Below are 144,179 nucleotides of genomic sequence, written 5' to 3' on the forward strand. Positions count from 1 at the left end.
GGGAACTTTCGCATGCCTCAGGTGCAGCCAAAAAAACAAACAAAAACCAAATCAAACCACAACCACCAACAAAAAGAAGAGTATTTATTGAGGGAGACGTGACATTGTTCTGTGTTCGGCAGTTTCTCAGGAGACTGCTCAGCCTTGGGACTTGAACGGTTGATGCCAGCACTGTGACAGTGGTTGTCAAGGAGTATATTTTTCTGTCACGGCCATAAACAATGCTCTCTGCATTTCTCCCTTCATGGTAGCTTTGTAAATTAAAAAAAGTGGAGTATTTATTTCTAGATCCCCTTTAAAAGCATTTGAAAACTCACAAACTTATAAAAATTGCTCTTCATATATGTCGTATCATGTATTTCTTACAACATCCCTTTGGGAGTATGCATCATTTTTTTTGTATTTTAAAGATAAAAAAGGCTAAACTGTAGCTAAAAATTGGCAGTACAGCATGGTCTTCTCATGGCCCCCGATCACAAATTCCGTGTCCTTTCCCCCACCCCCTGTGATTTATGGCCCCTTTGCCCTAGGAACCCCATTCCATCTACAGGAAAAAATTCACAAAAACTTCTACCACTTTGTTCTGAAATTGTACTTCATTTCTTATATGAGTCTTTCTCTTTGCAGCTTTATCAGTGAGGGAGGGAGTAATAGAGCAATAATAACTTTATTATTTCTCCAGAGACAGTGTATTTTGGTAGATTCAGTTCATTTTGCTCTGCTTAAACCCTGGAAAGAATTATAAAATGGTGGTTGAGTTCAAATAGTGGTTCTTGTCAGGAATATCTGTCTCTTCTGATTCAATTCATTTCTTTAAAAAAGTGCATGTGTGAGCAGAGATGTAATATTACAGAATAGTGGCATTCCTAACTCACGTTTTTTTTGTTCGCCTGCTTAGGTAATTTTTTTAGCCATCATAAAGGAGGGCATTTGCTCTGAAAGAAAGCTCTGTGTGCTTCTTTAGTAGTTTTCACAGGATACTCTGTGAAATAAATATGGTTTATTTCATTTTATTTTTTAAAGATCTTTTTTCCTTTTTTTTTGGCTGCGGCATGCAGCAGCTTGATGTGGAATCTCAGTTCCCAGACCAGGGACTGAACCCAGGCTGTGGTGGTGAAAGCTGAATCCTAAACACTAGACCACCAGGGAACTCCCCATAGTTCCTGTTCTTGATAATGTTCTTTAGACCATGACAGGAGTCAATAATTGCTGGGTGTTTCATCATAATATATATATATATATATATATATATATATATATATATATATATTATCTTTTGTCTTTTTAGGGCCACAACAACAGCATATTGAAATTCCCATGTTAGGGGTTGAATCGGAGCTGTAGCCTCCAGCCTACACCACAGCCACAGCAGTGCCAGATCCAGGCCAGGTCTGTAACTTACACCATAGCTCATGGCAACACTGGATCCTTAACCCACTGAGTGAGGCAGGGATTGAACCTGCATCCTCATGGATCCTAGTCAGGTTCGTTTCCACTGGGCCACAATGGGAACTCCGTATTGTTTTTTTTTTTTTTAATTGAGAGATAGTTATTATACAATATTGTATAAGTTACAGGTGTACAACACAGTGATTCACGATTTTTAAAGGTTATACTCCATTTATAGTTATTGTAAAATATTGGCTATGTTTCCTATGGTGTAAAATATACCTCGTAGCTTTCTTACTTTGTAAATAATTGTTCGTATCTCTTAATCCCTCCCCTCTTACCTTTCCCCCTTTTCCTTTCCTCACTGGTGACCACTAGTTTATTCTCTCTACATGTGCATATTGTGGGTTTTTTTTTTTTTTTTACCCCAACTCTATGAAACTAGCACCAAGGAGAAAAAATGTGGTGCTGTTTGTCTATCGTCTACTCCACTACTCTTCAATACCACTTTTTAAAATGCCTTGGCTCATTCAAAAAATATTTCTGGAGAACCTACTGTGAAACCTGGACACAGGAGAGTAAGTGACTTGTCCAAGCTCTCAGGGTTAGTAAGTGCCATGGTCAGGATGTGAATGAAGTCTTTTTGGTTACAAAGCCATTCACTGAACTGCTAAGCCATTATAATATGTGCTCTGTGTGTGTGTGAGAGAGAGAGAGAGAGAGAGAGAGAGAGAGAGAGAGAGAGAGAGTGTAAAATAACCCATAAGATATGGTCTTTCCTTCCCTGGTCCTTTCAAAGGGCAGCACTCTGTCTTCTGGATGAGCCTTGTACTACCTAGACATATATCTTCATTATTCCCTAATGCCAGGAAAGTATAGCTTGTTAATGGGCAAACATAGATGTGTAAGTGAGAATAATCACTTTTTCTGAAAAAGAGACATTTTCTTTCTTTTTTAAAAATTAAGTACAGTTGATTTACAATGTTGTGCTACAGCAAAGCGACTCAAGCAATGAAGTCCCACTATATAGCACAGGAAACTATATCCAGTCTCTTGGGATAGACCATGATACCTATCTCTATATATCTATATCTCCCCTTTCTTATATTATCTTTCATTGTGGTCTATCCCAAGAGATTGGATATAGTTCCCTGTGCTATACAGTAGGACCTCATTGCTTATCCATTCTAAATATAATAGTTTGCATCTACTAACCCCAAACTCCCAGTCCATCCCACCCCGTCTCCTGGCTCCCCTTAGCAACTACAATCTGTTCTCTGTTCCGAGTCTGTCTCTGTTTTATAGATAGGCTCTTTTGTGCCATGAAGAAGAGACATTTTCTTAGTGACTTTTATTTCCTGACTTTTGACAAATATTTTATTTATTTTTGTTTTTTGGCTATAGCTTTGGCATGTGGAAGTTCCTGGGTCAGGGATCGAAACTGCACCAGAGCAGCAACCAGAGCTGCTGCAGTGACATGCTGGATCCTTAACCTGCTAAGCCATATGGGAACTCCTGACAAATATCTTAATCTTCATTATTTAAAAAATGACTACTCATGCTTAAAAAATGTCAGAAACTAATTTCAATAACACAGCGATCTTTTCCCTCTGCAAAGATCATAGTGCTAAGTGTTATGGAAAAGAGGTGATAGGAAGTGGGAACATACTCAGTTACCATCCTAAATCTGGTCAATTCAGGACAAGAAAGAAGATTGGCCCTAAACCAGGGACCCTTAATGTGATCCACAGATTGATACTGCTTATCAGACTGACTATGAACAATTTGTGACCAGATAGATACAAAAAATGGGAATGTTTGACCACTTTTTGTCTAACTGAAAGAAACTTGACAGTGTGATATTATGTCTGCTGAATCTAATGATAAAACCATTGGTGTTTGTATTTTATACTTCTCTTGTTTTTCTTTTATTTTTTTCCCCTTCATCTTTATTGAGGTATAATTGACAAATGAAGCTGTATGTATTTAAAGTGTACAATCGATGATTTGTACAGTGATGATTTGAAAAATGTATACATTTTGAACAATTACCATGATCAGGTTAACACAACCATCACGTCATGTAATTATCTTTTGTTTGTAGTGAGAACACTTAAATCTATTCTCTTAGCAAATTTCAAGTATGTAATATTATTAACTATAGTTACTATGCAATACATTAAATCCCCCAGAAATTACTCATCTTATAACTTGTACCCTTTAATAAGAGTCTCCCTATCTCCCTCACCCCAAGTCCTAGTAAACATCATTCTACTCTGTTTCTATAAGTTTGACTCTTTTTTCTTTTAGATTCCATATATAAGTGAGATTGTGCTGTATTAGTCTCTTCTCTGTTTGGCTTCTTTCATTTAGCATAATGTCCTCTAGGTTCATCTGTGGTGTTGCAAGTGGTAGGATTTCTAGTTTTTTCATGGCTGAATAATATTCCATTGCTGTACATTATCTATCAGTTGATCAGTCTACCTGTCTTTCTCACATCTTCCTTATCCATCCAACAGACACTTAGGTTGTTTTCATACCTTGGCTATTGTGTGGATAATAATCATAAGTGTTTTCATTTTCTTTTTCTGATAATTCATCTCTATTTTATTTTCCAAAAAAGTCTATTTTGGATTGAAAATTTAAAGAAGAAACAACCGGTCTTTCTACCACAGATTGTTTGTGACTATTGTGCTAAACCACAACCAAGTCAGGTTTGTTACTGAATTGAAAAAAACTGTTTTTTTTTTTTTAAACATACTGAGTATAAAATACCAGTGTAAAATAAGTAAATTTTAGCATTAGTTATTTTTCAACCCTTGGTCAGCTAGATGAATAGAATTTAAAGGGTTCTGGAGATTTGCAATCACGTGGAGGGAGTTTTCGCTCATTTCCAAGTAAGAAATATTGCCAGAAATTTAGGGGAGGGCAAGTCCTACTTACTAGCCCAATAGTTTAATATCCTAACAAAGATTATGATGAGGGTATCTTTCCTTTCTCTCTCTCACACAAGGAATTACTATATAACCATTCATTCTTTCAGTGACTGTTGAGCACCTGGTAAGTACCCAGGGTCTTTCTCCACATATCATGAAATGCTTCAAGAATAGTGTAAGGGGTTGTCTATATATGTACAAACACTCTTGGCAATAGTTACACCTGAGCCCTTTGAGTTCCTTGAGTAATCTCTGAGCACATTTGCAGAATGTTCATAGCTGACTAGACTTCAATCCTACTCTACTTTTCTGACCCCATTTTCTGTCACCCCAATTTTATCTCCTACTTTTGGAAGACAGTAGATGGGACAAGATAATGGGGACCACAGAAAAGTGTAAAAGCTGACCCTGGGACACGGCTGCAGAGGTAGCTCCACCGCAGAAATAATTGGCTCGGGGGGGTAGGGGGTGGTAGGCAGGTAGGTGTGGTCCGTCTGAGGCCCCTGGGGACACAGTGACCTACGTGAGCACCAGTGTCATTTTAGCCTGAAGTTAGCATCATCTGTGTAATGTTGAAATCCAATCATCACACCTTCATCCTCAATCAGCCAGTTTGATTCTGTCTGGAAGAAGGAAAGACTCCAGTGAAATTCCTGCTAGAACCCTATTTGGTAACGTGTAACCTCTGACGTTACACTGCACGGTCTTTGGGGAGTTTTAATGACAGAATGCCTTTAGAAAATACACAATCTTTTCATTTCGACTTCCTTTTATTTTACTTACCTTGATTTATCGTTAATAGGTTTGCTGTTATCATAAAAGAGAAAGTTTCCATCACAGAGGTCATTTGTGATGCCAGGTTGTAAAAGAGTCTGTTTTTCTGATGGATGCCCAGATAGCACTGAGTGGGGGAAGCCGAATCATTCGATCTCTGTCAGCAATTAGGCTGGACCCATAAACAAGAACACATGTTGAGACTGAGGAGTTGACCGGAACAGAGAGGTACTTCATTAGCAGGGTTTCCTGAGTCTTGATTTTTCTCCAAGTGGTGTGTGCATGGGAGAAGTTGGGGAGGTCAAGAGAAAAGAAGCACAAGTCAAAGGGAGACGTGTAAAATAAACAGCAACATCTGGCAAATGACTTCCTCCCATGGACGTAGGAAGGACTGTTATTCAGAGCGGCAAATGTGAAATGTTTTTCTTGGCAGCGTGTTGGTTTAATGTCCATCAGATCTGGGAATGAGGTTCGCTTGAGTTTATAATATTTCTTTTGCTGATGCTGTGGGCCTTAAGATTTGATGCTCGTAATAGCCACTCTTCAGAATCATTAGATTTAACTGAAGTGTTTTCAAAAGAGATTTAAACATTGAAGATCTTATAATTCATTATCTAAACTTTGGCTTATCTTCTTAGTGAACTCCTATTTACATTGGAAAGGTCTAGGACTCTGCATTTCTCTTTGCTCAGTAACCGAAGAAACATTAAATTCTAACAATTCAGTATATATCACTTCAAACAGACCAGTATAGTAGAAGCCCTCTGTAAATGCTTGATGCACCACTATTCATAGTAAACGATTAACAAGAAATTTAGGAGTTTTGGATTAACATATACACACTATTATATATAAAATAGATAACTAACAATGACCTACTGTATAGTGCAGAGAAGTCTACTCAATATTCTGCAATAACCTATATGGGAAAAGAATCTCAAAGAGAACAGATAGATGTACATGTATCACTGATTCAGTTTGCTGTACACCTGAAACTAATATTGTAAGTCAACTGTACTCCAATAAAATTAAAAAAGAAATTTAGGTTTTAATAACATAAAATATGTTATCTCTCATCACTGGCTTTATAAAGGCTACTTTCAGGCCTTTTCTTACCAAAATAGACATATTTTTAATTTTCACAGACTAAAAATAAAACCCATGCATATTATTTATTGATAAAATAAAGCAAAATAACAGAAGTTTATACAGTAGAAAACTAGAGTCTTTCACCCAGGCCACATCAAGTGACAATTCCATGGCTGTATAACTCAGAAATAAAGTGTTAGATAATTATTTTCATATGACATTCACTATTTTTAAGTTAATATAAAGATAGCAAAACTTTCCAATTCTGTTGTGGGAGTTCTGAAATTTATTGCTTTTCAGTGCAATAGGGAAAGAGGGGTTTTCTTTGTTATGGGGAAGAGGATGGGAAAATTGTACACTTCCCTGGAGGGGACAGTGGGCTAGAGGGCCACTTCATTTCCCTCCCTCCCCTTTCTCCATCATTGCCACTTATGGAAAGCAGATGGAAGCAATGGGATTTACACACAGAATGACCCTATTTTATGTTATGGGAAATATGGATGCCCTGGTTTCAGGATTTTTATGACGATGTTGTTTTTAGGTGCAGGCCTTTCACATAGTGAAACCATATGTTTTTCTGAAGCCACACACTTCTGGATGCAGATGCTCAGAGGGGCTCATGGACTTCAGGTGGGGAGCTGTGTTCATGATTTATAAGAGAAGGTAGAAAATGCTGAGCTTTCCAAAATGGAAGGTATCCAAGTAGCTGGGGTCCCAATAGCAGGCGTACTGGGAGCTAAGCTGCCTGTGGAAGATGGCTCAGCAGTCCTACCAAGGGGAGAAAAACTGTCACATATACACTTAAATTTGTCCTGTGTTGCCTTAGGGAAAAAACAGTGTAAGGACTATAATATACCTTTTTGAAGTGATTATGGTTGAATTCAGAGAGAGGAGCGGCTCTTTCTACCTGGTGACATTGGACATGAGGAATAACTTTAGAGTTGGTGATTACCACGGTGGTCCTCCTTTGAAGAGGTGATCATGCTCAGCAGTCTTTCATTTTACTTTATTGTATTTATTTTTTAAAGTTTTGCCATGCCCATGGCACATAGACGTTCCCAAGCCAGGGATCGAACCTCTGCCACAGCAGCACCCCAAGCCCTAACACCTGATCCCTAACCCAATGAGCCACCAGAGAGCTCCCAGTCTTTCATTTTAAAAAATGATGAGACGCTCTGTGCTTCTGTCTCTGAATCTCTCCAAAACTCTAGACCCACACGATCAACTGGCCACTGCACGTCCCTCTGTAGGTATATCGCAAATAATGGGAACTGGTTATGGCACTTTAGAACAGGAAGCAGCTCAAGGAAGTTTATTACAGAGGTCCAGTACTTGAATTAGCCCCCAAAAGAGAAGTACATCCATAAGAAGGCAAAGGAATCAAGGTTTGGTTCGAGGTCCAGGACTTTATGCCTCATGTGTGCTCCTAGTTTGCATTGGCAGATGCTCTCTCTGCGCAGCTCTGGATGCAGTAGGCAGTTCATGCCGCCCCCCCCCCCCAACATGTTTATTGTTGCTCACAGCCACATGGAAGGATTGAGTCAATTCTCTCTTGGTCTTTATTCCTCCTCACCAAGACTAGCAAAGAGTCAGCATATTCTAGCCATTATCTCAACCACTCAACCACTAACCTAGAGCAGGGAACAAAATAGACAGGAGGACAAATTCTTAGGCCAATGACAGAGAAGTAGGAGGCAATTGCATTTTGTCTAGAAGACCAGCAGGCACTGTGGCTGTGGTTTTCATTCTTGCCCAATGAAAATAGGCCAGTGGTAGCTGGGCTGGTGGAGGGGGCAGGGGTATTGCTTCCAGCGATTCAATGGGTTTGGGGAAGGTTAACTGCAGAGGAATGGGGAAGGCCAGGTGGGAGCCGGGCCCACACCCTGGGGCCAGGACTGGCAAAAGCAAGGCAGATTCCTTGTTCTAGAAGATCTGACGTCTGGGTCCTTAACTGAGTCACAGGGAGAAAGGAGCAAGGCAGGCAGTTGGCATCCGTGAGGTTGTGGGGATGAGAACGGAGTTATAGGAAGTGGCAGTAAAAGTGAATAAAGGTATGTATAGTTTTTAAGGACTGGTGGATCCCAAAGGCTGAGATGAAAATCCCCCCACAAGCTCATGTGAGAAGAAAAGTGCTTGGGGGTCTGGGACAGGGTGGGGCAATGATTCCAGGACTGTCTTGTCCGTAGATAGTGAAGGTTTTTGTCTCCATTCACATGAGATACCTTTAGTGACTAAGAAAAATGCCTCAGATTTTTGTATTTCTGTGCTTTATTAGCCATGATCAGGATATGGAGAATCTGAGAATCTGTGAGAAATGGCTTCCATAATCAATTTAAACTTAATTTATCAAAAATGCTAACTGCAAATTGACTCTCCCAACTGACTTATGTAATAACCTAGAGGGAGTTTCTTCTACATAAAATATAATAGTACAACTGGAAAACAGATAATCAGCAGTAAACTGTGGAGAGGAAAAGCCTTGTTTCAATGGGGGAAGTCCCAGGTTAATCTTTATTTAAAAAAGTGCAACCAAAGATACCTGTTTTTTCTGTTTGTTTTGCTATTTTTTTTGAGAAACACCTGTTTTGAATAACCATTTCCCATGTTCTCCCCCACAAGAGTTTCATTTCTTTTTTTACATTCATTTTATTGAAGTGTTGTTGAGTTGCAGTGTTAATTTCTGCTGTGCAGCACAGTGATTCAGCCACCCATATACATATGTGATCATTTTCATCATTTCTCTTTCATTTCTGAAAGAGATGGTAACACATTTTTATGCACATGGAGGGCTCTATACTTACGTTTCCTATCTTTTTATCAGACAATGTCTTCAATATTTCTTTTCCCGACTCTGTATTACCTGCTGGTGCTGAATACCAGATACCTGCTTTCCTTGTAAGCACTGAAGGCTCCCAGTGGAATCTTAACCTCAGGAAGCTCCTTTTCGGCTACTCTACCACCCAGTGGGTGATATTATAGTCATCACTCCATACCTTCATAATTAATTTTTATTTCTGTGTTTCATGCAAGCTCTTCTTTCTCCTCATTAGGTCAGTCAGATTCCAGATCCTGGTGTTCTTCAATGCAGAAATTTGTCTTCTTATGGAGAGTATCTACTTTTCTCTTGCCTTTGAAAGATAGGCCCTTTCTCTTGAATCTTTCACCACTGCTTGAGGACCGAATTCCCAATACTTGAGTCCTTTCCTGAACAGCCTGTAGATACTAACATTGTATTTCTAATGCCAGTCTTGTGGACTCTTGCCCAAGATTTATATTCTTTTTTTTACCTGCCTGTCCCTTTCCACTCTCTCTACCACTCACTCCACCTGTTTGAACACATGGCATTTCAGAGCCTAAATTAGGAAGCACTCACTCTCCCTCCTATGTGTCCTTCTTCCTCTCACACTCCTGCCACACTTACACACTCTTGACACGAGATGCCACACCAAGCAATTCTGTGTGACACCAGCTGAGTGTCCTACAAGTTAAACTCAATTCTGACACTGTCTCTGCCAAGGTGGCATCGACCCTCACAGGTCATGGCTGCCATGAGAGTGCCCCCCACTTCAGATGCCAATCACAGGGGTCGGTCCCCGGATTACCCACTGCTTCTGTTCATCTTGGCTGCAGATTGGAGATTTCTATGGCCTCCTCCCCCTGGATTTGATGATTTGCTTGAACAGCTCGCAGAATTCAGGGCAACACTTCCATCTCCCACTGTATGATGTAATAAAGGACACGATGAAGGATACAGACCAACAGCCAGATGAAGAGACACATAGGGCAAGATGCGTGGAAGGGGTACGGAACTTCCATGCCCTGTCTGGACACGCCACTTTCCCAGACCCCACGTGTTCTGCAGCCCTGAAGCTCTCCAAGCCTCGTACCCTGGGGATTTTTATGGAGCCTTCACCACATAGGCATGATGGCTCATTAACTCCATTTCCAGCCTCTGCCTTCTCTCTGGAGAATCAGGGTGGGTAGGGCTGAAAATTCCAAGCTTCTCTTCATGGCTTGATCTTTCTGGTGACCAGCCCCACCCAGGAGGCATCCAGGAGCCACTCAGAGTCACCTCTTTAGAACAAGACATCCTATCACCAGGAAATTCCGAGGGATTTGGGAACTTTGTGGCAGGAACCAGGGTCAAAGACCAAACTTTAGAAAAAAAAAAGATGCTCCCAGCTCTCTTATCTTAGGAAATGACAAGGGTTTTAGGAGCTCTGGGCAGGAACTGGAGGTAGAGACCAATACATGTGTTTTCTATTTCACAGAGCCCCTACTGTATCATTCCCACACCGCAAGTTTTCTAGGTAAGCCTATAATTCTCTTTGATCTGATGCTTCCTGCCACCTATATTTTAGCTTTTAATGACATTTAAATATTTTCCCCTGTCCTGTTGCTATTTGGGACTGTGCCTCATCTCTGCTATAATATTTAATGTAATATTTATGGCAGTAGGTGAGAAAAAGCAGTACGGTCCCCATTTTACAAATGATAAAACAGAAGCTTTAGCAAAGAATGTAATGCCCAATGCCAACCACCCATACATGGGCCATTAGAGAAACGATTCAGACCTAGGTCCTCTTTCCTCTACATCACAGAGGAAGAGAATAGAGAGGCCCCTCAGGGAAGATGCTGATCTTATCACTGAGGACATGTAACCTGGGGAGGAGCCTTTCTTGCACTGTGGGAAATTCTCATAATTGATGGATACTTAAGAGTTGCTTTGGAGTTCCTTGGTGGTGCAGCAGGTTAGGGACCCAGTGTTGTCACAGCTATGGCATGGGTTGGATCCCTGGCCTCGTAACTTCCATATGCTGTGGGTGTAGCCAAAAAAAGAAAAGAAAAAAAGGGTTGCTTTGATGATGTTCAACTTCTTAAAGAAATGGATTTCATTGTGTTCCCAAGATGAACATATAATTCTAGTTACCAAAGGTATCTAAGCTCTCTTTATTTATGTTCTTTCCTTTTGTCTCTTCGAAGGGACATAAACTGCCTGAATTTCACATTGTTCCTGGAAGAATGTTTGTATTGTGGGAAAAAGTCATTATGACTCAGAAAATTCACACATTGGGGGAGGGGGGCATTTAGAGCTAATTTTCTAAGGAATTCTTATTTCTTTGAAAGGGAAATTCAAAAGTATCTACTTACTGTCTTTCATTTAATCTTATCTAAAATGCCCAATATCCAGTAGTTATCATCCATAGTTATCATCCATAGTTATCACAGTGTGCCATTTTAACTTAAAGGAGAGCATGTTCGAATAGTATATGCGAATGAAAGGATATTGAAATATTGCATGTTTGTCCCGCTATAGCATCATTGTGGCTTTATTGCATTTAAGAAATTTGTTTTAATTGTTAAATCTGTGACTGATCAGATCAAAACACAAAGTTGCAAACTGTGGTCAAAACACAAACTGCAAACTTATACTATAGGTGATAAAAGGAGCATGCTAACTTTGGGTTTGTCAAGGGGAATTAAATTTGGATTTGTCAGGCGGGGACTTATAGGTTTGATAAGTCATGCAGAAGATTGTCATATAATAAGAATTGAAAATGATTGTAATAAAATGATTCAAATGATATTAATTTATATTTAAGTATACAACCACTAGTTAAACAAATATAAATATAGAAAATAATGTATACTAGAGGCTCTTTCACCTCTAAAAATGTCAATAACAGTAATAGATATTTGTGCCAAGGAAATAGAGAAGGAACAGCTAGAGAGACAGAAGGAAAGCCAGAAGAGTGAGCATCATTAGAGCCAAGGAGAAAGGATGTCTAAGGAGCAGAGATTGGTCAGTGGTCTTGAAGATAATAGAGCAAGGAAGACAAAGTAAAAAATTCTCTGTTAGAACTGTAAGGCATCAGACTTCTTAGCAAGTATAGTTGCACTGGAGGGTTAGGAGTCATAGATTGAAGCAAGCTAAGGAATGTGTGAGTGGCAAGTAAATCAAATCAATGAGTAAAAAATCTGTTGAGAATATTTTTGTAAAAGAGAAAAGATATTTTGAAAGGAGATAAGAAAAAGCTGTATATTAAGAAAAGTTTTGTTTACTTTTTAATGGAAAAGAAAACATGCTTAAAAGCCATTGGCAAGGATCCATTTGATGAGGAGGGGAATTGAATATTAAAGAGAGCAAAAAGGAAACCAATAGTTCCCAAGGTTCCTGAAACGGTGAAGCACATGGCATTCAAAGCAAAGTGGAGGGACTGGCTTTCTACAATGCCAAGGTCAGCTCCTTCACTGTCGTAGAAAGGAAAATGAGAATAGGCGTAGGGAAATTTGTATGTTGGTGATGTGTAGCTAGGGAATTGCAAGAATATTACTGGACTATGATAGACCACAGAATCTAAATTTGTTAGGGAGATAGGTTAGAGATATCAGTGAAGTTGTGGAAGAATGGTCATAGCAAGCAAAATCTCTTTTAGAAGAAAAAGATTATGATCAGGAAGTGAGGCACTTAAACTAGAGCTTTTGGGACTGGAGCAATTCCAGGTGATGACAAGATGCCAGGTGGAACCTAGAAATACATGTTGCTATGAAAAATGCTGGAGAAGGTTTTTGGAAACGTGTGGTTAAAAAACTAAAAACAGACCTGCCATGTGGTCCAGCAATCCCACTCCTGGGCATATATCCAGAGAAAACCATCATTCGGAAAGATACATGCACCCCTATGATATTGCAGCACTATTTAACAATAGCCAAGACATGGAAACAACCTAAATGTCCATTGACAGAGAAATGGGTAAAGAAGATGTGGTACATAGATACAATGGAATATTACTCAGCCATAAAAATAATGAAACAATTCCATTTGCAGCAACATGGGTGGTCCCAGAGAATGTCATACTAAGTGAAGTTAGAGAAAGGCAAATATCGTGATGTCACCTATCTGTGGAATCTAAACAAAAAATGATATAAATGAACTTATTTACAAAACAGAAACAGACAGACTTTGAAAACAAACTATTCTTACCAAAGGGGAAAGGTGGTGGGATAAATTAAGAGTTTAGGATTAATGTATACATGCTACTATGTATAGAATAGGTAACTAACAGAGACCTACTGTATAGCATAGGGAACTCTACTTAATGTTCTTTAATAACCCACATGGGAAAGGAATCCAGAAAAGGATAGATATATGTATACATATAACTGATTCACTTTGCTGTACACCTGAAACTAACACAACATTGTAAATAAACTAGACTCCAATATGACATAAAAAAGAAGCTGAGAGGGCAGTTGTTAGGTGGCCCCTGTGGTGGTTGTTCTCCAGAGAGATGGTAACACTCTGGAAAGAAGAGGTGGCAAAGGCTGGTGGATAAAAGGGAGTGGCTGAAAGATTTGAAGTCCATAGGGACAAAGAGTAGGAGAAAGTTGTAGTGTCAAATGGCATGGCCCCCAGAGAGCAGGGTGTTACTGGAAAAGGAGAAGGATGGCAGCTGGGAAGAAGGAAGGTGGCACCTTCATGTCCTAACTCTGATGTCCTTGGAGCGTGGAAGAGGAAGCGGTCATCCCTGCAGAAGTTTGCCGAGAAAATCGTATCTTTAGAGGAAAGCTGGGTTCAGGTATGGTGAAGAGATGGGGGAACATTTAGAGAAGGTTATAGAGAGTTTGTTGCTTTTGGAACAATAATTCTAGAGGGCACAGGGGGAAAGTCAGGAGGAGGGCAGCTCTGGGGAAGGAAGGGTAGCAGTTAGGGGCAGGCTGCGTGTCAGAGGGGTGCTTCTCAAATTATACTGTGTATCCAAATGGCCTTGTTCAAATGCAGACTGTATTTCAGTAAATCTGAGGTGGAGGATAGAGATTCTGCATTTCCTACAAGCTCCTGGGTGAGCTCATTGCTGGTTGTCCCTGACAATTACTTTCTCAAGTCAGAGAGCACATTTGTTTTATTTAGAGTAGGGGGAGTACGCTTTTGGTGGTGACTGATGAACATTAGAGATAATATTAATTAACATTTATTAGACTTACTATATGCTAGAGACTCTTTTCAGATATATTATATATATATGAGCTCATATAATCCTCCTAACAACCCTTTGAGGTAGCCACTATTACTACCTCTTTTTTTTTTTCCGTCTTTTTTTGCCATTTTCTAGGGCCACTTCTGTGGCATAAGCAGGTTCTCAGGCTAGGGGTCTAATCGGAGCTGTAGCCTCCAGCCTACACCAGAGCCACAGCAATGTGGGATCCCTGCCGTGTCTGCGACCTACACCACAGCTCATGGCAACGCCAGATCCTTAACCCACTGAGTGAGGCCAGGGATTGAACCTGCAACCTCATGGTTCCTAGTTGGATTTGTTAACCACTGAGCCACAACGCGAACTCCTCTGATTACCTCTTTTTACAGATGAGTAAACTGAGGCACTTGTTCAAGGATAAATAGCTGGTAGCCCTAGAGCCAGGATTTGGAGCCAGGTAGTGGTCACCAGAGCTGACATGCCTTGCTATTTCTGAGAGGAAGGGAAGTTAATTTCCGGGATCTAGATGAGGAGAATGAGCCTGGGACCAGTGGTCAGGGGTCTTATCTGTCTTGGTAGGAGATTTGGACATTTTTGAATAGAGGAAAACAGTATCCCTTTGTTACAGACATGCTCTAGCATGCACAGGGTGTCATCTCTTAGATAATTTGGAATTCGCAATTTAGGAACTTTTAATGATTTGTTAATTCCTCTTTTCATAGACATGTGGACACAGCTCTCAATTTAAATTAGTAGCTATAACCACTTACTAACTAAATGCAGTCATTTGCTTATGGAGTCTCCCAGATTCTTGCCTGTGTGTTGGAAGCAGGATGCTGGCCAGCTCTCCGATGCCCTGCCATATTACACTTGGATAAATAAAGAATCTTATCCACTATTTGGCCAGCCTTCGTGCTCATCTGTCGGCGAACACTTTGATACTTGTAAAATCTTCCAGAGCCTTCTTGAAGAGCTTGGGGGCAATCAGAAGGACTCTAGAAACTAAAATCCTTCTATGACAGCTGGGACATAATATCTCCATCTCCGTCAAGTTGGCAAGCTAGTCATATTCTTTTGGCAAACTAATCACATTCTTTCCAGTTCAGCGTTCACTAGATTTCTTCATGAAGGAATCTATAAAGAAAGTAATGAGTAGAAAGATTATTTATCTTGATGAAAAAAAAATGCAAGTGTTTTTTTTTTTTTTTTCTTTTTCAAGCCATTCACTCATCTAGAAAGGTGGTATTGCCTGAAAGCCAGGGATTCAATTGAGGATTGAAACACTGTACAGTGAAAGAGATCATTCTTTAATTCATACAATATTTAGCTAGAAATTTCTTATTGTTGGTCTTATACCTGAAGGTAGAGGACTTGAGGGGATTTCAGAGCTCACAGTTCATTATTAAGTAATCTGGTCTCAGGTCTGTGTTAGAAATATAGTTCATAGGTGAAAAGAGTAGTGGCTCAAGAATTGCTTCCTTCTTAAATTGTGTCTGTATTAAGCTTTAGTTAGGACACATTTCTAAAATCAAACTCTGGGAAGAATAAGTGGAGTGAAAGATGAAACTTAGTAGCAAATTCTCCTTTGGAAAGCATCTTCTGCCAGCACCAAATTGGTAACTTTCTGCCTAGAGCAGTATCTCAAGCACCTCTGGGGGTTGTCTTCATGAGCGAGGACTTTAACCTTCAGAACTGCTTGATGCAATAAATACATTTTAAGGGAAATGAAATAATATACGTTCAATGACCAGTGATAATATGTAAAGAGCATGCACTTTTGTTAACCCTCAAACTCATGCTTTGTTTATTTAAAGGATTGTCTTCTGTCCTTCTTGGGCACCATTATTTTCTCCTTGGAGCAGTCCAATAGCCTCTTAACCCATTTCCCATTATATTCCCCTACAGTCCATTCTCCAGGCAGCAATCAGAACTTTAAAAAAAAAAATATCTGATCCCATTTTTGCTTGTCTTAAAACTTTATAATGTTTTCTCTTTGCAGTTAGAACAAAATCCAAACTCTGTATGTGATTTGACCCCTTGTTAATCATCCAGTCTTTCTTACACCACATCCCTTCGGTCACACCATAGCAGTCCTGACAAGGGATTTGGGCTTGCTTCTGTCTTGGGGTCATTGTATTTGTTCCCTGCTGCCTGGAATAGTCCTTCTCTGATCTTTACATGTCTTTTGGAATTCTCAGATCGCTAGCTTTTTTTTTTTTTCCTTTAACAGTGCTTCAATGTAGTATAAATTAAGTGCCATGATCATTTAGTTTTTCTTTTGTTGACATGTGATGCACTTTACAATGTTTAGTATTTTCAAGGAATCATGAAAAGCTCTAAAACTTTGAAATTTGTATTTTTTCTTGATAAGAATATTGAAAATATATATGCACTTTTATACCTTAGAAAATAGGGTTTAATAATAATAATAAATGAACCATTTTTTGATGACCCAGGGTCACAAGTACATATAATTGTTATTATGATCTTACATAAAAATGTCCTCTGAGATTGCTAAGGATCTCCACCCTTTCACTAAATGATGCCATGCTGCATTTTGGGCTCCAAGATTGGTTTATTTATAGTTCTTTTAAAAAACCTATCCCTCCCTATTAAGCTATGTCAGCTAATATATTTTATTGCTTTCAATGACTCTCTCTAGCTCTGCTGCCCTTTTCTAGTTTTTTGCTTTTATTATGTTATGTCTCAGAGAGACAGATCACTGAGCCAAAAAAATTGTGCCCAAAATAAGAGAAAGTGGCTCTGAGCCACATTTAAAGTGCATTTTTACAAATGAAGTGCACACAGATCAGTGCAAGAAGTTACTTGTGTGTAGTTTAACATTTTAGGAGATGTTTTCCGGTTATTGCAGGGTTTTTTTTTTTGGTTTTCATTTTTGTTTGCTTTTTAGGGCTGCACCTGTGGCAAATGGAAATTCCTAGGCTAGGGGTCGACTTAGAGCTACAGCTGCCAGTCTACACCACAGCCATGGCAATGCAGGATCTGAGCCGTGTCTGCTTCCTATACGACAGCTCATGGCAATGCCAGAGCTTTAACCCACTGAGCGAGGCCAGGGATTGAACCTGCATCCTCCTCGTGGATCTTAGTCATTAACCGCTGAGCCACGACGGGAACTCCTATTTCAGGTTTTTGATTGCAAGACTATTAGAGCTGGATAAGAGCCATTTGTCTATTACTGTTTTCATTTTTAAAAGTTTCATACATTTTTGGTTCTGTAATCATCTTGTGATTTTGATCAAGATCAGCTTGGGGGTTTTTAAACTTTATTTTTCCAGCTTTATTGAGACATAATTGACGTAGAACATTGTGTAAGTTGAAGGCATACCATATGATGATTGGCACACATAAATATTGTGAAATGTTTACCGCAATAAGGAGAGTTAACACATCCTTCACCTCACATACCATGTTGTTATGGTAGAACATCGAACCTTTATTCTCACAGCAACTTTCAAGTCTACACTATAGTATTGTTGACTCTCGTCACCATGATATATACTAGATTCCTAGGACTCATTCTAGAAAGTCTGTACCCTTTGGTCACCCCCCCCCCTTTCCCCCATGCCTCAGCCTTTGGCATCTTCTTTATCCGTCTTCTTTATCCATTCCTCTGTTGATGGACCTTCAGTTTATTTCCATGTCTTGGCTATTATGAATAGTGCTATATGTCCATTCCAGATATAAGTGTATGACCATGGGGGCTGCAGATGTCCCTTCGAGATCCTGATTCCATTTTCTTTGGAGTGTACCCAGAAGCAGGATTTCTAGGTCATATGATAGTTTTATTTTTAATTTTTTGAGGAAACCCCTTACCATTTTCCATTTCTACCAACAGTGCCTGAGGATTCCCCTTACGCCACATCTATGCTAGTGCTTCTCTTTCTCTTTGATAATTACCATTTTAACAGATGTGATATCATTGTGGTTTTGGTTTGCATTTCCCTGATGATTAGTGTTGCTGAGCATCTTTTCATGTACATTGGAAAAATACTGTTTATGTCTTCTACCCATTTTTTAAATGAGTTTTGGTTTTTGTTTTATTATTATTTTATTTAAAATTTTTTAAAAAATTTATTTTATTGTTGTTTCCCCAATATATTTTTTTCCCCACTGTACAGCATGGTGACCCAGTTACACAAACACGTATATGTTCTTTTTTTCCCCCCATTATCATGTTCCATCAAAAGTGACTAGACATAGCTCTCAGTGCTACACAGCAGGATCTCATTGCTAATCCATTCCAAAAGCAATAGTTTGCATCATTTAACCCCAAGCTCCCAATCCATCCCATTCCCTCCCCCTCCCCCTAGGCAACCACAAGTCTATTCTCCAAGTCCATGATTTTCTTTTCTGTGGAAAGGTTCATTTGTGCTATGTGTTAGATTCCAGATATAAGTGATATCATATGGTATTTGTCTTTATCTTTCTGACTGACTTCACTCAGTATGAGAATCTCTAGTTCCATCCATGTTGCTGCAAATGGCATTATTTTTCTCTTTTTTATGGCTGAATAGTATTCCATTGTGTACATATAACTCATCTTCCTAATCCAATCATCTGTCCATGGACATTTGGGTCATTTCCATGTCTTGGCTATTGTGAATAGTGCTGCAGTGAACATCAGGTGCATGTGTCTTTTATTTATTTTATTTTTTTTGCCTTTTCTAGGGCCACTCCTATGGCATATGGAGGTTCCCAGGCTAGGGATCAAATCGGAGCTGTAGCCACCGGCCTACACCAGGGCTCACAGCAACACTGGATCCTTAACCCACTGAGCAAGGCCAGGGATCGAACCCTCAACCTCATGGTTCCTAGTCGGATTCGTTAACCACTGCGCCACCACAGGAACTCCTGCATGTGTCTTTTTTAAGGAAAGTTTTGTCCAGATATGTGCCCAAGGTGGGGTTGCTGGGTCATATGGTAGTTCTATGTATAGTTTTCTGAGGTACCTCCATGCTATTCTCCACAGTGGTTGTATCAGATTACATTCCCACCAACAGTGCAGGAGGGTTCCCTTTTCTCCATACCCCCTCCAGCATTTGTAATTTGTGGACTTATTAATGATGGCCATTCTGACTGCTGTGAGGTGGTATCTCTGGTAGTTTTGATTTATTATTTTTGCTGTTGAGTTTTTTTTTAAATATGTTTTAGATATTAACCCCTTTTCAGATGTATTATTTGCAATGTTTTCTGTCATTCTTTAGGTTGCCTTTTCATTTTGTTAGTGGCTTCTTTTGCTATGCAGAAACTTTTTAGTTTGATGTAGTCCCACTTGCTGATTTTTGCTTTTGCTGCTTGTGCTTTTGGTATCATATGCTAAAAAGTAATTGCTAAGATGGGTGTCAAGGAGCTTTCTCCTGATGCTTTCTTCTAGGAGTTTTATAGTTTCAGGTCTTATATTAAGGTCTTAATCCATTTTTTGGTGACTGGTTTAAGGTAGAGGTCTGATTTCATTTTTTTGTCTATGGGTATCCATTTTTTTCCTCAACATCATCGAAGAAACTGTTCTTTCCGTATTGAATATTTTAGCTCCCTTGTCAAATCATAGTTGGCCATATATGTGTGGGCTTATTTCTGGGCTCTTGATTCTGATTCATTGCTTTATGTATAGTTTGAAATATAGCTTTGTAATATAGTTTGTAATATGTTTGAAACCATTGCGCACGGGAGTTCCGTCGTGGCGCAGTGGTTAACGAATCCGACTAGGAACCATGAGGTTGCGGGTTCGGTCCCTGCCCTTGCTCAGTGGTTAAGGATCTGGCGTTGCCGTGAGCTGTGGTGTAGGTTGCGGATGCAGCTCGGGTCCTGTGTTGCTGTGGCTCTGGCGTAGGCTGGTGGCTATGGCTCTGATTAGACCCCTAGCCTGGGAACCTCCATATGCCGCAGGAGCGGCCCAAGAAATAGCAAAAAAAAAAAAAAAAGATTACTTTGTCCAACTGTGGTCTCCTATGGTTCCATGCAAATTTATAGTTTTTTTTTTCTATTTCTTTGAAAAATGTCATTGGAATTTTCATAGGGATTGTGTTGAATCTGTAGATGGTTTGGGGAAGTAATGGAGTCTTTAGCAATAGTAACTCCTCTAATCTATGACCATGGGATATCTTTCCATTTATTTGTGTCTTCTTCAGTTTCTGTCATCAGTGTCTAATAGTTTTCATTGTATAGCTTTTTTATTTCCTGAGTTAAATTTATTTTTAAGTATTTTATTCTTTGACACTATTGTAAATGGTATTGTTTTCTTTAATGCTTTTTTAGATAGTTTATTGTTAGTGTATAGAAATGCAACTGATTGTGAATTTGATCATATAATATAACCTATTTCAAAAGTGCAGAGGACAGTAATTAGTCCTCCTTGGGAGAATTTCAAAGGAGGACAGTAATTAGTCCTCCTTGGGAGAATTTCTGTGAGAAATCATCAGTAAAATATCTTGGAGCTTCAAATAGAAATATTGCAAAAAATTGGAATATTTGTGAAGTGTGTACCAAGTACGAACTACAGCTCAACGTCATATTATTTCGTGGGGTAAAATTTAAACACTGTCTTAGTGTTTAGGTTGCAGACCACATTTTAAGCTATTGCTCTGAAATATGTAGCCCAATATGGAGCTCCATTTTGAATTCATGAAGCTTTTTTTTGTTTGTTTGTTTTTCTTTTTTGCCTCACCTGGGGCATATGGAATTTCCCAGGCCAGGGATCTAACCTGAGCCGTAGCAGTGACTTGAGTGAGCCACAGCAGTGGCAACGCTGAATCCTTAAACCACTGAACCCTCAGGGAATTTCCCCCCACACACCATTTTTTTTTTTTTTAATATTGAAGACATGCTTTACTTACCTCTTAATTTACCTATAATACACTAAGGGGTTAAAGCTGACAATATATTTAATGTAATAGTAGTAAGTAATGTGGACTTAATATCAAATGATAGAGAAGCAGCACAGAAACTTGTGGATAGAATGAAGAAAAAACCACTTTAAATAGCTTACTTTAAATTCTCCTACTCTAAGTCAGTAGGCTCATGTGTTCATTTCTTGGGTTAAATTCTTCCATGGGATTGGAGTCAGCCGTAGTTGACAACAGTACCTCCATGCTTATTTCAGAGCTGCTCAAAGATCATTGCCTCCCCCTAAAATGTACTGACAGGTTATAAACACACAAAGGCAGTCTTTGGACGTTAGAGATAGTTAAGAGAAAGAGAAGCAATGAAGAAAAAAAATTGCAGCTTAAGATTTTATTTAATTGTTTATTCATGTCTATTAAAAATGTTCTTTATCCTCTCTCCCAAGTATTCTCTGAAGCCTTATGGTTCAGTCAAAAGAACATCTAATTCTTTGCTGTTAACAAAGGTAAAATTATTTTTGGAAACTTTCCTGAAGAGTGTTTTTTTTTTTTTTTTTTTTAAAGAACTACTTGCATTTCTTTCCTTCCACATTTATTTAAGATAGGAGTGGTGGATGAGGAGAAAAGATATTAAGAGTTGGGGGAATCTCAGCTTAACCTTGTTATACATAACGGGGGAGGGGGGCAATAGTGAGTTTCCTTTGCACTTCCTGTTCTCAATGACCTGGAGGCATTTCTCAGTCTAGTTATCAGCCTATAACAGCCCCTTTCTTGCCAGGTCATTATGATCCCCTGCAAGCTTCTGTGACAAGCTCTGCCTCTCAGGAGCTCAAGATTAATACTTGAGGGAGAGTTTGGGAATTCCTTGTTATCAGATTGATCTATGAGAGGTTTTCTTTATCTGCCGATGTCAGGAATGCAGGGTAGGTGGAGAGGAGTAAGGTGAACAAAAACATACGCAGGTGTACAAACTTAAAATCCATTCTCTCCAGCCTTTCTCCTTCCTGTCTTATTTACCTGGGTTGTTAATTATCTCTCTATGAGGTTACTTTGTGTTAAAGAAAAATAAAATTTGACTCAACATTAGACTAGGGCTGAGTACTATTGGAGTGGTATTTCAATTCGATTTGGATAAAGTTGGTTGTACCCTAAGGTGATTTTTCTATCAAATCTCTAGAAATCTTCCTAATTGGCTGGAGGTGTCTTTAAATCAAGGACCTCCCTTTTCCACATCTTGCCTTTATTAGTGGAGAGAGGCATGGATGGGTTGATGAGATTCTTTGAGGAAGCCACTTCATCTTTCTGGGCTTTGGTTGCTCTCTCCTAAGGGAAAAATTTGGATTAGATGATGGCTACGGTGATCCCCACTGTCTCGGCTTCATAAATTGCCATTTCAGATGCTCTGCAAGCACCACACTTAGGCTCATTATTAGGGTTTTCAACATGATATATATACTGGTCATGCCCTTGAGCCTGTATATCAGTCACAACATGTTAAAATAAATGAGGATGATCTCTGAGACACATTTGTTTGATAAAGATCAGAGGGTTTACTAACTTGTGTGAGAGTCCCTCAGGATTGCTTACCTTCTGCTTAACACTGATGTTGATATGTGATGAAAACAGAGGGAGCAGGATGGCTATCAAGGGGATGATTGTTCCAAGTTAGGTTAAAATCATGATTTTTAAAATGATCCTTATCATCACACGCTTTTGCCCATTTGCTTCTTGTCCTCGTTAAAAAAGGACTGGCAGGTGGAGGCCAGAATCTAGGTGACTTGGCCAGCAGCTTGGTGGCTTCGATGCAAAGCTGTGCGAGGTTTGAAGGGAGCAGGAGGCATGGGAGGTCAGCCAGAACGCCAAAGGCATTGGGGATGGGCTGAGGAGGAAGAGGGAGATTTTGTAAAGCAAGGCACCAGAGGAGAATAGACCTGTGCTCTGTACCATGAAACACTTTATCGTGATGGTGAGATAGCTTATAGCACCCATTGTAATCTATCACGGGTAATCATTATTAGTTTGGGGCTACCCCTGCCAATGAGTCAAGAGCAAATATTCAAATAGACGGTAATTATTCCAATAGCACTTCCAGATCCCTTCTGTTCTATTAAGTAAATTGGAGGAAGCACATGGGGCCCAATAGACCTGTAAGAAAGGTATGGTTATTCCACGCTAATAATAATAGCAGCTTAGTGTGGGAGGGTAGGGGTGGAGAGTAAATTAGTCACCTTTTGGAGATGGATTATCTCCTTTAGGCCCCTAGGGTGCCATTCAGTACATACATTTGTGCACTAATTAACGCCCTTGGGTCCAAGTTTTAATCCAGGCCAAGAGGGAAATGGTTTGCTCCCAGGCGTTAGGAACATAAGGCCCATTATTATTGTTTATAATAAAATATTGTACTTACCTCACATCTTTGATCAAAGCCTTTTTTTTTTTTTCCTTTTCTTTCCAAAACACTCTCATTAATCCTAGCACCGTCCCTGGGATTAGGTGGCTGGCATACTCTATGATTATCTCCATTTTTGAAAAGAGGGGACTAGCCCTGGGAGGCAGCAACTTGCTCAGGCCACGTTGAGTCAGAAGTAGAAAAGGGACAAAAAAAATCAGAATTCCCAGCTTTCCTTCTTGGGCTAAAAATATCTCAGCTGCTGAAAAGATGTCAGGAACTGACCCCAGAATTCAGCCAATGCTTTTGTTTCTCTCACCCATCTCCTCCTTACCGGTGGTGCTTCTGTTTGATAGAAACACACGGGGCGTTTCTCCTTCCCTGAAGGTGATTAAAGAGGGTCAGTGGTCCACTGTGGGCACGAGTTTTTTTTTTTTTTTTAAGTATTGCAAGCCTAGTCCTCTTGCGACATTTAAAAAATTTAAAAAGTGAGCTGACAACACATTCTACAGGGAAATCCACCAGTGAAACAGCATTTAAAAGAAATCTATGCTCGAAGTATTTACCAAGACAAGGTTCATTTCAGCAGTGGAAACAACCAAGTAGCCCGAAAGTCGTTGAAGACCTAGACACATGCACACCTGGGGACTCTCACTGAATAGGTGAATGACCCCTAACACGTGTCATGTGGGGCCTCATTAACCTTCGGGGTCTTTGAGTTTTCCAAGAGTGTCATTATTTCTTCAAATGATGGGATTTTTCTGAGAGCTGATTTATAGTTTAAAAATAGAGGACTCTACCTTCCATGACACATTGGTCCATAGCAGACTCCCAGGGGAGCTGGAATTTACCAAGACAAATTTAGGTTTCCTGGACTTACAGAAGCATTGCAGCTTCAGGGAAGAGAGCCTCATTCATCAGACCTTGGGTAATCAGGTATGAGAGAGAAGTGTTTTTTTTCAACAGAAATAAACATATTCCTCTTTTTCTCTCTGTATTACTTCTGGGTCTTCATTTAAATCTATGATATTGGAGTTCCCCTTGTGGTTCAGTGGCAACAAACCCGACTAATATCCATGAGGATGTGGGTTCAATCCCTGGCCTTGCTCAGTGTGTTAGAGATCTGGCATTGCTGTGAGCTGTGGTGTAAGTCACAGATGCGGTTTAGATCCCCTGTTGCTGTGGCCATGGTATAGGCTGGCAGTTCTGATTCGACCATTAGCCTGGAAACTTCCATATGCCTCAGGTGTGGCCATAAAAAGACAATATATATATATATGTATATATATATATACATATATATATATATATATGATATTATCAAATGGATTGGGAACAAAGGCTTTGTGATTCTTAAGACCTTGGGCAACCTTGAACATTTAACCTCCTAAAGTCTCAGTTTTCTCATCTGTAAAATAGGCTAATTGTACTTACTACATAGCAATAGATGAAATAAAGCATTTAAAGTGCTTCACACAGTGCCTGACCTATAGTAAAAAATCAGTCAATATTGGCTGTTACTTACTGTTAACCATTCGAAACTCTTATTTTTTATTTTTATTATTATTTTTTAGGCTGGCACCTGCTGCACATGGAAGTTCCAGGCTAGGGGTCAAATCAGAACTGCAGTTGCAGGCCTACACCACAGCCACAGCAGTGCTGGATCTGAGCTGCATCTGTGATCTACGCTGCAACTTGTGGCAACGCCAGAACCTTAACCCACTGAGTAAGGCCAGGGATGGAACCCGCATTCTCAGAGACAACATCGGGTTCTTAACTTGCTGAGCCACAACAGGATCTCCAGGGCCTCTTAACTTATAAAATAATTTAGCTTTTTTAAAAACATATTGAATCACTCTTGACAGTGATCACAAATTTCAAAGTTTTACCCAGTTCCTTTGCCAGTTTTTTTTTTTTTTGAGAGTTATGTTTTATTCAGGAGACAAAACTGAGGATTTAATCCTTTGCCAACTTTGAAGGATCAAGAACAGTTTCAATAGATCTGTGAGATCCCTATTGCTCTGATTTATCTTCAGTGCTTGTGACGTCTACAAATTCACTGCTCAAATCTTTCTTATTACATAAAATAATTAAATCACACCTCAGACAGTTATTTGACCTACTTTATATCCCAAATTCTTGAATTGCCTCATAAAATCAGAATCATTTCAATTTCTTAGTAGTGTTTTGGAAAAAAAAAAAAGTCACAGATATGTGCCTGTTTGCTCTTAGCTAGTTTATGATTCATGTTTTATCTCTACCTGATCAGGAGGAGAAGTCTGTTATGGGGAAGAGCTGTTAACTATGCTTGTACATTAGAATCATCCAAAGATGATTCTTAAAAATCCCAATGTCCCAGTGGCCAGGCTGTACCCCAAACAATTCAACAGAATTTTCAGGTTTTACTCTGAAAGTTCCCCAAATCTTTCTACAAGCAGTTAAAGTTGGGACCCACTCTAGTGCTGGTCCTGCACTTCAGCGAGCATCAGAATTACTGAGAACCTGGTGATTCTAGGGCCCTACCTCTGAGATTCTGAATTTAGTAGGTCTAGGTCAAGGCCTGAGGATTTTCATTTTTTACAAGAACTCCCTCGCATCCTCTTCCCCTTGAGGATGCTGACTGAGTAGCCTTAGAACCACACATTGGGAAATATTGGTATTGACTAGTAATGCATTTAGAGCAACCCCATTTTATTATTTTATTTTATTTTATTTTATTTTATTTTATTTTATTTTATTTTTTGGCCACACCTGTGGCATGTGGAAGTTCCCGGGCCAGGGACTGAACCCACGCCACAGCAGTGACCATGCCAGATCCTTAACAAGGAACTCCTAGAATGACCCTGTTTTAAATTCACAAGGTTCCAACCCTGAGTAAAAGCCTCATCCATATACATTATTCGGTCTCTTCCTAGATGCCATATAAGGAACTTCAGCTTGCTTTCAGATGTGTGGTGTTGTTTTAAATTAGCACCTCAGTTTGGGGTGGCTTTTTCTGACTTACTATGAAGCTGCCTCCATGCACCAGACAGCAGGCAAGGGGTGGCCAACGTCCTGTGGAGATGGGCCTGGCGAGGTTTCCAGAGACTGTGTCTGTTCTCAGGGCTGGATATTGCCCCCCAGGGTTCCGCCCGTTCTTTTAGCCAATTTTATTAAACTTTAAAAATACGCTTTCTCCATAATTATTTCTCAGGCTTTCATCCATCTACTGAGATTTCTATAAGTTTACCATGGTTTCATTAAATGAAAGCTTTTCTTCTGATGAGCCTCATGTGATGCTGTTACATTTAATGTTGGACTTCCTGTTTGCTTTGTAATCAGATACAACTAAAATTTGCACATGTTTAATTTTTCTCAAGTCTCCCTTCAGGCTTCTTGGGTTTGCCATTCCTTGGAGACACACCATGCATTTCCCTTCTTGTGAAATCTGAGCTGTGAGCATACTCTGTGTTTAACCCCTACCGCTGACTCCAGTATAAATTATTCTTGGGAAAGGCCAACGGGGAATGACTTGTATAAATCTTTGTTTCATGTCGTTGAGTTTCAAGCCAAGTATACTAAGCAAGTATCCAAAAAAAAAAGAAAGAAAGAAAGAAAAAGAAAAACAAAACTGTATTGTTAGAGCCCTTTGGTTTTTTAGGCAGGATGAGTATGTTCACTAAAGAGTACCAAATGTATAGTACTGGAAATTGGCAGCTTTTAAAAGAGTTAGGGTGTCACTAATTAACTTGGCAATGTAATGACATTACTTTGGGCCACTCTGAAGCAGTCAACCTTATAACTTATGGCATGTAGGACTAAGTTTTTGTAATCTGAAACTGATAGGGCAGGTTGAGAGTAGGCATTTCTGCTCTTAATCCTTGATTCTGAGAAGGTGACTTGATGCCCTAGTGATATAAACAGCTGTTCTCATCTCTATTGTTCACTGTTTGAGAATCATGAACATTATTCTTGTTCTGAGCATTATTCTCAGTGCCAGGGCAGAGGTGTCCTGAAGAGAACCAGCTTCCAGCCTGGTGATGTTTAACTCTGGAATCAAAATCTTCCTGGTGATCCATGGGCCTAGGACCAAGAAAAAGATGTTCCACTAGGCTGAGGTGGGACTTAGCCACTACTAGAAAAACCCAACTGCCCAGAATATATCACCTTACTGAATAAGCTGTGCAGTAAAGGGACTTGGATGGAGGAAGACTTGACTTCTAATATCTCCACTCATTCACAAACATCTTGATCACCTACTGTATGGCAGTTATTGTTTGGATACTGTGGATACAGTGGTGAACAGAAATCCCTATCCTCATGGAGATTACTTTCTAGTGGGGAGAGGTGGCAAAAAGTAAAATAAGAAGTGAACTTTATAGTAAGATAGTAGTAATTGCAATAGAGGAAAATAAAGCAGCAAAGGAGAAGAGGAAAAGATAGAAATCAAGGAAGGTCTCACTGAGAAAGTGAGACTTAAGTCAGGTCCTGAGAGAGGAGACGAGTTCTGTGGATAATGGGAAAGAGCAGTCCAGGTGGAAAGAAGAGCATGTGTAAAGGTCCTGAGGTAGAGAGTGCCTGGCCAGTTGGAGGCAAGAGATCTGGATCTTTAGCATTAGGTGGAATATACTTATTTGGAATTAACCAAGTGGCCGTAATTAGCCACTAATTAAAAATGTTTCTTCCCTGAGCTTGGAAATGGAGGCCCCTCCTAACTCCCCACTTCTCCTTATCTTCTTCTGCTCCCCCACCCCCCTCTTAATTCTTGTCTCCCAGACTTGCTTGTGGACTACCCTGTTTAGAGGTTTCTTCTTGCATATCTCCCATCAAGGAGACTAGAGATCAGAATGAAATGGCCATGGCCTCATGTCCTAAAGTCATGTTCCAAAAGATGGCTAAATGTCCATTGACAGAGGCGTGGATAAAGAAGATGTGGTATATATACACAATGGAATATTACCCAGCCATTAAAAGGAATGAAATACTGGCATTTTTGGCCACATGAATGGACCTAGAAATTATCATGCTAAGTGAAGTCAGTCAGACAATGAGACACCAACATCAAATGCCTTCACTGACATGTGGAATCTGAAAAAAGGACAGAATGAACTTCTTTGCAGAACAGACACTGACTCACAGACTTTGAAAAACTTATGGTTTCCAAAGGAGACAGTTCAGGGGGTGGGGGGATGCACTGGGTTGTGGGATGGAAATCCTATAAAATTGGATTGTGATGATCATTGTACAACTATAAATGTAATAAATTCACTGAGTAATAATAAAAAAAGCCAAGATGGCCCTGACACCTTATATCCTTATCTGATCACACTTCGGGCCACATGAAAACCACTTGCAAAAGATAATTGCATTTGGTAACCCACATACATAGTGAAAATTACAAACTCCAGTTTGCAACAGAAGTCTGGCCTGTACTTTGGTCTTTTGAGAAAGGGATTAAGCTGGACTGGACACCTCTAGGCGGTTCCATGTTGGTGTGGGAAGCAATACATGGGCCTTGGCATTGGATAGGTAGAGTTTAAATCCTAGTAATGAAATTTCCTGAACCATAGTTTTTTCACCATCATTACCCATTTTTGTGAGAGTTATATATAGGGTAGATACCTCATTCATAATTAACAGCCAATAAATTGTAGGAGTACCTTTATAAATGTTTAGGTATAAACAGTAAAAGAAGGAAAACAGGGAGGAGCATATTTGTAGAGTGAAGGCAAGAAGCCAGTAGATACGAGAAAGGTGAAAGATCACGCCCTTTCACTTTTTCACATTCCTGCAGGGAAGGCTGAAGACAGGGTACCGTTGTCATCACTTCCCTATAAAGCTGCCTCTGTGCCTCATGGCACGAGAGGCAGTCATGAATAGATGTGGGGTGGAGTGACAGGGGCCACTGGGATCCTGGCAGCCCATGTTTATCAATAATTACCTTCTGGGTGTGGACTCAGCTGCTGATAACAACTGCAGGTTTAACTAATGTGATTTATGGCCTGTGAATATGATCTGTCATGAGAAAGAATTAGTGCAGGTCCACTTTGGTGAAGAGTCAACTTTCAGTTTGACCCCTTTGAACCTTGATGACTGTGGAAAGATGTCCCCAGATCACTTACAAGGAAGTGAAAGAATCAGTAGAACACACATGCATAATGTCTGGCACAAAGGAGATTTTGAATCAATGGCTGTTGACTAGGGTGACAATCTCAATAAACATAGCATATGCTTATATTAAAATATTATTGGGTTTATTCTAAATGTGGCATAATACTAATGCATTTAAGAGTCAAGTAGGATTACCTGAGGGAAAAATTATTACAGCTAGAAATAGCAAAACAGAAAGTAGCAATTCATCTTGATAGTTTTCTGTCTGGGAGAGAAAAATGTGTATGAAAACCAGAACACACAGATGAAGTTTTGCCTGGATGAAAGAAACATACTTGCATCAAAAGCAACTCAGGACTTCCTTTGATTCTTTTGTCTCTCAAAATAAAAATGTAACCCTTTCATGAATCTTCATTAAATATAACTCTTTAATGAACTCTTTAATGAATGTCTTTTAGGAGAAATTGAAACTTTTTTAATCTGTAGTTGATCATCACGCATATGAAATGAAATAGTGCTGCCTTTTATAATAGATGAAATGATTTCATAATCACATACATGTGGGAATGGAAAAGAAATCCAGAAAGAGAAATACAGCTTACTGTACTTGAGAACTGTGTATCGCTGGAAATCCGGTCAGGACATGCTGACTTCCTTCTCCTTGGTCAAGAAGATCATGCTACTTAATAGGGAAAAAACAAGGGAAATTAAAAAAAAATGATCCAAGCTTTCCTTCTGTGTGCTAAAATTCATGCACTTGTACCCAAGAAACTTTTGTATTATTTTATTGCTTCTTAATCTATGCAATGTATTTCCCTCATTGAATGCACTCAACAATCCCATGAGAAAAGCATCATTATCCCCATTTGCAGATGAGAAAAGGGTTTAGAATTGTATACCTTGGACCATATATAGCACCAGACATGAGATTTGAACATGAAGCTATGTCTGCATGTCTGAGGGTTCTTTCTACTTCATCACTTTGTTGTATGTGCCCAAGATGTTTTCTCTGCTTTTCCTACTTGGTTTCTACTCACCCTCTCTTCTTTTCCAATGATAATGCTCTGCCTTCCAATCCACACTAGCCCATATCTGCCGTCTACTCTCCAGGTACCTCTTCTACGAAGATATCTAAGGGTCAGGGCAATTGTTGACAAAAACACTGTCATGCAGGATGGGTAATACAGAATGTGATCCTTGGATCACTCTGGTGGGCATTATGTGGGAACTTTTTAGGTAGACCTTTAACCTAAGGAAGTAAACTTGGCAATAAAAGTTGCTTACAAATATTAATTAATGGCTAAATGTCTCTGTTTCATGGGTAGCATTGACTGGACCCTGTAAATGAAAATCAGAAGTTTTTTTTTTTTTTTTTTTTTTTGTCTTTTTTGTCTTTTTTTTTGTTGTTGTTGTTGCTATTTCTTGGGCCGCTCCGCGGCATATGGAGGTTCCCAGGCTAGGGGTTGAATCAGAGCTATAGCCACCGGCCAACGCCAGAGCCACAGCAACGCAGGATCCGAGCCGCGTCTGCAACCTACACCACAGCTCACGGCAACGCCAGATCGTTAACCCACTGAGCAAGGGCAGGGACCGAACCCGCAACCTCATGGTTCCTAGTCGGATTTGTTAACCACTGCGCCACGACGGGAACTCCGAAAATCAGAAGTTTTAAGGAACTGCATGGGGTCTTAGCCCTTTTCTCTTTGCTCCTGGAAACATTCCTATCTCATATTCATGAATTTGATGTTTTGCAGTGCTTTGTTTTGTAAAGGGGACATATGTTTTTCATCCATGAGTCATTCAAACCACTGCAGGATGCTCTTTAGAACTTAGAACTCCTTTCAGAGTAGATTGTTGTGATGAACAGTTAAGAGATTTATTTGTGTGCAATATGAATCTTTATGCTAACAGTAAAAATGATTTTCTAGCTGGAGTGAATGTCTTGGAAATGTTTTTGTAGCTTCATGGTCCTAGAAAGCTTCCCTCTGCCAATTGCTCGCAGTTGCTCATTGCTGTCTTATGCTACAAAAAGGGAAAGCTGTTGGAGTTCCCTGGTAGCCTATAGGTTAAGGTCCAGCGTTGTCACTGCATTGGTGTGGGTTTGATTCTTGGCCCAGGTGCCATAGGCACAGCCAAAAAAAAAAAAAAGAAAAAAAAAAGAAAAGGGGGGGTGGGGCTGTTAATAGCAGACATTTCTTCCTGCATAGAGTAGGTAGAAGGCTAGCTATAGATCCTTGGATCCCTTGGTGCCCTTGAAAGACAGTGATTAACTTTAGCTGTCTGATTGATTCTCATCTGTAGATGGTTGGAAGTTTCCACACTTCTGAAGGTTGAAATTCATCACCAAAGCCTCTGGTTTTATGTCAGCTCATGCAGACAGTATAGAGACATATGTGAGGAGAGCACACTCCCTTTCATTTCAAAGTTATTTATAATAACTGAAAACCCACAACTTAAAAAGACTTGAAAGAATAGCTTCTTTGAGGGAATATAAACATTTGACTTTTCTTTCTGGAAGAAAGAAAATTTGAAAAAAAAACTTATTTCAATCTTCACCATGGGTTTAATTACTTTGGAGCCGCCTCCTGTGCTTTTGGCCGATGTGGCAATCCACAGTAGTGAATCATCTGAAAAACAAGTGGGCAAGCAATTATGAATGATTTTGAAAAACAAAGATAGGATTGTGGAGCATCTATTTTCCATATATTTTGATTTCAACTGTGTGAAATTTTGTGATTTGGAGCATTGTCATATGTAAAAATGACATAGGAGATTAAAATGTTTTGTTTTCAATGATTACATCTAATTCTGTGTGTTTCACATATGCTCTAATCATTCTGGGTAGAATACTGAATATGGTGGAGAATTATCTTATGTGCTGGGGAAATACAATTTTTCTGTTTCTTTTTGTGTGTTGTCCCCATCTACCCTGTTAAAATGTAATCACAGCAGTAAAGCTGTGTGTAAAAAGTCTAGTGTTATAAATGGTACACTAAACGCATATCCTTAAATTTTAATACACACTTAATACAGTCTATTCCAAAGAATAGGGTAGGAGCTGGTTCTCACTTTCCTTGAATGATAAAAGAAAAATTCATTTAACAGATTTAAAAAAAAGTCTCTGAGAGTTCCCATTGTGGCTCAGTGGAAACGAATCTGACTAGTATCCATGAGGACACAGCTTCAATCCTTGGCCTCGCTCAGTGGGTTAAGGATTTGGCGTTGTGAGCTGTGGTGTAGGTTGCAGATGAGGCTTGGATCTGGTGTTACTGCGGCTGTGGTGTAGGCTGGAAGCTATAGTTCCAATTCCACCCCTAGCCTGGGAATCTATGTATGTCGTGGGTGGGGCACTAAAAAGACAAAAAATAAAAAAATAAAAAAAAATTTAGAAAGTCTCTGAAGACACAATATAAAAAAATCAGACTGGTGAATCAGCAGATGCATTAGGGTCAAACCACAAATATCCAAGGGATGTACATAGATTTTTCTGCAGCTGCAAATATTTCTACTGGTTGAGTACAATTGCAAATCAGTTCTCCTGCTTTAGACTTAGTTGCCTCTTTCTTTTGGATTTTGTAGTCCTCAGAGATATAAGCTTTGCCGTTGAGTTATCCTAAAACTCTCCACAACAGTTTTCTCTTTAATATATGACAAATGTTAGCTGACTATAAAGAAAATCTAAGACACTCTGATTTAATAGTCAATATGTATGGCAAGAGGAGTTCAAAAAGTGTTCTTATATATCCACATGTAGAAAGAATGGAGATAGTGAATTTGCTAGGTTTTTATTGTTGTCATTTGGTGTATACATTGACTTACATTTTGTAGTGGATGTTGTTTAAGGCAATCAAAAGATGATAATTTACTTTAAATGAGATTTAAAAATAGAAAAAAATGCATATTGGTTTATGATGTTTTCTTTGCTTAAAGAGGGTACTAAGAACTGAGAAGCATGTGTAATATTAGTTGAAATGGTCAAAGAGTGGGAGGGGCACTGCTGACGTGGCACTTAAAATACCCTTTCTGCTGTCCTAGTGTGACGGTTGTACAAAAACACCATAAAAAAGCTTCTCATTTGATGACTGACAAGAACAGACTCCTGGGTCAAATTAGCGCTATTTCAGGAAGGCAGGCAATGGTTAGATAATGCGCAGGATTGGGAACTTTGGAAATACCAAAATAAATCCCGACCCAAGAAAATGAATGCTTTGTTGACAGGAAAATCTTTATGTGTGACTTGAAACTTCTTGGAGCGAGTAGGCAGAAACCTAATCATTTTAACCTAGATTATAGCATGGTATGTGCTGAGAAGACCAGAAAGCGTGGGATGAGAATACAACCTGTGTTCCATCTCTTCTTCACACATAGACACCTGAAGAATCCTACAACTAGCATCTTAAACATGGAAATACCTGTATCCCAAATCCCAACACACAAAGCTAATTTTCCTTGCAGTGGGAGATGAAGTAGAGATAGCTTTAAGTTTTGATGGAGTCAAATTTACTGATAGTTTTTCTCTTATTGTTTGTGCTTTTTGTGTTATACTTGAGAAATCTTTGTCAAACTCAAGGTCACTAAGATCTTGCCCTTATATTTTTTTGCAGTTTCATAGCTTTAGCTTTTGCATTTATTCTCTGATGTATTTCGAGTTAACTTTTGTAACTGATAGGAAGTAAGAGTCAAGATTATTATTATTTTTTTTTTTTACTTAAAGCTCTCTAATAATTCTAGCAATGTTTGTTGAGATAATTTTTCTTTCCTCAGTGGCTTGCTTGTCTTGGTAACTTTGTTCAAAATGAATTGACCATGTGTATGGAGACATTTCTGAACTTTAATCTGTTTCATTGATTTATTTATCTTTTGGTAATATCTTGATTATTGCTGCATTATCTTGAAACTGTTAATGGTGTGGAGAAATTCGAAATTTGTAGTTTTTTAAGTTTTTAAACTATTTTAGTTACTTTGATTCCCATATAAATATAGTAATAAGCTCATCAATGTCTACAAAAATGCAGTGTCCACTTGGATTTTGATTGGGATTACATTGGAGCTATAGATTGATTTGGTGAGAATTGATGTCTTAGAAGAGTCTTCTAGTTGTTAAATTTCTCCATTTACTTAATTAAAAATTTTTCTCTCAGCAGTTTGCAGTGTACAAGCCACACACACATCTATTTTCAGATTTATTTCTCCATATTTCATGTTTTAATATTAGTCTAAATGGTATTTATAATATCAGTTATGATGGTTGGTATTACTGAGAAATATAGCTGATTTTTGTATCTTGACTTCATACCTTGCAACATTGCTAAATTCACTTATTAGTTCTAATAGTTTTTTTGGTAGCTTCTGTTGGATGTTCTACCTAAAACATTCTATTTGTGAATAGAAGTTTAGTTTTTACCTCCAAGTTATTTAACATTTTTTTTTTCCTTGCCTTATTGCACTGACTGGAACCTCCACTATGCTGAATAGAAGTAATGAGAGTGGATATTCTTACCTTGTTACCTACCTTAGATGAACAACACTCAGTATGATGTTAGCTGTAGATTTTTTGTATTTGCCCTTTATCAGGTTGAGATTGTTACTTTCTATTCTTAGTTTCCCAAGGGATTTTTTTTTTAAATCAGCAATGAAGTTAGATTTTATCAAATGCTCTTTCAGTATCCATTGAAGTGATCACAGGATTTTTCTTTTTAGTATACTAATACAGTGAATTATGTTGACTGATTGTTGGTTGTTTAACCAGCCTTGCATTTCTGATTCCTGGGATAAACACTGTTTAATCATAATGTATTATCCCTTTTATGTATTAATGGAGTTAAATTGCAAAAAGTAAAAAAGTTTTGCATCTCCGTTCATGAAGAATATTGGTTTATAGTTATCTTGTATGTATGTTTGTATGTATCTATTTTGTCTTTTTAGAGCCACACTTGCAGCATGTGAAAGTTCCCAGGCTGGGGTCGAATCAGAGGTGCAGCCTCAGCCTATGCCATAGCTACAGCAACGTGGGATCTGAGCCACATCTGTGACCTACACCACAGGTTGTGGCAATGCTGGATCCTTAATCTACTGAGCAAGGCCAGGGATCAAACCTGCATCCTCATGGATATTAGTCAGGTTCTTAACCCACTGAACCACAATGGGAATTCCCTGTAGTTATCTTTTATTGTAATATTTTTCTCTGGTTTTGATATCTGGTTAAGGCTGGCTTCACAGACTGAGTTTGACATCTTCCTTATTCATTATTTTCTGGGGAAGTTTTTGTAAAATTAATGTTCCTTTCTCCTTTAAGTTTTTGGAGAATTTATCAGTGAGTCCATCTGGGCCAGGACTTTTCACTATGAAAGTGTTTATAACTACAAATTTAATAAATATTCAAATTATTTATTGCTTCTTGAATGAGCATTGTTCATTTCATCAAAGTTTTAACTTTAATGGCAAAATATTGCTTAAAATATTCTCTTTAGTCATTTTAATATTTGTAACTTTTATAGTTGTCACAACTCTCCTTCCTGACAGTAATAATTTGTGCTGCTCTGATTTACTTCTTGATCAGTGTGGCCAGTGGTTCATCAATGTTACTGATCTTCTCACAGATCCAGTGTTTGTTTTTTAAAATTTTCTGTTGTTTTTCAGTTTTGTTGATTTCTGTTCCTCCCTTTATTTTTTTTTTCTTTTCAGTGTTTACTTTAGTTTTAATTTTCTTTTTTCCCCCTAATTTCTTAAGGTAGAAACTTAGTGTAGTGATTTGAAAACGTCTTCTTTTATTGTGGCTATAAATTTCCCTCTAAATGCTAGCTTAGATGGATCCTACATATTTTGCTGTGTTGTGTTCTCATTTTAATTTAATTCTAAAGTGGTAACCACTTTGAAACTGACTCTAATTAGACTTGTATCTTCTGACCAGGGAACAAGTGAGGACATTTTGTTTTAACAACAGTGGAGGCCTCAATTATCATATAGGATGTGCATAGTATGTGAGAGGATTGAACAGTGCAAGGGGGTGGGATATATCAGATACCTTTTATGAATCTCAGATCTTTTGGTTTCACCTCTTTCTAGAGTCTTTGGTACTTGTTGCACTGGGCTGTTGTAGCCACTGAGTTCACAAGGGAAAAATATTGGAGTGCTTTGCTTTATGCCTATGCTCTGTACCTTTTACCTCTTATGCTGTGACGTGAGTTTTGCTGCTGAAGTGTGAGCCTGCAGGACCCAACTGGTCCCCATGCATGTGCCACTGAGAGGTACAGGAGCATTATTGTCAATGGGGAAAGACTTTGTTCAGTAAGAGGTGTTAACCAGTATGGATGGATTGTCCTGAGATAGTAATTTACGCAGCCTATTGGAAGGTGATTACAGAAGATGCAGCGATCAAGAGGCTATATAAACTTTTGCATTTGCTTCTCCTCCTCTTTGACTTTTCCCCTTCCCTTCACTCCCACTTTCCTAGGATTGTGCTCTCTAGTAAAGGAGTGGCATGTAGGCTTTTGCCTTCAATTCTGCTTTCTGGGAAACCCAGACTAAGGCAGAGAGTGATCAATGAATAACATAGGCTTTTATTATTTTCAATTAAATTTACTTAAAAAATTATTTTGTTTTCATCAAGGTCTGCCATGGTGGAGAAAATCCAGATAAGGATATACAGAACTGTGACTAAGTTTTCACTCTTGGAGGAGGTTGTGGAGAGGATATGACCTCCAGTTGACCCTCAAGCTGGACTTAGGCAACTGGAGGCTCCTTACTCCTTCCCCTGTCTTTGGAATGTCAGTTCCACCCACCATTCCCACAAGTAGGAGCTTTCAGAGACACAGCCTTGTGAGAGTAAGGTGTTGGTGAGACCATCTGGACTACATATGTGACTGGACCCAGTTAAAATTTCTGTTAAGATTCTGGTGGGCGGGTGCGGAGATCTGCACATCTTGGGGCCACCCAAGCTAAGCCTAGTTTGTAGGTTCCCTTGATCATTAAACCTGCCACCTACCAATCTCGAGAGGGCTGCTGCTTCCTCCAGTCTCTCCTTGCCCTTTGTGTATGGGAGCTCATTTGCAAACCCACAGCCAATATTATTCTTTTGAAATTGAACCATAGTTATAAGGTTTTTTAATTCCATTCGGCATTGATTCAAAAATTGCTTTCCTCTGATGATTATATTTCCTTCTTATGTATAGTGTTTTGAATTTTGAGTTTGGGTGTCTGGCTACAGGGAGCAGGTGTTAAGCCTTTCAAAACTTGGGAGGGCGGGTGAAGGGAGGAGCAGGTTAGAGCCTTTGCAGTTTTCTGCCTGAATTGTACTGTCTGAAAGGTGAGTACTCCTTGATCCTGAGTCTCTATGGTAAAAAAGTCACCTTTCTCATTAACTTCCCCCATGTCAATTCCTTGTTGCCTTGAGCTTCTTATATTGGTATTGGAGGAAGGTAAGAGGAATTACTTATGTTATTAATGATCTCTGTTGAAAATCATATATTGTCACTTGTAAACTATTGTATGCTTGCCTTGATTTCCTTTGTGGTTGTTAAAGTTCTTTATGGGTTTGGTTATTTGCTCCTTTCTCCTGGCTCAGTGTCTAATATTAGTGTACACCTCTGTCTATGCGCAAACTCGTCTGCTGACAGCGAGAGCCAAGACTTCATAAAATGCTAATCTGATATTGGAGTAGAATAAAGCACAAGGGGCAGTGATATAAATATGTTTTAGATTACCTCTTCATCACAAGATTAATGCTCATTATCGAAGTGTAAAAAATTGGAAAAATAGAAGTCTGTCACCAATAGCTTAACAGAAGAGAATCATGGCTAGCATTTTGATGTATTTCCTTTTAGTCATTTTGGTGAGCATGTTATTTCTATATGACTATTATCATGCAAAATTAAATACATCAATATTTTCAAGAATATACTTTCTGATTTAAAAAGTGATACACACTTGGTGTAGCAAATTTGGAAAATAAGATTTTTTGAAAAAAATTAAAATTATTGTAAATTATATCACCTGAATATTAACCACTTTAAATATTTAACATTTCTTTGTAATTTTTTTTACCTGCAAAACATTATTCAATAATAAGCATTTCTTCTAATAAAACTCTTCTAATTATTATTCTTCTAATAATACTCTGGATAAAATAATATCAACTTTACATGATAGCTTTTATCAAATCTAAATTATACAAGCTTTAACAAAAGTGAACTTAATTTGTTTTATCTTTATTATAAATATTAAGCTGTAAGGGCAATAATTATAATCATGTTAATATTTGAAAAGACAACAACATATGCCTGATAACTTCTTTATATCAGCAATATCAAGGAAGAGATAAGAACACCAAACGGAAAATGCATGAAAGTTTTCAGAGAATACTTGAGGGGTTAATGTTGGAATCCACATGACTACAAGGCTGAATTAATAATGCAGTCAAGCTGATTGGTGTGGCACTAGAAACAGGAACACAACTACACCATAAGACAAACAGACTTAAAAGGCAGATAGACACACATACACGTTCTTGTATAGACCGAAGACAAAACTAGCTGCAAGTGACTGCCTGGAAAATTTACTGAGGTCGTCCAGATCTTATGTACACTTGCATGTATGCACTGGTTTTAAGTAAGCTTATCTAATATTATGGTTGTTATTTTCTCAAAAGATACTATATTTGACTTTTTACTAGTATGCAGCCTTTTGCTCATCTTGCATTTCCTAACAGAGATCCAGGTTAGAGCAGTAATTTTCATTGATAGGGAAATTCTAAAACATTGGTAGTCACTTGGTTCCTTCCGGCATTTGTAATCACACTTTCCACTAAAAGGGATTCTATCACTCCATCCTTGCATCTTTGTTGAAACCTTCCAGCTAACGTGATTATGAGAGCAAGGCATGCTGTGGGGGTGGTAATGGTAGTTACGTGTTCTGTAGGACTGTCTTTGCAGACTTTACATTTGGTTATAAAGACAGGTTTATGAAGATAAAGCTTTTTTTTTTTTTTTTTTGTCTTTTGTCTTTTTGTCTTTTTGTCTTTTCTAGGGCCACTTGCGTGGCATATGGAGATTCCCAGGCTAGGGGTCTAATCGGAGCCATAGCCACCAGCCTACGCCAGAGCCACAGCAACACGGGATCTGAGCCACGTCTGCAACCTACACCACAGCTCATGGCAATGCCGGATTGAACCCGCAACCTCATGGTTCCTAGATGCATTCGTTAACCACTGCACCACGATGGGAACTCCTGAAGATAAAACTTTTTAAATTTCAATTTTCTCTTTTAAGAAAATTGTAGATGAACATGGAGTTGTAGAAATACCCTAGAGATCCTATTACATGATATAGTTTACCTGGTTGCCCCCACTGGTCATATCTTACAAGAGTACAGTATCACCAGTGTTGTACTATGATATTGTACTACTGGATATTGACATGGATAAAATGCACCCATTTTATTTGTATTTCCTTAGTGTTGTTTGTACTTATCCATGGCTACACAACAGTCAAGATGAAAAACAGATCACCACAAGAATCCCTCATGCTGCCTTTTTCTAAACATGTTTACTTCCATCCCACCTCCTTCTGCTCAGAATCCCTGGCAACCACTAATTGTTCTTTATTTCTAAAATCTTACCATTTAAAGAATGTTATAGATGATGCTTACTTGTCACAGGAAGTTGTACAGTACAGTCACATGTACGTTTTAATTAAATATCAAGCAAACCCACAAAATTGATGTTTTATAGTTCTCTGCCATTTTTAACATGTGTAGATTTTTTATGCAATCACTATTGCTTATGGTTGAGATTTGTAAAAAAAAAATTTTTTTTGAAGGAATGTGAAATCTCCATGGAGAAAAACCCAGTAAATATTTTAAAATATCTTGGTGGTTTTGGATATGTCCACAAATTCTTTGATACTCCTCCCTTCCCATCCCATCCTACCGAGGGTGAGCTCTATTTAGTGACCTACTTCTATCAAAAAGAATAAAGTGGGAGTGAGAGTATGCAGCTTCAAAGACGAGGTCCTAAGAGGGCACCACTCTGTCTTGGAATCCTTACTCAGTGCACATTCGCTGCATCTTGTGAGTAGCCACATGGAGAGGCCCCCATGTTTGAGAAACTGAGGCTTCCTGCAAATAGCTATGTGTGTATGCCATCTTGGAAGCGTATCTTCCAGCCTCCGTAAAGCTTTCTAATCTGGCTTTGATCAACATTTTAACTGATAACCTCTTGAGAGAGCCTGACCCACCATTGCCTGGCTAAGCTGCTCCCAGGTTCCTGAGGATAGAAACGGTGTGAGATAATAAATGTCTGTTTTGTTAAGCCATTCAGTTGTGCGGTAATTATAGTGTAGCAGTATATAACGAATCCAAACATCAGTATGTAGGAAGGCATATAGAATGTTAGAAAATCAAAACTATTGAAAAATCCTACATCATGGAAAAATCCTACAGATTACCTTTGCTTTTATAATTGTAACATCCTTATAGGCATAAAATAATTAATGTCAGGCCAAAAGCCAGATCACTGATTGCCTGAACTATGAAGGGTGTTTGTTTTTGCTGTTTCTACTTGGGGTAGAGGAGAACCTAAGTCATGAGATCTAAGTTCTCCATCTTTCCCTCCCACACACCCCTTTGCCTTTTTTACACTCCCCCCCCCCCCCACTGCCCAGGCTGCTGGCTGTGTGGTACCTTCTGTGAGGTTTGTTTGCAATGATTGACCTTGACCATGTAGGAAGGCCACCAAAACACTCTGTGCTAAGATAAGTCGCAACATACTTACCCACTGGCCGGTCTCTGTGATGATTTAGTGTTAGAATCTGAACTAACTAGTTTGCCTTTTTACTTATGTTCAGTGCTCCTAATTTAGTTACAGAACAGAAACAGAGAAGAGAGTCTGTGCTTTATAATGCAAAAAAAGCTAGAAGTAGATACTCATTGTCAACTATCCTGTTTGGTTTCCACAGTATTTGGGCCCAGTCACCCTCTCCTTATTCTGTGTCCATCTATCTTTAATAATTATTTTCTGATTATAAACATAGGATATTTGATGCTTATATCATTAGCCTCTGAAATAGCTATGGCTGCACTAGAGCGGTCATGGGCAGCTTCAGACTTTTTTATAAAGGTCTCCCTGGAGGAGTGAAGCAATCCAGTGGGAAGTGGGAGATGAGGCCTTTGTCTTGCAGCCATGTGGGTAAAGTGACAGGAGATGACGAGGCGGTGATGGTTACACTTCCCTCCCTTCAAGCCACTTGTTGCCGTTGAAAACAATGCTCCATTGTGGAAACTTTCTTTCTCCATCTCCTCTGTTGACAGCTCTTCCTCCTCCAGTCCCTTGACTGTTATTGCCTAAAGCAACGGATCTCAGACTTAAGAGTGCATGAGAATCACCTGGTGGATGTGTTACAACAGATTCCTGGGCCCACCTCCAGAGTTTCTGAGGCAGGAGGTCTGGAGGGAGGTTGGAGAATTCTCATTTGCAACAAGTTCCCAGGTGATGCTCCTGCCACCCTTCTGGTGACCACACTGCAGCTCCGCTGCCTGCCAGTTTACCAGTTCTATGCTTGAATGGTAGTGGAGTCTTGGGGACACGGGGAAGAGAGGAGCCAGGGCAGGGAAAGGGACTGACAGACTGCTTTGCATGGGGCCATAGAAGGAATGTGTTTTTGCTTTTGAGGGAGGAAGTGAGGAAGAGAGAGAAGGAGCAAGATAGCTAGAGGCGGAGGGATCAGATAAAGATCAAGGCAGCTATAGAAATATGCATGGTAGAGAAGTCCTTGGAGATCTTAAAAGTTTTTCCTCCATATCTGGAAAAATTCTAAAATGTAATAAATTCACCCATTTCCTAGCAAGGGGCGTAGGGTGTGTGTTTGTGTGTGTGTGTGTGAGAGAGAGAGAGAATATGTGTGCCTGTGTGAAAGAATTAAGACAGGTGGGTAGGGGAGGGGTGGACTGGGGGTTTTGGATGGGCATATGCACACTGAGGTCTATGGACTGATTGGCCAAAGCGGGCATGCTGTCTAGCACAGAGAACTCTGCCCAATATTGTGTGATAATCTATGTGGAAAAAGAATCTGAAAGAGACTGGATGTGTGTATGTGTATAACTGAATCACTTTGTTGTTCAGTGGAAATTACCATGACATTGAAAATCAACTATACTTCAAGAAAAGTTTTTTAAAAATGCAAAAAAAAAAAAAATAAAGACAGATGCAGATGCTAAGAGTTGATGCAGTTCAGAAGAGAGAGACCACACGTGAGATGGTAAAGTGACCGGCGAATAAGAAGTCCCTAGGTTGTAGCCAGATGCGATCCAAACATGTTAGGTCCCTGTACGTCCCCCCTGCCCCCAAGCGGAAGTTATAGTTAACTCGGAGGATTTGGGCTTACGTAGCACATGAAAACAGGGGCTTGAATCAATCATTCCTAGTTCTCTAGGGCCAGAGAGGCCTCAGCTAACATCTGGGTTACTCTCTCCTTTGGTTCTCTTCTACCTTGTGCTTCTTGTTTAAGTCTTTCCTTCAGGGGCACGGAGTGCGATGCACTTCTTCAGATCACTCTCTCCAGAGGCGTCTGTCTGTCCTCTCCTCTTGAATTCGTTGATGTTATGGGGAGAGAACAGCTACCTGCTGCAGGTTATTTTTATTCTGACCTCCAGATAAAGGTGGGGTATTCTTAAGCTTCAGGGAAGGGAGGCGCCTCCCCATCTCCTTTTGGGAGATGCCAGGAAGACAGGGACTGTAAGGTCCATCTCAGTCGAGGGGAACAAGGAAGATATTGTGGGGACCCAGGAGCATCTCAAAGCCCCACAAAGATGCTTACAACTTCCTGACCACTTTCTCTGTTCTGAGGAAATTCAGCGATTTGGGGGTTTACACCCTCCCTGCTACAATTCATCCTCACATCCTCTTTATCCATCAAACTCTGAGCATGTGAGGGAGGGAACGAAGAAACAGCTACCTTAGGACTGGAGGCAGACTTCTTCCTGGCCCCTTTTCCTTAGGTACCCATGTGGTCTCTGTGCTCTGGCATTTTTCTAGGAATTTGCTGGTTTCAGCACTGACTAGTTCAGAATGCTTTTAAGCCTCAGAAGAAGAAACAGCCAGTTAAAGGATTTCACTTGAGGCTAACAGTAGACCTCAATGTAGTCCTAATTAGAAGAGTGGTGAAGGTTGTTTCTCAGCATCTCGTTCACCTAGATGATGCTATGTTCTGAAAAGTTAATGACATTAAATATTGAAAACTTTTTTGGTGGTGATGGTAGTCATGGTGTTGAATCAAACCATTTTTTTTTTGCCTGCAAGACTTCTGCATACTGTCTAGTGATATATCGTAGAAGAGTTTAATTATTATTTTTCTCTTTTTTCACTTCATTGAGGTATATCTGACTATATGTGTGTGTGTGTGTGTGTATATATATATATAAAACATATTATATATATTGTTACATATAATATATACCAAAAATGGTACATATTAAAAGTGTACAGGTTAATGTTTTAATAAATATATACATTGTGAGATGATCATTAGAATCAGGCTAATCAACATCTCCATCCTCTCACAGAGTTACCACTTTTAAATTTCAATTATTGTTGCAGCTTCACTTGCTTGATCAGGGTAACGTGTTTTTTCCAAGCACCAACATTTATGTCAAGGATGGAGTGTTGGCGTCATCTACAGAGTGGAAGGTGTTTCATTTAAACTGCTGAATCAAAGCCTTATTTTTCCTGCTTCTGGCATTCCTCCCCCTCCCCTTATCTGATGGTTTCCATACTACTTCCCCCAGCCTCCTGGAGCCCCTTTTCAGCAAGATGGTTCCCAACCCACAGGAGGGAAGGTACATGAGAGCTGAGTGAGCTCCACTGTAACTGTCAGTTCTAGGCATTGTACCAACACCAAAAGAATCCCTATCTGAGCTCTCCCAGAGGGTATGAGATCTTTATCCAGCAGACAATAAACAGTAGGGAACCAGGACCCAGCCACCATCGGTATGGCCTAAGGGATGCATGTTTTCATTATTTATACTCTGTCACTTGCTCATGGAGCCTTTATTCAGAAATGTTTAGACAGAACCAAAAAAGGATTCATGGAGGAAATGATTCTTGAAAATAAACTATGAATAAAAGCATCTCTGATAATTCTGCAAACTTTGGAAAAGAATATGTTATTGGAAGAATATTGGCAGCTCACAGGACTGGTGGGAGAACTAAACACTTAAGCCTGGGGAGGGATGGGAAATAGAGGTCTTGTCTTTATTCGGGTGTTTAAATTCCTGGATGAGAGAATTTGACAAAACCAGACTGAGAATTACTATGTCTACCTTGGTTCCAGCCGTCCATACATCCTTCTTACGAGGAGATAAGGAGCAGAGCTTCAGTGACTGGGGGAATCCTGGTGAGCTGGGCAGCCCCTCCCCTCATATGTGTACTGTATGGGTCATTGATTCACACATACTTCTATCCTCTATCTTCTTCTTCTTCCTCTCCCCTCCCCCTTCTTCTCCTTCTTCCTCTGCCTCTCCTTCTCCTCCTCTCCCTCCTTCCTCCTCCTCTTCTCCTTCATCATCGTCTTTATCATCATCATTTTCATCTAGCTATTGACTTTAGTTTTTAAAGAATTTTTAGGTTTGCAGCAAAATTGAGAAGAAGGTACAGAGATTTCTCAATGCCCCCTGCCTCCACACATGGATAGCCTCTCCCATTATCAATGTCACTAACCAGAATGGCACATCTTTTTCTTAGCAAGGATGTACCAATATTGACACATCATAATCACCCAAAGTTCATAGTTACCTTAGTGTGATATATTCTAGGGGTTTGAACAAATATGTAATGAATATATCCATCACTATTATATCATATAGAGTATTTTCACTGCCCTAAAAATTCTCTGTGGTCTGCCTATTCATATCCTCTCCCTGTTTTCCCTGACAATTGATCTTTTAATTATCTTCATAGTTTTACCAATTCCAGAATGTCATGTAGGTGGAATCATACAGTATACAGCCTTTTCAGGTTTGCTCCTTTCACTTATAAATGTGCTTTTAGGGTTCCTCCATGTCTTTTTAAGACATGTTAGCTCATTTCTTTTTAGTGTTGACTAGTATTCCATTGTCTGGATGTACCACTGTTTATTTATCCATTCACTACTAAAGAATCTTTTGGTTGCTTCCAAGTTTTGACAGTTATGAATAAAACTACTATAAACATGTGTTCAGGTTTTTGTGTTCACATTAGGTCAAGTACAATCTTAAACAATCTGGTCAGTAGCTGTTCAGTAGAATGTGCCTAAACTTAGATTCTTACCATTCACTATTTTTCGTGAAATATTAATAATCTGTTACCAAACCAGGGTCAACACAAAGCACCCTCCAGTCTAGAGCTATGGTTCTCATAGTGTGGTCTCCAGACCATCAGCTTGAATATCATCAAGAGCTTGTTAGAAACATAAATTCCTTTTCCCACTCTAAGCCTAGTGAACCTCAAGGTAGGACCAGGAATTGTATTTAATAAATACTCTATATGATTCTGATACATGCAAAAATTTAATGTGCACACAAATCACATGAGGATGTTGTTAAAATATGTATTTCTGTTTAATAAATCTGGGGTAAGTCTGAGATTCTGCATTTTGGACAATCTTCCAGGTGATCGCACTGCTGATGGTACAAGAATCAAACTTTGAGTAACAAGATTTGACAACCACAAGTCTGTTCTCCATGTCCGTGATTTTCTTTTCTTTTTGACTTGAGAGATATTGAAGGAGAAAATTTTTGTGCGTGTGTCTTTTTTGTCTCTTTTAGGGCTGCACCTATGGCATATGGAGGTTCCCAGGCTAGGGGTCATCAAATCGGAGCTGTAACCACCAGCCTACACCACATCCACAGCAACGCACAATCCGAGCCATGTCTGCGACCTACACTACAGCTCACAGAAATGCCAGATCCTTAACCCACTTAGTGAGGCCAGGGATCGAACCCGCGTTGTTATGGATGCTAGTCAGGTTTGCTAACTGCTGAGCCGCGATGGGAACTCCAGAGAAAATTTTTATATCACTGTGTAAAGCTGCTGAAATTTTTTAGACAAAAGAGCTACGAAAACCGGAAATCTCTTTACAAATACATTATTTTTAGTGCTGTTTGTTGATAATAGTTTGCATAAATATTGAGAATGCTGAGCAGAGTTTAGGGGGAAAGGGGAACGCTTATCTTCAACTGGAAGTTCTGAAAACACAGTTGGTTAAAAAGTTTTATGTAACAGGTCACCTTTAAATCAAATGCTCCATCATGTCTTAATCTCAACATGCAGCAGCAGGTACCGAGAGTGGAATCTGTATCTCCAACTACCTATTATTTTGTCTTGTTCATGACAAAAAAAAAAACTACATTCCACATTATTTAAAACACTTTGCTGTATAGCAGAAATTAACACAACATTGTAAATCAGCTATACTTCAATAAAATAACATTTTTTTAAAGAAAAAAAAAATACCCGAAAGCTTAATACTAATGACATTACCAAGCCAGGACCTAAAAGAAGGGAAAATCTGGCCAGATGGCTCAACTCGATGATTATAACTGCTTAGGTCTTCCTCTCTTGTCCCAGAGTGATCATGTCTAGTGTTTTTAGCTTCTGGCTGTTTGATGACTAATCTTGAGAGCTTTTGAGTAGCTTGTCCAATCAACAGTTTGCTATTACTGCCACTCAAATCTGATTACATTTGCTTGATGCAACTGACTTAAGGAGAATTGGGAGAGATTTGAATGGGTTTGTGAAAATTCCTTGGTGAGGGTTCCTTTAGACCAAGTTCACCACCCATATTTTCATGTCAAGTTTTACTGCCTTCATTATCAGATGGCTCCTCTTTGTGTTTTTGCTTTGGACAGGTTACAGATGGTTTCCTTCACGTAATGAATTCAAAACCCTTTAAGAGGACCTCCCCTACACCAAAATCTCCCAAGAGGTTTAATCAACATAAATGCATATTAAAAAAACTCTCATTTACAACCAAAGTTGAAGCCAAAACTCTATCTGCAAAATAATTTCTATTAAAATTCTTTGAAGAGGTCAAACAAGCACAAGAATAAAGATAAACCAGGAAACATAATACATTGGATATTTCTAAAATACTCATAAACTTTAGTAAGAATAATTAAATCACCCTCAATTGAGGGGTTTCTTCTCTCCTTAAAGTCTTTGTTTCCTCTCAAGAAATAAAAGATGGAGATATAGTGTTTTTCTGAAGAAAGAAATAGTGTTGGTGTGACATCCCAGGAATTAACTTCTGACATGTTTAAATTAACATTTTTATAAATAATCTGGGTGGTCAGTTATGCATAGTTACATGGTGAATGATGAATACAGTAAAAACATTCAGGAAGCTAATGACTATTTCTGGTTTGAATTTAAGGTGTAGTTGCATTTTGGTTGAATTTCAAATATCAGCATCTAATCTTTCAGCTTACAGATTTAGAACCTTGGTTATCTTTTTATTGACAGGCTTTATGGAAAAATGGTTTCCTGAACTTGGGAGAGGCTGCTTAAAGGTAAGAGAGTATGGTTTTTATAAAGATTTTTTTCCTCATTATAAAAAATATATAGATATTTCTCGTAGGAGATTTAGGACATATGAGAATATTCAAATTAAAAAAATAATTCCCTTCATATCACCACGGTCAGCATTCTGGGTTTTAGTCTTCTAGTATCTGCATATAACAGTAAAGTTTTACTAAACTTACTTGAAAATCTTTGCATATTTAAGTGTGTTTTCTGGCTTAATATGTACACTAACATTATTTTAGTAGATTTTTCATAATTACCTCCATAAAGCTATATCAATTTGCATTTTCTTCTATTGGGTGTAAGGGTGGCTATTTTCCTACATTTTTTTTTTCAAATTTAAAAATTTTTATTAAAATAGAGTTGATTTACAATGTTGTGCCAATTTCTACTGTACCACAAAGTGACTCAGTCATACACACACCCCCACACACAGAATTCTTTTTTAAAATATTATTTTCCTTCATGGTCTATCCCAAGAGATTGGATATAGTTCCCTGTGCTATTCAATAGGATCTTAGTGGCTATCCATTCTAAATATAATAGTTTGCGTCTACTAACCCCGAACTCCCAGAACATCTTACTCCCTCCTCCCTTCCCCTTGGCATCCACAAGTCTATTCTCCATCTCTGTGAGTCTGTTTCAAATATAGATAGGTTCGTTTGTGACATATTTTAGATTCCACATATTAGTGATATCATTTGATATTTGTCTTTTTCTTTCTGACTGACTTCACTTGGTGTGATAATCTCTAGATGCATCCATGTTGCTGCATTATTTTATTTTTTTTTATGACTGAGTAATATTCCATTGTATCTATTTAGCACATCTTCTAATCCATTCATCTGTTGATGAACATTTAGGTTGTTTCCATGTCTTGGCTATTGTGAATAGTGTGGAAATGAACATAGGGGTGCATGTATCTTTTTCAATGAAAGTTTTGTCCAGCTGTGTGCCCAGAATGAGATTGCTGGATCATATGGTAATTCTCTATTTCACTTTATGAGGAACCTCCATACTGTTTTCCATAGTGGTTGTACCAATTTACATTCCCACCAACAGCTGTAGGAAGGTTCCCTTTTCTTCACACCCTCTCCAGCATTTGTTATTTGTAGACTTATTAATGTAGCCATTCTGACCAGTGTGAGGTGGTATTTCATTGTAGTTTTGGTTTGCATTTCTCTAATAATTAGTGATGTTGAGCATCTTTTCATGTGCCACCTGACTATCCTTATGTGTTCTTTAGAGAAATGTTTATTTAGGTCTTCTGTCCATTTTTCAATTGGGTTGTTTGCTTTTGTTGTTGAGTTGTATGAGTTGTTTGTATATTTTGGAGGCTAGGTCCTTATTGGTTGCATCATTTGCCAAGATTTTCTCCTGGGTTTCAGTCTTGTAGTATGTGCATATACAGTAAAATTTTACTAACCTTTCAGGAAAATCTTTTTATATTTAAGTGTATTTTCTGGCTCAATGTATACACTAAAAATATTTTAGTAGATTTTTCATAATTACCTTCCAAAAAGCTGTAATAATTTGCCTTCTTTTCTGTTAGGTATGAGTGTGGCTATTTTCCTACATTTTCATCATTGTAAGAAACATCATCCCACTTGACTTTGGCATTGACCTCTTTCTCATGAACCTCTTGCTGAGGTGCTTGGTCCCACATGGTCACTAGGTCTATAACACCATAAGCTACTATTAGGCATAAATTGTCCTTGCCTCTGCCTTGAATTGCTGAAACCAAGTAATATTTATTTTCTAAGATCAAAGGTCTCTTTTATGGCACTAGTGTTCCCCCTTGGGTAGGAGTATTAGAAAACATCTGGGTTTTCTTCATACCACATACAATGTGGGAGAGATTTTTTTCTATACGGTTCCCTCTGATAGTGCAGTGCTACTGCTATTGCACCATATTGAATGTGGCCCCAGGCTGAGGGCAAGGCTTCTGAGGGAGTTTACAGCATCCCCCAGACAAAATACCTGGAAGAGAGGGGCACTAGTTTTGATGTTCTGCTACTCTTTGATATTTATTTCCGTATATGTGCAGTTCATTCCCCATATTCTGTGGAGGTTTGGAATTTGACCTTCTCACTCTATCCATTCCATAACTTCCTCTTTCTTTCAGACATGGACGTGTTTTCTTTTTATTTCATTTCCTTGCTAGTCTGGCTGAAAATTTGTCTATGTAATGTTATTTTTCAAGATATTATAATGAGAAGCATGAGAAGAATCATAATTTTTTATTTTATGTCTTTAACAAGTGCCTTTATAGCATTATTATATTCAAGGCAGTGTTTTAAGCACTTCACAAGTATTAATTCATTTAGGCCTCATTACAGTCCCTCAGGATGGATACTATCTATCATTATTCCTACTTTACTACTGAGCTGACACAGAAAATTTATGTAGCTAGTACATGTTTAAACAGCTTATAAGTGGCAGAGTCACTATTACTCTTTGAACCTAAGTACTCTGTCTTCATAGCCTATACACTTTTCACTGTGCTGTGTTGTCTCACATTTGAAAAAGTCTCATTTTAAATAGCCTCCTGTATAAAGCCTTAAAGGTAAAGTGAAAAATATATTATTTTAATACTTTCAGAATTTCCCCCATTATACACACATAAATGCACAGAAAGAACATAATCTGAAAATTTTAACAGCAATCATTATTGAATATTCAGATTATAGTTAAAGTGATTTTTTTTATAACAAGGAGAGATTTAATCTATGATTAAAAAGCATCCAACAAAGAAGATTCCAGGACCAGATGGCCGCACTGGTGAACTCTACCAAACATTCAAAGTGGAATCAACAGAAGTCCTTCCCAGACTCTGCCAAAAATAGAAGGGGAGGGAACACTTCCCAACTCACTCTACAAGGCCAGCACTCCCCTGACAACAGAGAAAGACATCCCAAGAAAAGAAAACTACAGACCAATATGCCCTAGGAACACAGACTCAAAACCCCTAACAAAATGCTAGTGAACCAAACACAGCAGCACATTAAAAGGACCACACACGAGGACCAAGCAGGACCCACCCCAGAAAGGCAAGAGTGGTTCCACATGCAGGTGACTTTAATTTTACTTTTGGGGGGCTATTATAAATTTGCTACAATAGGATGATTACCATTATGTTCAATAAAACAACACATCCATTAATGAAGATAAGATTATTTGTAAACATAGGCTTGTACTGAAAAGACTAGGCTCATAAATGGAGTTTTTTCTTTCATTAATTTATTCAATATTTATTGAAGAAATGTACCATGGATTATACTATGACCAGGATATGGAGATGAACAAAAAATAGTTCCAACCTTTAAAGGAATTATTTATAGTGAGGGTTGAGAGATAAGTGTACCAATGTGATACACTATTTTAATAGCTGTTCCAAGCATATGAGAGACACAACATCGTCTTGAGGGATTGGTAAATGTTTGCTGGAAACTGAGAGTGAAGGAATGTGGGAAAGGGAAAGGAAAGTATATCCAGCCAGAAATACCAGCATGTGCAAAGATGTGTATTCAAGGAATTGAATGCTACTGTGTAGCTAAAGAATTGAATACATTATTTGGAGTGATGAGAGAAGACACAGGAAAGCAAGTTTAATTCTAAGGATATAATTGATGATATTGGCAAGAATAGATTCAATTGTGAAAGCAAATAAAACTTTGAAATAGGATGATTAGGGTGGAGTTTATACTTCTCTCCCTCTCTCTCACTATATCTATGTCTATATCTATATCTGTATATGTGAGATATATATGCATATTTCTCTCTCTCTCTGCATGTGTGTATGTATGTATCTCTATCTATCTGTCTATCTATCTGTCTGTCTGTCTGTCTGTCTGTCTATCTATCTATCTATCCATCCATGCATATACACACAAGATGGAATACTACTCATCCATAAGAAAGAATGAAAAATTGCCCTTTGCAACAACATGGATGGACCTGGAGGGGATTATGCTTAGTGAAGTAAGTCAGAGAAAGACGAATGTTATATGTATTTTATATGTGGAATCTAAAAAATAAAACTAGTGAATATAACAACAGTAACAACAACAAAAATCTTCCTTTGAAGGAAGGTCAGGTGGCAATAGTGGTATACCTTTTGAATCTACTTGAATCTAGACATAGAAACTAGGATTACAAGACTGAAATCCCACGGACAACATAGTCAACTAAACTAGTGATCAGAAAACCCCCAAATTCCAAACTCCAGCAAAACACCACCATGGGTGAAACTGCAGAAGCAAACTAGGAGCCAGGAAAGCCTGAAATTGATAATAAATACCCTCAAAAGAAAAGGGCTCACTCAGAAGTGAAACTCAGCCAATCTGGGAAAACCAGCTCAGACTGGGAGGGGGCTTTTTATATTCTACATGGTGACTTAAGGAAAATTGTCAGGTTGACAATTGTGAATCAGCCTACGCCCTATGTGCTCTTAAAACCATCCTGATGAAGTTCTCTTCCAGGGCAAATCCCCATAATAAAAAGAAACTGCAGGAAATAGTATCAAATTGACACCCAGGAAAAGGAAAAGAAAAAAGATTCAGATGAGAGTAAGAGAAGAGAAGGGAAATAAGATTCCAGAAGGAATTGTGGACATACTTTGAATTATTGGTCATTAATGATAGAACTGTAGCCTACAACCATGAACTCAGAAATTTGTTCTGTTTGACCCCATGCCCCAAAGAGGAGGCTCCTCCTAGAAGCACAGGAAGGCTTATTGGGCATAAATGTGAACAGCATAAAAGGGTGATGGTTAGGTCCTACACAAATTGTTATAAGAAATAAGAGAATAATGAACACACTAACATTGTCAAAGACATTGAAAATAAAAACTGTAGCCCAAATATTTATAATAAGGGTAAAAACCTTCCATGTCTGGATGTATTTTTTCCTGTTCCTCCTGCTAAGTACAACTAAAAACCTTGGACCTAATATATAAAATAAACATAAAAAGCCACTGAAGGCTAGAGAGAAAAAGACAGACTTACTAGGGAACCTGGAACCTGAGGCATGATATGGTCGTGAGCATCTGGGTTTTCTTTTTACCTCTCATATTTCAGAATTGAATCCAAAAAGCCAGCAACCTAGAAATGCCAGTGACCACAGAGTCCCATAAAAGCAGTATGTTTCTAGCCAAATGACCAGGACCAGGGGAAGGCTAGGAAATCAGAAAAATTTTAGGTATTAATGGTCTAAATATGGCAACTAAAATACAAAAATGGGAAGCTTGGATTAAAGAATATAATACAATTATATTTTGTCTATTAGAAATTCACTTCAATTATAACTACATAGGGAGGTTGAAACTAAAAAGATAGGAAAGGTGTATCATTCAGGAAGTTCCCATTGTGACTCAGTGGTAAAAAGCCTGACTAGTATCCATGAGGATGCAGGTTCTATCCCTGGACTTGCTCAGTGGGTCAGGGATCTGGTGTTGCTGTGAGCTGTGGTGTAGGTTACAGATGAGGTGCTCAGATCTTGTGTAGCTGTGGCTGTGGCATAGGGTAGCATCTATAGCTCTGATTCGACACATAGCTAAGGAACTTCCATATGCTGCAGGTATGGCCCTAAAAAGCAACAACAACAACAACAACAACAACAAAAGAAAGAAAGAGCATATCGCTCGAACATTAATCAAAGGAAATCCAAGGCTGCTATATTAATGTCAGATGAAGTTGACTTTAGAACAAAGAAAACCACCAGAGACAGAAAAGAATATTATATAATGATAAGTAGGTCAATTCACCAGGATTACATAGCAATCCTAAATCTATATGTACTTATTAACAAAGCTGCAAAATATGTGAAGCCAAAACTAATACAAATGAAAGGAGAAATGGACAAATCTACAATTGTATTTGGAGACTTTAAAAACCCTTTCTCAACAATTAATAGAAAAACTAGACAGAGAATCAGCAAGAATATATAAAAACTTATCAACATGATTCACTAATAGGATATAATTGATATTTGTCTAACAGTACATCCCCAAACAGTAAAATACATATTCTGGGCCATTAAATAAACTTCAACACACTTTAAAAAATTGAAATTATTCATGGAATCAAACTAGAAATCAGTGACAGAAAGAATGGGGAAATATCCAAACTTTGGAAATTATACAACACACTTTTAACTTATCCATGGATCAAGGAGGAAATTTCAGGAGAAATAAAAAATAATGTCTAACTGAATAAAAATAAAAATAGTGGGAAAGAGCTAAAATATTACTGAGAGAAGTTAAGTCTTTAAATATATACATAAGAAAATGACATCTCATATCTATAATATAGTCTCCTAACTCAATAAATTGTAAGAATAATAGCAGTATAAACTCAAAGCAAGCAGAAAGAATAAAATAGTGAAGAGTATAAATAAAAATTTAAACCAAAAAATAGTAGAGAAAAATCAGCATAACAAAGAGATGATTTTTTGCAGAAACCAATAAATTTAACAAATCAGTACCAATACTACCAAAGAGGAAGTGAAACAGACTGTCAATACAGACCCAGCAGACATCAAAAGGATAATAGGGGCATGCCACAGTAAACTACATGCACAGTAAACTACATGACATAGTAAACTACTATGTCAACTTACCTAATTTGGAAAAGCTAATTTGAATAGGTGATAACTAAGGAAATAAAATTTTTAATTAAAAGTCTTCCAAAGAAGAAAATCTCTAGGCCATTGGAGAATACAACCAAAAGTGTAAAGAAGAATTAATGCCAATTCTACACAGCCTTTACCAAAAAATATAAGAGAAAGGATACTTCCTAATTCATTTTATTGAGCTACTATCATCTGAAAGCAGATGAATACAGCACAAAAAAGAAAAATAAAAGCCAATATCCCTCATGAATATTTTGCATGAATTATATAGCATGACCAAGTGGAATTTATTCCAGGCAAGTCTGTTTCACCGTTTCAATCAGTGTAACCCACCATATTAACGAGCTAAAGCAGAAAAATCATATGGTCATATCAATTAATACAGAAAATCATTTGACAAAATTTAATGCTTATTCATTATAAAAACTCTAAGAAAATAGGAATGGAAGGAGGACTTCCTGCAATTAAGCCTACAGGTAACATTATACATAATAGTGAAAGGCTGAATGCTTTTCTTCTAAGATCAAAAACAAGGCAAGGATATTCATTCTTGCCACTCTTATTCAACATAGTACTAGAAATTCTAGCCTGAGCAATAAGGCAAGAAAAGTTAATAAAAACCATACAAACTGAAAAGGAAGAAATAAAACTCCCTATTTGCAGATAATATAATTGTCTACAGGGAAAATTCCAAGGAATCCACAAAAATAAAAATGAAAACAAAAAATCTTTCCTAGAATTAATAATTTAGTCTGAAATCATAGGATATGAGATAAACATACAAAAATTAACTCTGTTTCTATATACTAACAATGAACACATGTGACTGAACTTTAAAATACAGTACCATTGAAGTTGCTCAGAAAAAAACAAACCACTTTGCACTTACTATTATGGCTGAAATGAAGTAAATAATAATGACAAGTGCTGGGAGAATGTGGAAAAACTGGAAATTCCTTCATTGCTGGTGGGAATGTAAAATGGTTAAGCCATTTTGGAAAACAGTCTAGCAGTTCTTCAAAAGGTTAAACATAAAGTTACCATATGAACAAGCAATTTAACTCACAAGGAAAATGAAAAATATGTTTCATACAAATACTTGTACATCAATGTTTATAGCAGCATTATTTATAATAGCACAAAAGTGGAAACAATCCATTAAATGAGCTGATGAATAGATCAATAAAATGTGGTATATCCATGCAGTACAATATCGTTTGGCAATGAAAAGGAATGGAAGACTGATAAATGCTGCAAAATGGATGAACCTTGAAAACACTGAAATCTTAAAAACATCACCTGCCTCTCTGGGGTATAGATCCTCTCATTGACAAGCCCCAGGTCTTCCTTACTCTTCCTTTTTCAGGAAGGCCTGGCCAGATCATGGTGTCCTTGATTCTCTGTCCATAGGGCCAACATCCACCATTGCAATTCTCAGCAGAGAGGTCATAGCATCCTCCGGAGTTCTGCCTGGGCCTGAGGGCTGGGGTGACCCTCCCACTCACTGTGGTCCTAGTGAGATGCTTTCCAACTACTGGTTCAAGGGCCTCATCTATCGAGTGGTGGATGCTGCCAGGCTTTCCCTTTTCTCTGGCTTTGGACTCGCCATTTATGCTTTCTTGGGTGGCAGTGAAAGATGAAGGAAATGTGGATGGCATAATGCTCCTGGCTGCTCAAGTCTTACAGGGACACCATTTGGTAAATCACACATTTGCTAAGTACCGTCATTCCTTTGTATCCACAGGTTCTGCACCCATGGATTCAGTCACCCAGGAATGGAAAATATTTGAAAGGAAAAATTCAAGAAAATTCCCAAAAGCGAAAATTGAATTTGCCATTTGCCAGTGACCATTTACATATCATTTACATTGTATTTACAGATATTTACATAGCATTTACGTATATTGGCTATTATAAGTAATCTATAGATAATGTAAAGTGTATGAAAGAATGCATATAGGTTATATGCAAATGTTGCACCATTTTATATAAGGGACTTGAGCATCCTCTGATTTTGGTATCTGCAAGGGGTCCTGAGCCAACCCTCCAGGGTACTAAAGGACAACTGTGTAGTGGCTGAGATTTGTCTTCCCCAGGTTCATAGAGTCATTAGCAAAGGGAGGACAGTGCCCCTGTAGAGTGAGGCTGCAAAGTGAGGCAAAATTGGTTTTCCAAAGACTGAAGAACATCTGAAATTGAAAAATAATTGTTGAAAAATTTTTCTTTAATAAAACATCTGGGAGTTCCTGTTGCGGCTCAGCAGTTAATGAACCTGACTAGTATCCATGAGGACGCAGGTTTGATCCTTGGCCTCGCTCAGTGGGTTAAGGATCTGGCATTACCATGACCTATGGTGTAGGTCACAGATGTTGCTCGGATCTGGTGTTACTGTGGCTATGGTGCAGGCCAGCAGCTACAGCTCCAATTTGACCCCTAGCCTGGGAATCTCCATATGCCGTTAGTGCGGCCCTAAAAAAGGAAAAATAAATAAACAAACAAATAAATAAACCCCCCAAAACCCCATCTAATTTTATTTACAAAGCATTAAAGCTTCAGTAAGAAGTACATAAGGCTAAGTCTAATCTTATACAAAACTACAGAACATTAAAAACAAAATGATGGTGGGGGGAGGCTATGACAAAAAGGAAGAAGAAAAGATGCATATATTGTACAAATTGAGAATTCAAATGAAAATGGATTGAAGGTTTTAAAAGCTGAAAAAATTTCCAAAGTTATTAATAATTATTAGGAGCTACTGCTAGAGAACCTGAGATGGTTTGAGCTGACTTTCTCAGTAGCCAGTTTAGGATGTGGACATAACACAAACATCCAAATGCACAGGCAGAGGACATCAAGCTACTCTGCACGTGGAAATGTGGCAGAAGCCTTTTGTATCACACAGTTTGGGCACTATTACAGAGTGCAGTATATAGAAAAATGGAATGGAAATAAAGTCTACAAAACAAACATGTGAAAGAAGCCAGTTGCATGTAATTTCATTTATACGAAATATACAGAATAGGCAACAGTATAAAGGCACAAAATACACTGGATATTACCAAGGATTGATGGTGGGTGAGTGGAAAAAGGGTGGTGACTACTAATTTGTACAAAATTTCTTTCTGGGATCCTGAAAATGCTCTGGAATTGATTGCGGTGAATTGATTGCTCGTTTGAGTGAATTAGTTTTCCTGGATTTTAAAACTGGTAATGTGTAAGGATAGCTGTGAACTTGTTTGTATAAAGTGTTAAAGATATACTCTGATACTTTTTGAGATCTTTCAGTTCTGTTCTCCTCTCTGCTTTTACTTGATCTTTTATTTTCTTCTATTCCTTCTGGCCTGTTTTAATTTGGACTTCATTCTCATCTGTTTCTCCTTAGTGCAGGGCTTTGTCCTTGGGAGGGAACTATCACTAGTTTGATTTTAGAGTTCATAAGACTTGCTCTATACCATCCCCTTCAGATCCAATGCATAATCACCTGCAAGTGTGAATACTTCTTCCAGCTCCACTGTTTTGCTCAAATTGTGCCACCACGTTTTCCAGTGTATTGTCTCTTTTGCTTTTTCTGTTTTTAGGTCTGGTAGGTGTCCAATTGATGTCCAACTGCTTCCCCTAGCACACATGTTCACATACATTATGTTCTATAGGTGGGGGTGCTATGTATCTATCTACTGGTATTTTTGGAAGCTGTAAGGTATTTTGTCATCTAGTTCTATTTTACCTGCTGCCCATTTAGTTTTGCTATCTAGTGCACTCATCTCTTTTTATGGATGGGTTTTGGTGAGAATAAAAACTATACTTCTACTGCCCCTGTTACCTTGTCAGAATCTTCTCAAAATGGAATTCCTGGTCATTCACCCCAAACCAGTCTTTACTAAATTTTCTCCATATTAGTCAATGCATCACTAGTTAGTTGCTTATGCAAACCAAAAACTAAAGGGTCATCAAGGATACATCCTTTTCTTTTATCCTTCAACAAATACTGTTTATTATATCTCCAAGACACATATCAAATTTATTAATTCCACTTCACTGTCATCACTCAGTTTCAGAATGCTGTTATCTTCTCAGGTTTTTAAAATATCCTCATTACTGGCCTCCCTGTTTACACGCTTCTCCTTCTACAAGAACTAGAATGATGTTTTAAAATTATGAATAAGATTGTCACTTTTCTGTTTAAAATGGGTTTTAATAAAACTTAAATAGAGTACAATCTTTCAGTAGAATAAAATTTCAACTTCTTTCCAGGTCCAACAAACTCCTATATAGTCACATCCTTTCCTAATTTTCCGAACCTCATCTCTTACCTCTCCCCTACCTTCTCACTATTTTCTGTCCACAGCTGTTTCATATTTATGCTAAGTGAGTGATAAGTTAAAAGGAAAAAAATATGGAAGTAAAAGTCTGACTTCAGTGAGGTGGAAGAATAAGTAAAGTGAGAGTGTAGAGTAACAGAAAATGAAAATTAGGAAACTATGGTTGGGAGGAGAGATGCTTACAATGAATGGTTTTGTCATAGGACAGTTTTAGGTAAAAATAAGTTTCAGGGTATTGCCTATGTATGCGTGGTGGCAGATGAGGAATGCTATTGCAAAGTTATTAAAGATGTGGCAATTAAAAAAAATCAGAGGCTGGAGAGTGAGATGGATTAACTACAATTAACTACAATGTTGCTTTTGCCCATTGTGATGATAGGGAATGGAGTGAATAAGAGAACAGTGGTAGTTACTCACGAAAATAAAGTTCGTGGCTGATATCATTATGCTAAAGGCTTTTCTGTCTACTGAACTGAGAATTGAGAGATGTCATTAAAATTAGTGTACATTAAAAAAAGAACTGGTGGAGTTCCTGTCATGGCCCAGTAGTTAACAAATCCGACTAGGAACCATGAGGTTGTGGGTTCGATCCCTGGCCTTGCTCAGTGGGTTATGGATTCCGCATTGCTGTGAGCTGTGGTATAGGTCACAGATGCTGCTTGGATCTGGCATTGCTGTGGCTCCGGCATAGTCCAGCGGCTACAGCTCCAATTAGACCCCTAGCCTGGGAACCTCCATATGCTGTGGGTGCGGCCCTGGAAAAGACAAGAAGACAAAAAAAAAAAAAAAAAAAAGCTGGAGAAATATTGATCAAGGCTGGGTTTCCAACTCTCATGGTTTTCTCAGATTTGGTACAGGCCATATGCTGCTGTTAGCATTGGCCTTAAATTGTCTTCTGTTCAGCACTCATTGATCCATCCTGAGATAGGTACTCTGAGGGGAAGTAAAATAGGACCTAATTCAAAGATCTTGTTTCTTTTAATTGAGATATAAATTATACATCATAAAATTCACCTTTTAGAGTATAAAACTCAGTGGTTTTAGTATATTCACAAGGGTGTACACTATCTAATTCTGGCACATTTAATCACCCTGAAATAAACTGTGTACCTATTAGTAGTTACTTTCTACTTGTCTTAGTCTGTTAGGGCTGCTAACAGACTAAGCAGAATATCATACACTGTATGGCTTTTAAACAATAAACATTTATTTATCACAGTTTTGGTAGCTAGAAATCCTAGGTCAGATGATCCGCATGATTGAATGAGGGCCCTCTTCCAGCTTGCAGTCTTCTCAGACGGCTAAAGGACTTAGAGAGCTCTATGGAGCCTCTTTTATAAGAGCACTGATCCTACTCTGAGAGCTCTGGTCTTAAGACCTAGTTACCTCCTAAGGCCCCACTTCCTAATAGGGGAGAATATCAATATATGAATTTGGGGGAACATAAAACATTCATATCATACCATCCATTTCTCTATGGATTTGACTATTCTGTACATTTCATATAGGTGGAATTAAAATGTGTGACTTTTTGAATCTGTTTCTTTAACTTAGCATAATGTTTTTAAGGTTCATCCATGTTGTAGCCTGAATCAGTATGTTGTTTTTATGGATAAATAATATTTCATCATATGGTCTGGTGAGGTAGGATTTATATCTGCTATTTTGCTATTTGCTTTCTGTGTGTCTTTAGCTTTTTTTTTTCTTCCTGTATTTCTCCTTTTATGTTAAATAGATATTTTCTAGTGCACCATTTTAATTCCCCTGCCATTTATCTTACTACTTTTTTGAGTTAGTTCCTTAGATGTCACTCTAGGAACAATATTTTCACTTATAACAATCTAGTTTGGATTAATACCAACTAATTACAGTAGTATATAACAGCTTTATTCCTGTACAATTTTGATACTTCTCCTTCATTTGTGCTGTTATTTTTATGCAAATTATATCTTTATACATTTGTGCCCCTCAAAATAGATTTATGATTATTGTTTTATGCATTTTTCTTTTAAACTATTTAATAGAGAGTTACAAACAAAACATATACTTATACTTTTACATATATCTATGAAATTAACTTACCAGTGATCTTTCTTTTTAATGTGGATTTGAGTTACTCTTTATTGGCTTTTCATTTCAGCCAGAAAGAATCTCCTTTGTACCTCTCAAGGACAGATTTGCAAGTGACGAATTCTTTTATCTTTTGCTCCTCTGGAAATGTCTTAATTTCTCCCTCAGTTTTGAAGGATAGTTTTGCTGGATATAGAATTCTTGATTGACAGTCTTTCTCTGAGCACTTTTAATATGTTAATCCCACTGTGTCTTGATGGTTTCTGATGAGGAATTGGCTGTTAACATTACCAGGATCACTCGTATGTGGTGAGTCACCTCTCTCCTGCTATTTTCAAGATTCTGTCTTTGTCTTTTTCAACAATTTGATTATACGTCTAGGTGTGGATATCTTTGAGTATTTTTTTGGGGGGTGGATTTCCTTGAGCTTCTTGTATGTGACAGATTAATTTTTTTCATCAAATTTTGGAGGATTTTTTTGCCATTATTTTTTCAAATAATCTTTCTGCCCCTTTCTTTTTCTTCTCTAATTCCTGGACTTCCAATACACAGGTGTTGTTACACTAGGGAACCCTATTACGCTATTGGTGGGAATGTAAATTTGTGCAACCACTATGGAAAACAGTATGGAGATTCCTCAAAAAACTAAAAATAGAATTACCAAATTACCATTTGATCGAGCAATCCACTCTTGAGCATCTATCCAAAGAAAACCATGATTTGAAAAGATATGTGTAGTCCAGTGTTCATTGCATCACTATATACAATAGCCAAGCATGGAAACAACCTAAATATCATTGACAGAGGAGTGGATCAAGAAGATGTGGTACAGAAAGACAAATACCAGAGGACAAGATGGCGGAGGAGTAGGAAGACACGCTCGCCCTCTCCCACAAACACAACAAAAAAAGCACATCTACAGAATAAATGACTCGCACAGAACAGCAACCAATCGCTGGCAGAGGAACCTAAACTCCAATAACGGCAAGAAATTCGTGACATTATTGGGCAGAACAGGAGAAAAGAGGAGAGTGAGAGAAGGCGAATCCGAGCGAGACGGGGGCTCCCGAAAGGGAACTGCGGAGGAGAAAGGGATCCCGCACCCTGGAAAGTACCTACCGGGCGAAAGATCAAATGAACCGGAGGAATCTCCAGATGCAGAGAAGAGTGTAGCAGTAAGTTGGAGTACGGAAAAGCCGATCAAGAACCGAACGGACCATCTGAACTACGGGCAGAGTCACCAAAAATTGAGACGCCTGGGTGGGGGCTGGGCACCGAGACCTCGCCGCTGAAGGTTAGTCCCCGAGAGGGGGCCGGGGGACGCCTGGGTGGGGGCTGAACACCGAGACCTCGCCTCCGAAGGTTAATCCCTGAGAAAGGGCCGGGGGACGCCTGGGTGGGGGCCGGGCACCGAGACCTCGCCTCTGAAGGTTAATCCCTGAGAAAGGGCCGGGGGGCGCCGCCTGGGTGGGGGCTGGGCACCGAGACCTCGGCTCCAGAGATTAGTCCCCGGGCTAGGGGGGCGGGGCAGAGCGGAAACTGCTTGGGAGGTCTAGAAACCAGTTGACGGGGCAGAGACTGCCTGGGAGACTAGAAAACAAAGCTGTCACAGAGGAAGGGAGCAATACTCCAGGAGTGGGGAAGGGGAAAGCCACATCAGAGGGAACCTGGGAGAAGAGCCTGGTCTGCGCCCGTGCTGGGGAGGGGAGAGAAGAAGGGGTGGGTCCCCATAGAATACCCCCCACGCCACAGCAAGCTTACAGGCCCGCTAGCTAGCTGAAAACTCTGCTTCCCAGTGCATCCCCTCCCCCCACCCCCGCCACGCCCTACGCTCTCACGGACCTGGGGCTGCCTGCCATCCAGGAGGGCTGGCCTCAACAATTGCCTGAAGCCTACCACCGCAGGGCTGTCCCTGCACAGGCCTGCTTGCCCTTTGGAGGGGCTACACTTCCGCAGAGCAGCACCAAACAGCACCAGCCCCCGAGAAAAGGCCTGCAGCCTAGAAAAGCTAGAACAAGCTTAGCCAGGCTGTGAATAGATCGGCCTAATTCTCGGACAGTTTTTCTGAGTCGGGTTGCCCCGGGGAGGAGCCTCTTCGGTTTCCAACGGCCCTGCTACCCGCCCAAGCCCCCAGGGGATGCTCTAGTGGACCAGCTGCATAGGACTGCCAGCTCCAGGCAGGACCCCCTGCAGCCCAGAAAAGCTGCAACAAGCTCAGCCAGACTGTGAAAAGATCCACCTACATTCTCAGGCTGTCCTTCTGAGTTGGGCTGCCCTAGGGAAGAGCCTCTCAGGTTCTCAGTGCCCCAGATAGCTGCTCCAGCCCCCAGGGGTGATGCACCCCTAAAAAGCAGCTGCCCAACACCGCCAACCCCCTGCAAGAACCCCACAGCCTAAAAACACCAGAGCAAGCTCTGCATGGCCAAGTGAAATCTGCTACCATCACGGTGTGGACCTCTCAGTCCTGTCTGCCCTCAGGAAGTCCTCCTTTGCTTCAAAGAAACACTGTTAGCCTCATCAACACTCCAGAAAAGCCACACTGCCTCAAAAAAGATTGACCAACAACGCCAGCCCTCAGGAAATATTCCACGGCAGTGACAAGGCAAACACTGCCCGATCACGGAGAGTACAACTCCCTCAGGAGAAAGAAAACAACAAGCAAGATGAAGAAGCTGAGAAACCACTCCCAGTCAAACCAACAGGAGAACTCACCTAAAACAGTCAACAATGAAACAGATCTCGGCAGTCTGACAGACCTGGAGTTCAAAAGAGAAATAGTGAAAATACTGAAGGAATTAAGAGAAGATATGAACAGTAATGCAGATACCCTCAGAAAGGAACTAGAAAATATAAGGAGGAGCCAAGAAAAACTAGAACATTCATTTGCAGAGATGCAAACTGAACTAGGGGCAGTAAAAACCAGAATGAATAATGCAGAAGAACGAATCAGTGATATGGAAGATAGAATAATGGAAATCACTCAATCTGGTCAACAGACAGAAAACCGAATCAAAAAACTGGAAAGCAATATAAGAGACCTATGGGATAATATAAAGCGGGCCAATCTACGCATAATAGGAATTCCAGAAGGAGTAGAAAAAGATAAGGGAATGGAAAATATATTTGAAGAAATTATTGATGGAAACTTCCCAAATCTAAAGGATACTGGATTCAAGATACAAGAAGCACAGAGGGCCCCAAACAAACTGAACCCAAACAGACCCACACCAAGACACATCATAATAAAAATGGCAAAAGTTAGTGATAAAGAGAGGATCCTCAAGGCAGCAAGAGAAAAACAGAATGTTACCTACAAGGGAACCCCCATAAGAATATCAGCTGATTTCTCTACAGAAACACTACAGGGCAGGAGGGAATGGCAAGAGATATTTAAAGTGCTCAAAGGAAAAAATATGCAACCTAGAATACTCTATCGAGCAAGAATATCATTTAAAATAGAAGGGGAAATAAAAATTTTTCCCAACAAACAAAAACTTAAAGAATACAGCAACACAAAACCCAGGTTAAAGGAAATATTGAAAGGGCTTCTCTAAACCAAAAAGAAAGGAAGGAAAGGGAAGAAAAAAGAAAAGAAAAAAAAAAAGAAGAAGAAGAAGAGGAAGAACTAGGACTGAGGAAACTGCAATCAGAGAGCAGCCACTCAAATAAGCCAGCATACAGATTTAATCATGAACATGCTTCAAACAAAATAAAATTAAAAAGAAAAAAATAAAAAAGAGTCATCAAAACCATAAAATGTGGGCAAGGGATGTCAGGAGGTAAATAACCCTTTTTGTTTATATATATGTCTCTCTTCTTAATTTTAATATAGTAATGAAGTGTTTGAACTTACAGGACCATCAGGCTAAAACACACATTTATGGGAAGGGGTTAGCATACTTAAAAAACAGGGCAATCACAAGCCAAAACCAAATATTGCATTTGCAAAAAATGAAAAAAAAAAAAAACCACTCAAGCAGATAATAACAGGAGACCATCCAACCAAAAAAAAAAAAAAAAAAATGGAGAACCATAGAATCAACTGGAACACGAGGTTCAAATGGCAATAAATAATCATCTATCAATTATCACCTTAAATGTCAATGGACTGAATGCCCCAATCAAAAGACACAGAGTGGCTGAGTGGATAAAAAGGCAAAAACCTTCAATATGCTGCCTACAAGAAACTCACCTTAGGACAAAAGATACATATAGATTGAAAGTGAAAGGGTGGGGAAAAATATTTCACGCCAATAGACATGACAGAAAAGCAGGAGTCGCAACGCTCATATCAGACAAAATAGACTTTAAAACAAAAGGCATAAAGAAAGACAAAGAAGGACACTATTTAATGATTAAGGGATCCATCCAAGGAGAGGATGTTACTATTGTCAACATATATGCCCCAAATACAGGAGCACCAGATACACACAACAAATATTAACAGACATAAAGGGAGATATTGATGAGAATACAATCATAGTAGGAGACCTAAATACCCCCCTCACATCAATGGACAGATCCTCTAGACAGAAAACCAATAAAGCAACAGAGATCCTAAAGGAAACAATAGAAAAGTTAGACTTAATTGATATCTTCAGGACACTACATCCAAAAAAAGCAGAATACACATTCTTCTCAAATGCTCATGGAACATTCTCAAGAATCAACCACATATTGGGACACAAAGCGAATCTCAATAAATTTAGGAGCGTAGAAATTATCTCAAGTATCTTCTCTGACCACAATGCCATGAAATTAGAAATCAACCATGGGAAAAGCAAAGAGAAAAAACCTACTCCATGGATACTAAACAACATGCTACTAAAAAACCAATGGGTCAATGAGGAAATCAAGAAGGAAATTAAAAACTACCTTGAAACAAATGATAATGAAGACACAACCTCTCAAAATCTATGGGATGCTGCGAAAGCAATGCTCAGAGGGAAATTTATAGCAATCCAGGCCTTTCTCAAAAAAGAAGAAAGATCCCAAATGGACAACTTAACCCTCCACCTAAATGAATTAGAAAAAGAAGAACAAAAAAGTCCTAAAGTCAGCAGAAGGAAGGAAATTATAAAGATCAAAGAAGAAATCAATAAAATAGAGACTCAAAAAACAATAGAGAAAATTAATAAAACCAAGAGCTGGTTCTTTGAAAAGGTGAACAAAATTGACAAACCCCTGGCCAGACTCACTAAAAAGAGGAGAGAAAGAACCCAAATAACCAAAATTATCAATGAAAAAGGAGAAATCACAACGGATACAGCAGAAATACAAAAAACCATAAGAGAATACTATGAACAACTGTATGGCAACAAGTTTGACAATCCGGAAGAAATGGACAATTTTCTAGAATCTTACAGCTTGCCAAAACTGAATCAAGCAGAAACAGACCAACTGAACAGACCGATCACTAGAAATGAAATTGAAGAGGTCATAAAATCACTCCCTACAAATAAAAGTCCAGGACCAGATGGCTTCACAGGTGAATTTTATCAAACATATAAAGAGGAATTGGTGCCCATCCTCCTTAAACTCTTTCAAAAGGTTGAAGAAGAAGGAATACTCCCAAAGGCATTCTATGAGGCCACCATCACCCTCATTCCAAAACCAGACAGAGATACCACCAAAAAAGAAAACTATCGGCCAATATCATTGATGAATATAGATGCAAAAATCCTCAACAAAATCTTAGCCAACCGAATCCAACAACATATCAAAAAAATTATACACCATGACCAGGTTGGGTTCATCCCAGGTTCACAAGGATGGTTCAACATACGCAAATCAATCAGCATCATACACCACATTAACAAAAAAAAGGTCAAAAATCATATGATCATCTCAATAGACGCAGAAAAAGCATTTGACAAAGTCCAACATCCATTCATGATCAAGACCCTCGCCAAAGTGGGTATAGAGGGAACATTCCTGAATATAATCAAAGCCATTTATGATAAACCCACAGCAAATATAATCCTCAATGGGGAAAAACTGAAAGCCTTCTCACTCAAATCTGGAACAAGACAGGGATGCCCACTCTCACCACTGCTCTTCAACATCGTTTTGGAAGTCTTAGCCACAGCAATTAGACAAACAAAAGAAATAAAAGGCATCCATATAGGAAGAGAAGAGATCAAACTGTCACTGTATGCAGATGACATGATCTATACCTAGAAAACCCTAAGGACTCAACCCCAAAACTCCTTGAACTGATTAATAAATTCAGCAAAGTGGCAGGATATAAGATTAACATTCAGAAGTCAGTCGCATTTCTGTATACCAGCAATGAAACATTAGAAAAGGAATACAAAAATACGATACCTTTTAAAATTGCACCTCACAAAATCAAATACCTCGGAATACACCTGACCAAAGAGGTAAAGGACCTATATGCCGAGAACTATAAAACTTTAATCAAAGAAATCAAAGAAGATGTAAAGAAATGGAAAGATATTCCATGTTCCTGGATTGGAAAAATCAATATTGTGAAAATGGCCATCTACCCAAAGCAATCTACAGATTCAATGCAATCCCTATCAAATTACCCATGACATTGTTCACAGAACTAGAACAAACAATCCAAACATTTATATGGAACCACAAAAGACCCAGAATCGCCAAAGCAATCCTGAGAAACAAAAACCAAGCAGGAGGCATAACTCTCCCAGACTTCAAGAAATACTACAAAGCCACAGTCATCAAAACAGTGTGGTACTGGTATCAAAACAGACAGACAGACCAATGGAACAGAATAGAGAATCCGGAAATAAACCCTGACACCTATGGTCAATTAATCTTTGACAAGGGAGGCAGGAACATCAAATGGGAAAAGGAAAGTCTATTCAGCAAGCATTGCTGGGAAACCTGGACAGCTGCATGCAAAGCAATGAAACTAGAACACACCCTCACACCATGCACCAAAATAAACTCCAAATGGCTGAAAGACTTAAATATACGACAGGACACCATCAAACTCCTAGAAGAAAACATAGGCAAAACACTCTCTGACATCAACCTCATGAATATTTTCTCAGGTCAGTCTCCCAAAGCAATAGAAATTAGAGCAAAAATAAACCCATGGGACCTCATCAAACTGAAAAGCTTTTGCACAGCAAAGGAAACCAAAAAGAAAACAAAAAGACAACTTACAGAATGGGAGAAAATAGTTTCAAATGATGCAACTGACAAGGGCTTAATCTCTAGAATATAAAGCAACTTATACAACCAACAGCAAAAAAGCCAATCAATCAATGGAAAAATGGGCAAAAGACCTGAATAGACATTTCTCCAAGGAAGATATACAGATGGCCAACAAACACATGAAAAAATGCTCAACATCGCTGATTATAAGAGAAATGCAAATCAAAACTACCATGAGATACCACCTCACACCAGTCAGAATGGCCATCATTAATAAATCCACAAATAACAAGTGCTGGAGGGGCTGTGGAGAAAAGGGAACCCTCCTGCACTGCTGGTGGGAATGTAAACTGGTACAGCCACTATGGAGAACAGTCTGGAGATACCTTAGAAATCTATACATAGAACTTCCATATGACCCTGCAATCCCACTCTTGGGCATCTATCCGGACAAAGCTCTACTTAAAAGAGACACATGCACCCCCATGTTCATTGCAGCCCTATTCACAATAGCCAGGACATGGAAACAAGCCAAATGTCCATCGACAGATGATTGGATTCGGAAGAAGTGTTATATATACACAATGGAATACTACTCAGCCATAAAAAAGGATGACATCATGCCATTTGCAGCAACATGGATGGAACTAGAGACTCTCATACTGAGTGAAATGAGCCAGAAAGACAAAGACAAATACCATATGATATCACTTATAACTGGAATCTAATATCCAGCACAAATGAACATCTCCTCAGAAAAGAAAATCATGGGCTTGGAGAAGAGACTTGTGGTTGCCTGATGGGAGGGGGAGGGAGTGGGAGGGATGGGGAGCTTGGGCTTATCAGACACAACCAAGAATAGATTTATAAGGAGATCCTGCTGAATAGCATTGAGAACTATGTCTAGATACTCATGTCGCAACAGAAGAAAGGGTGGGGGAAAAAAACTGTAACTGCAATGTATACATCTAAGGATGACCTGACCCCCTTGCTGTACAGTGGGAAAATAAAAAATAAATAAATAAATAAATAAAGTTCTAGAACTAAAAAAAAAAAAAAAAAGAAGATGTGGTACATATATACACAGTGGAATATTACTCAGCCATTAAAAGGAAAGAAATAGTGGCATTTGCATCAAAAGAGATGGACCTAGAAATTATCATGCTAAGTGAAGTCAGTGAGACAGTGAGATACCAACATCATATGCTATCACTTACATGTGGAATTTTAAAAAATGACACAGTGAACTTCTTTGCAGAACAGATACTGACTCACAGACTTTGAAAAACTTATGGTTTCCAAAAGAGACAGGTTGGGGGGTTGGGGGGTGTGCTGGGAGTTTGGGTTGGAAATGCTATAAACTTGGATTGTGATGACCAGTGTACAACTATAAATGTAATTGAGTAATAAAAATACTATAAAAAAAGTAAAACATAAAGCAGACTGCACTGCATGGCATCTCCCACTTGAAGGGCTAGGGCATCATTCTAGGGGAGATATACTGGTGGCACTGACTAGGCTGGTGGCAGGGAGGACATGAAGTGAATGGGTGGATGGTGTTTAAGAAGGCGAAAAACCAACATTTACAGCTTCTTTCTTTCCCCTACCTAATATAATTCACTTCACCTAGATTGTAAAATTTTATGGCTGTAAACATCCATTCCATTCCAATAAAAATGAACTTTCTTTCCTGTCAATCTTCCTCAGAATAAATATTGTGCTCTTTTCATGTGTCTTTGAAAATGCTTCTAAAATATCTTAGGGCAAAAGTCTTAATGTGGAGATCTTTATACTAAAATTTGCACACAAATATTTTCATTTGCCTTATACAGAATTAAAAAAAATTGAGTTAGTTGTCAACCTTTATATGTAGGGAGTTTCTTCACATAAAAATACAGTTTTTTAGCTTTCCTTGAAAATGTGGGGGATCTACCCTCTAGGCTTGGTTGATATAATTCTACCACTCCCTAGATATATAGTCTTTAATGAGTTATGTCCAAATCCTACTCCTTATCTGTTAACTTGGAGCATCAGTATTAAGTGAGCACTTACTACATACTAAATACGTGATGTGTGTTATTTTAGCTGATCCTCACAAAAGCACCATGAGAAAAAAAATATTACTCTCTTTTTTACTGATAAAGAAATGGAGGCAGAAGTTCTGTCCCTTTTTGAGGTCACATAGGTGTTTTATTATTATTAAGATGTGGTAAGGCCAACAGATCACAAGATGATTACCATCAGGGCGGAGAAGGTGGGGCAGAGAAGCACTGGAATCAGTCAGGAGATGAGGGAAAAGGTGGGCAAGAGCCTTTCTTGTGGTTTCCAAGGGAAGGAACAGGAGAGGCAGGGGAACGGGCTTAAAGTTGGCTGTTTTGAATAATTCCAGTGGGTTCTGTCCCTAGTTGCCTTGGTACTTGGCCCTGGGGTAAGTAGAACAGGCAGATAGTGACCTGGAGCATGAGAATCCAATAAAGGAGGTGGTTAGGAGTGTGAGCTCTGGGTGGTTGGTTTGCATTTGGAAAACATGCATTTTTTTTTTTTTAACTATCTCCAGGAGTTGGAGGGTAGTACCTCCATGGTCAGCAAGGCACCAGCTGTTTACAAAAAATAAAAGACACCATTAAGACAATGGCTTGTAAATAATTGATGAAGCTGTGGCTTTGATATTAGTTTCTTTTTTTATTTTGTTATTTTTTTTTTTTTATTTTTTTTTTTTTTTTTGTTGTTGTTGTTGCTATTTCTTGGGCCGCTCCCGCGGCATATGGAGGTTCCCAGGCTAGGGGTTGAATCGGAGCTGTAGCCACCGGCCTACGCCAGAGCCACAGCAACGCGGGATCCGAGCCGCGTCTGCAACCTACACCACAGCTCAGGGCAACGCCAGATCGTTAACCCACTGAGCAAGGGCAGGTATCGAACCCGCAACCTCATGGTTCCTAGTCGGATTCGTTAACCACTGCGCCATGACGGGAACTCCTGATATTAGTTTCTTGACTCAAGCCCAGCTTCTGTGGCAGGATGCATGGAAAAGCCTAAATGAGGGATCTGAGGACGTGAACTGTGGACCTAGAATTGAAAGCCAGTTCCTTAATTATTACAATTTAGTTGAGCTGGTTTATCGAATGAGACCACAGCCCTGCCTCCTTTTATATACGTGAGCCTTCATTTACCTGACATGTAGTTAGTTCTCCTTGACAGACTGACAGCAGGAGATGCTGCTGTAAGATTAGCAGAAGGGATAGCAGAGATTCCTAAAGGGAAGATGGCCCTTGTTATTGTGATGTGGTTTTGTAGAGACAATGCCTCCCTCTCTCTTACAAGGAATCCCAAAGTTATTACAATAAAGTTCTCATGACTCTGAGGCGTCTTCTGGACCCACTCTGTCAGTGTTCCTTGAAGTAGGGGATAGTTGCTTGCTCTGAGGCCACCACATAGTCTGAAAAGGGAAGGTAAGTAGGGCAGCAGGGAAGAGAGCACCATGTTGGTTGTGCCCTGCAGCACCACCGTTGCTCCACGTGGGCCCCTCTCTTTCCTTTGTCATAGAATTTGCGCAGTCCATGTTCATTGACAGAGTATCTACCCCTGGCCAGATGTTGGAAGTTTTTACTGAACGCAGGAATTAAGGAGTGGGACTTGTTCTCAACAAAACTGCTCGTGCTTTTCTGAATCCAGGAACAATCACCCCAGAGTCAGTTTGAGGAGAAAAATAACTCTAGCAGAACCTGTTTTTCATTTACTCAACAAATTAATTGCCTCTCTACACATGTAGTTCTGAATTGTTTACCAATATATGACATTCCTGAAATTTCACAAGCGCTCTTGAAATAGTACGCTTTATTTTCAGGCATGGTTGAAGAACTCAGTGAAAATCATTTTTTTGCTCATAAAAATAGGTTTTATATTATTTATTTGCTGTAACTCAATAATTTGCTCTATGTGAGGATAGCTTAAGTATAAGTTTAGTTGAAGAAGACTTTGTTGTCAATACAAATGCTAGTAACTGATTTTTATAGTTTTATTTCATGGAATAGTATACCATCTTTTATGAATGTGGAAATAAGTCTTTTTAAAAAATACAAATGATTTGGCTTCTTTAAAGACATCTTTTACTAGAAATTTGGAAGATTTGGAATGAAAGCTGCAGGAAATTAATATATTTCCCTTTGATGTGATGTAAGGTGGCCTTTAGAGTGGAAGTAGCAGGTTTCCCCTAAATGAATCCCTGCCAGAAGATGGAGGAATTTTGCTAAATGACAACGATTAAGTACAACTATCAGAGTCAATACAACATACTTCTAAAATGGAATGAAATTCTCAGGGCAGCAGAAACATTTGAATAATGGAGCCAAGGTCTGACAGTCCCTGTAAGTGTGAGTTATTGTTTATTTTTGAGACTTAAATATCTGACTTTCAATCAAGAGTCACTATTGTGAAGAACAAATTCTATTTTGTTAAGATTACTCCCTTAGCATTTAATCAAAGAAGGGCTGGAAGGAATTTTTCTTTTATGAAAACTTCTGATGCAGAAATCCCTTTAAACATGTCCCAGTAAGCATCCTCTCTTCTAGATAATTCATTTGGTGGGTGACAGGATTTGTAAGCTGAAAAAAGAATTCTGGACCAAAGGGTGACTGTTCTCTATAAAATATATTTGAATGATAGTCTCTCCCAAGAATATGCTTGGTGTGTAATTGAATTTGGGGTTGAGAAACCTCTTTTAGGAAATTACCCTCTTGGAAAGACTGCAGTGAAGAGCCAACTATACATCCATAGAACTGCTTTAAACATTTGCTTCAATTTTAAGCCCAACTTGAGTCTCTTATAAGATTTCGGTGTTTTGGTTGCATTTGGATCATGGCTTTCTCGCGTGTATGGTTTTGCTGGTGGTGTCCCCAGAACATGCATGGGTTTCCATCTGGAAATAGAACATCAGTCTTGAGTTAGAGGATCAGGCTGACTGTGGGGGACTGCGGGGGAGGGAGAATTTCAGACACAAAGGCGCTGGTGCAGAGGGGTACTTGCTTCTCATTACTCATGGCCTGAATCCCAGGATTAGGTTATTCTATTGTTTTCTGTTTTAGACCGCGATCATCCTCATAAATTTAAGACATATGTAGTGATTCTTCGTAGTCTCTCAGAAACATCCAGCTAAAAGGTTTTAATCACCCTCAGAAGTTTTAGAAAAGTTCTTGTATAGTTTTCATATTATGTGAGTCAGTTAACAGGGCATCTCAAATTGGAGCATTTCTGTGGATGGCTAGGGGCCCCAAACCCAATCCAAATGTTTTTCTTATCATTAGACTGCCTTTGATTCATCAGGACAATCTGTATCTATGCCCTGGGTAAGAAAATCATGTCTTAGAAATCTCCTCAAGTGTATTTGCTCTTCAGAGGCTCCTTGTTCATTGCAGGTGCACATCTGTGATGCATCCATCCAGCTTTGTAACTTAGAGAGTGACTAAGATGTCACCTAGGAGCAGCACTGACCACCTAGATAGTGAGAGAAATAATGTAAATGCTTTTGGGGAGACTGAGTAGAGACAACCGCGGCTCCACCCCGACACCTTCCTCGGGGGTCCTGGGAACAAGAGAAAAACTTGGGGGATACTTCAAATTAGGAATCTGACCCATGGAAAACTCATCTACTCTTCCTGGTTGGCTGCACTGATGGGACCTTGACTCTGCCCTTTCCTTCTTTTAATTGCTTTCTCTTTGGCCATTCTTTCCGAGTTTTCTCTCCTATGAAATAAAATCCTACTGCCTTGGCATCCACTAATTCTCTGGTGCTTTTTGACACCCAGAAGCTGTGCTCTGAGGGACATTAGTGTCTGATGTCATCCTGACTAGTGAGCCTGTCTTGCACCCCTTTAAATCTCACCTTTTGTACATTGATTAAGGGCATTCTATGTGTTCGCTGCAGTAAACACAGAATTTGCTAATGCTACTACCTGGTAGATCTCTGAAGTCATTCAGAAGGGTGCAAATAATAGGATTTTAAGACTCAGAAAGCTAGTGGTGCAATAAATCCAAATTGCATTTCCTTGTGCTTCATTCAGATAGAAATATGTGGATGTGCGTGGCCAGTGGTATTTTTCTGCCGGGTATGTGCAGTCATTTGAAGTGGAGATTGTCCTTACTATAAACAGATGTGTGAGAAGGCATAAATAGTTTCTAGACAGATAGAATGCTGTTTCAGCTTTTATCATATCTTTTTCTATAGCTAACCTATTGTTTTAAGACAAAGAGGACTAGCAGGACTATTTTGAAGGACAGTTTCACAAACCTTGCTCTTGGGAATGTAAACTGGTACAAAATTTATGGGGGAGCCATTCAGTAGTATATTTGAAAAGCTTCTTTGAACTCAATATTTTCACTGTTTTTGATTTACTCTAAAGAGAAAAAAAGTCACACATATGCAGAAAGATTTATCTTTCAGGATTTTTCATGTCAGAGTTAATAATAGTGAAACATTAGATACCCTCTTTATATCCAATAATCCAATATAAGAGATTACACAATGTAAGAGATTACACATGATTAAATAAACTATGGCATATATTTGTGCCACATATATTATATATATATGTAATGAAATACATTTATGGATTTAAAGTCCTGTTTATACATAGAAGGCTCAAAAAAACAAACAACTCCTGATAATAGTTATTTCTTGGTAGTATGTCCGAAAATTATATTTCTTTCATATATTTTATTTATTTTATAACTTTTCCTGCCTTGAATGTTTATTGCTTTTTAAATGAGGAAAATAGTATAAAAATTAAAATAAGGAAGCACCCATTAATTATCTTAACCATTAGCTATATTATTTGCTTAAACCAGTAACTATATGATTCACTTGAATTTTTCAGGAATTGATTGTTCATCTTTTTGATTAAGAACTTTATTTTCCATTTTTCATCCCTGAAACTCAGTTTCTGTTGATTTCCCTATTTATCAGCCCCGTGATTCTAAGTGAGTGAATAGGGAGAGGAGAAAGCGACTTGTAGGAAACTTCGTATAGGCTGGATTTGAATATAGCTTTTATCAATAAGAGGTAAGAAAAAGTCTTTTTGTTAGTAACATATTTTTTTTTTAAACAAATTGCTTTTGTAGAGGTTGTTAAGTGTTGAGATCTTAGGAGACCTAGCTGCAGAGTCTTTGAAAGGCTTCTGGTTCTTTGTCCTAAAAGGAAGGGAATACAGCGCAGAATACATGTGGGCAGAGTGTCAAAATGGCGTTCTCCTTTGCACCAGAGGAGAGAAGGTCCCCAGGAGGGGAGCTGTTGCTCTGAAACAAAGGCCTCAAAGAGTTTTTTCCCTTAGCTTCCTTTTTCTCTAACCTGCTCTCTCCTTAATGTTTCTCAGTCACATACTTGTTATGTTGAATATTTAAAACATTTCAGCTAGAGAATACTGAGCAAGAATTCCTTCAGCAACTAACTGCTCCATAGAATGACGATGACAATGGGCCTGAAAATTAAATCCATGTGATTGGTAAAAAGAATCGTGTTCTTAGATTGTATGTCTAGTTGGAAGGCACATAAACATTTCTGCTTTCATCGTCTTAACAGAACCAGTGGCATGGGCCTTTTTATGTTTGGTTATTGGCCCAGAACAATGGAAAATGCAATGTAAGAGATTACACAAGAGCACACGCACCCCGGTCTTGGCTTTTTGTCTTTTTAAATGTCTAATGGTTAAAAATGTTTCCTTCACTGACATTTATAAAGGCTGAAATAAGTTGATTTGGGTCTAGTTGATTAGCCCAAGGGAAGGCATACTTAATTGCTGCAGAGCTTGAAAAGCCACATTGTTTTATCAAAGTTGGAGAGTTTGAAATGAAAGTCTTACAGCTGCTATCTCCTTCCTTACCACTCTAGTCAGCCATGATTACATCCAATCTATGCTGGATGGACAAACTTACCTTCTAGGCATTTATAGGGAAATGAAATTATTCTCCGAAAGGCACTCTGGTCCATCAAGATCCATTCAGGTACCACGTCTTAAAAACTGATTGGCCACTATGTCAGATTTTCTCATACATCCACTTAGGAGCTTTAACATTTTATTTTTCTAATTATAAAAGTAAGTAATGCTCATTGTAGAGAATTTAGAAAAAATCCATATGGATTTTTAAAAATAAAATTTAGAAATACCTGTAATCCCTAATCATAGGTTTAAATATTGTCAGCATTCTGTTGTATTTTTCCTAGTCCTTTTTCTTCTGCATGTTTATATATTTAGCAGAGTTAAAATCCTTAAGTATTGTATTTCACTTTTTTCATAAATGATGTTTCATGATTATTTCCCTTAGCATTAAGAATTCTTCAGAAATATATTTTGAATATAATATTCAGTCAAAGAATCTCACCTGTATCCTCTATCTTTGGACATTTTGGTTGTTTGTAGCTGTTAATTGTTATAAATAATGATGTATTGAACATCTTGTGCATACATTTTTACTCATACACTTAATTAATTCTTTAGGACAGATTCTTAGACATGGAATTGCTGAGTAAAATGATACATTTTTAAAAGTTTTAAATTCATTTTGTCTCAGATACTTACAAAGTCAGATTTATAGAAAATCAGCTCTACTTACTGAGAAATGATAGGGCTGAAAGTGGGAAGACTATAAATGCTATAACATAAGAATTTGTTCTAAGCACCTGTTAAGCCATCTGGGCCAGACTCTTGGCGATTTCACCGCAACTCTCTCTGCCTTCATCTCCTCATTTGGGGGAATGGTTAAATAATACTACTCTCCTTCTTGTTGCCTTTTAAGAAAATTTTGAGGTAAGCTGATTGACAAGAGTCTTTAAAGTATTTTAAACAATGAAAAAAGGATGTGGAAGAGCAAGTGATGACAATCTGGTTGTTTGCTTTGTGTTGGTGAACCCAAATCAGCTGTTTGGACCTCCAGTTGTTAGAGGTTTGGCTGGGAAAGCAGGAGACAATGAGACTGGCCAAAGCAGCATTTACTGTGCAGTATAATTTCAAACGTATGCTAAGGGAAAGAGAGCTCAGCCAAGAATTTATGACTGGGTCAGAGGCAAAGTTGAGAGCTATCACCTGCTTCAAGGAGGACAGCTCTGGATGAGTTCATATATATGCATGGCACACTGCTACAGTCTTAACTTTATGACTTTTAATGACTCCGACCACCTAATCACTTGTGAAAGGATGTGCTGGAGTTTGCCTTCACTCAGCTTGACAAGGTGATGGGAGGCATATATCTTCCTTACATGAAAACACTTGTCAGTTGCATCATATTTGGTAAGACAAGCACCAATGTCACCTTGGGGGGAAAGAAAAGTAGCTCAGCTGACATCCAGTGCATATGAGTTTCCAATATGCTGCAACATAGCCTAATTTCAAGTGAAATATGCAAATACACCCTAGTTTGTCTGTAGTTTTTATTTTCCTGATGCTTTCTCTAAGTGCCACATCTTCTGCTGATGGAAACATTGTGTAACTTCTTCTGAGCTGATGCATATTTAAATACGCAAGGCGAAGAATTTCAAGCCTTTGAGAAGAAGCAACATGGCAAACCAAATGCAAATCTCTCAGTCGTCTCTTTTTGTTTGGTTTGTTTTTATTTTATTTGGGGACTTGGAATGCACTTATATAACCAGTTTACTTTAGTTCAAACTGCTGAATTTTAGACTTTTTATGGGTAGTAGGGCAGTCGAGTGAAGTTGTCTTATTAGTGTGCAGGACTAAACTATGTGGGCAGCAGAGGGATGACTGAGTGTGTTTGATAATGAGGAACAGATAAAGGAGTTAAGTCACAAAATCATGTCCCTTTACTACTTTCTTCACTAAACCTTAAAGAAGAACATTAAGTCCCCATGGTCTGTCTATATATTTATTTGGTTTTGATTTCTAAACAACATCTACATTAGGACAACATAACCAAAGAAGTCAAAGTATAAACGCACCCGAGAGACAAATATTATGGATCAGGTAAATATTAGAAGCAGAACAGTGGGTCTGATGGCTTTCAGGTGGTGGAGTCTTGTTTCCTAAGGAAAGGAAAAGGTTAAGTTGAAAACGAGGCTTCGATTGAAAAGTCTTCAGTGCAAGCTTTGTCCATAAGGCAGAAAGCCACTATAGTATTTCAGTGTGACTGCATTGTTGATTGCTAGAATAGTGTCCCATCAGAAATAAAAAAGTTCTTTGTAGACCTGCAGGCTTTCCCTAATAAAAATGTCCTTGTTTTATAAGGTGATCTTATAAAACATCTCGAATTGGATGGCCCCTGGTGAAACACTGTCCAAGAAAAGAGTTGGTAAAAGTTACATTTGGTTTTTCACTCTACTTCAACAAGGAACAAAATACCAAGTTTGTATTTGTGGCCATCCACAAAAATATGTTTTTCTTAAAACCACTCATTAGAAAGCCATGCAGTTTACCATGTTAATGAAAACATAGCTCTTTGGGGCTGGTAGGTTGCAACCAAAATTTTCATTTTTAAGTTTCAAGCCTTTGTTTCTTCCCCAAATTCAACACTCATGACTACGTGATGCTCTTTCTTTCTTTCTTTTTGTATTACTATTTATTTTTCAAAAGTTGGTGAATGTTGTGTTCCAGTGATCATCCAATAATGTTTGATTTTTTTTTAAAATCAGAAGTCATTTGCGAATGAATTAAGCAAGTCTCACTAAGATCTAAAATGAAATACACGTTAAGAAACAAGTTTCTCTTATCCTGCAATTGTCTCTTACAAGAATAGCTAGAAAAATGATCTACTTTAGCATTTATTATTGTATAGTTCCTTCGACAGTAGGTCCATTGGTTACAGGTTTCCTGCTCTTGCTATTGTTCGGTGGGGAAGAGGCAAACAAAGGGAACGCACTGAATTGTCACATGACTATTTGGGATAGTCATGAGCAACGTTTTCTTCTTGTATGAAACAATAACATTTAAATTTTGTGGTTATGTATCATGAGTGTCTGACAGCAGAAACCATTGTGATTGGCAGGCAGTAGATTAAATTTATGGGTTTTAGGCTTTTTTTTTTTTCTTAATAAGGATACCTTGAGAAAGTCCAAGGGAAATGAAAGTCAGTTTTGTCATCTCACACAGATTTCAAAGGCAGGGGGCTACACCAGGGCTTGAAAGGTCTATATTACACTGCTGCTGTCTAGCCATACTTGACAATGAGACATACTGTATTTGCTCACGGTGCTGGAGTTTATCATGCAAGAAGAGTAATTATATTTGAATTGTGTCAGCCAGCCACCCTAAAATGAAGGAACGTCAACGAATGTTGCTCCAAGGAGAAGGAGATGATTAGTTATAATTATACTCAGTGTCCAAGAAAAATGCTTCATTCTCTCATTCTGTTGCAAAGGGGAGAGAGAAAAAAAAAACCCAACAAAAAATTTTTTAGTACTTCTCAGTATTTTAAAAAACTTTAAGGTGGCTATTTATTATAGAAATTTCAGATAAGCACTCTGGCCTGACTATTTAACTATAGGAGGACTTGCTTCGTCTGTGCACAATTTTATAGTCTTAAAAAAATAGTGTGTAATACCTCTTCTAGATTTTTCTTTCTCACCATATTTAGATAATCTCCTAACAGAGGAAATGTTAGACGATAGGAAACAAATTTCTTAACTCTGGTTTCATCTACATACTACCAAGGCGAAAAATAATGGCTTTATAGCCACTTATAAATATGGTGATTTGATTTATAATTCTGGTTAAATGAATGGTTTATTTGAGATGATGGGATAAATACCCTGGAGTGTTGATACTTTTTTTGTGTGTTTTTGTCAGTGAATGGATATCTGAACTTATCTTTCATATCCTAAAAATACACATTTTGAAGTTTGTCTTTAAGATTTCTTAGTGAATGCATTTTTCTGTATATTCTTTTTTTTTTATAGTATGGCTTCCAATATCTAACATAGAGTGATGGTTTTGAGGGGTATTACTTTATTGGTCAACTCTCACAGTGGTTGATTTCTATGTATTTCCTTTGTATAGTTTTTGGAGATAAAATTCTCACTTCAGAAATTTTTTTACTAATGTTGAGATGATGGTAGAGTTGATGGACTTGGATTATCTCTCAAATAATTTATTAGTGTACTTAAAAGAATGAGCTTCATTTATAATTATTGACATTTGTGTGGTTTCAGTAACTCCCCATGACATTCTTAAACCAATGTTATAAGTAATGAGAGATGAATAGAGATACTGGGTTTTAAAAGGAACAATGTTCTCAAGATGTTTTTGCTGAAAAATTAGTATCAGCCATTTTTATCTATTATTTAATTCAACTTCCTTAGTTGTGAAGACATAGGTAGTCAAAACATTTTAAATATTACTTCTATTATCCAAATAATATAGTCTATCAGCTTTGATTACATAACTATAAATATGTAATAAATTTGTACATTTTTTATTGGAAGTTGAAATAGTAAAGTATTTTCAAAGATACTGGAATGAGAAAAGTCATAGGGATGCTCTCTCTGGTTTCCATATTTTCATCCGGTTGGATGACTATCATGGATCACTCAGAATGGCTTTGATTAGTTGTCTTTAACATGATAGTTTACCTTTCACAGAATTTTACAAACTCTTATCAGGCAGTATGTAACTATGTCTGATCCATATTAAAGTGAATTGAAACATGACATAATCTTCTTGCACAGCAAACCCAACTATTTCTCCTCAGACAGCTAGGTTATTGAGACAGTTTCGTATTTATGAAATATGTGACGTGTGTGTGTGTGTGTGTGTGTGTGTGTGTGTGTGTGTGTGTACTTTGGCTGCCTTCATGGCCTGTGGAAGTTCCTGGGCCAGGGATCAAACCTGCACCACAGCAGCGACTGGAGCTGCCACAGTGACAATGCTGGATCCTTAACCCACTGCACCACAAGGGAACTCCCAACCGTGATTCCTTAAGTCAGATCCAAGTGTGTACTGTGAGCCCTGTTGCTGTAGTAGACTGTTCTGGTGGTTTTTCCTTACTTTGATTTTCTTTCTTTCTTTTTCTAAAATGTGTTTAAATGTAATCAGATCAATTAAGAGATTTGCCAAATAAAAAATTTTCAGTATAAGATTTTTAAGATTTTCAAATCGTACTTGACTATAAATATTGTAGCTTAAGGTTGCCACAAATCTATGCTTTTTTGCTGTGTCGTTTACAATATCATTTTCTTCCCCTTTAGATAAATTTTAGTTTTAGATATGGCTGGGTTTTTAGGTATGTTGGTTTATCCCAGTGCCTGATGTCAGTAACTATGGTTCCAAAGTCCTTTGTGCTTTTCTTTGTTGGGGGGCAGTTAAGTATGCAGAATCCACCATGGTCCTCATTCATAGCCTATGATGTTGTAGATTGGCTGGCACAATCCTTTCTTTTGTTTCATTTTTGTTTTCCTATGTGGTCTTCAGTCTCTACTACCATTCTCTTTCCTGCTAGACATCTGCTCTAATGTACCTAATGTTATGTTCTTGCAATTCTTTTTTTTTTCTTTTTAGGGCCACACCCATGGCACATGGAGGTTCCCAGGTCTGATTGGAGCTACAGCTGCCAGCCTATGCCACAGCCACAGCAATGCCAGATCTGAGCTGTGTCTGTGACCTACCCCTTAGCTCAAGGCAACGCCGGATCCTTAACCCACTGAATAAGGCCAGGGATCCAACCCACGACCTCACGGTTCCTAGTCAGATTCATTTCTGCTGCACCAGGATGAAAACTCTCCTGTTTTTGCAATTCTTGATATGTATATGTGTGTGTCCAGGTATACATGTAAATATATATATATAATATATAAAATATATAACACTATGTATGTCCACAAATTTAATATATGTAGTATCATATTATGTTTAAAAATATATATGTATATATATGGTATTATGTTATAAATCTCATTCAATTTCTTGCTTAAAAAATTCAACAGTATGTTTTTGAGCTATTTCTGTTGCTAAATGCAAGTCTGGCTCATGAGTTCTGCCTCTGACTTTGTATTCCATTGTGTGCTTATTTGCTATTTTACCATTGTCAGCGATGGATACTGTTTCCTCCTCTATTTGCAGTCATAAACAATGTTTCAGTGAACATCCCTATACGTATTCCTTTGTGGACCTGTGAAGGTGTATGTTTGGGATTGCTGGGTTGGTCGGCACTTGCCCATTTTCTTTGAACAAAGACTTTTCCACACAAATTTTGCCTAATGAATGAGTGAAAGCTGGTTTGCATTTGGGGATCACTGAGAATTCTCCCCACCCACCACACTTGCTTGAGCTTTAAAATCAGGTTAACAGAAGTCTTGGAAGGAAAAATTTGGCCCTAGTTTTTCCTTTTACATTGGCTTATCAGCAGCAGTATAAATCTGCTTGAAATACTCTCACTTTTTTAAAACTTAAGAATAAAACTGATGGTGCTTTATATTAAATTCTGTAAACTATTTATTTAGGAAGTTCCTGTTGTGGCCTAGTGGTAGTGAGCCCAACTAGTATCCATGAGGATGGAGGTTTTGATCCCTGGCCTCGCTCACTGGGTTAGGGATCCAGCGTTGCTGTGGCTGTGGCATAGGCCTGTAGCTGCAGCTCTGATTTGACCTCTAGCCAGGGAACTTCCGTATGCACCAGGTGTGGCCTAAAGAGCAAATGGCATTATAATTGGGAAGTCTTATTTTTACAAATAGAATGTTTCTTTTTGCTGCTTCCGTATTTCCTTAGATGATTAATAAGATGACTTCAGTTATATATTGACCATTTGAATACACTTTACTATATTGTCCCCTCATGTAGTGAACAATGAGCAAAAGAGCCCCCAGAGTGCACAGTTGTGATGTGTGCGTATCTACCTGAGCTTCATTTTTTGGTTAGCTTGTCTTGATCAGAATTTCCTCCTAACTTTACATGTGTATTCTGTCACCCAAATTCAACCAGCAGTCCCAAGCAAGAGCTTAAGGAAGTGAAAGTGATGTTCAGTGAGTGATGTTTGCTGAATGCTTTCATCAAGCCCCATTTTTTTTTTTTTTTTTTTTTGTCTTTTTGCCTTTTTATGGGGCCGCTCCTGCGGCATATGGAGGTTCCCAGGCTAGGGGGTCAAATCGGAGCTGTAGTCACTGGCCTACGCCACAGCCACAGCAATGCGGGATCCAAGCCTTGTCTGCGACCTACACCACAGCTCACAGCAACGCCGGATTCTTACCCCACTGAGCAAGGGCAGGGATCGAACCCGCAACCTCATAGTTCCTAGTCGATTCATTAACCACTGAGCCACGACAGGAACTCCAAGCCCCATTTTTTTGAAGAGCTCCCATTTCGGTGAGTCCCAAGCTGCGTTGCAGTGTCTTTTGTTTACTGGAATGTAGACTTTATGCAGGTTCCCTTTCCATCCAGGTGGAGGGTCTGTTAATGCAGGAGAAGTCGTGACGAGAAAGCTAAACTGAGGATATGCCATCAGTGTCTTATGGGGAATTATATACTTTTATGAAATTACTTTATGTGCTATTTTAGTTCATGTTTTATTTTTCTGTCTTTCCTAGTATATCCATGTCCCAAATACCAAGAACATCAAAAAACATGATCATAAAACTATGCTATTTAACTTGGTTATGAGAAAGCTAATATCTAGTTATTTAGATAAAACCTAAATGACCACTTTTTAATTTAGGCGATTTGGTTATAATTTCAAACATTTTTTTTTTTTTTTTTCCTCTTAGGCATTCTACTCTGCCACATCTGCACTGCTAGCCCTCCACTTTAACCTTACATATTGGATAGAAACAATGCTTTCTTTTTCTAATCCCATTGTAACTTTTCGTAGTGTATTTTTAAAAATTAGCTGACATGAACACTGACTGGTGCAATAATAATGATTGAACCCCTGTTTTTACCACCTAAATATTTTAATGGCTTTCACAGCCATACCAGTAATAAAAACCCTATTCTTTAACTTTCGATGCACATCTTTTAATGATTCGTAACACTCTGTTTGGAATGGAACCATCCTTTCTGGCTCATGTGGAGGCTGGGGGTGGTTATTAACTCATTAGGGCATGGTGGATCCACTCTTAGGCTCTTCTGCCTTCTTTTGGTCCTGGGAGCCCAGGAGAGAGGAGGAGGGGTGGTGGGGGAAAGACACAGTGAGGGGAAGAGGGAGACAGGGAGACAAAGCCTGAGAGGGAGACGATGACATTAGAGGTGACACATAGCTATCCTGAGCTTCCTCAGTCTGAGGGGAGAATAATGAAGGGTTTTCCCTGCCTTCTACAGCCCGAGGACAACCCTATGGCCACAGCACCTTTTCTAATCCCATTTTCTGTGTGCTGCATGTCATAATCTGTAAGGCACTGGTTCCAAGTGAAAACACTGAATCCAAACAGTGACTGGGTCTTGTATTTATTTGCACTTTAAAACTACAGTGTGTGGGAAAACTTATTCATAAAAGAAAAGCAAAGCAAAGAAAAAAAAGAGAAAAGGGACAGCAGCAAAATAGCACCAGGACTATGTTGCCATTAATGTGGAGTCACTGGACCTGGCAAGCTTTCAGATTTCAGTCCTTTGATTTATAGTAGCATTTTATCAGTCAGTGAAAACTGTGGGGTCTCTTTAAACCTTTTCACAGAACTCTCCCCTCTTCGGAGCATCTTTATTTTTACAGTTGAGGGCCCTGTGTAATAATAAGCAGTTGTGCTTGAGCTCAGCTGACCCTAAGGATCCCACTCTCTTACAGAACCCTGGCAGGTTCCAGCTTTATTCCGAATGGGAAGGAGGCAGGACAGTTTTCCTAGATGCAGGGACCTGGGAGGAGGCACGTTAAAAGCATGTAGTTTTGTCCACGAAGATCACTGGTAATGACCCATAGGAAGAACCTGTACACGTTGAAGTAATCACCTACCAGCTTCCCTCTGTCAACCTGGTGAGTTGAACAGTCACTAGAATGAATGATTATCATTCTGTTAAGGAGAGAGTGGTTGGGATAAAGGTGGGGAAAGTCTGTGGGTCTATTTCGAAGTTATAAATAGTATCTGTAAACTTTGGGGAGAGAGAGGCCAAAGGGACCAGATAGGAACCAGACTGAGGAGATGACTCATTAGCCTGAAGGGAGGGAGGGAGGGGACAGAGCAGATTTCTGGGGACAGAATTCGTGTCTGCCTGTCTGCTAGGAGTGTTCTAGCCAGAACCTAAAAAAGAAGCTATTGTAAAAAGCCTTATCTAGTCGTTGTACAAATGCTGATTAATCATGATGGCAGCAAATAGCTTGTTGATATGGAAAAATGATGTGATTATGGTTGAAAAAAAACATTATTTGGACCTCTAGTCATTATAATTCTATGGGCAGTACAATATGTTCACTGTTTTACCCTTCAAAATTTGGCTGTTTGAGTTGTGTTAAAAATATAACATTTTGTTATGAAATTGCATTGACTTTTTGCAAATAAAAAGCACAAATAACAACTCATTTTGAGCTAGTTTACCTGGCTAGAAATAGGTTGTGACTGTTGATCAGTAATATTAACTATATTTTAATAAAATAGTTAAAATATTTTAAAAGTTGCTGGTGGAGAGGTATTTAAATGGATATTAATTTAGTTTTCAAACTTTCCTTATTCCATTCACAGTCTTTCATTTGCTTGTGGCCAATTCAGGTCACTTCTTAGTTCACGTTCTAGGATTACAAATTTATTCTATGTCATTATGTAACAATTCCAAAAGAAAACACTTCATTCACTTTTATTTAATAGGATTTCTTGGCTGAAGATTAGAGAGTTAAAAATCCACAAATGCATACTAAACATTTTACAGTAATTATGCCTATGGGAGCAGTAGGAGGAGGAGGCCTCTACTTTTAAAAAGTACAGATTTAAGATTTAGAGAAAAAAATCAGCTGATCCAACCAGGGACATCTAATAACTTGATCAAAAAGGCTATTTGATTGGTAGAATTTTCTAAATGTGTTGTTTGGTTTTTGGAACTTAGTTATTATCAGATCTGGCCTTGGAGGAAGAATGATGAGGCCATCCTTACCCCAAAAAAACCTTAAAAATTTTTTGTTTTAATCAGCATTTTTTCACTCAGATCTAATTCAGTTTTTATATCTAACAGAACTTACACTTAGTAGTTCCTATTCAAATATCATTATTTTTATCCTTTTCAATCTGGTAGTTAGTTATAAAGAAAACACAATAGCCTTACAAAGAGATCATTTAAGGTCATTTATTATTGTGTTTTTAATGGAATTTTGGCTCATTTAGTACATCTCATTTCAGAAGAATTAATGATACCCTAATGGGTAAATAAGCAGAGTCACTTGTGTGCTTTACTAAGATAATTTCCTATTTTTAAAATGATATATTCTGGTAAGGTCTTTAGTCACTTCATCTCAGAATAATGTGAATACTGAAATAGGTATAATTTTATAATTCTGATAAATTACAGATGCAGAGTTTGGTTTCATTCCAACATAATCACTAACTAGCTGTATGATTTTGGACAATTCACTTAATATTGTCAGACTTCAGATTTCTTATGTCTAAAAGAAAGATAGAGAAAGAGGCCCTCCATGATCCTTTTTTTTTTTAATTCCTAAGTTTTATGATATAGAAAGAATTTGCCTGAACTTAAGTGAATGATATGTAGAAAACCATAGTTACCTTGATAGTATGATAGAATTAAATTGAACGTTGGTTTTCTTTTCAGGCTTTCAGAAGTATTGTTGAAAGGAAAGTTGAGATATGATTCTAATGATTCTGGCCATTCCATTTGATCTTGCTTCATACTATCTGCTGGTTGACTAAAAGTAAAAAGACAATAACTTAAACATCACACTTTTATTAGTATGGAATCTATTGATTGTAAGTGACAGAACTCCAACTCAAATTATCTTAAGCAGAATAAAGGGAATATTTTGGAATCTGTAGTCACCCATCCAAAGATGGATCTACTTCAGATACAGGTAGATACAGGGTTTCAAGTAGTGTCCTTAGAGCTTTGCTTCTCTGTCTCTTTGCCCTATTTTCCTATTAGTTTATTGCTCAGACAGGCAGTTTCTCAATGTGAAAGGAAGCCCCAAGAATATATCCTTTTGAATCTTGACTAAAAGGAAGAAAGTCTTTCTTAAGCTGATCTAATATACCAATTAGCTCTCATTCGGTCATGTGCTTCTACAAGATTGTGGTTGGGGTAGGGATGGAGTGTTCTGATTGGCCAGTGGTGAGTCATAGGCTCATCACGTGGCCATGGGTATTTTTACCCCACCTGAATTACAAGACATGGGCTTTCTGAAGGAGAGTAGATTTCTATTATTAGAAGTTGTGGGTGGATATGCTGAGAAGACACAACCAAGTCACAAATCTAACACAAGGTCTTATTAGATTATATACTTTTTTTGGCAGTTGAAAAATGTTATCCAAATGGATAATTTCTCAACATGTTTGGAAAACAACAACAGAAATAACAACCATTGATTGAATGGCTTCAGACCTCATTCTTTAAAACATTCAATCAGGCAGATGTCAAAACCCTTCCTGAACTAATTTAAAATCAATCCACCCAAGGATTCAGAACTTTGTTTTATTCATGCATTTATTTCGTTCTTTTAATAATTTATAGTGGTGAAGATTTGTGTTTCTCCAAGGTGTTCAAGTTGGGCACCTTGATTTTCTTGCTTGTTAATACTTATGTTTCAAATATTGCTGCTTCATTCAATTTTATACAACAGAGAGTAAAATTTGAAATGATTTTCAGTGTATTTGGGATATTTTTCAAAAGCGAAGCACAAGATATCATCTTTTCAGACTTCTACTGTTTTCTTGTATGATAAAATGTGAATTTCCATTTGGTACCCATTCAGTATTGATTTGAATTTTATTCTTAATCAGGAATATCTTGAGTCATATGTTGTGCAGAAGTCCAGACAACATTGACTTTTGTCATTTATCAGAAAAACACAGAGACTAGAGGACAGGTGTCACTCGATTATTATTATTAATTAGAACTAGAGATCTTTTAATTGGCAAAAAGTTTTACTTAACATTTCATATAATTAGAATAAAAGAAAATTTGCTGGTGCTATCTTACTAGGTACTTCCAGCACAGTGAAGAAGAAAGAATGTGTACTTTGGCCACACAGAGAGTGGTTCCAAACCCAGCTCTTCCAGTGACTGATTCTGTGGTTCTAGGCAAATGACTTAATATCCTATGCCTCATCCTTATTTGCAAAATAGGGAGCTTCATAATCTTTATTCCCAAGATTCATTTCAATATAAAAATGAGGAGGCTAGGGGCCAATTCCTAGCATAATGCTCAAAATTTAATAAATATTATTTAATTTTTTCCCTTCTTTTCTTTTATTTCCTTCCTCTCTTTTTCTCCTCTTTCTCTTTTCTTAACTCTAGCCTAACCATCATAGGTCCATTCTTTGTCACCTATTTTAATTAATGAATAAGTATAATTAATTGATGCAGTGATTAATTAGTATCAGTTTACTTAAGAGGAAAGAAAACCCATACATACCATAAATAATATGTAGATGTGTCCTTATTATAAATTAGGAATAATTTGGTTTGAACTCTATACTCTTAAGTGACTTCTTATTTTTCTCTGGCAGGAAAGTAATCAAACAATCATTGCTTAATGTTTATAAGCAAATGATCAGTTATATATTCACAGGCTAATCTAGCTTGAATGAAGGATAAAAAAGAGTCTAGTAATCTCATAAAATGCTAGAAGTCTTAAATACATTTTAGCCTTGCTGTCTTTGAGTTCTTTCTGTACAATTTGACACATGAAAAAGCTGCAAGGAATGAGAGAACAGAATGACTATGTATATCTTGGCACTGGAAATGGAAATAATCCTTGCAAAGTGAATGTTCTACTAACAGAATCAACCCTGTTGTCTAGCAAAAACCAAGAATATTTTTAGTCCATACTACACAGTTGTGAGTTTTTAAAAATATCCTTTTTGTCGATAATGTTTTTTATTATTAAAGAAGGTAGTAAGGAGTTCCCTGGTGGCTCAGTGGGTTAAGGATCTGGCATTGTCAACTGCTGTGCCTCTGGTCACTACTGTGGCTCCGGTTTAGTCCCTGGACCAGGAACTTCCCCATGCTGCAGGTGTGGTCAAAACCCCCCACCCAAACAACAACAAAAAACCCCAATCTTCTCCCTCACCACCCCAAAAAAGAAGGTAATGATTTTGTCTTGAACCTTTTTGATATGAAAAAAATGCAGCCTTTTGTTTTTTTCCTGTAAGACATTTAAAAAATGTGATTTCAAATGATGCCACTCTATTTTTTACAGATTATACAAAGCTATTGACTTTTAAGGAATGAAACAGAACAAAGGCAAATTCAAGGGAGTTGTCTTCTATGGAACAATAATGATGGCTTCTTAAACAGTGGCCTCAAAAGCCAGGCTTCTATTAAGGGGATTAAAGCTCAACAATGCTGCCTGCTGGGCAGTGGGTAGGAACTGGACATTGGGGTCTTCATTGCTGTTTTGCTCTAGGTCATGCCTTCCTGTTTCATTCAGTTAAATCTCTGGTGTAAAGAATTCCTTTTTCCTTTCCTCTTGCTTTTGACCACCTAATGGAAAGAAGCCCATGTTCCTCAGGGAAATAACTTTGAGCAGCGTGAATCAAACCTCTCACTCTTTCCTGAATACAATCTAATTTTAGTGTTATAATAGCAAATCAAATGTAAAAACAGAGTGGAATTGGTGTTCATTTCTCTGTTCCTCGGTTTCACTTTCAATGCAAAGTTTTTTTTACCAGCAAGGGGGAAAGAGTCAATTTAATCTTAACAGTTTTAAATTTATGTATAGGGAGAAAAAGTCAGGTGGAAATGTAAGTCCAGAAAGCACCGGATATATCTGGTCTCAGCCTTTGCAATTGAGTTAAAAATGATAATTTTGAAAAGGTCTTGAATTTTGAAATTTATATCCTGCTTATTCTAATCATATTATTTTAATTATGTCAATTCCCAATGGGCAGAAGTACTAGCCTCAGGATAGTTGAAGTCTATCATAGCAGGTAAAAAGTGTACATAAATAAGTCTAAACTCATAAATTATTATAAAAAGAGTTACATTGACAAGATTTCAGCGTTCAGACAAAGATGGTTTCTATTGGAATGTGAAATAGGATGAAGTGAGGATTAGAAAGGCAAAAAGAAGGACATTCAAAAGCCAATGGCCTTTGAGCAAAACCTGAATTAATAAAGATTAAAAAAAAATAACAACAACAGTACAGGGAGTTCCTGCTGTAGCAAAGTGGGTTTAGAATCCAACTGCAGCAGCTCAGGTTGCTGTGGAGGTGCAGGCTTGATCCCTGGCCTGATGCAGTGACTTAAGGATCCAGCAGTACTGCTGCTGTTGTGTAGGTGCAGCTGAAACTCAGATTTGAAACTGGCCAGGGAACTTCCATATGCTGCAGGTGCAACCAAAAAAAAAAAAAAAAAAAAAGTAAAATTGCAGATGCAATGTAATATTTCAAAGATATTGGGGTGTGAGAAAAGATCATCCATCTTAATAGAACTATTACGAATCTAGTTAAATTAACTTAAATGATTCTTAACCATTTCCGTAGATGCTGTATATATGTTTCTACAAAGTCAGGTTAAAACTTTCTGTGTGTGTGCATTTGTGCAGGTGGATGTGAGTTTTAGAAGCCAGTGTATGGGTCTGATTATCAGTGTATTCTATTTTTTAATCTTCATGAGGAATTTTGCTCTCTGGCTGTTCCAAGCCTTTGCCAATTAAAACTACAGCTGTGATAAGGCTCCTGCTCTTTGAGGTTAAGCAAGCCGATGTTATGAAACTGGTGTGCCTAGACATGGAGATAGTTTTACCATGTGGCACATAAGTGACTAATTTTTTAAAACTGATATCAGTGAAATACTAGTTGTAAGTGATTTCCTATCCAGAAACAGTTAGCATTAAGTATCACAAAATCTTAGCACACAATTCTCTCTTCGTTTCAGCCCCAAGAAATCACATTCTGCCCAGATATTTTGTCAGTCCTAAAAGGTTGTAGTTAGGTTTAAAACCTGTTACCAATGGGTTTTACAGAAATCTCAGATGACCTAAGCAAATAGATTAATCACATCTAATGGAGCCTAACCCCTTCCCCTCTGCCCCCGCAAAAAGAATACATCATAGTCCTGGAATAGTATCAAATGTAACTTAATTAGTTGGCTGGTCTTGAAAGAACAAGTAAGGTTCAGATTTGTGGTTCAGAACAAAAAGTGGTGTAGTTGAATTTAATGAACTAGGTTTAATTCATTATTTATACCATTGGAATTTGTTTGAATGATGTGGTAATGAGCAGGTAGTTCTGAAAAGGAATGATGAGTAAAAATGGACTGGTTTACAGTGCTAGAGCTTTGGAGCTAGCATGGCATAGATGGCTTGGAGGGACTAAGTTCAGAGAGAGATGTACGTTTCAGTCATGCCCACACTTGCCATTGAGGCTACAGATGTGACAAGTTACTCTTTTGCCTTCTCATTTTCCTTACAGGTTGAATGGGAAGAATAATATTCATTCTGGGGAGTTGTTTAAGGATAAATGAAAGAGCATATTTTAAGTGCCATGTATGTAATCCATACTATCATTCATAAGTTTTATTATTGTTGCTGTGTATTATTTTCAGATGGAATTTTGAGACCATCTTGGATCCTTAAGAATACTTGTTGATGTTAAGTTAAAAGAAGAAAAAAATTCAGAGAAGTCCCTGTTGTGAAACAAAATCTCACTCATTTCTGGTGACAGTGTGGACCGTAGCAGCTTCCTTTGGAAAAAGTCTTGGCCATTTGGTATCTATTGTAACACTACTGCAGTGCAAGAATGCACTATTTAAAAAGTGTGGGCTAGGAGAACTGAGTGGGCAGAAAGGGCTTGTGTTGATTTAGTGGGAGAAAGGAAGCCCAGTGGAATCAGGAAATGTCTTTCCGGTAGAGATTGGAAAAAGCTAGAGAAAAGAGGAAAGGAATTGCCATCCTCCACTGAATTAAAATCTTTCCTCCCACTTTTGGCCTGTGTTGACAGCCTGACCTAACTATTTGTAGAAGGATCGACCATAGCAGATGGTGGTGTAACCACCTGGGATATTAGCAGTCAGAAATATCCTGGGGAAACTAATTCTGTGGTCAGGATTTTTCAGCCAGATCTGGGATTTGGGGGCCTGTGAGCCAAGCCAAAGAGTGAAAACACACCCTAATGAAAACCCTTTCAGCGTCAACACATTCAAGGAGTTCCACTGAGGCCAGGACCAGTAAATAACACCAACCCCAAGGAAGCGCACAAGGGATGTGACTGCATTTTCCAGGCTGGTGGTAGCCTGTCTTCGAGCTTGGGAACCATCCACACAATTGTATGGGACATCTAGCCTTTTCTGTTAGTTCTGTTTCTTATCATGACTTTCTTAGGGGGAGAGCTTGTCCTTTATTTTAAATATTCCCAGGTTATTGGACAAAGCTAGCATGAGGTGTATACTGTCTGCCAACATTCCACAAACCTAATTATCTGAGATACTAAAAAGCACTTACCTAGATAGAGATATCCCAGTGATGGATCCAGATGTTTACACATTTTTGCTGCAGCACTCCTAGGATCCCACTCCCAACCTGGAAAGTATCTCAAAGATACATAAAGAAATTGAAAGTTAAACATTTTGAGGTAATATACATATCCCGAAATGAGAAAAGACATAAGTAAATTAGTAGAAGAGTATGCTTCTAAAAAAAATTATACATGGGAAAAATACAAATATCATGTAATGTCATGTGAAAAAGAATAGGTGCAATATTTGATATATGTAATAATGACAACAGTATGCAAAACAGGCACTTACAAAAACAATAAAGAGAATACAAAAATGATAGTACTTGTATTGGGTAATATGCTTATGGGATATTATTTTTAGGTTAGTTTAAAATATAGAGCAGACTTAACTGTGTAGTACAGGGAAATCTATTTAGTGTTCTATAATAATTTGTATGGGTAAGAAGATAGATATATGTGTATGTATAACTAATTCACTTTGCTGGAAGCCTAAAGATAATACAACATTGTAAATCAACTCTACCCCAATAAAATAGAATAAAAATAAAGCAAATACTTGTTTATGCAGAATGTTTTCGCCTTTAAAAAATTTATTGGAGTATAGCTGACTTACATTGTTGTCTTAGTTTCAGGTGTACAGCAAAGTGAATTAGCTATACAAACACATATATACACTCCTTTGCAGATTCTTTTCCCATATAGGTCACCACAGATAATTGAGTAGGTTTCCCTGTGCTATACAATAGGTCAGGATTTTTTCTCTTAAGATCAACTCTTTATTATGCCTCTATCTTTTGAGAACTATAAAGAGAAAGAGAAGAATTCTGTATTTTACCGTGATACTCTTAAGCTCAAGTTCCCAAGAGTGGGATTTTTTAAAAAGTGAACTATAATTAAATAAGAAACTAGACATATTCTGTTGGCTTTAAGATTAAAAATAGAAAATAAAACTTCAAGGCATTTGAAAGTTAAAGATCTCAATATCACACTGACCAGATATTTTTATTTATACCACTATGTAAACACAAATTGTAGATATCAAAAATGCATGGTATGTCTTACCTAATGTTTCTTTGGGAATTTCACATCTTCACCCTCCCCTGTGTTTCCAAAATAGAAAGTCTACCTGGGCATTACTTTACTGTGTGGGTCTTCTCCCCTCATTTGTTAAAAGAGGAAATGGTAGAGAAACTTTCAAAAATTGTGTTTCTTAAAGAATATCCACCAGCTCTTAAGGAAAGATATATTTTCCAAGTCAAAAGTCACAAATAATCAAATGGAAAATCTGTTGGTTGATACTTGATGGCCCTAAACGTTATAGAGGTGCAAGAGAACATTTTATCCTTCTGACCAGATTTATGTTGCTCACCTTTCACTTGGAATATACACACATAAAGTGCTCCTTCTCTGACACCTTTCCAAATAACTTTGAGGGCATATTTTTCCTTTTTTTAAAAAGTGTGGACCAGGGACCTTTTCTGGCCCTATTGAAGGCACATTTCCAAGAGACCTAAATATTTAGGCACAAGACCTGAAGTTCTGCCTAAATTAAGACTTGCAAAGAATCATAATATCCCTCTACTTCTTTCACTCTACTTTTCTGTATATTGGCCTATTTCCTAATAGGTTATAAACTCTGGTATAGTTTATAAGATACTTAGTATTGGAAGTTTCCTTTAATTAGAAGCAATGATCTGAAACCAAAAGACCCTTAAAATTAGAATTGGAATTAGAAATCTAATGTACAGCATAGAGCTTCTAGCTAACAATACTTATTGTATGCTTAAATATTTGCTAAGAGAGTAGATCTTATGCTGTGTTCTTATCACATGAAATAATCATATTAATAAATAAAGAGGGTAGGAAGAAACTTTTGGGTGTGATGGATATGTTTTTGGCATAGACTGTGGTGATAATGGTTCATGGGTGTACACTTAACTTCAAACTAATCCAGTTGTATATGTTAATATGTACAGGAAGGAAATAACAAAGATTTGAGCAAAAAGAAATGGAGACTAAAGAGAATAGAGAAGATCAATGAAACTAAGAGCTAGTTATTTGAAAAGATAAAATTAACAAGACTCACCAGGAGAAAAGAGAGGGGACTCAATAAATAAAATCAGAAATGGAAAAGAAGTTACAACTGGATACCACAGAAATACAAAGGTCATAAAAGATTACTGTGAACAATTGTATACCAACAGATTGGACAACCTAGAAAAAATGGATACATTTCTAGAAACATACAGCGTATCAAGACTGAATCATGAGAGCTAGAAAATCTGAGCAGACTGATTACTAGTAATGAAATTGAATCAGTAAGCAAAAACCTCCGAACAAACAAAAGTCCATGGCCAGATAGCTTTACTAGTGAATTCTACCAAATATTCAAAGAAGAGTTAGCACAGATCCTTCTCAAACTCTTCCAAAGTATAGATGAGGAGGGAACTCTTCCAAACTTATTTTATGAGGAAAACATCTTGATACAAAAACCAGACAAGGATCCCACAAAAAAGAAAATTACAGGCCAACATCACTAATGAACATAGATACAAAAATCCTAAACAAAATATTAGCAAACTAAATTTAGTAATACATTGAAAGGATCGTATACATAGTCAAGTGGGATCCAGAATCACAAAAGTGGTTCAACATCCACAGATCAGTCAGTCTGATATACCACATTAACAAAATGAGAATAACATTCATATAATTCTCTCAACAGATGCAGAAAAAGCATTTGGTAAAATTCAACATCATTTATGATTAAAAACTCTTAAATTGCAGGTAGAGAGGAAACATACCTCAACATAAAAAAAGGCCATATATGACAAGCCGACAGCATTATACTCAATAGTGAAAAGCTGAAGCTCTTCCTCTATGGTCAGGAACAAGACAAGGATACCTGCTGCTGCCACTTTTATTCAACATAGTATTGGAAGGCCTAGCCAGAGCAGTTGGGCAAGAAAAAGAAATAATAGGTCTCCAAATCAGAAAAGAAGAAGCAAAACTATCACTGTTTGCAGAATACATGGTTTTATATATAGAAACCCTAAAAACTGCATCAAAATATTGTTAGAATAAATGAATTCAGTATAGTTGCAGAATACAAAATCAATGCACAAAAATCTATTACATGTCTGTACATTAACAACAAACTATCAGAAGGAGAAATCAAGGAATAATCCCATTTATAATTTCATCAAAAAGATTATAACACCTAGGAATAAATTTAACCAAGGAGGTGAAAGACCACTATGTACTGAAAACTATAAGACATTACGAAAGGAATTGAAGAAGATACAAATAAATGGAAATATATTCCACGCTCATGGATTGGGAGAATCAATATTGTTAAAATGTCCATAATACCTAAAGCAATCTGTAGAGTCAGTGCAGTTCCAATCAAAATTCCAATGGCATTTTTCAAAGAAATACAACAAATAACCCTAAAACTTATATGAATCCATGGAAGATTGTGAATAGTCAAAGCGATCTTGAGAAGAACAAAGCTGGAGGCATCGCACTCCTTGCTACAAACTACCTTATGAAATTATAATAATTAAAACAGTATGGCATTGGCATCAAAACACATAGGAGTACCTGTCATGGCTCAGCAGACACAAATCTGACTAGCATCCATGAGGACGCAGGTTCAATCCCTGGCCTTGCTCAATGGGTTAAGGATCTGGTTTTGCCATGAGATGTGGTGTAGGTTGCAGATACAGCTTGGATCCCTCATTGCTGTGGCTATGGTGCAGGCCAGTGGCTATAGCTCTGATTCAACCCTAGCCTGGGAACCTCCATATGCAGCAGGTGCAGCCCTAAAAAGACAAAAATAAAAAACACAACAACAACAACAACAACAACAAAACAGACACATAGATCAACAGAACAGAAGAGAGAACCCAGAAATAAGTCCACATATTGTCATATGTAGTCATTTAACTTTTGACAAAGCCAAAAATATGCAACGTGAAAAGCACAGTCTCTTTAATAAATGGCATTGGGAAAACTGGACAGCTACATGCAAAATAATGAAACTCAACCACTCTCTTACTCCATACACAAAAATTAACTCAAAATTAATTCAAGACCTTAATGTAAGACCTAAAACCCTAAAACTCCTCAAAGAAAAAAAATGTGGTAACCTCAACAGAGGTTTTGGTAATGCTTTTTTGAATATGACACCAAATCAAAAGCAACAAAAGCAAAAATAAGTGAGAATACATCAAACTAAAAAGCTTTTGCACAGCAAAGGAAACTATTGAAGCAAAATGAAAGGGCAACCTACTAATGGGAGAAATTATTTGCAAATGATATATCTGATAGGGGCTAATATCTCAAGTAAAAAAAGAACTCACAAAACTCAATAAGAAAGAATCCAATTAAAAATGTGCAGAAGATCTGAATAGACATTTTCCCAAAGAAGACATTCACAGTTAAACAAGTCTCATGAATTTTTTGGTTTCACAGTGCATATGGAAGTTACATTATATTGTGTATTTACATTATACTGTAGTCTATTATGTGTATAATAGTATTATGTCTAAAAAATGTACACACTTTAATTTTAAGATACTCTATTGCTAAAAATTGCCCAAATTATAATAATAACATCAAAGATTACTCGTCACAGGTCACCATAACAAATATAATAATAACAATTTAGAAGTTTGAACTGCTGTAAAAATTACCCCCAGATGACACAGAGACATGAAATGGGAAAATGCTATTAGAAAAATAGTGCTCATAGACTTGCTTGATATGGAGTTGCCACAAACCTTCACTTTGCAGAAAACATAATATATGAGAAGTGCAATAAAAGATGTTATGCCTGTATATAAATGGAATATTATTCAGCTATAAAAATAACCTATCTTGCCAGTGGCAACAACATGGATGGAACTTGATGGAATTAAGCTGAAATAAGTCAGAGATAGATGAATACCTTAGAATCTCTTTTAAACGTGGGATCTAAAGAGGAAAAAAAAGGAGGAGAAGAAGGAGGAGGAAAAGGAGGAGGAGAGGAAGAAGAGGAAGAAGGAGGAGGGAGAGGCAGAGGGGGAGGGGGATAAGAGGAAGAATATACAAGCTCTTAGATATAGAGAACAGATTGATGGTTGCCAGAGGAGGCAGGAGGTTGGGGTGTGGGAGAAATTGGTGAAAGAGGTCAGAAGGTAGAAAGAAAAAAAAATTGAGTGGTGAAGATTTTCTCAAAGAGACTTGTCAGTGTGTTATGTTCCCCCTCTCCCCCCACCCTTCAGTTGTGTAGAGAATCTGCTCCTCCCCACCTACCCAACCTCTTCCTGCCACAGATCAAACCCAGGTCAGTCGGAGTCCAAAACCAGAATTAGATTTTACTCTATAATCTACAACCTTTTAAAGTAATCATTAAAATTCCTCCTATCTGGACACGATATATCTTTTAAAAACAACCTCATTCAATTCTGACATACCCTACAATTCATACAATTCAGTGGTATTTAATATAGTCAAAGGGTTGTGCAGCCATCACTACAATATAATTTTAGAACCACCCCCCAAGAAGCCTCATATTTATTAGCAATTTCAAGCATTTCTTAATCCTATTCTGTGACACGTCATTAGGCTGTAATTGCCTCTGAAACAAAGGACCATGTAAATTTATGGTGGATGTTAGAAGAATAATATTGGCATAAATATTTTCTATGCCCTTAGTATTCTACTCTCACCTGCCCTGGATATTCATCAATAGGCCTCTTATTACCCTCCCAGAAAGAGAATAATAGCAGGACAGTAAATCCACATTGTCACACTTTCTTGAACAACTCCTAGCATAACACAGACTGCTGTATCAACAGTGCTAATCTAGGATAATATCTTAGAGGAAGACTGAAAAATAATAAAAAAGAAAGAATGAATGAATGAACGAATAAACTGCGGTCAATCATACCCCAATAGAGAGGTTTAAAAAAAAACTATAAGCATTGGAATATTTGGTTCATTCCTCCTTTTTCTTAAACTTGAGATTTGGATATATTTTGAGAATATTTCTTACAGTTTTTCATTCCTGTCTCCTGACTTAATGTGGAAGTACACTCATAAATATTTAGAAATAGATGCACACAAACTTTAAAAATGTTGACTTATAAATAAATGTATTCAAACTTATAAAAGCATGCATACTTCATGGAAGACTATGTTAGAGCTATTTTCAATAATTCAGCTACTTCAAGGCAGCCATCTAACAGAACTCAGGTCAAAATTTTTTATTTTAAAATGGAAAATAGGTTAGTGGATTTCAATGCTAGTTTCACCCATGAAATTAAGTGGTATCCAAAACAAATTGTACAATAGGTCTAATGAAAAAATGTAATACACTCTATCCCACATTTTAGTATCAATATTTATTTTCTTTTTTGGAATTTGTGTTCTAGGGCTGGTCGTTTGTATTACTGTCTGCTGCTAGCTAAGATTTGTCTTTTCCTCTGTCTATTGATAAGAGAAGCAATAGAGAGAGACAGTGGCAATGCTAACATGAACTGAGTCATATTATTTTATGAATCAATTTGGTTAATTACCATTTATGAGTATATACTAATTTTTGAAATCCATTTACACATTAAACTAGTAAGAAAGAATGAATAGGCTTTATTTCAATGAAAACAAACTGCCAAACCCAGCCTTAGACTGTTCCTTGGACTGGCTTCAAAGCTCCTGAAGTTTGGCTGAAAGGAAGAGAAAAACAGTTGACTCTGAACTGAAACTTAAGTAAGATTGAGGCAATGGGATGGTGTAATAGGGCAGAATTTCAGCAGACTGATTAACGTCCTAAAGTCTGTGCTAAATACAGACTATATAGTTATAGGTTTAGCGGTGTCTTTTCATTTGGACAAAAAAGATCAGTGTCCTATTTCCAGATTCTGTAGCAATTAAAACTTTCTGTATGTTCAAGCTATTCCAGGGAAAGGAAGTTTTTAGTTTGTTTTAACTTTGGGAAGATCCAATAATCTAACTTAGTTGATTTTGTAGTGTGTAAAAATTTGAGACCCCGAAAGTAAAGCCTTTAAAGTCCCTTGCTCAGAGTAGACGCTTCATGCAAGATACAGCTTATTTTCCATCTAATTGATGATGTTGCTTCTTTATGCACAAAGTATGAAACATAAATAATATGAGCTTTCCTCAAAATTGTCTGAACTTATTTTCCCAGAATCAGGAATGAGATAATAGAAGTTTTCTCACTTGCTCTGTTGCTCTTTTTGGGCATGTAAGACCCACAGAGCCTTTCTTACTTTGCAGGTTCAGACAGTTCAAACAAATTTGTTAGGAGGTTCCTCTTCTCCACTGTAAATGTAAGGCACTCTGCCAGACACTTCTAAGGATTGCAAAGTCATGGGGGGAACTCTTGGCCAACATTCAAGATCCCCATGCAACCTTCTGAATTGAGTTGAAATTTTTTGTTAAATTTCAGCAGCTATGCAAAATATGTTCAAAAATTCAGGAGGTTTCTCATGTGCAATATTTGCTGTAATATTAATGTTATTATTTCAGAATTTCAGAACAACATGCTTTCATTCATGTGCTGAAGTGTTTTTCTGCCCATACAATCTTCCTCTCAATGGTACAAGATAATTCCGATGTCCTCAGAATTTCTTAATTTGCATTTCTAGTTGCCATAATTGGGTTATTATTTTTTATTATTGTTACACTGGAATCAGAGGAAAATCTTCTGCCGTGGTAGCCAAATACAAAACTGGGGTACTTTATTTTACTTTCCAGAACTGTAAGTTCTACCCTCTTTGGCTCTTTGGTGCTCATTTCTGTCCTTTTTTTAATTTTAAAAAAGTTTATTTTTATGCAATTTTGAAGGGTAATCCTCCATTTACAGTTTTAATTTTTTTTTTTTCTCTTTAGGGCTGCACCTGTGGCATATGGAAGTTCCCAGGCTAGGGGCCCAATCGGAGCTTCTGCTGCTGGCCTATGCCATAGCCACAACAATGTGAGATAAGAGCCGCATCTGCGACCTGTACCACAGCTCACGGTAATGCCGGATCCTTAATCCACTGAGCGAGGCCAGGGATCAAACCCACCATCCTCATGGATACTAGCTGGGTTCTTAACCCACTCCCTTCAGTTGTTGATTATCTTGGCTTAAGTTGTAAGATCAGTCCAATATTGCTACAGGGCTAAATTCTATGCTTAAATATTCTACAGAGCACATTGAGGATAGTAATTAAATCTACCCCATCATCGATACTTATAAATCCCTAGGAAGAAAAGAACTCAGTGCATAATAAGTACCTAATACATGTAATTATTATTGGTATAGAAGCCCTTTCACTTTTTGGTTATGGCATTATGCCATTTGTGGGCATTTTCCTTGTTATAAAATGAAGGCACTATCAAAAGGCATCTTGGTTTTGTTCACTGATGTATATCCCAAATATATTTCAAAGAACCAGGCAGAGTGTAGGTGCTCAACAGTTTGTTAAATGAAAGAGTATTTGTCTGAGTTCAGTCAGGCTGCTAGTCTACCACCCAGTGCTTGACATCGACCTAACCCCCACTAAGTTTGCTGATAGGATGGTATAATCAGACATGATCCAGGAATATGCTGTAAACTCTCTTCCGTGTTCTGAGGAGCCATGAGGGCACAGGGTGACCATTTGCTTGACTAAAGTCATGGTCAGGAGAGTTCCCAGACCTTTGCTTTTTGTACAGAAAGAGCATGAACACTCTACAGCTGATAGGAATTTTAGTGAAGCTTTCCACGTTGGTATCTGTTGGTTACACCTTATGCTCTGCTTCTGCAAACTTTGAGTTATAGAAATTGTTTAGGAGGGAAAATTATAAACAGAAGGGAATACATATTTTAATTCATTAAAAAATTTTATCATTTTTATAACAGATGGGAAAAACAAGAGATAATGACAAAATATTAAAGAATTAAACATATCTGGAATCTATTCCAAAGCAATCTGGGAGACTTTGTCTTTCTAATGATGGCAAATGGACAGAAATTCAAGAAGTTGGTATTTATTCTGCGGGGGCGATGGAAGTGAGTATATGATGTGATGCGAGTGGTAATGTCCAGTGGCAGTCCCTAATGCAGGGTGGAGTGAGGCAGTAAGAAAGACACAAAAGGTGTTACCTGAAATGTTAAGTGCAGGAACTTTCCTTAGAAAGATAAAGACAAATGTTCCCAATATTGGTGAATAGATCATTAAGTCTGAATGTGAGCAAGGTGAGTCAAAGACAGTAAAATTTTAACTTGGAGTAACTGGAGGAATGATGTGAAAAACTGTGGGAGATCTTTAAGAGCAGGAGGAACACAGAGGAGAAGTCTTGGAGAAAACGATAACTTTGGAGCAAATTTGAGGAATGAACAACATAGCCCAAGTTGAAATGTTCCAACATCGGAACCCTGGAGTTGGACCTCCTCAGGAGAGGAGGTGTTTGTGTCTATGAATGAACCTAGTGATGTTTGAAGCTGAAGTTATAGATGAGATCTTGGGAAAAGAACCTAAAGAGAATACTGAGTTTCTGGGAACACCCACATTTAGGAAGAGGAAAAAAGGAGGCAGCAAAAGAATCTGGGACAAGGTGATTAGAAACATGTGGAAAAGCAGAAGCTGGCTTTCAAGAAGAGGTGTTGAGGATTTGAGTTGCTACAAACCAGTGAAGCATGAAGGCAAGGTAATTAATTGCCTTTCCAGCTTGTGGTCAGGAGATCATGGCTAACATTGTGAACACAGCCTCAGTGGAGTGAGGGAGGAAGACACATTTTTAGGGCCCCAACATAGCGTTTGTTCATTTCTGAACATTTTGAAGATGAGAGAAAATGGATTACAGAGAGAGGAAACAAAATGTCATGTATCAAGTAATTAATTTAAATTTATCTTCAGAGATGGAAGGGGCTAGTTATTGAGATTGTTACCTAAAAACTGCCTGGTAGACAAATAGGGCCTCCAGGCCACAACATGCCAACAGATATTTTTGTGTTGTTTGGGTAATAATGTGTTTTAAAAATTGAATTAGGTGTGAATGTTTAGAAATGTAAAGTTTCTTTTTTTTTCATAAAAATCCCTGATTTCTATCTTCTCTTGAAAATATTGGAAATTCGGCAACACTGGGTGTGCATTTCTGCGTGTCATCCGTTAGCTGGAGTTGAATAGCAGCTTTCCCAGTGGAAGGGCATACATTCTTCACTTAGCCATGGTCCCCACCGTGTGAGTCTCCCCATGAGAGTACTTGCTAACATCTACTTGTAGATGTTTCAGTTGGCAATTCCTAATTAAGTTCAACTTCCTCATTCCATGGAAGAGAAGAATAAAGTCTGAAATGGAGCATGACTTGTCCTAAAGTCACATATCTGGCAGTGGGAGAGTCTGTTTTAGAGCCTGTATCTCCTGATTCTTATTTCTGTAAGGTTCCTGCTCTGTTAACTCACTACGTTTTTCTCTGACGAGGCAGTCACTTGAGGACTGGCCTGTGGCAGTTTCCACCCCACCTCCCAGATTTTAGAATTGCCAAATGGTACATGATTTATTTGGCTCTGCCCCAACCAGGTTCTCAGTGTTTTTCCTGCAGTCCAGATGGTGACCAAAGTTCTTCCTCCTCAGACAAGAAGGGAACTCTCTTGGTCACCAAGTTCAAGCTCACTCTTTTCAGAACTTTGGCCTAACTAGAGGCATATAAATTCCCCGTAATGTTTCTTTTATGGAGATTTTTGAGGCCTAAGTGGAATGATGTTAAACAATGACTACCATGCATTGTTGCCTAAAGTAGAAAATTAAATTCAGCTCATTGAAATGAATACCAGATCACACCCTTCAAGTTTCCCCACCCCTGATATATCATAGATCTTTCAAGAAAATTTGAATATTGTGTTTGGATTTTTTTTTTCTGCCTTATAAAGAAAGTTAATGATCTTTCTTATTTTCTTTCCCAACATGAAAATTCATTAACCATACAAAAGAAGTTGTTTGCCGTTAAAATAATACCTCATTCTAAGTGAGAGCATAAACAGGTTCTAACCCACTCACTTGGAAAGGATTTTCTGAAAGCCTGGGATACAGCTGCATTATTTTTTTCCTTTTCTCCAGCCTTTGCCCCTTCACCACGCAATATGAACAGACCTGGCTTAAAAATAGAACAGCTAATGAGGTTTGTCTAGTGGATTTAAGGCAGCAGTGTTAACCCTTAAAGATACAATGGCCTATGGAAATTTGGAAATACGACTGTTTCAATGAAGTATGACTCCTGATATGAATATTGTATTTAAAAAATGTTCCAAACCATCTAGTTCTTTCCTGAACTCATCCCTTTCATGTAATGCTTTGTCAAGTGCAGCCTATGTTAACCAGTATACGCTGGTGGTGTGATTGTTTTCCATCTTTTCCTCTAGAGCTTCCAACTTAGGAGACTGTGGTACATCTATCAAATTATTATTGATAACAGTTTTACAACTTTTTCCCAACTGTACAACTTAGATGACCATATTTCCAGCCCATGGTGTCAGTTTCTTTGCTGCCTGATGCCCTGCTACATCTTTAAAGTTTTGTGATGGTATTCCCTATCGCCAATACCACTTTCTAACTCAGGTTGGGCTAAATTGTGGGCAGTAGTAAACAGGTTCTTGAATCTCAGAGCTTAGTGCCTAAGTAAGTGTAGGTTTGTTTCTTTCTCAAGTCACCGTCCAGTGCAATTGGGGTTGCTCTCTTTCGTCTTATCTTCAACACATTGTCCATGGTTGCCTTTATGAATGGTCATGCATCAGAGTTTATGATACAGGCACGAAAGTAGTATATTTCTTCCCTTTACATGGCAGTGGTCAAAACCCAGTCACTTGAAGCCAGTTCAACTATAGGGGCACTGGAGTTTTATCCTTTTTTTTTTTAGAAAAAGAAAACAGAATTGGTGAATATCTACCCAATCTTGCCATAAAATGGATCTAAATATATCATTCCTTTAAACTATGAATAACTTTTTTTTTTTAAACAAATACCTTCTGACAGTCTGACATAAACTTTGGAGCTCTATAGTTTAACTTTATGATTTGACCAAGTACATTAAATCACCTAAGGAAAAACTTGTGTTCAAATGAAACATCATCTGTTTCTGCTAGGCATCATCAAAAGAGGAAGACAGAGGTTTTTAAGTTGTGTATATATAACTTGTTGGAAATCTGATGGTTTGTTCCATCAAAAAGGAATCAGTGTGTATGAATGCGTCTTAGAATATCAATGTGATTACTAACAAGTTATAATCTTTATCTCAGCCATACATCTAATTTCCCTGTGGATTTCTACACAAAATGAGGACTTTCTTTGAGTCACTCATGAATAAATAATTCGGGTACATCACTAGGTAAATATATTCAAATGATGGCCTGCAAAAGTCAAGTGCAGTATTGTCCTGTTCACCTCAGGGTTTTATTGTTATTGGAGATAGTTTATTAAAATTAAAAATTTACTTTTGATAGGTTAATGGCCTGGATTATTGACTTGGGGTGGTGTTGCAGTATAATAATTACAGAATGATTGTCAATGAAACAGATAAGAAAATGTGTGATCTTGGCCTTGGGGATCAGGATCAACATAGTGGAGTAAGAAGATCCTAAGCTCACCTTCTTCCAAATATACACCAAAATTACAACGACGGTTGGCTTTAAACAATGCAGGTTTGAACTGCCTGGGTCCACTTATATATAGCTATTTTTCAATGGTAATAAATAATATGATATCACAGTCTGCAGATGCAGAGGAACCATGGATATGGAGGACAAGCTATGAGTTTTATGTGAGTTAATCCCTATTTTGTTCAAAGGTCAACTGTACTATGGAACAACTATCTCTGAGAATGATCTGAAGACTAGAAGAAAAGATTTTCCACAAGTAAAGATATAAAGAAGGAGCCACAGTGAGGTATGTAGGAGGGGAGGGGATGCAGTCTGGTCAATACCTGCACCCTGGTGTTGCAAATCACAAGCAAAATGGATCTCACAATCAAGAGATTATCCCTAAAGAGTGAGGGTCAGAGCTCCACATCAGGTTCCCCAGCCCCGGGGTCCTGTACTGGAAAGACGAGGACCCAAAACATCTGGTATTGAAAACCAGTGAGCCTTACATCCAAGAGAGCTAGAGGAGTGTAAGAAACCTAGTCTGTGCTCTTAAAGGGCCCACACAAGACCTCACTTGCCCCAAGTCCCAGGTGCAGACTCAGCAGTTTGTAAGATGCCTGGCTCAGACCCACTTGCTGATCTTAAAGAGTCTCCCAGAGAGGCAGGAGGCAGTTGGGACTCCTCCTGGGACTGAGATGCTGGAAGCCATTTTTGTGATCTCATTCTGTTGTGCTAACACTCCTGACAGGTGCCAATTTGGAATCTCACTTCTAGCCTTTTAGCACCAGGACATGCCCCACCCACCAGGATGATTGCAGGGCCTTAGTGTCAGCTGGGTTGGGGTTCAGACTAGCCTCCAGCATCTCCATAATAGTTGGCCCCACCACAACACAAGTGTGCATGCAGTCCACATTGGGGAAACCACCAGAGCACCCCAGAGCACCTAGCTCTGGTGGCCTGAGGGGAGTGTGCTCCCGGGTCCCATAGAACAACTCTTATATAAGTCCCCTTCTCTAAGATTGGGAGATGTAACAGACATACCTAATACAGATAAATAAACACAAAGTAGGCAAAATGAGGAGACAGGGAACTATGTTTCAAATGAGGAAGGAAGACACAACCTCAGAAAAAGAACTAAACAAAACAGAGATAAGCAGTCTACCTGATAAAGGGTTTGAGGTAATGATTCTATAGCTGCTCACCAAAGTTGGGAGAAAAGTGGATGAATATAGTAATAGCTTCCACAAAGAGTTAGAAACTATGAAAAAGAGCTAACCAGAGCTGAAGAAAACAATAACTGAAATGAAAAATAGACTAGAGGCTATCCGTGGCAGATTAGGTCATATAGAAGAATGAATCAGTGATCTGGAAGAAAGGATAGTGGAAATTATTTGAGGTGAATAGGGAAAAGGAAAAAAGAATTAAAAAAAATAAAGATAGTTTAGGGACTCTGAGACAACATCAACTGTACTAACATTCCCATTATATGAATCCCTGAAGTAGAAGACAGAGAAAAGGGCAGAGAAATTATTTGAAAAAGTAATGGCTGAAAAATCCCCTAACTTGGGGACTGAAATAAGCATTCATGTCCAGAAAACACAGAGAGAGTCCCAAACAATATAAACTCAGGAAGTTCACACCAGAACATATTATAATTAAGATGTCAAACATTAAAGAGAGTCTTAAAAGCAGCAAGAGAAAAGTGACTAGTATGTACAGAAGAACTCCCATAAGACTGTCATCTGACTTTTCAGCAGAAACTTTGCAGGCCAGAATGGAGTGGTGTGATATATTCGAAATGTTGAAAAAAAAAAAAAAAAAAACCTAAAACTAAAAACAAAACAAAACTCACGACCAAGAATACTCAACCTGGCAAGATTAAGAATTGAAGGAGTAATAAAGAAATCTACAGATAAGCAAAAGCTAAAGGAGTTCAGCACCACCAGATTTATAAGAAATATTAAAGAGATTTTTCTAAGTGGAAAAAAAAGGGCCATAACTAGAAATAAGAAACTTGTGAAAGGAAAAATTCTCAGTGATAAGAGCAAACATATAGTAAAGTAATGGATCACCCACTTATAAAGTTAATAGGAAAGTTAAAAAGGAAAAAGTAGTAAAATCACCTATATCTACAATAAGTATTTAAGGGACACACAAAATAAAAAGATGTAAAATATGATATCAAAAACATAAAAACACTGTGGGTAGAATAAATATGTAGGACCTTTAGATTGCATTTAAATTTAAGAAAGTATCAATTTAAAATAGATATCTCTGTACATGGGTTGTTATATATGAACCTCATGGTAACCATAGACCAAAACCCTATAATAGTTATGCAAACGATAAAGAGAAAGGACTCCAAACCTAACTCTAAAGATAGTCATCAAATCACAGGGGAAGAGTGCAAGAGAACAAGAATGGAGCAGAGAAGAACTACAAAAACAATCAGAAAACAATTAACAAAATGGCAATAAGTGCATATCCATCAATAATTACTTTAAAGTAAATGGATTAAATGCTCCAGTCAAAAGACAAGGATGGCTGAATGGATAAAAGGACAAGAGGCATGTCCTTGCTGTCTACAAGAAACTCACTTCAGGTCTAAGTCACATAGAGACTGAAAGTGAGAGGGTTAAAAAAGTTATTCCATGCAAATGGAAACAAAAAGAGAGCTGGGGTATTATATCAGACAAAACAGACAAGCACTATAACAAGAATCAAAGATGGCCATTACGGAATAATAAAGGGATCAATACAGTAAGAATATTTAACACTTAAGTACACATATGGTCAACATAAGACCACCTAAATACATAAAGCAAATATTAACAGACATAAAGGGAGAAATTAACAGTACTACAATAACAGGGGATTTTAACACCACACTTACATAAATGGATAGTCATTCAGACAATATCACTAGGAAACATTGACCTTAAACAACACATTAGACCAATTGACTTAATAGATATATATAGAACATTTCATCCAAAAACAGCAGAACACACAGTCTTTTCAAATACACATGGAACATTCTCCAGGGTAATTACATGCTAGGCCACCAATTTTTAATAAATTTCAGAAGATTGAAATCATATCAGGCATCTTTTCTGAACACTACAGCATGAGACTAGAAATAAAATACAAGAAAAAAAAAAAACCCCAAAACTCAAACATGTGGAGTTTAAACACATACTACTAAACAACCAGTGGGTTGTTACAGTGATTGAAATGGAAATCAAAATATACCTTGAGACAAATGAAAATAGAAGCACAAAATTCCAAAATATATGGGATGCAGCAAAAACAGTTCTAAGAGGGAAGTTTATAGCAATATAGGCCTACCTCAGGAAACAAGAAAGATCTCAAACAAACAAAAAAACCAACTAACGTTACACCTAAAGGAACTAGGAAAAAAGTTCCAAAACTCAAAGTTAGTAAAGGAAAGAAATAATGAAGATCAGAGTGGAAATAAATGAAATAGATTGAAAAACTTCAGAAAAGAGCAATGAAACTCAGAGCTGGTTCTTTGGAAAGATGAACAAACTTGATAAACCTTTAGCCAGACTTATCAAGAAAATGCTGTGCTGTTTTGCACAATGAAGGAAACCATCAATGAAATAAAAAGACAACCTAATGAATTAGAGAATATATTTTCAAAAGATATATTCAGGCTAACATTCAAAATATATGAAGAACTCATACAGCTCAGTATCAAAAACAAAAACAAAAACAAACTTACTAAAAAATGGCAGAGGACCTGAGCAGAAATATTTCCAAAGAAGTCATATAGATGAGCAATAGATACATGAAAAAAATGCTCAACATTATTAATCATTAGGAAATGGATATCAAACTACAGTGAGTTATCATCTCTCTTCTGTCAGAATGGCTTTCAACAAAAAGACAAGAAATACCACGCGTTGGTGAGGATGTGGAAAAAAGAAACCTTTGTGCACTGTTGGTGGGAAAGTAAATTGGTACTGCTAATGAAAACAGTATGGAAGTTCCTCAAAAAATTAAATATAGAACTACCATATGATCCAGCAATTCCACTCCTGGGTATTTATCCAAGGAAGATAACAACACTAATTAAAAAAGATATATATATCTCTATGTTCATTGCAGCAATATTATAACAGCTGAAATATGTTCCCTGCAGCAGTATTACAATAGCTGAAATAGAGACGCAACCTGAGTGTCCATTGATAGATGAGAAAGAGACGAAGGGAGAGAGAAAGAGAGGACATTTTCTTTATCCATATATATGCGTTTGTGTGTGTGTGTGTGTGGTGTGTGTGTGTGTATAAAACGATATTATTCAGACATAAAAAGAATGAAGTATTGTCACTTATGACAACATGGATCTAGAGGTTATTATGTTAAGCAAAAGTCAAAGTGAGAAAGACAAATACCATATAATCTTACATACACATTTTGTTTAAAAAAAAAAACAAAAACAAAGGAACAAGCAGTCAAAACAAAAGCTGACTCAGAGAACAAACAAGTGGCTGCAAGAGGGGAAGAGGTGAGGTGTTAAATGAAATAGGTGAAGGGAATAAACTTCCAATTCTAAGATAAGTCAGTCATGGGGCTGTAATATGACAAATATGCTCAGTAATACTACAGTAAATTTGTATGGAGGCAGATGGTTATTAGACTTAGGAAAGTGATCATTTAGTACAGTATTTAAATGTCAGCGAAAGTCAGACAGGATTGAGGTATTTTAATCTTTATGAATTTGAGGGTGGGAGTATAGAATTTTTTCAATGCAACAGTGAATGTGAAGTTGTAAATATTATCTCTAACATTCTAGAACTTCTTCATCTACAAAGACAGGAGTAATAATAGGAGGCTGATCACCAGGGAGCTTCAAGAGCAAAGTGAAATCATCTGTATGCAGTGTTTAGGAAAGTACAGTAGGACATAGTAATTATCCTGTTGCTACTGTTGCTGTGAGAATGATAACTATTGATGATAGCAAGAGGCAGAAGTCCAAGCAATTGCTTGTCTTTAGCTACAGAGAAGCATGATATGTTTTGTGTATAGAATGAGCTCCCTTCCTCTGCTTCCCTCAGATACCTTGTTACTTTGTCTTCCATCCTTCTTCTAAGTTGCCTACTGTTTCCACTTTTTATAACATAAAACTATGTCAATATATTTTTGTCTAATCATTTCTTCTTCCTCTAACCAGTACTTTACCTCTTCCCCCTTCAGTTCCTGTTCATTTTGCTTATAATTCTGGTGAGAATTATTTTTAGGGCTTTATTTTCTGTTGACTTCTTGGTGGAGAGCATTAGAAATAATAGGAGTTTTTATGGTTCTAATTGATAGAAGGACCTGGGTGAAAAATTAAGCAGCTCTAGTATCTTGTCTTTTGCTTCTTTTTCCCATTATCTCTCTTTATCATTGTGGACTTCTTTCAAATCGATGAGTCAATAATTTTCATTTTAAACTTATTTTCTTTGTTTCCTAACACCCACCCATGACCAAACATTTTATAAGTGAAAATTTTCCTAGAAGTCTTCACTCTTTCCTGCTCCCTTTTTGCTCTCTTCTTTCTACCTCTTTTCTTTTTCTTTTTCTACTTTTTTTATTATTAAAGTATAGTTGATTTACAATGTTTTGTCAAGTTCTGTTGTACAACAAAGTGACCCAGTCACACACATTTCCCTGTGCTGTACAGTGGGATCCCATTGCCCATCCATTCCAAATATAACAGTTTGCATCCAAAAACCCCCAAATGCCCATCTATCCCACTCCCTCCCCTTTTCCCCTTGATAACTCCCAGTCTGCTCTTCTTTCTGCTTCTTTTCATCCAGGGCCACCTTGTTGCCCCACACCAGGAGGCAGTTTTCACATGAATTAGATGTTAATGGTTTCTCCATTCCTGTGCAGCTAAGCCATCTCACCCTCATCCAAGAATATTTGACTTAGTAAATCAGTACTCTGCAGAATTATATTACATCTTATTACCATAAAAGTATAAATGAATCAGAAATATCTATTATAGAGATGTTGGAGAGAGATTAATATATAGTATATAGAAATATTAATATAATTTTATGATGTGTACAGATATTACTTTGTGCTTATAAAATGACAGTAAATCCATCTGATCCCATTTTTTCCCATCAAGAGAATAAAATTTGAGTCTTTGACAGTGTTACGCTTCTTGACTTTTGGGTCTTGTTACTCCTGTTACAGAGTTACTTACTATCTTTCACAGAGTGCCTCACATCTCATAGGCAAATTTACCAAAAGTTTATCCATGTAGTTAATATTTAAAACAAGAAAACAGGACCAAAATGGAGTTGCTTATGCTAAGACCCACAACACCAAACTGAAACAGTTTCAGTACAGCTTCAGCTGTCTCAGAAATGGAATCTTCAACCAACCAGCCAGGAATCATTTGATCAGCCTAAGTTAGGTAACTTGCCTGATAGACCCTGCTATTCCCTAAAGGGAAGTAACTTTACAATAACCAGTCTGCTTTTGGCCTAGTACAATGTCCTCATTCCTGCTCCTTTCTGCCTTTAAAAGTTTTCCAATTTATACACCTCCATGGAGCTCCTTTTTATCTGATAGATTGGAAACTGCCTGATTCAAATCAATATTCGCTCAAACAAACTCTTAAATGTTTAAATCTGCCTCAGTTTATCTTTCAACCCTGGGGGCCCTACCCCTTCAGAAACCCTTTCCCCACAAGGCTCAGTATGTCTAGAATCCGTGAGTAATTGCATCACAAAGAATAACAACAGTAATTATTTTTTAAGGAGCTGTAAGTAGTGCCTTTGGAAAAAGCTGTCATTAAGATGACTATAAAAATGACTCATATACACTCCAACTTCTACACCTGCTTTATATCAGTGGCAGTTGCTGATGGCTAGTGTTATTGCCTTTCCAACCATCTTGACATTTTTGTTTACAAGCTTGCTGAGAGGGGTTGCCTCCTGCTCTTTTCAAACTAAGGTCACAGTATCTGAACTACTAGAGTAAGCATTTCAGAAAGTGGCTGGAGATATGTGCCAGCCTGCATATTCTTTGTAGAACTCGCCCAATCTTGGAAATTTTATTGATCTGCTGATTCTTGCTGTCTCCATCACACCATCATAATCAACTTCTTAGGCTAGGGGAACTCAGCATTTACCCACTTTAAATACATTCTGTGCTTTTCCTGTATCACTGATGCTAATGAAACAAAAATGTAAAAGAAAGGAGTTTTATTATCCAATATCTTTCTTTTACATTTATTTTAGCTTTACCTTGATTGTTTTTTAGTCTGGAGTGATAAGCTTATATTTGATTTGTGAATCCATGGCATAGCCCAAATTTGCATCCTAGATATTTGTGTTGGTGAGTATATAATTAATGCATTAATGCAATAAGCAAATATTTCTTGAGCGCCTACCATGTGTGTCCTTTCTTTTAACAAGGCTCACTGCTTCCATGAACATTCCTATTGATGCGTCTGTGTTGGCTTTTTCTAGCCTGCAAAGTGGTGTAAAGTTGGAGAGCCAATGATATAAAGGGTATTGATGGAAATCAAGGGGTCAGACAGCACAGGACTGGCCTGGTAGAAATGATTTCTTTTCTTTTTTATTATTGATATTATTTCCTTTTTGTTATTACACAAAGTGATTTGGGCAGTGCCTCACAAGAGCTGGGACTTAAATTTAACAACTGTATTTCCTGTTTGTTCTCATCCATATTCCTTTTCCTCCCTCCTCGCCCCAATTTTGAGAGAGAAGAAAGTATGGACATGGTAAGGAGGGAGACAGCAGACAATACAGAAATAGAAAACTAGATAAGGAGGCAGAGAGGCAGGTGACAGAAGGAAAATGATAGGAGATAACAGAATGCAAGAAAGAGGAGTCACGTATGAGAACAGATATGGGGAATTTAACTGCTCCTAGTAATCTTTGTCCTCCATGGAGAGGAAGTGAGAGGCATACATATTTAATAAATATCTATTTCTCTGTGCTACCAGTTTTTCAAACTTATTTTAAAATCCTAACTATCTTTGGAAGTAGGCATTATTATTCCCATTTAATGTGGGAGAACAAAGGTTCAGAAAGTGTATGGGACCTATCTTGACCATATGTGTGCACAATTGGTATTTGCAAGGAAGCTCTTGAATTCTAAAGCCTCTGTGTTTTCCACTGCATTCATGCCAAGCCCTTAGAGAATTAAGAGATGAGAATATGGCTTTAAGTGACTGTTGCATTTATGAAATGTTTACATAGCAGCCAAAAATATTTAAACAATGGGTGAAACATAATTAACCATATAGAAGTATTAGCTTTCAATAAATAACAGTGACTCTGCCCTCCTATTTCATTATATAAAGAAGGAAAGCGGATTATCCTCCAGAACATGGGGGCCTCGTCCAACCAGCTGGACACCTTGAAAAAAGGCTGAGCTCCCCCAGGAAGAGGCTGTCTCCCTCCCATGGCTCAGATCCAGCTGTAGCATCAGTGCCACCTGGATCTCCCGCCTCTGACTTATCACAATCCTAGCAATGGACCAGTCTCCACCTCCCAGTTCCCAAACTTTTTCATCTTTCCAAACTGAGACCCTGTCCCTTTTAAACAAACACTAAGTCCCTATCCCCTTGTCCCTAGCTGTTGGCAACCTCCATTCTAAGTTCTGTCTTCATGATTTAACTACTCTAAGCACCGAGTATAACATACGGTGTTTACTCCCTCCATCTGGCTTATTTAACTGAAAGTAATATCCTCACAATTCATCCTCAGTGCAGCATGTTTCAGAAGTTCCTTTCTTTTTCAGGCTGAATAATATTCTGTTGTATGAATGGACCACGTTCTGTTTATGCAGTCATTAGCTGATAGACACTTGGGTTGCTTCCATCTTGTGGTTACTGATGTTACCACAAGGACCTGTTAGAATCTTATATTCTCCAGGGAACATTGAAACATCCACGCTCTTAAAGGCAGCATCTCTCTGGCAGGTGCTTGTTCTTGGACTTCTGTTCTTGGACTCTCTGTTCTTGGACTGCTGATCCACCCAGGCTGGGGGGAGGGGCATAACCTAGGGCCCCTGAACTCCTCACTACCACTTTCTTCTCCTCCCCCAGCAAGGTACTTCTGGACACACACTGCCTTATCTGTTTCCTGCAGAGTAGGAATACTATCCCTTTTTCTAAGTGCCATGATGTGGGAAAAGTTGGGAAACACTACTTTAAAAATTAATACCACCTGACCTAACTTTCTCTAGTAAGATAAACATGAAATTCTTTAGGCTGTTGGTACATCCCAAATCTGGCCAAGACCCCAGGATGGGCTGAGAGGATGAAGGCAGGCTGCCAGGTGCCCCCCACGCTCTCTGCAGATTAAGGCAAAGGTTGCCATTCATTCAAGCATGGATGGTGAAGTGTATTCCTGAGCAAGGTGCATTTGGATATAATAGAAACTCTGCAGAGTTCCTTCAAGAAGATGTTTTTGGGGACTTCTTTCCAGGGATATCCTCTTTCCCTGAGATGGCAAGAAAACATATGCATAAAGGCCTGTGGCTGGGTGGAACCTAATGACACCTGTTATTTACTACATTTTCTGAGTCCCTTCTTAAAGGCAACGTTCTTTTTTATTTTTATTTTTTTATTTTTAATTTTTTTATTACTCAGTGAATTAATTACATTTATAGTTGTACAATGATCATCACAATCCAATTTTATAGGATTTCCATCCCATAACCCCAGCGCATACCCCACCCTTCCAAACTGTCTCCTTTGGAAACCGTAAGTTTTTCAAAGTCTGAGTCAGTATCTGTTGTGTAAAGAAGTTCATCGTGTCCTTTTTTCAGATTCCATATGTCAGTGAAAGCATTTGATGTTGGTGTCTCACTGTCTGACTGACTTTACTTAGTGTGATAATTTCTAGATCGATCCATGTTGCCAAAAATGCTGGTATTTCATTCCTTTTAATGGCTGAGTAATATTCTATTGTGTATATGTACCACATCTTCTTGGACATTTAGGTTGTTTCCACGTTTTGGCTATCACAAATAGTGCTGCAATGAACATTGGCATACATGTGTCTTTTTGAGTCATGGTTTTCTCTGGATTGATGCCCAGGAATGGGATTGCTGGGTCAAATGGTAGTTCTATTTTTAGTTTTCTGAGGAATCTCCGAACTGTTTTCCACAGTGGTTGCACCAATTTATAATCCCACCAACAGTGTACTAGGGTTCCTTTTTCTCCACACCCTCTCCAGCACTTATTGTTTGTAGAGTTTTTGATGATGGCCATTCTGGCTGGTGTAAGGTGGTACCTCATAGTGGTTTTGATTTGCATTTCTCTAATAGTGGGTGATGTTGAACATCTTTTCATGTGTTTTTTGGCCATCTATATGTCTTCTGTGGAGAATTATGTTTAGATCTTCTGCCCATTTTTTGATGGGGTTGTTTGTTTTTTGGTATTGAGTGGTAGGAGGTGTTTATAAATTTTGGAGATTAATTCCGTATCAGTTGATTCATTTGCAAAGATTTTCTCCCACTCTGTGGGTTGTCTTTTTGCTTTGTTTAGGGTTTCCTTTGCTGTGCAGAAACTTTTAAGTTTACTTAAGTCCCATTTGTTTATTTTTGTTTTTACTGTCATTACTCTAGGAGGTGGATCTGAGAAGATGTTGCTGTCATTTATGTCGGAGAGTGCTTGGCCTATGTTTTCCTCTAAGAGTTTCATAGTGTCTGGTCTTATATCTAGGTCTTTAATCCATTTTGAGTTTATTATTGTGTATGGTGTTAGGGAGTGTTCTAATTTCATTCTTTTCCATGTGGCTGTCCAGTTTTCTCAGCCCCACTTATTGAACAAGCTGTCCTTTCTCCATTGTATATTCTTGCCTCCTTTGTCATAGATTAGTTGGCTGTAGGTGCGTAGGTTTAATTCTGCGCTTTCTACCCTATTCCACTGATCTGTATATTTCTGTCTTTGTGTTAAAGGCAACATTCTTAAAACCTATTTTTTTTTTTTCTCCCAAACTCGCACTACCTGGAGTCAAGGTTTATTATTCTAGTGTCACCCTAGAATGATCCTCTGATGGGCCACAAAAATTACCCCTTATGTAGGATTTTCCCTAGAGATGTTCTTTGATTGCTTGCTCTCCAATGGCCAAATTAAACCATCCAGTTTGGTTGGAAGCCATTAAGCCCATCAGCGCATATGGTCCTCAGAAGTTGTAGCTCTATATGCAGATGTGGCCACGGAGCTGCTCGGAACTCTATGATGGTCTATCATAAGTGACCATCATAAATGACCATGCAATGAGATCTGTAAAGGAACCTCGTTCCAGTGAAATGACCCAACACTCTTTTCATGTAGATCCTCCTTTAAGAAGTGATTTGTCCCTTCTCCTGTTGTGTATGGGATTATTGGGCAGGGTGGTTAGATCTTCTGGCACAGCACATTTGATAAAATTGGTGATTAAAAAATGCCAAGAAATGACTAAGCTCAGGGTCCCACATTTACCATTCTCATACAATGGCCAGCCATGATTCAGGTCTGTTGGATAACACAACTTCCTATATTTTTGTGCTCAGCGGAAATTATTACATTCCTGAGAAACTGATATACATTTCAGGTTCTATGTTACAAGCCTATTATTGTAGCAGAGTACTAAACCAAACCAATTAGTATTCATGGACTGTGATTATTATAGCCATATTTATTGGGAAGATCAACTGGCAAATAGAGTTTCAGAATCCCCAGTTGCAAAGACCAAGAGGTTGGCTTATCTGTGAGAAGGTAGATGAATCAGCTGCCCTTTCCCAGCGTCTTTGATTAAATCAAGGAGGTTGATGTCCCTCCATTAAAAAGCACGCATTTTGGAGTAACCACTGTGGCTCAGTGGGTTAGGGATCTGGCATTGTCTTTGTGGCAGCATGGGTTCAACCCCTGACCCAGGAACTTCCATATGGTGCAGGTGAAAAAAAATATGAAAAAAATTTTACAAAAGGAAACACTTTACCATTAACCAGTTAATTCTGTTAAGGCTGAATTCTGTTGAGCTATTGCTTCAGGTGCAATTGTCTAACAAAGAGGTTTCTCCAAGGCAGGCAAAGCAGCCCAGGCTGGAGATATCCCACCAGCCTTAAAAAAAGCTACAAGACCTTGACTTGTCCAATATTCTGAGGCACTTTTTACAGCAGACGATATTAAGTGCTGACTTCCTCACAGAGGGTCATTTGTCACTGGGATTTGTTTTTTGGCCTTTGGCCCTGCATGTATATTTCTGGTGTGGAGTTTTGGCTGTTTGTTTAAATTAGTTGGTGCTTAAAGGAATGTCCTAGAGAATGTGAGAGCATTTCTGGAATTCTTTGGAATGCTCTGGCTGTTTGCACAATTGTTCCTGCTTCCAGATTATTTCTACTGACAGGTGCTGACTTTCCCCAAGTTAATTATCAATATAACAAGGAGGTGGGGGGGTTTGCAACTATCTTTAATGTTAGAAAAGCCTGGACATGTTAGTGTTGGTTCATAATAACAGATGACATTTGCTCAGCACTACTTTATACCACACGTAATTTGTCTACTCCTCATGACAGGTTTTTTTCTTTCTTTCCTTCTTTTTTTTTTTTTTTTTTTGGTTTTGTATTTTGCTGCACCCGTAGCATGTGGAAGTTCCTGGGCCAGGAACTGAACTCCAACCAACACTGGATCCTTAACCCTCTGTGCCACAAGAGAACTCCCTCATGACAAGGTTTTTTTAATTTTTAAAAAAAATTTTTTCCCCACCCATGGCATCGAGAAGTTCCTGGGCCAGGGACTGAATCCGAGCTGCAGCTGCAGTGTCCTTAACCACCTGCGCTGGGCCAACATCATACCCACACCTCTGCAGCGACTAGGAAGATGGGAGAAATGAAAGGAATTACTTAAGTTAATTAGATCTGGATAATGATGCCTCATTTTTATTATCTAGCAAAACACTTGAATTGATAGTCTGTATTCCTAAAGTAAAAGAGCTAGTGTGTAATTCATAGGATGCAAGTTTGGCAGACCTAAATCTTCTACAATTTGAGGACACCCTCCTTAGAATCTTTTTACAGAATTACAAACACAAAAGTATATAAAAAGTAAATCTTTATTGCAAATAAGAAATCATGAGCAGCTACAAATTAATAAAATCTGAGAAATATGGTATATATCATAAATCCAGAAAAATAGGAAATGTTTAATACAGTTCCCTGCACACTTCTCTATTAATCTTTCCCCCTATGTTTTTTGGTTACACATTTTTTTAATCACCTCTGCCTAAGAGAGAAATTTTTTTAACATCTTCTGTAGAGAGAATGCAAAGGTCATTCAGTCTTTTCTCTAACATCGTTGATTAATTTTATGTTTTTATTATGAACACTGTCAAAAAAATGTGTCCGGCTTTATAACTTGTTCCTGGTAATGTCATGTCAGTTTTTAGGATTGCTGTCAAATTTGGGAAGTTCTCTATTAAGTTTCATTAATATATGGGCAATATAGTAGGGAAGAATTTTCCAAAGACTAGCTGTACCTTCATGTCACAAAGCTGAATGAGTTGGCAAAGCAAATGGTTAAAATATACCCCTTTTACAAACACGCACACACACACACACACATGCACACACACACGATTGGAAAAATTGATTCATGTTATCTGCCTTTGAGTGGGAATCTTCTTACTTGAAACTCTTCTCTAGGTTACCTTGAAAAGGTCAAATGCAGTCTGGAGGGTCAGGAGAATGAGGAAGGTGACATCAAAGCAGGAGATAGAAGGGTCCCAGGTGGGTGGCTGTAGGGTGAGAATGCTGAACCCTAACTATTTGATGTAGGTTCCCAGTACTTGTCCCTTTGGAGAAAGAATTCCACAAAGAGACTGAGCATAAGGAGGCAAATAAATATTTATTAAGAGAGAACAGAGAGAAGATGGGTGTGGAGAAAGCACAGGCAGGCTAGGAGGGCGCAGAGGGTGGGTGGAGAGGGAGAGAGGGAGATAAAGGCAGAAAGAGCAAGAGATGAAGAGCATGGCATGTGCTTTGCAGGTGGTCTAAATCACTTGTATGGGGGTGGTCCTTCTGGGATTCCTCTGACCAATCGTCTTGCTTCATCTGGCTTTGGCCTGGCTCAGGCCCCTCCCCTGTGCACAGGCATCTTTTAGCCAGGATGGGTTCTAGCACAAGGGCTTCCAGGAAGCTGACAGGATGTACTGTGGTCTGGTGCTCCTCCTTTCTCTGACCCCTGATGAACCTTTCTGTGAGTGTGTAGTTCTGGGGTTATCCTTGACCTCAAGAATGAGAAATAGGTGGCCTGTACCTTTTATTCAAACAGGATGCAGCTTTTATCATCAAGTTATCTGTCCACAGGGAACAGATTACAGTTGTACAGCCTGGGAACCATCTATCTCCTGCTTCACGAGGGCATGGTTTGAGACCTTTCTCATGCACAGATACACTCCAAAATTATACAGATTTTATATATTAACTTGTAGGAAGATGAAAATCATTTTAAGACAATAGAGTGGAACAGTAGCCCAGTGTAATGGGTAGGATAACTCAAGTTTTATAATATTGCTTAATATGAGTTGTCAGGGAGCTGAAATATTACTTCGACAGAAGAACATGGAAAGAGAAATTTTAACCAGAGGATGTTTAGTGCCATGTAGGCATGGAGATCAGAATAGCTACATAATTCTACTTTATTTTTTTCTAGTAGAATAAACTCTCTATTCCCTCTCAGATTTGTATTTTTATGTAGATATTTCCAGAAGTACCTGCATGTTCATTATACTCATGTGTGTGTTCTGTAGGATATTTAGTTTATAATAATACCCTGCTTTGAACTGCACCCCAATGAGAGGAAGAGAAATTGCTATCTTACACTGTAGCTTCTGTGCTTTTTGGTAACTGGTATTGTCATTAAGTATCTCAATTTCATTTCCTAAATAGGTAACATTGAACTTTTTACTGCTAATTTTCTCTGCTCCTCATGACTAGTAGTAACCTGAAAAATGTGTGCCTCGTTGCATGTACCTCCCTGCTTTACCAAAATCACATATATACTGACACCCAACCCCCACCTCTTTGGAGTGGTTTTTCAGAGCTATCTGAAATGCTACTTCCCAGGCTATAGTCCTCATTTTGCCCCAAATAAAACTTACAAATCTCATGTTGTGTGTTTTTTTAAGTCAACAAATGTAGTATGGTAAAAGAAAGACTGGTAGGGTCAAATAAAAAACTGGGGGGGAAAAGGCTGTTTTCATTTTTAAAAGAGAGTTGCTTGAAGTCAGATTTGGAAATTTGTCTGACCAATTTTGTATTGTCTGTGATGCAACATGCCAAGGTATGGTTTGTGGGAAAGTGTTAAGATGTCATCAGTCATCAGTGTGTAGAATTACTTATTGTGCATATGTCAATCATAAGTATAAATGAGTCAATAGTTTAAGTTATTCATCTTGTACCATCTTTCAGGGGAATACTAATGATACTTTCTATTAATGTATCACTTCCTTTTCTGAGATACTTTCACATCTCCTTCATCTGATTGCAGCATCATACTTCGTAAATTATTTATAAATAAATAAATAATTTACAACTCATGAGGAAGAGGTGAGATCTTAAAGATCTTATCTTAGAGAGGTCCAGGTGAAAATTTAGAAAAATTCAGTTATCAGAAAATCCAGTCATCAGTTCTGAGAACTAGAGGAAGGAAATGGCATGGCAAGTATCTTTCTCTTCTTAACTGTATAGAGCTACAGTGTCAGTAATGATATATATGGGGGAATTTTAAAGTTTTTTGCTGCAGTTTTACTTCCCCTCCCTTTTTGTCTCCTTTACAAAATGTTCAGTAAAACAAGGCTTAGTGTCCCAATGGTTTTGTTTATTTATTTTTATTTTTCCTCCAGTTTTAGTGAATGACATACAGCACTGTTTAAGTTTCAGGTGTACAGCATAATGATTTGACTTACAAATATCATGAAATGATTACCACCATACATTTAGCGAGCATCCATCATCTCATATAGGTACAAAATTAAAGAAAAGAAACTTTTTTTCTTGTAATGATAACCAGGATTTACTCTCTTAAGAACTTTCATATATGGCATATAGCAGTGTTAGTTGTATGAATCATGTTGTCCATCCCTAGTACTTATTTATCTTGTAGCTGGAAGTCTGTATATTTTGACCATCTTTGTCACTGTACAAAGATGGTTCCAATGTATTTATATTAAAGGATTCTCTGGGGGAATAAGGATCACACTTTATTGTGAATGAAAATTGTTTGAGTTGTGAGTTAAAATGCAAATTCCAATTCAGTAGAAGCAGGTTGGGGTGGGGAACTGAAAGCTGTGCTGAACCCTGCCTCCAGGTAGAGGGGGAAAATAAGGATATAGCCAATGTCTGGATTCCCCCATTTCCTCTTTGACTTCTTTTTTTTTTCTTTTCTTTCTTTCTTTTTTTTTTTTTTTTTTTTTTTGGCTGCACCTGTGACATAGGGAAGTTCCCAGGCTAGGGGTAAAATTGGAGCTGTAGCTGCTGGCTTACACCACAGCCATGGAAATACGGGATCTGAGTCATGTCTGTGACCTACACCACAGTTCATGGCAATGCTGGATCCTTAACCCACTGAGCAAGGCCAGAGGTTTAACCTGTGGCCTCATGGATACTGGTTGGGTTCGTTACCACTAAGCCATGATAGGAACTTCTTTGATTTCTTTAGTGATCCATTTGTTGTTTAGTAGCATATTGTTTAGTCTCCATATGTTTGTGTGTTTTACAGTCTCTTGTAGCTGACCTCTAGTTTCATAGTGTTGTGGTCAGGAAAGATGCTTGATATGATTTTAATTTTCTTAAATTTACCAAGGCTTATTTTGTGGCCTAGCATGTGATCTATCCTTGAGAATGTTCCATGTACACTTGGAAAGAATGTGTATTCTGCTGATTTTGGATAGAATGTTCTATAAATATTGATTAAGTCCACCTGATCTAATGTGTCATTTAAGGCCGGTGTTTCCTTATTGATTTTCCTTCTGGATGATCTATCCATTGATGTAACTGGGGTATTTAAGTGCCCTAATACTATTATGTTACTGTTGATTTCTCCTTTTGTGTCTGTTAATATTTGCCTTGTATATTGAGGTGATCTTATGTTGGGTGCATATATATTTATTTTAGGAACTTGAGGCTTTAAAAAATTAAAGACCTTTAATAAGGTCATTTATCTGCTAATAGAAGGTGGCCTTGGGACATAAACCTTAGTCTTTAGGCCTTCAGTCCCACCTGTCTCTATAACTGTATCCTGAGACTTGGTGTACCTATGTGGCTAACAACCATGGAGTTTTAGAGCCAGGTTCCTTGGGTCCATATTTTAGCTCTTCCACTTACTAGCTGTGATACTGTTGCTGAAACTCAGCCTCTGTCCACTGTTGCCAAATAGAACTGTGGAGACAGAGTTTTGGGTGAAGGAGAAAAAGATGGCTTTATTGATTTTCCAGGCAAAGGGGGCCACAATAGGCTAATGCCTTAAAGACTGTGCCCCCACTTTGGAAGGGATTAGGAGGTGGTTTTATAGTTTGGAGAGTAGAAAACAGGGCCATAGATAAGGATCAGGGTAGAGGCAAGCTTGCCTTGTAGTGAACCCCAGGACTTGTTCTGGTGGTCCTCCTTTCTGGAATGAAGAATGCTTCATCAAGTAGTTCTTTCATTTATTGGGTGCTTTAGTTCTGCAGAAAAGCTCAAAGATATTGTTATATATATTCCCTAAGAAGGAACCAACACCCTGCCCCAAGCCTGCACTATTGTCTCGCTCTCTCTTTTTTTTTTTTTTTTTTTTTTTTTCCTTTTTAGGGCTGTACCCGAAGCATATGGAAGTTTCAGGCTAGGGGTTGAATCGGAGCTACAGCTGCTGTCCTATGGCACAGCCACAGAAATACAGGATCTGAGCAGTGTCTATGACCCACACCACAGTTCATGGCAATGCCGGATCCCCCACCCACTGAGCAAGGCCAGGGTTCGAACCAGCATCCTCAAGGATACTGGTCAGATTCATTTCCACTGAGCCACAATGGGAACTCCCTGCACTATTCAATCTTGACTGCTCCTCCCTGGTCTCTGCATCCCTTCCCTTCCCTGATTAGCAACTGCCCTTTGGAACTCAAGGAGGCTGATGCTTATTCCCTCAAAACAGGAAATGCAGGAGACAGAAAGCCTTGTGTGCCTAGCAGCCCCACAGGGCACTAGCTCAGTTACACCATCTTGGGCAAAATCACTCATCTCTGCATGTCACAGTTTCCCATTAGAGAATGAGCATAACTTGTCTAGGATTATATGAGTTACTGTTGTGAAGGACTGTAGGAAGCTCAAGGACAGCCTGTATCCTCATCCATGGTGTACACACAATCCACTGTCCCCACAGTGCTGACTTCACTGAATTGTCTCTTTTCTCTTTGTGGGCCCCAGGAGAGGGGAGAGTGGCCCAGTTACATGAAGGCAATAGCTCCTTTCAATGCAAAATCAGCAACCTAGGGAAGACGCATTCTATCTCATTCCATTGCATTGCCCTTACTTACATCCATGGAGATACCAGGTTATAGTTTTTAAATCTTCTGGTAGGAAATTATTGATATTATTACCCGGGCACAGGAGAAGGTTGGGTTTTGTTTGTTTGTTTTTGTTTTGTTTTTTGGGCCTTCTAATATTCTTTTATTCTTTTTTTTTTTCCCCACAGTACACAGCAGTTATTTATTTAAATACTTGAAAAAAACCAGTGATGGAAAAAATGAGTTTTAACATGCAAGTTTATGGTCATTAGATTTATTTTACCATTTGATTTTATTTATTTTTAATTTAATTTTTTAATTTTATTTATTTATTTATTTTGCCTTTTTAGGGCCACACTTGTAGCATATGGAAGTTCCCAGGCTAGGGGTAGAATTGGAGCTGCAGCTGCCAGCCTACAGCACAGTCACAGCAAAGCCAAATCCAGGGTGCATCTGCAACCTACACTGCAGCTTGCAGCAATGCCAGATCCTTTAACCCACTTAGTGAGGCCAGGGATCAAACCCCCATCCTCATGGATATTATTCAGGTTCTTAACCTGCTTAGCCACAATGGGAACTCCTATTTTACCATTTTAAAAAGTGCTGCTTCTAGGTTATCCTAGCGAGATATAGAACACTTAATGACACACCACAGCTACTATAATAAACTGTAATAGACACAGCCATTATGATTTACACTTTGGGAGGAAATTCAATAGTAGTTACAGTAACTATTTATTGACACTAAAAACATTGATAATGTATGTATCTTTTTTTCTCATTTGATTGAAAGAACTGTTATTCTAATTCTACTTAATATTTTTGAAGGAAAAAGTATTCTTGCTTGTCAAACATAGCAGCCCCCCTTTTTTTCTTTCCTATTTTTTAAGGCAAAACAGATACGCCTTTTTTTTTTTTTTTTTTCTTTTCAGAGCCATACCCATGGCATATGGAAGTTCCCAGGCTAGGGGTCGAATCAGAGATGTAGCTGCCAGCCTACACCACAGCCACAGCAATGTGGGATCTCAGCCACTTCTGCAACCTATACCACAGCTCACAGCAATGCCAGATCCTTAACACACTGAGTGAGGCCAGGGATTGAACCCTCATCCTCATGGATACTAGTTGGATTTGTCACCACTTTGCCACAATGGGAACTCCCAGATAGGCGTTTAAAAATTCAAAACTTTTCTCTTGGCATGTCTAGCACCTTTCAACTGCCTTGTTATGTTTGGATGGTGTTTTCCTTTGACAGCCTATGACTTCACACTAGACATGGGTGTTGCCAACAGCTGTTAGCCAGTGGGTGGGTCAGGCAGTCCTCCTAGCAGCTGCATTTCCTTGTGTCACAAAGGTAGCAACATTAAGAGTGTTTCCATAGACTTTCTGTTAGCAGCCTTGACCACAGGCAAGCTGTGGCTTACTCAGCTGTGCAGGACAGTGGGCAGGCTTACTTACATCCACTGCTGGAAGTGTAAATCAGTGCAGTGGTTCTGTAGAGAAATATGGCAATATTTACATATTACAAATACATGCATAGTACTTAATACAAAGTATGTGTTAAAAACCCTTAAAAATGTGCACTATCTGATTCGGAAGTTCCATTTCTAGGAATTTTTTATGCTTAAGGAAATACTCAGACAAGTGTGCCAAGGTATGTAAACAAGGATGTTTATAGAAGTGTTTTAATTGGAAGAAAGTTGTAAACAACTATTCATGAACAGTGGCTTGACAAATAACTTATGGTGCATTCACATATGGACTGTCAGGCAGCTATTGAAAACTATGGTGTGAAATATAGTTATTCTGTGTATTATATATGGTAATATATTTATTCTGTATTGCTAAAGGAAAAATGGATATAATATGATACATTTAAAATTGTGTATATTTACTTCCATATGAGTTTTTATTTGCTCAGAAACAGAAAATATAAACAACAAAGTATTCCCAACCATTATCACAGATTATGGGATTATGGATGGTTTTAATTTTATTTTAATTAATTAATTTTGTAAATTTTTCCCTCTAATAATATATGTTGCTTGTGTAGTAAAAATGATCTTGTGAGATGGTTTGTATGTGACATAGAGTGTTATAAACTATTCTACCATCTATCCCTATTTAGAAATGTTTATACATTTGAACATGTGTTAATAACATTTCACTATGTCAAATGCAGACCAGAGAAAGATGGCTTCTTTCAAAGCTGAAATCCCCTCCCAGGGCTGAAATCCCTTTAGGTCTGTTATTTTGTTGATTTTGACAGAAATATAGCTCCATAAAATTAGACCTCTGTTGCATTAGCTTGTGGACCCTGTGTTATTACAGTCTCCAATCTATTCTACAAAATCCAGGACTGTCTCTGATGCGTTTGCAGTACACATATTGAAGCCAAAAGAAATAACCCCCCCAACCCAGTATATATACTTGATCTATATTTTCCTTGGAAAATATTCTAAAGAAACATCATTAGTGCCAAAGATTCCAGAGCCTCCTCTCTCCCACTGGGTTTGCTTCTTTGTGCTTTATGCCATTTAAATTTTTGTATCTCTTATCTGCAACTTTGTGGCCACTTTATGAATAATCTTTAGGATGCCAAGGGTCTTTATTATAGGCTCTTTTAGGTTGGGTTTTCGTGTAGTTTCTATAATAAGGAAGAACTTATGTCCTCATGATAATTTAGGCAGTCATATTTTAAATGTGCTTCTGTATCTAACATCACCGTGATGGTGATGGTGATGATGTAATAGAAGCAGTAGTCATAGTAGCAAGAACAACTAATAACTTACGGTGCATTCACATATGGACTGTCAGGCAACTATTTGAAACTATGTAGTAGTAGTGGTAGTAATTGAGATATCAGTAGTAACTACTAGGCAGTTGTGTTCCTACGCTAGTACTACTATTACTACCAACAAACCTAGTGGAAATTCCAATTATGAATCCCTTAGTATATGTAAGGAACTCTACTATCCATTGCCTTCTTTCATCCTGAAACCTCCTAAGAAGTAGATATTATTATCCTCATTTCACAGATGACGGAATTGAGCTTTAGAGAGACTGAGTAATTTGCACAAATGACACAGTTAATCAGTGGCAGAGGTAGGGAGCAAACCCAGATTGTATGGTCTCTAACACTGCATTCTTTCTGATATACGCATTATCTTCTCAAACCTCTTATATTCTCTGGGTCTTTGGTTTACCATTAATAAAATGAGTAGGTTGGGCTAACTAAATAGTTGCTGTGCTTTCCTATAACATTGACATTATTGCAGTCTGTGTGCATTATAGTAGAGAATTGAGGTAATTAAATGAATAAAGCCACATTGCCTGGGTTTGTATCTTGGCTTTACACCTGGCATGTTTTGTGGTCTTGCCTAGTTACCTACCTCTCTGTGTTTCTGCTTCCTCATCTCTAAAATGAACCCTGCAATAAATGCTCTACAAGGCAATTGTGAGGAGTGAAAAAGATAATAAATGTACAGTGCCTGACACAGGGGAGGCGTGAATTTCCTTTCCTTCTTGGTCCCAGTCTTTCATATCCCAAATCTTTGATTTAGCACAACTCCAAACAATTTCAAGTTCTAGGATGTCCAGTTCATCTAGTATGTTAGAGACTTTTACAGCTTGAGTTCTGAAAATCCCATCCCAGGAACCCTTCAATCCTAGAAAACAGTAAGTCACCCTATTTTAACTCTTCAGCCTGACCCTCCGAGGTCCTAGCTTGTATGGTTCATCTGTCTCTTTGTTCATCTTTACATTTCCAGTAGCCATGTCTCTCCCATCCTGGAGGAAGGTGGGAAAACTTGGGAAATGCAGTCATTCGTACCTGCATGTATTTCCAAGATCCTAAAGTCAGAGCATTGCAGAACTTTTTAACTGAAAGTTCCCTTAGAAAATGTCTTACATATTTGGAGGCAGAGCACAAGTAATTGCCATAGTGTGAGGGAGGAGAAAAAGCCCAACCCATGCACTAGAATTATAGAATTCCAGGGGGCACAAAGCAAGGTTAAAAGAAAAAGTGGTCCTGAATATGGTATTTGAAGCCTCTGATTGATGGGCAACAGGCAGTAGTCTCCATCGGGGAGAAGCAGGTAGCCAAGGACAGCGCAGGGGCAGGGATTCTCGGTTTCAGGCAGGGCAGGCAGGCCAGTCATCCAGAGGCAGGCTTCAGTCACGGAACAGTTCAGGGACACACTTCCAACAAGGGGGCCACAGAGCTGATCTTCTTCAGGGGACCAGAGTTTTAGGTAGGTCATATGCAAGAAGTCATGGAGGAATAAGACAAAAATTCCAATTATTTGAACTAAGAAACAAGATAGAGACTCTATCCTAATGAAAAGGATACCCACTGATCAGACTTGGGGAGCAAGTTATGATGAGAATATTGATAAGGGTGACCCAATGCACAGTCCATGAATCTTCAGCTTTGCTCCCTCAGTTGTAATTCCGAATGAGTGGTGGTCTCATTCTTTACTATGATTAGGAAGCACACGGGGTGTTTTTAAAAGTCAAGATTCTGAGACTCGATTCCTAAAGATAATGATCCATTAGCTTTGTGGTTGATCCAACGACTACACATTGTTTACGTGCCTGCAGCCCACTGCCAACTGGGCGAGGGGTGGCCCACATGAGAGCCAATGCACTAGGTGATCCAAGGAGGCCAACTTTGGGGGCAGGAACTGAGGCACCGCCTGGCAGCCCCTCCCACTTGTCCATCAAAACCTGAGGCCCAGAGCCAGGACCAGGTCCCAAGGCTCTTGGTCTGGATTTGGCTGCTGTTTTGGTTGTGTGTGGGATTCCACATCATGCTTAAACTGTATCTTTAAAAAGTTTTTATTGGAGTATAGTTGACTTACAGGGTTGTATTAGTTTCAGGTATATAGCAGAGTGATTCAGATATGCATAAACATATATCCATTTTTTCCCACCTAGGTTATTATAGAATATCAAGTAGATTTCACTGTGCTACACAATAGGTCCTTGTTAGTTATCAATTTTATATCTGGTAGTGTATATATGTCAATCCCAACTTCCTAATTTATCCATCCCTCCCTCGTCATTAAACGATAGCCTTTGTTCCCAACATCTTGTCTTAAATATCTGCTAAGGCAATATGCTTCTTTCTCTGTCTCTTGAATCTTGAGATTTTAATTTGTTCCTAAAAAGGAAATCTCCTCATACCTCTGCCTTTGGGGCACAATAAACGACACAAACATATCTTTCAACAAAGTTTTCTTTACAACCAGCTGGAAATCTCCCAGTTGTCTAACAGCCTAAACTCAAGCCAGATCCTCCCTAGAAATATGGGCTGGACTCTTCATAAGCTTGTTTTGTGAGAGAGGGTGCTTGATCCTGCTGAAACAAAGTCAGGACAACTTGGCAACTACACGTGGTCCTCATTTTTTTCTTTTAATCATTCTAAATGTGGGCTCTGAATGCACAGGTTCTCTTTTTGAAACTTGGAGATCAAGGAATAAAGAGGGCCAAGTGTAGTTTGAAGAAGTGGCTTTAAGAAATCCAGGGTTTTCATGCAGATAAAGTTAAGAACAGTTCCAGTTTCTGAGCAACTCTCAGGTACCATTTTCTGAGCAAAGTCTGACACATGTGTTCTTAATTTGATTATAAAGCTGAGCAATGACTAAGAGGTTTGAAAGATAGGGAAGAATGCAGCAATATAGATGATGAAGATGTCAGATTCACATCATTAGGAATTTAATTCTTAATAATGAAAAGCCAACACGATTAAATTGAGTTGGGATTAGCTTGTACCTACAGGGGAAAATATAGTTCCTGAGATCTCCCAGCCTTTTTAGAATGCAAAGAATTTTGGAGCAATTCAGTAAAGATTCCTAAGCTAAGTATTCCCAGTAAGAGTAAATATTATTCAAGACGTGCAGCTTTGAAAACAACCTATAAGTTCTAAAATTGTCATATGGTTTCCACATAGGTTGACAAACAAGATAAGCAGTTTTATTCACACCTACTTTATTAGTAGTTCCCTAAACTCACATTTACAAATTTGCAGCACATAATGGGAATAGATCTTTTAATGTGCTTAGATTTTTTTCCCCCACTTTTCTGTAATTCTCTGTTTCTCATTCATTGGGTAATTTTCAGAGATGAGCATTGCTGTGAAAAAGGCTGCTAAGTCAGTTGACACTCAAATTTTGGGAAGGCCATGGTCAGTAGCTCAGCTCCCTTTAAAGATGAAGAAAGCTACAAACAGCTTCGTCTCTTAGATACAAAATGAAGTATATGCACACACACGTAAACATACACACACATTTTATGGCCTCAGAAATTCAAGATCTCTCACTGATCAAAAATGATTTCTATTTTTTTCCTTTTTTTAAAATACGGAACACTGTAAACCAACTATAATAGAGAAAATAAAAATCCTTAAAAATTAAAAAAAAGGTCTCTAGCTTTTTTCTGGGAGAGTATAACTGTTTATATAAATAAATAAGCAATTATGATTTCATGGCCCTTTGATCTGATTAGAGGGGGTTATAAATATTCCCTATAGAAGAGATTTTTTTATTAGAGAGCAATCATAAAATTTTGTATTTAATTCTACTTCTTAATTTCCTCCACACTTTTCAACTTAAAAACACATTTATGGAATCTGCCCTGGGCAAAATATCGAATGGCTGCTAAGGATACAAAGATACAAGAAGTTTTTGCCTTTACTGGGCATAGAATCTAAGGGGGAAAATGGACACACCAAGAGAACAAATAAATTCTGCAACATTAATAAAATGCCATATTCATGCTATGTTCACAGGTACGGAACTTATTTTGCTAGAAATTCACTAAAGAATGAGTAAATCTACAGTAGATAGATTTATTGATCCAGCACATAAAAGCATGGTGTCAAGACAGATTTAGATAGCTACAAGTACAATGCATAGAGTAGAGGTGATAAAAAAATCAACTTGGTCCTTTTGGTAGAGGGGAGAGTTTTGCAGCTCAGGGTGTCCTGACTGTGGGGTTAGGACAGCTGTGTCAGTTTAAGTGAAGAACTCTCAGGTACCATAGATGTAGGTTAGGAGACAGAGTCTTGTAGAATCCTATTACAGCTCTGGCTCTATCAGCATCCTTTAGTATCCTTATTGAATTCAATTCACTAGACTTAAGTAAGAGCCTTCCTTAGGCTGGGCTCAGGACTCAGTGTACAAGTAATTCACAAGCAATTTTGGAAGGGAGGCAGACATGTAAAGACATAAGCATCATTCTGTAAAGAAGGTATTACTTTATTTAGAGTAGAGGGCAAAGATCAAGATATAGGGAATTACTATCATAAAGAACTCCAACTTGGGAGTTCCCTGGTGGCTTAGCAGGTTAAGGATCCAGCATCATCACTGCCGTCGCTCAGGTTAGATGCGAGTTCTGTCCCGGGACCAGAAACTTCAGCATACCACAGATGTGCCCCCACCCCCTCCAAAAAAGAACTCCAAATCCTGCTGGCTTAAGACAAAGAAATGTATTTCTTGCTTATGTAAAATCCAGTGCTGGTGACCATAAATGGATAGCTCTCCTGGCTGTCTTTCCTCTAAGCAATGACTCAGAGACTGGGGCTGCTTCTACCTTGTGTCTCCACCATTCCATTCTTTTAAGGTCACCCTGGGGTCACCCAGCTGGTAGGTAGAGGGAGGAATTCATGGTGGATTCACAGATTTCTCCCTGGAAATGATACATGTCATTTAATGTCCACATTCCTCGGTTACACGGCTCTACCTTGATGCAAGGCAGCTGGAAAATTGGCAGCTACTTCTAAGAAAATCAGTGTAATCTTCACGAGGAAGTGGAGCAGCAATCTTTGGTGGCTTCCAGCAGTCTCTGCAGCAGTGCTGTGGGGGCCAAAAGGGAGGTCTCGCTATAGAGGCAGTGATGTGTATGATAAGTCTTAATGGAAAAAATAGTTTGGCAGTCACATGAGGGGATGCAGGGAGGGAGAGTCAAGCATTCACGGCAGCTACATGTCTATAAGGATGGAAACGTAAAACCTCACAGTAGTGGCAGGAAAGTGCTTTACTTTGTTAAGACCGGGGATGTAGAGTAAGGATAGAGGTGATGGGAAGTGGGCAAGGAGAGCTTTGTAGTTATCATTTATGAGGAGATTTTGCAGTCTCTGAATAGGAGCTTAAAGCTATTAAGACTTTTTTTGTTGCTGGTTTTTTTTTCATAAAGTTAAAATATAGTTGATTTACAATGTTGTGACAACTGTTTAAACAAACAGTAATTTTGAAATTTAGCTTCGTGTTAAAATAAGGGAAGTTTTTTTTTCTTAAATTTTATTAAAGTATAGTTGATTTACAATGTGTTAATTTCTGCTGTATAGCAAAGCAACTCAGTTTTGTATGTGTGTATATAATATACATATAGATACATATTCTTTTTCCTATTCTTTTCCATTATGGTTTATCATAGGATATTGGATATAGTTCCCGGTGCTATGCAGTAGGACCTTGTTGTTTATCCATCTTATGTATAATAGTTTGCATCTGCTAGGAGAAATTTTTTCTTGATGCTTGGTCCCAGGCCCCCCAACTCATTTAGGTCAAAATCAGAAGAAATCAATAATTTTAAAAACTGAGTAAAGGAATAGAATATGTCACCTAGATTGAGAAGAATTGAACAAAAGTATTGTTAAAATGCGTACAAATATTTGATAGACTTTAATCCGGTGGCTATAGAGAGAAGAAACACATAAGTACCTAAAATGACTTTTTAAAAAATCCCATTCCAGCACAGGTAAAACAATCAGCAATTGAAATTGTCTGGAAATATAATTTTAATCATCATCCAGAACATTTATGAGATGCCTATTTCAGGCAAGGGAATTTGAGACAACAAAATCATCCAAAAGCTTGTAATTTTCTGTGAAGTGAGGGAAGTTGCCTAATGTAATAGAAGGGTAAAGGAATGTGGAGTCACATGTGGACTTGAATTCCTATTTGACACTTTCCAGCTACATGACTTTCTAGGAGTCACTGAACATCTAAGACATGGTTTCATCCTTTGAAAAGTAAGCTCATCATTTGTTCATGAAATTGCTGGTAGCCTCCCTAGTATTCACTTCTCATCTTCCTATTTTTGTTGAGTGGCAATATGCCCAGATAAAAGGCTTGGTTTCCCAGGCTCCCTTGAAGTGAGCTATGGCCAAATGACATGTTTCTGATGAATGAGGCATGAGCTTGGGGGAGAGTGGCAGACCTTGAGGTCAGAGGGCTGATGGGGGTAGGCAGGTCCTGTGGGGCCTTGAGGCTGTTTTAAGACTTTGGCTTTTGCTTTGAGGGCAGTGGAAGCCCCTGGGCCTGAGAGACAGCAGACTTTTATTCTGGATGCTGTATTGAGAGCAGACTGTAAAAGGGCAAGGGTAGAGAAGGGAGAGCGTGTAGGAAATTGTTGCCATAATTTAAGTGAAAAATTATGGTGGCTTAGACTAAGATGGTGAGCTATGGAGATGATATAATTGTCAGACTCTGGATATATGCTGAATTGAGCGCCAGTGGGATTTGAAGATGGAGCGGATGTGGCATGTGTTAAGATAACTAAGAAAGAATCCAAGTGTTTTTGGCTTGAATCACCGTAAGGAGAGGGATGGCCTTAATTGAGTTGATGATGGCTACAGATGAAATGTTTTTGAGGGTAAAGATGAGGAGTTGAGTTCTGTGAGTGTTGAATTTGATACATCTATTTGAAATCCAAGAGGAGTTGTGAAGTAGGCAGTTTTGTGTATGAGTCTGGAGACAGAAATCTATGCTGGAAATATACATTGAAGAATTCTGGGATATGTATAAAACCATGAGATTGGATTAAATCACCGGAGTAAATATAAACAAAGGAGAGATGTGTATGCCATGGATCAATCCACTATTGAGAAATCAAAGAAAAGGGAAAAAAAATAGAAAGGGACTGAGAAGGAGGGCCCACGAAGGTAGAGGGAAAAGCAAGACTGTTTCTCTAGAGGCCAAGAGAACAAGAGAAACAACAGGTCAATCACTGCTGATCAGTCACTGAGTAAGAGGGGGACCAGGATTTAGTGCTATGGTGGTCATGGTGCTCTGAGGAGAGAGTGCCTGCGAGATGTGCCTGGGAGGAAACGAAGGAGAGGAGCTGGAAACAGCCATGGTGATGACTCTTTCAAGAAATTTTATTTTATTTTGATAGGAAAAAATGGATTTATTAAGACAGGACACTTGTGAGAGATGCAAGCGGGCAGGCAAAGAAGCTCTGCCCCAAGGATTCGGTGTGCTACAGTTTTATCATCCAAGGGGAGTGGGGGTGGGAAAGGGAGATACTACTTCCAAAAAGGGAGTAGTAGCTACTCCTTGGTATCTGGTCGCAAGAAATTTTAAAGCAAAGGCATAAGGTAGTTACTCGTAGGGAAGTGGAATGAGAAGCAAGAGAAAGTTGGAGTGTGTGTGTTAAGATTTGAGAGGGAATATCATGATTAATATGCTATAGGGAATAATCCAGAAAGAGGGCAAAACACTTGATGATAGTGGAAAGGGGAGAAATTTCTAAAGTGAAAACTTTAAATGGAGTGGAGGGATCCAATCTAGGGCACATTTAGAGAAGCATGGAAATCTTTACCCATCCATCCACAATGTAAAGCTCCAAGGAGAATATGAAGGAAACAAAGTCTGTTACCTCAAAGTACTGACAGTCTCACTAGGGAAAGTGACTGATGGCCCCTGAGAGCTTGTCCTACCCATTTGTCTTTGTTTCATGCATGATAAAGAGTCTTTGAGATTTCAAGATTTAAAATTATTTTTTTTAATTTTTGTTTTAATTTTAATTTCTTTATATATATATATATTTTTTTCTACTGTACAGCATGGTGACCCAGTTACACATACATGTATACATTCTTTTTTCTCCCATTATCACGCTCCATCATAATTGACTAGACAGAGTTCCCAGTGCTACACAGCAGGATCCCATTGCAAATCCATCCCGAAGGCAACATTCTGCATCTATTTACCCCAAGCTCCCAGTCCCTCCCACTCCCTCCCCTTCCTTCTTGGCAACCACAAGTCTATTCTCCAAGCCCATTTAAAAATTCTTAAAGTCACATGCAGTGGATGGACCATTGTTCTCCTTCACTATCTCTATTAGACAGAGAATTCTACACCAGCTATGCATTCCCCAGTTAAGTTCACCAAACCAGAAGACTCTCACAATCCACCTGAATTATGATTGGCTCATGACACTTTCATCATGGTCTTTCAAATTTTCAACACATATTGTCTGACTTGCTCTCTCATTCCAGGTCCTTGGGAGATGCTGGGTTTGGAGAAATGAGAGAACTTAACTCCTTGTACTTAAGCAGATGATAAGCACCTGGTATATGGCAGTGGCATTGACTACAGGGTGGAGGGAGGGGCATATGAGACAGAGATTTAGAGTTGGATCAGCAAAAATGTAATGATGGACTGGAAATATAACATTAGCAAGATTGAGGAATTTACATTTATTCTGAGTGTTCTAGACACTGATTTCAAATTCTATAATGTCTTATTCATTTTATTTGACTTTTTCTTGTTAATTTTATTTGTATTTTCCTGGAAATTAATCAATTTTATATCCACTTCTTTTCTTTTTACCATAAAGTTTTACATAACACTCTACTTATACTTTAAACATTTTGTGAATCTGTATGTTTGCATTCTGAAGATTTTACACCTGTGCTTTCCTTTTTTATTCTTTTTTTATATTTTATTTTAATTTATTTTTTATAATGATTTTTATTTTTTCATTATAGCTGATTTATAATGTTCTGTCAATTTTATACTGTATGCAAGTTGACAACTTTCCTTTTTTAAAAAATATTTTTTAAAGAGACATATGGATGGCCAGTAGGCATATGAAAAAATGTTCAACATCACTAATTATGAGAGAAATGCAAATCCAAACTACAATGAGGTACCAGCTCACACCAGTCAGAATGGCCATCATTAATAAGTCTACAAATAACAAATGCTGGAGAGGGTGTGGAGAAAAAGGAACCTTCCTACCCTGTTGGTGGGAATGTAAATTGGTACAACCACAATGGAAAACAGTATGGAGGTTCCTCAGAAAACTAAATATAGAACTACTGCATAATCCAACAATCCAACTCCTGGGCATCTATCCAGAGAAAACCATGATTTGAAAAGATATATGCACCCATTTGTTAATTGCAGCACTATTCACAGTATCCAACACAGGGAAACAGTCTAAAAGTCCATCAAGAGATGAATGGATTAAAAAGGAGTGATGAATATATATATATATAAATACTACTCAGCCATGCAAAAGAACAAAATAATGCCATTTGTAGCATCATGGATGGATCTAGATATTATCATACTAAGTGAAGCAATTCAGAGAAAGACAAATACCATATATCACTTACACCTGGAATCTAAAATATGGCACAAATGAACCTATCTACAAAACATAAACAGACTCACAGACGTAGAGAACAGATTTGTGTTTGCCAAGGGGTGTGTGTGGAGGAGTGGAGTGGACTGGGAATTTGGGGTTAGCCAGATGCAAACTATTATATTTAGAATGGATAAGCAATGAGGTACTACTCTACAGCACAGGGAACTATATCCATGCCATGTCTGGCGCTGCAGGGCAATGGGAAATCCTGAAAGAGGGACAGCGTGGTATAACAAAACACACAAGACTCTTTTTACAGTTAGAAAGTGGGGGACCAAGAGGCACTCTCTTCTGCAGAACAAAAGTGCCTAGGCTTTAGCCCACATGACTTTTATTAGGGAAGGTGATGTATGTGGGTTAATGAGCAAAATCAGGCATAGGCAATGTAGCAAATAACAAAGGAAACTACTAGCAACTAGTTACAGGTACATACCTCTAGTGCATAGTTCAGCTGCTTATAGAATAGCATGGTTAATGCATAACTCCTTTATCTTGTCTTTGAAGGAGACCCTGTACCTTAGAACTCTGTGTCAGCATTCCTTATCTTGTTGTGCTTTTGCACGTGCACCAAGTTTGCCTTCTGCAGAGTTCAGCAGTTCAGTGGTCTCCAACATATCCAGTCTCTTGGGATAGAACATGATGGAATACAAGAAAAGGAATGTACACATGTATGACTGGGACACTTTGCTGTACAGCAGAAATTGGCACAACATTGTAAATCAACTATAATTTACAAAAAAAAAAAGAAAAAATTTCAATTAAAGTATGATTGATTTATAGTGTTGTGTCAATTTCTGCTAGACCTGTGGTTTTCTAAAAATTTACATGTATTTAAAAATAACATGTATTCATCAGTCTGTTTTCAGTTTTCAATTGCAAAAAACATGCATAATTCTTTTTGTTTGTTTGTTTTTTAGGGCCACGCCTGTGGCATATGGAAGTTCCCAGGCTAGGAGTCAGATTGGAGCTGTAGCTGGCAGCCTACATCACAGCCACAGCAACGCAGGATCCAAGCCATGTCTGTGACCTACACGGCAGCTCATGGCAACGCCAGATCCTTAATCCACTGAGCAAGGCCAGGGAGTGAACCCGCATCCTCATGGATACTAGTTGGGTTCATAACCTGCTGAGCCACAACTCCCAAGGGTACATAATTCTTAACATAATTCTCTTCTGAGTTAGATCTTCTCCCATCTCCTTGATCTTCTTAAAACAAGAATGCTTAAAACAACAGCATCAATAACAGTATAACAATGAACGAAAGTACTGGGATCTTGTCTCTGTGCTCAGTTCTAACACTTGTGGGTATTACATTTCCTTTAGTGCAGTGCCACAGACAATACACAGCTGTTACTATCTTCCTAGTGTTTTCCGAGTGTAATAGCTCCTCTTATGATAGGAATGAGGAGGTGATAAAAGTATAAGGCAGAGAGAAATACTGCTATAGAAGTTTTCCACAGTGACGGAAGAACAGTTTTCTATTTTTCTGTTTGGTATAAACCTTTACTTCTGAAACAAGATGCAAGGAAAGAGAGAGAGAAGGAGAGAGGGGATAGTCTTACTGAATTTCAGGTGGGCAAGACATATAGATGGGCCACTGTTTATATTTTTATTGACCTTCTAGTTAGCAGAAAATCACCTCAGATTCTGATAGAGGACACTCTGAGTTTTTCTTTCTTCTTCTGTTTTTGTAAATATGCCCATTTGATATATTTATATATTAAAATATTTATATATAGTATATATAACATAAATAACAATACATTATATATGTATATCTATACACACATATATGTCAAAAGAGAATATGTAAACAATGGTACCATAGCATGCCATCCATTTCAAAAACATGTATTAAGAAATATTTAGTTAATATGCACAATATATTGCATATTATACACAATATTTATCAAATGATAAATATCAAATCAAACTACACATGATATTTATCAAATGATTTTATTGAATGATATTTTTAAAAAGGTATCTTCATTAGTATTGCTTTCTATACTGTATATATTATAATGTGTATAATACATGTAATACTATTAAATATATGTGAATATATATAAAGGCTACATATAAATGTAAATATATATATGAATATATAAAGCATATATGTGTAAAGAATATATATAAAACATATATGTATAAAGCATATATATATATATATGAAGTCCTCATGGTTTTCTTAGCATAAATGCCATCCATGGCAATGAGACCAGCACTAGGATGCACTGGCTCTGTGTTGCCACCTGCCCTTTAGGATGGTGGTACTGATTTAGAGTCTCCCGAGCAGTGCACTTAGACTCAGTGGGTATTGCCCTTTGTCATTATCTTCTGTGTTAATTTGCTAGAGATGACATTGGAATACTACAAACTGGGCGGCCTAAATAACCAAACATTTCCTCACAATTCTGGGGTAGAAATCAGAGATCAAGGTGTTGGTAGGTTTGCTCCCAAGCCCCAGCTAAAACTGCATGTGTAAAATAAGAGTGTAGGGAGAGAGATGGCAATTCCTAGCAACTTCAGGAAGCCAGAATGGCCGGGGTGGTGTAGAGGAGGAGGGCGTGAGGTCAGGCCACGTCTGTGAATGTGGCTAATCTTTCAGTGCCTTAGTACGTGAATGACTGGTCATACTATCTGGCTGATTATAAAATCATGACATCCAAACTTTCCCTGAAAACTGTGTAGATATTGCTGTGTTTTCATTGTCTTTTTTCTTTTTTGCTGTGCCTGTGGCATGTGGAAGCTCTCAGTTCAGGGACTGAACCCAAGCCAGAGCAGTGACAATGCTGGATGGATCCTTAACCCAGTGAGCCACCAGGGAACTCTGTCATTTGGTTTTTAAGTTTGAAGAAAAGAAATTGGTATGAACTCTTTAATTTCTGCCTGGATTCTATCTATGTTTTCTCTTTATTCTTCAAATTTAATTTTAGATATATTTTTCTGGAATGCAGCTAAAGGCTCATCTTTCCTTAGTATCATTTCTTCATCCATGATAAATCCATTTGTTTTACACATTAATATCTTTTTCAGTTTGGTGATATTATCTCTTGATTACACCTGAATTACTTCTTTTCTGTCTGTTTTAGACTCTTAAAAATAATAATCATTTATATGTTGGATCTCTGTTGTGACATTCATTTGGTCTAATTTTCTATTTTATTCTCTTCTAATGAATGGTTTAATGTCACCAACAGATTTTCTTTCCTTGGAGGAATGTTACATCTACTGCCCTCTAACAGTCCATTTTTCATTCCACTCTGTTTTCTTCATCTCGTTTTAATTCACATTCTTTATTTTGGGAACATAGGTTATCTTTCTGACCAGTGTTTCTCATTTTCTGTAATGCCTTTATCAATAGCATTCTCTTCCTCTGTATCTGCCTGATACCTGCCATCCAAGCCCACGAGCAACCTGGGAAGTTGTCTTTGCAGACTTCTGCTATCTCCGTGCAGATGTCCAGTGTCTGTTTGGTGTAAGCGCACCACATTTCTTCAGTAGTTGGGCTGCCAGAGGAGGGGTTGGGGTGGGGGCTGCAGGCCCAGTAGGGGAGGACTATTTTTCTGTTTGGGTGAAGCAGTTTTCTATCTTTCTGTTGGATCATTCCACACCAGATGGAACAGGTGGTGTTATCTGCACCTGTTCTCCATATGTATGACGTGGAGGGCCCTCACCTCCCTCTTGGCTTTCTTCGATGTACACATTCTCTAAGCTATTGGGCCTTTTCTCAAAATTGCTTTGAATGCTGCTGATTCCAGGGTCAAGAGGACTTCCCCAGCAGGGTGCGGCTTCTTTTCTGAGACCTCAACTTAGGAGCTTTGGAAAAGATCTCTTTATTGTCTTCAGGCTCACCTCTCTCTGTTTCTAGGCTGCTTTCTCAAGAGGCCTCTGTATGAGTTTTCTATTGCTTCCCCAAACAAGTTACTGCAAACTTAGTGCTTGGAACAACACAGATTCAACTGTCTGACAGTTCTGGAGGTCAGCAGTCTGACATTCATCTTACCAGGCTCATATCGGGCGTTGACAGGGCCGTGTTCTTTTCTGTAGACTCTGGGTGGGGCACAATCCCCCGCCTTTTCCACTGTCTACAGGTCTCCTGCTTTCCTTGGCTTGTGGCCATCTTCCTCATCTTCAAAGCCGTCAAAGATGAGTCATGCCCTTCTTACTCTTCATCACTCTGACCTGCTCTTCTGCCTCCTTCTCCCCCATCAGAGGGCCCTTGTAAATATATTAGGGCCACCTGGACAATCTCACTAAAGATCCGCTGGTTGGCAACCTTAATTCCACATGCATATTTAAGTCCCATTTTTCAGGTGGTGTAACACATTCCAAGGTTCCAGGAATTAGGACATGACGTCTTTGGGGAGGGGGGGTGGGGGGGACCATTACGCTGCCTACCATAGCCTCTGTGTCTTCGTCCACTGTGGCCAGTTCTAGCATGATCTTGACATTCTTCCCTACTTTCTATCACCAATGCCACTTTTTTCTCAATTTTATGTTCAATGGGAGAGTTACCTACAGGTACTCGGGTCACCATTTTTCCTGAAAGTACAGGTAGTGTTTCTAATAGAAAGAGTCATATGGCTTCTTGAGATTTTCCTAGGATCACATTTACATATTGGTTAAATTTGTTGTTAGTTGTTATGTTTTCCCTCTTTATCTTGTTGCATGCCTTTCTCTTACTCTTTTGGGAATTTCTCCTCAATTTTCATTTTCCAGGAATTCCTTTTCTCACTGGCATTTCCAGTATATGATGTACAATGATAAGTGAAGGAACTAAATTTAGTCAGCTTTGATTCTCATGTTTTTTTAAAAAAATGGATTGGGGAATAAGTCCAAAGCATCTTTCCTCATGATCAAGTGTATTTGAGGCAAATTGAGTCCTGTTTATCCTTTATTGAGCATTCAAATCTATTTATCAAATGCTTTTCACATATGTTTTCCATTAGCTTTGAACTTTGGTGACAATTTGGAAGATATCATGGCTTTTGATGGTCCCTAAAGGAAAATATAGAATTTTTTTCCAGTTCATTTTGCATCCATTTTACAGTGTGAAAGCTATGTTATATTCTACTTTATGTTGTGTTTTATAAGTGTCAAGGGTTTAAATTTCTACAAACAACTTTTTTTTGTATTTTGTCTCATGAATTAGGATTCCCATGGGCATCTTACTTTCTTTCAGAGTTTCACATTTTCAAGATTATGTGGCATTGTAATGTTTAGTTAGTCGCCAGGGATGAGCTCTCCAGAGAAATTGGAGAAGCTTTTTTGTTTTTATATTAAAAAAAAATCCCTACTTGGCTCATGGAAATACCCTCGATTCCTCCCAGAATGCTTTAGTTCAAATAGCTTAAAGAACAAGCCACCCAAGTGGTACTAAAATAATACATGTAAAACAATATACGAGTCACCATTTCTTTATTACCTAGACTGCAAGATTAATTTCTTGGGTTCCCATAGAACAGCATTTTATTTAGTTTGGAGTCTTTGTAACCTTTTCCTTCCTGCATTTAATGACCTAGATTTTTGTTTGCCTCCACAATCTAAACTCTATTTCGATCTACTAATGGTATAAGCCTTCTGTGCTGACAGAACACCCCATGTGCTAACTTTCAGCTTGGGTCCCTGATATAAAGTCTGCTGATAAAAGTTGCTCAGCACTGTCAGGCTTATCAACAGACTTCAGTGAGGAGTGTGGCATTTCGGTGACACCAAGCCAGGGACCAAGCTGTTCAGACATACCATTCATCACCTCCCTTCGCAGGGTCTGAACAAGCATTCCTGCTTTTAATCAGTACATATATGGTCTTGAGAGCAAAATACAAGGTGTCTGCTGCCCCAAAGTAGGGCTGTCATTATTTCTAGTGGTTGTTGGTCGTGTAATAATTGCTTTTGCTGAGATATATTGCTTAGGAATATCAGGGATGGGTCGTAGCCAGGATAGTCAAGTGTTAGTAAAGCCTTCACAAACCCTTAGGTTTGGGCTTTCAGAGGACCTAACCATTGAAAAGTATCAGATGGCTGAACTAGGGGGGCCACTTCCATCACAATTTGACCTGGGCTGATCAGACTTTACCTTCTCAAACTAGCTGGGGATGAGGGAGGAGGCTGATGTGACTCTGCCCCTGATGGGCAGAAGGTGGGGCTGGTGCTCTCATGGGTGGCAGTAGCTTTATTCCTTCTACTGGTTCTTAAAGCTCTCAGAGGAGAGGGTCCTGAAGCACCCAGCATTAGGAATTGATGAACTAAAGTATGGCTTGTAATTAAATAGATGATGAGGCAGTGATTCAGGACCACAGTGTGTAAGAATATCTAAGAGCATGGTAAAATACTCGTTAATAGCAAAGGAGGGAAGGCAGCAGGATTCAAAAATTATTAAAATATAGTACCAAAATGTTTTCAGTATTTTCCACTGGGTCTTAATATTATAGTAAATTTAAAATGGTCCCTTTGGGCGTTCCCATCGTGGCTCAGCGGTTGGCGAATCCGACTATGAACCATGAGGTTGCGGGTTCGATCCCTGGCCTCGCTCAGTGGATTAAGGATCTGGTGTTGCCATGAGCTGTGGTGTAGGTTGCAGACATGGCTCGGATCCTGCCTTGCTGTGTCTCTGGCGTAGGCCAACAGCTACAGCTCCGATTCGACCCCTAGCCTGGGAACCTCCATATGCCGCGGGGGCGGCCCCAGAAAAGGCAAAAAGAAAAATAAATAAATAAATAAATAAAATGGTCCCTTTAATGCTTTTTTTTTCTATTTCCTGAATATTATCCAATGACCATACACTCTTTTTTTTTTTTTTTTTTAATTGGCTGTACTTGTAGCTTCCTGGGCCAGAGATTGAATCCAAGCTGCAGCTGTGGCAGCACTGGATCCTTTAACCCACTGCATCAGGCCAGGAATCGAACTCTTGTCTCTGTAGTGACCTGAACCACTGCAGTCAGATTCCTTAACCCACTGTGCCACAGGGGGAACTCTCATACACTCTTACTATAATGAGGAAATGTTTTCTTTAACAAAAAAGAAAAAAGAAAGAAAAAAATGCTTAAAGAAAATCTCAGGTATGAATCTACCAGCTCTAAATACTGTTGAGTAAGATTTAGAGTTACACAGAGAATATTTAATCCTGAGATTTGGGCTATCTTGAACAGATAAACTGTTGGTTGAGTGTGTTTTTAGTAAGAATTAATTCTCATTTTATCATTTCAAAAGGCCATCTTAAAGATGAACAAGAAAATAACATAGTAATTTCCAATATGTGAAACTATATGAAAAGTTTAAAATTTTACATTTTTCAGTAAGAAAATTAAAAAGTTAAGCTAGTGCATAGGTTGTAGAATAGCCACTTTTATTTACATGAGGAGTCAAATTTGAGTTATATTTGTAGAACTCTTGTGAATCAGTTAAATTTCATTTAGAATAAGTGACTGTGGAAATTTGGTTATGTCATATATATATCGCCTAAAAGGTAGTTTTCCTTCTATTTTTCCCTCAGTTCCAGATTTATTTCCTTTTTTTGTAATGATCTTTATTTTTCCATTATAGCTCGTTGACAGTGTTCTGTCAATTTTCTATTGCACAGCAAGGTGACCCAATCACACATACATGTATATGTTCTTTTTTCTCACATTATCATACTCCATCATAAATGACTAGATAGAGTTTCTAGTGCTTTACAGCAGGATCCCATTGCTTATCCATTCCAAAGGCAATAGTTTGCGTCTATTAACCCTTCCCCTCCCTCCCCCTCTTGGCAACCACAAGTCTATTCTCCAAGTCCATGATTTTCTTTTCTGTGGAAAGGTTTGTGCCATATATTAGATTCCTGATATAAGTGAAATCATATGGTATTTGTCTTTCTCTTTCTT

The sequence above is a fragment of the Sus scrofa genome, chromosome 8, assembly GCF_000003025.6.
Source record: "Sus scrofa isolate TJ Tabasco breed Duroc chromosome 8, Sscrofa11.1, whole genome shotgun sequence".
NCBI lineage: Eukaryota > Metazoa > Chordata > Mammalia > Artiodactyla > Suidae > Sus > Sus scrofa.